Source organism: Anolis carolinensis, chromosome 3 (assembly GCF_035594765.1).
Source record: "Anolis carolinensis isolate JA03-04 chromosome 3, rAnoCar3.1.pri, whole genome shotgun sequence".
Taxonomy (NCBI): Eukaryota; Metazoa; Chordata; class Lepidosauria; order Squamata; family Dactyloidae; genus Anolis; species Anolis carolinensis.
Window position 1 is genome coordinate 81,365,164 of NC_085843.1, and position 122,484 is coordinate 81,487,647.

At 39.8% G+C, this 122,484-nt stretch overlaps 5 protein-coding genes and 1 long non-coding RNA gene across 12 annotated transcripts in view; 1 reads left to right on the forward strand and 5 right to left on the reverse strand.

The window, feature by feature from the left end:
* Positions 1 to 4,830, reverse strand: part of LOC107982585 (trefoil factor 2) — a 5,844-nt gene extending 1,014 nt beyond the window's left edge. The window contains exons 1-2 of the mRNA XM_062976966.1: positions 2,540 to 4,830; positions 408 to 593 (exon numbers count right to left, since the gene is read on the reverse strand). Of these exons, the coding sequence (XP_062833036.1) occupies positions 408 to 593; positions 2,540 to 2,621 (268 nt within the window). The 5' untranslated portion in view covers positions 2,622 to 4,830. The remainder of the gene's footprint in view (positions 1 to 407; positions 594 to 2,539) is intronic.
* A 7,051-nt stretch (positions 4,831 to 11,881) lies between these two features.
* LOC100557157 (putative gastrointestinal growth factor xP4) lies at positions 11,882 to 23,611 on the reverse strand. 2 transcript variants are annotated; one of them, XM_062975138.1, is made up of 6 exons: positions 23,464 to 23,611; positions 19,328 to 19,454; positions 17,384 to 17,536; positions 16,050 to 16,196; positions 15,279 to 15,425; positions 11,882 to 14,227 (listed from the first exon to the last, which is right to left on the reverse strand). In XM_062975138.1, exons 2-6 carry the CDS (start codon positions 19,407 to 19,409, stop codon positions 14,034 to 14,036), a joined length of 723 nt encoding a protein of 240 aa, XP_062831208.1. In that variant the 5' UTR covers positions 19,410 to 19,454; positions 23,464 to 23,611; the 3' UTR covers positions 11,882 to 14,033. The 2 variants fall into 2 exon arrangements, with proteins under 2 accessions (XP_062831208.1, XP_062831207.1); XM_062975137.1 differs by lacking the exon at positions 23,464 to 23,611 and adding an exon at positions 20,812 to 20,919.
* A 13,835-nt stretch (positions 23,612 to 37,446) lies between these two features.
* Positions 37,447 to 63,593, reverse strand: tmprss3 (transmembrane serine protease 3). 2 transcript variants are annotated; one of them, XM_062975139.1, is made up of 13 exons: positions 61,523 to 63,593; positions 57,541 to 57,697; positions 57,305 to 57,409; positions 54,986 to 55,102; positions 53,037 to 53,160; positions 51,732 to 51,857; positions 48,625 to 48,668; positions 47,474 to 47,639; positions 45,937 to 46,106; positions 44,432 to 44,527; positions 42,078 to 42,220; positions 40,653 to 40,805; positions 37,447 to 38,219 (listed from the first exon to the last, which is right to left on the reverse strand). In XM_062975139.1, exons 1-13 carry the CDS (start codon positions 61,538 to 61,540, stop codon positions 38,193 to 38,195), a joined length of 1,446 nt encoding a protein of 481 aa, XP_062831209.1. In that variant the 5' UTR covers positions 61,541 to 63,593; the 3' UTR covers positions 37,447 to 38,192. The 2 variants fall into 2 exon arrangements, with proteins under 2 accessions (XP_062831209.1, XP_016847940.1); XM_016992451.2 differs by having other exon boundaries at positions 37,447 to 40,805.
* A 260-nt stretch (positions 63,594 to 63,853) lies between these two features.
* ubash3a (ubiquitin associated and SH3 domain containing A) lies at positions 63,854 to 87,557 on the forward strand. Of its 2 annotated transcripts, XM_062975140.1 has the most exons (14): positions 63,922 to 64,701; positions 65,251 to 65,304; positions 66,521 to 66,707; positions 67,881 to 68,079; positions 69,961 to 70,130; positions 71,182 to 71,390; positions 72,603 to 72,720; positions 75,007 to 75,115; positions 75,471 to 75,593; positions 77,297 to 77,389; positions 78,416 to 78,560; positions 84,047 to 84,153; positions 85,266 to 85,372; positions 87,116 to 87,557. In XM_062975140.1, the coding sequence occupies exons 1-14, from the start codon at positions 64,589 to 64,591 to the stop codon at positions 87,251 to 87,253; spliced, it is 1,872 nt and encodes a 623-aa protein (XP_062831210.1). In that variant the 5' UTR covers positions 63,922 to 64,588; the 3' UTR covers positions 87,254 to 87,557. The 2 variants fall into 2 exon arrangements, 1 of the variants encoding a protein (XP_062831210.1); XR_010004229.1 differs by lacking the exon at positions 87,116 to 87,557 and having other exon boundaries at positions 63,854 to 64,701; positions 84,082 to 84,153; positions 85,266 to 85,316.
* On the reverse strand, positions 69,538 to 73,853 carry LOC134297475 (uncharacterized). Its single transcript, XR_010004230.1, has 2 exons — positions 73,385 to 73,853; positions 69,538 to 71,338 (listed from the first exon to the last, which is right to left on the reverse strand). It is a non-coding gene; the product is annotated as an uncharacterized LOC134297475 (long non-coding RNA).
* A 5,479-nt stretch (positions 87,558 to 93,036) lies between the features above and the next one.
* On the reverse strand, positions 93,037 to 115,237 carry rsph1 (radial spoke head component 1). 4 transcript variants are annotated; one of them, XM_003218983.3, is made up of 9 exons: positions 115,103 to 115,237; positions 114,895 to 115,008; positions 114,552 to 114,657; positions 110,102 to 110,192; positions 104,545 to 104,680; positions 102,107 to 102,172; positions 97,091 to 97,274; positions 94,285 to 94,422; positions 93,037 to 93,401 (listed from the first exon to the last, which is right to left on the reverse strand). In XM_003218983.3, exons 1-9 carry the CDS (start codon positions 115,154 to 115,156, stop codon positions 93,352 to 93,354), a joined length of 939 nt encoding a protein of 312 aa, XP_003219031.1. In that variant the 5' UTR covers positions 115,157 to 115,237; the 3' UTR covers positions 93,037 to 93,351. The 4 variants fall into 4 exon arrangements, with proteins under 4 accessions (XP_003219031.1, XP_008105678.1, XP_008105680.1 ...); XM_008107471.3 differs by having other exon boundaries at positions 94,266 to 94,422; XM_008107473.3 differs by having other exon boundaries at positions 94,285 to 94,425.
* Between the last annotated feature and the right edge of the window lie 7,247 nt (positions 115,238 to 122,484).

A 122,484-nucleotide genomic window follows, 5' to 3' on the forward strand; every position in this document is an offset into this window, starting at 1 on the left:
GTATATCCTTTGCTAGTACATCCAATACAAGGCTATGGTAAGCTCTGGAGCAGCACACCATAGAATCATCTGGAGGACCTTACAAATTCCTAGTGAGACCATTTCCCCCAGAGTATGAGTAAGTGACACCATGGATATGGGTTCTGTAGTTATGGGAGATCTTACTGTATGGTTTTTCTCCTTTTCAAAGGAGTACAACCCTTCTGCTTCTTGACAAATTAGCACTTCCACTATCTAACATGAACAGAGAGACTGAAACTCTCTTGTTCCACCTTTCTTCCTTGAAAAGTGACACTCCACATCCTTTGGACATCTTTTAATTCATTTCTTCCTGGTAACAAAGCATATCCACCCCTCTGGACTGAATACAATATTTAAAATAAAATATCAAAAGATTTATCATGAAAATACATTACATGTTGGTGGGGCTGCAGCATAACACCAGGGCACTCCTGGAACGGATGAATCAAAGCAGCACCCGTTCTCTGTGCATTGCTGGGGGGTGATTCCAGGGGGTCCACAGTTCAATCTTGTTTTTGGATCTACCTTCTTGCATCGGCACTCAGCTGTTGAAAACAAAAATCTTCCCATTTAACTTTTCTTTTGTTAGTATGGTGTCTCTATATTGGCACTTTTCCTCTTTCCAGATTCTTAGTTAAAAATAAATTTATGCTTTTCTAAAACAAATTAAAATATGATTATGGATCTCCCACTTTTTCCAGACCTTCTGAACTCCATGTTTTACCTTCCTCAGACCCACCAGACCTCCATAACATGCCCAACCTTCCAAACATCATTCCTTCACTTTGATTCTGGGGCATTTTCCTTGCAACATTTCCACAAATTCCACCCAGTCCGCAAAGAAATAAAACAAAACCCAGAAGTAACTAGAGGCCTCTACATCCAGTTTAAGAGACAAATTGCTTTCCGTGGAGGCTCCCAATAGATGCAATTCACCTTATTTATTCACAAGCAAAAAGGCAGTCTAATGGAGTCTAAAGTGTGTGTGTGTGTGGGGGGGGGACCTGCAAAATCAGCCTTGAGGAGCTACATCAGTGGTTCTCAATCTTCCTAATGCCCAACCCCTTAATACAGTTCCTGATGTTGTGGTGACACCCAACCATTTTTTTTGTTGCTACTTCTTAACTGTAATTTTGCTACTGTTATGAATTGTAATGTAAATATCTGATATGCAGGATATATTTTCATTCACTGGACCAAATTTGACACAAATACCTGATCAGCCCAAATTTGAATACTGGTGGGGTTGGGGGGCATTGGTTTTGTCATTTGGGAGTTGTAGTTGCTGGGATTTATAGTTAACCTACAATCAAAGAGCATTCTGAACTCCACCAACGATGGAATTGAACAAAAAAATGCCACACATAACTCCCATGACCAACAGAAAATACTGGAAGGGTTTGGTGGACACTAACCTTGAATTTTGGAGTTGTAGTTCAACTACATCTGAAGAGCACTGTGAACTCAAATAATGATGGATATGGACCAAACATGGCACAGATACCAAATGATGGAGTTTGGGGAAAATAAACCTTGACATTTGGGAATTGTAGTTGCTGGGATTTCTCTGCCAAAGGGGTTCCTAAGACCATCAGAAATATGTATTTTCTGATGGTCTTTGGCGACTCCTCTGATGCGCCCCTCACGACTCCCCCAAGGGGTCCCGACCCCCAGGCTGAGAAACGCTGAGCTACATGCATCTATGGGGATATACTTGCCTACCCATTACTAAAGTTTCCCCACCAGATTATGTTTTGGAAAGAACTGAACATATTCTTAACAAGAAAAAAAAATCATTATCATGTATAGCTATTATTACTATATTGCATTAATCCATTCCAGTCTTTGATTTATGAAGGAATAGAATTCTAATTGTTTTAACCTGTACTGATATATATATACACACATAGAGAGAGAAACACGCACCATTATTTGCTTTATATCCCTGTCTTTCTCCCAATATTGGACCCAAATATTGATGTTCAACATGATATAGCTGTATGCGTATAGCTACATCCCGCAAAAAAAGCCCAATCTGTAGGAAACCATGTTGATTTATAACTGTAAACCATTTCTACGTTTCTATAAAATTGCCATGTAAAACTAATTGCCTATTCAAAACCAAAGAACCCCATGACACAGGAATAGTTCATAAGAAGTCAGTGATAGGAGACCTATATTTTCTCCAGCTATTAGGTGGACTGATGCTAAGATCAGAGGGGACAAAAAAGTTTGAAGGTGTTACGACTGTTATCATTGTCCCTGTTAAGAAAAATATCCCTCATTTAGACCCCTGAATAAACATAAAGGAACACCCTAGCACAACTACACCACTTTTCTTAGCACAAAAATGTAGCCTTAAAGCTGAAAAACCGCATGTGAATGTCGAGCCATACAATTTTAAATATAAGTATTGAAGCTTTTAAATATAAGTATTGAGGAAATATTTGTCTGCCTTTCACTAATATAATTTTTCCCGAAAGGACCACATGATCAGATCTTCAGTAATACTACTTACGTGGAGCTTTGGCCCCTTCAATCAGTGTGCTGAGTCCTAAAATTAAAATAAGGGACAGTAACCAGACCCCCTTCTGTTCCATGGTGACTTGCGAGTCTTGGAAAGAAAGGATTTAAATCAAGAAAAGTAACACACAGTCAAAATTGAATTCATTTTATACCATAATTTATGTTTGTGTACTGAGTTCAGATAACAAATTTCTAGATGTACTCCACCTCAAGTATCTCTCAATTTTTTGATTAGGAAATGTTACCAAGTTTTCCCTATGTATACAGTGGCGATATCTGGATGATAAATGCAAAAGGAAGTGCTAAAAATGGCATCGGTCAACCACCTTTAATTACCTCAACTGAGATGTAAGCCAGCATTGCAAACATCTGCACCATATGGAAGACATTTTACAAAGTAAGAAGGACATGCACAAAAATGGAAACGATTTTTGTAGCATTAGCTTCACATCAAAGTAGTTTGTTGAGTGTGCCTTCTTGTAGTTTTTGACGTACTGTGATCCTAGGGCAAATCCATTATAGTTTTTCTTGGGAAGATATAGCAAAAGGGATTTCCTTTGACTGTGGCCAAATAGATCCAATGGAGACCATTTTACTATATGATTGTATATAATGGAACCTGAGCATTGACAGGTTTTGATATCAGAGGGAGATCATGAAATCAAACTACTGCAAGCACCATATCTCATAGAATCATAGAATAATAGAGTTGGAAGAGACCTCATGGGCCATCCAGTCCAACCCCCGCCAAGAAGCAGGAAATCGCATTCAAAGCACCTCCAACAGATGGCCATCCAGCCTCTGCTTAAAAGCCTCCAAAGAAGGAGCCTCCACCACAGTCCGGGGGAGAGAGTTCCACTGCTGAACAGCTCTCACAGTAAGGAAGTTCTTCCTGATGTTCAGGTGGAATCTCCTTTCCTGTAGTTTGAAGCCAATGTTCCGTGTCCTAGTCTCCAGGGCAGCAGAAAACAAGCTTGCTCTCTCCTCCCTATGACTTCCCCTCACATATTTGTACATGGCTATCATGTTTCCTCTTAGCCTTCTCTTCTGCAGGCTAAACATGCCCAGTTCTTTAAGCCGCTCCTCATAGGGCTTGTTCTCCAGACCCTTGATCATTTTAGTCACCCTCCTCTGGACACTTTCCAACTTGTCAACATCTCCCTTCAACTGCGGTGCCCAGAATTGTACACATTATTCCAGGTGTGGTCTGACCAAGGCAGAATAGACAGGTAGCATGACTTCCCTGGATCTAGACGCTATACTCCTATTGATGCAGGCCAAAATCCCATTGGCTTTTTTAGCTGCTGCATCATGTTGTTGGTTAATGTCTAACTTGTTGTCCATAAGGACTCTAAGGTCTTTTTCACACGTACTGCTGTTGAGCCAAGCATCCCCCATTCTGTATCTTTGCATTCAATTTTTTCTGCCGAAGTGAAGTATCTTGCATTTGTCCCTGTTGAACTTCATTTTGTTAGTTTCGGCCCATCCCTCTAGTCCGTTAAGATTGTTTTGAATTCTGCTCCTTTCTTCTGGAGTGTTAGCTATCCCTCTCAGTTCGGTGTCATCTGCCAACTTGATGATCGTGCCGTCTAACCCTTCGTCTAAGTCGTTAATAAAGATGTTGAACAGAACCGGGCCCAGGACGGAACCCTGCTTATGGCATTCCACGCGTCACTTCTTTCCAAGATGAAGACAACGCATTGGTGAGCACCCTTTGGATTCGTTCGCTTAGCCAATTACAGATCCACCTAACTAGTTTTATCTAGCTCACATTTTACTAGTTTGTTTACCAGAAGGTTGTGGGGGACTTTGTCGAAGGCCTTACTGAAGTCCAGGTATGCTACATCCACGGTGTTTGTAACTCTATCAAAAAAAAGAGATCAGATTAGTCTGACATGACTTGTTTTTGGTAAATCCGTGTTGACTATTAGTGATGATCGCATTTGTTTCTAAGTGTTCACAGACCACTTCCTTAATGATCTTTTCCAGAATCTTGCCTGGTATCAACGTGAGGCTGATTGGACAGTAATTGTTTGGGTTGTTCTTTTTTCCCTTCTTGAAGATAGGGACCACATTCGCCCTCCTCCAATCTGCTGGGACTTGTCCCGTTCTCCAAGAGCTAGTTCCTTATACTCACTTTTGAATGTTGGTGATGAGATAGATGAAGGAAAGTGATTTTGCAACATAAAACAGCAACCTATAGAATTCAGAAATCTTTTTTTATAATTAACTATAACTATCTTATTGATCACATTATGTGTCAAATGGAGCTTTCCAAGGTTTGTGGCATCCTCATATCACCATCAAAAATAAAGTAATGGCATATGAACAGTGAAAGCAACATGACAAAAAATACTGGAATACTCAGTTTAAAAAAGAGTATTAAAAGTGAAGATCTTTGCTTCAGTAAAGGGTGGAAATGATTAATGCAGCATTTGCTAGCCTCTTTGCAATATCAGCAAAGCTTTTACTCTAGCCAATGGTTAAATGTTTTATTATCTGTCTAATCTAGGATTTGTTAGGCGTGTACATGTTCCTTACATCATAGTTGTCTCTGTGACTAAAATCAATGACCTTTTAAAATGTATGTGTAAATATAGGTCTGGTATTTCCAACAAACAGTTTAATCTGAAATCAGCTTGCACAGCTTGTGTTAAGCATAACATTGATAACACTATGTAACACCATTTTTGTTCCTGGGTTATAAATGTCATTTCCTAATTGGTTCTGTCATTAAAATATGGGGAAAGTTTATTAAACTCCAAAACATTGTTTTTGCAGAACCTCCTACAGCATGTTTTGATATAGTTTTTCAATGAATATCTCATAGGACCTCTTTACATGGGATTTTTTATGACTCCTTTTCCCTCTTTGGGATGAGGCCTGTGGAGTGCCATCAGATGACGCTGGCTTGGCCCCATCCCCATTTTCCCGAATTGGAGGGAAAGTGTTGCAAGATGCTTCCTTTGCCACAACAGAGAGGAAAGTGTGTTTTGAGTAGCTCCGATGGAGCTACCTGATTTTTTTGTCCTTTCTGCCATATGATAGGGGAAAAGGCAATGTTGCAATGTGTGTTGCCACTCTTTCACCCATATGATGGGAACAGGGCGCCAGCACGCCTTGTCCCGTCCCCACCATGGGGAAGGAGGGAGGGCACACGGGGCACCATGAGTTGCCCTGCATGCCTGCTGGAGATACGGCATGACTTCAGGGACTGTGTGAAGGGGTTCTATAGAGCCTCAACCAATTCTAGCTTTAGTGGATTGCTTTATGTTTATTAGAAATCAGGCAAATGAAATTAGAAATCAGCCCCTAACACTGACCAAAATATGTGGGATACTTACTTACAACTTCTATATATAAAAAGTCTATGTATTTATGTTTGCTTGCTTGTTCGTTTGTACCACAAAAGCTGTTGCTAGGTGAGGTGGCCCTCTGTGATGTCAATGGATTGGCTGTTGCTAGGTAAAGGGTTGGCTGTTGCTAGGTGAAGTGGCCCTCTGTGAGTCACTGTCTTGACTCCTGCTAGGTGAAGTGACCCTCTGTGATGTCATATGTTTTCAACTATAGGGCCTACCACAGAACCACTGAAGTGCACCCCCCAGCCATTCATCCAGGATGAGAGCAGGGAAAATTGTAGAAGCATCTGGTTACATCCCATAGCCTGAGACCTATCTTCTCCAGCCCCTCAGCTCTGCCAGGGCCCTTAAGGTCTCTTTGACTGATATAACTATTTACCATCTGGCCATGGGCATCTAGCCCAATTCTTCTTCAATGCACCACCAGTCTTTTCCAGGCACAAATGGCTCAGAAAGGGTTGTAGAAGGTAGATGTGGACTTTGGTCACTGTAGAGGAGGAAGGAAATATCAACTGGTATTAAGGTTAACTAATGTCTGTGTATACTACTATAGTAAAGTCTCGCTTATCCAACCTTCGCTTAGTCAGCGTTCTGGATTATCCAGTGCAGTCTGCCTCCCGCATGGATCCACAGCTGTTTCTCTAGGCAAGGAAGGAACTTTTTACGGATTTAACTTCTGACATTGTTGTTACTGTAAGTTCATTTTATGCAATTCTATCTTTATTTGTAGTCAATTTTTAGTAGTCAATGTTTTTGTAGTCAAAAGTTTTTCCTTAATCCCTCCTTATTATCCAACATTTTCGCTTATCCAACATTCTGCTGGCCCGTTTATGTTGGATAAGTGAGACTCTACTTTAATATAATGCCTGTCATGGTGTGTTACTTTTTTCTAGTTTCAGGATGTTTGTGTTACCAGCAACAATCTTATGAGTAATAATGTGATTGTCATAATACCTCTTGTATTTCATTTTCCTCTGTCTTCCTGGTTCTCCCCAATCATATGTATTGCACAGCTATACCTGAATTCAAGATAACATTCCATGTGATTGAAGAAGTGGGCTAGAATCCCAAAAGGTTTATGCTATAATAAATTGATTGGTTTCTAAGGAACTGCAGGATTCCTTATGTTTGTCGCGACAGCATAAGCATCATTTATTTACATGACCCCATCACAGTACATGGTGCTTTACAAGTTTTTTTTCCGTGTCAGGAGCAACCAGAATTGCTTTTGTTACAAGTAAAAGTGCAACAAAGTTCCCTGCCTTCAGGCTTAGAATGGAATTAAGACACAAAAGGAAAAGGAATAGCAGTGTGGAAGGGGATTGAGTCCAATAGATACTGCTTTTCCCCCTCCAAAGTCAGGGCAATGGCATTTGGGATGGAGGGGTCACCTGCCTCTGGGTCTTGGCATGATGGAGCTGTGCCTGCTTCTTCCCTCTCAAGCTAGGATAGTGGCAGTTGGAACAAAGGCCAGGGGCTTAACGCAACACAACTAACCACTTTGGAAATTGTTACAGAGTTTCTTTGAGCACAGGTGAAGAAGAACTGCCAACCGCATGTGTAATCACTTCTGCTTTTTGCTTATGCCACTTGTCAACTGTTGAAGAGAACTTGCATAGCAAACGTTGAGCAAACTTTAGATGCATTTTCTCAGCCTGCACCTTTCCCCTTGATTCCTTCTTATGTTACCAAGACCAACGCAAAATTACTTAAGCATTGAGTTGGAGCATTTCAGTTGACTTCAGAAAAGAAAGAGGCAGTGGAGGAGGAGAGATGGGAGATTTATAAATATCCTGTTAATATAGCAAAAACAATCATAGAGTCTGCCTAAGGCAGGGATTGCTTTCATCAAGGGCCACATCAGCCTTCAAAGAGCCATTGACTCCATGGATGAAGAATTCATGGATACGATATATATATGGATACGATATATAGATAGATAGATAGATAGATAGATAGATAGATAGATAGATAGATAGATAGATAGATAGATAGTGATTGGTGCTCTTTATTATTTAACCAGTGGAGTCCCCAGGTGTTATTGAATGAAAAGTCCAATTCCTTTTGATTATCCACCATGCAGACTTGGCTAATGGGAATTGCAACCCAACTGCAATTGTGGCTCTGAGGTTGGGGAAAGAATAAAGAACACTTTAATATCAGAAATAATATGCACAAGTCTTCCATCTAAATTCAAACCCCACTATCCTGACTTAACAGAACAAACTTTAAATTTGGCCCACTGACCTTGAACTTGACACATGACCCAAAATAATTGCCATCAGCATCAGAGGCTGGAGAAATGACTCTGTGTGTGTGTGTGTGAGTGTGTGATGACACCTTCCTCCCAGGATGGGAACACAAGGTCTGGTGCATGAAGACCTTATTTTACTGAGAAGTGGAAAAGGTGGGACAACAATGAAACCCTACCCTAACACTAATCAAATATATCTAAACCATGTCCTCACGTTGAAAGGAGATTGGCAAAAGGGGCTAAAAACCCCCCTCAGTTACTCCCCGTTGTGACTCTGAGGCAGTTTGCTAGTTTTGTGTTCCAGGGTGAACTTGTTCAATAGTTAATCTAAAATAACCTCTTTTCTTTGAAACAAAAAAGTGATTGCATCAATAGATATTTTCCAATTATAGACACATGTGGACGTTGTTTCTGTGGTTATTTTTTTTAACATTCCTTTGACATAGATGCTATATTTTTTCCTGACCAAATAGAATAATGGAGAAAACAGTAGAACATGGTGAACTATTAGTTCGGAATGTTGTACTATAACCCTGTTGCTATCAGCATGTCTGATAACAATGAATTATATCTGTGACAGATTATGTCACTTGTTCTTTTCTTAATGATAACATCCCACCCTTTATTATACTTACCACACATTCCTTATCTTAGATTTTTTTTTTAAACCCTACAGAAATATGTATGCAGTTATGCATGCCAAAGCTAATTTTAATTATCTTTCTGGAATAGTTGATTTTACTAAAACAAGTGAAATTGTGGGGAAAGGATCAAGGCTATGGCATTTGGTATGTGTCTTTTTCGTGTCGGGAGCTACTTGAAAAACTGCAAGTCTCTTCTGGTGTGAGAGAATTGGCCATCTGCAAGGACGTTACCCAGGGGAAGCCTGGATGTTTTGATGTTTTTATCATCCTTGTGGGAGGCGTTTCTTGTGTCTTCACATAGAGCTGGAGCTGATAGAAGGAGCTCATCCGCGCTCTCCCTAGGTTGGATTTGAACCGGCAACCTTCAGTTCAACAAGCCAACTTTCAAGTCAGCTGTCACAAGGGTTTAACCCACTGCACCACTGGGGGCTCCATTAGATATGTGTGGGAAGGGGCGAAATAACCAGCTCTCTCCAGGTTTGGTTGCTCCCTGTTGCAACCCTGCACAGCATCCTTCAGTATACACAGCCACTCACTATGCTTGTTGTCAGTCAGTCCGGGGTCAAAGCCAAAGTAGACTCAACAACAACCATGCAGAGATAATCCAGAAGGCATAATCAATAGTCCAGTCCAAAAGTTCTCACTTCGCAGTTCATTTTCCCAGATTCGCTGTTTCACGGTTATTCAATATATTCTAAAAGAATATTATAAATCATAAAAAATTACAATTTACAGCCTAAGGAAGGAAGGAAGGAGAGAAGGGAGAAGAAAAGGCGCCCAAGAGGCAACGGGAGGAGAAGGAGGTGATTTATCAACATATGATTGGTTGATAAAGATTTAAAATAGTGTATAACTACTAAAATAATGTATAAATATTAAAATAAATATAGTTTTCACTTATTGCGGGTGGTCCTGGAACCTAACCCCCGCAATTAGCGAGGGAACACTATATACGTAATCCAAAATCTGAAGTGCTTCTAGCTGTAGCAGGCTTCAAACATTGCTCCCAGCAAAGACCAAATCCAAAGTGCCACTCTTCATGCTCCATAGCACAAGTGCTCTCACCTATTGGCCCTTCTCTGTGCCAACCGGGCAGATCTACGCAGCTGAATAGCATGAGTCCTCAGCTGCAGTCTTTCTGAGATACTTAACTCTGCCTCATTGCTCTCCTGATCCTGAGTTAACTCAGGACTCCCACTTGCCTGAGTGTCACACACCAAGGCAGCGGAGCACCAAGAACCAGACACGGAGGCCAATAAAACTATCTAATATCTTTATTAAGGAAATATATAAGAAGGATAAAAGCAAGTAGAGAATATAGTCCAGAAACAGACCTTTCAAATGAGGTCTAAAATAGTCCAGGAATAGTTTGTCCAATAAATGATATTAGGGTTCAAAGATAAAATCCAATACCGAAACACTCACTATTGCCAGGCAATAGTGAGGGGAATTGTCCAAAGTCTTTCAAGGCACAAGGTTAAATCCACAAGGAAGCTGGGAACAAGGCTTGAATCTAGGAAACAAGGTCCGTGGTTCAAAACGAGGCAAGGTAGTCTAAAAACTTGATTCTAAGAACAAAATCTGTGGCTAAGGACAAAGCGAGGCAATTCTTGGAGACTTGAGCAGGCGAGGCAAGGAAACTGGATTGTGGACTTAGCGAAGTCCACACTAGGCTGGAAACATGGAATTCACTCCCGAAGCTGAGCTGTTGTCTCTGCAAAGAATCAACAGAGCTCGATACTTTTATCTGGGTCTCATTTCCTGCCAAACGGGCGTCCAGCGTTCTCTTTTCCTAGAGAACAGGGAACGAAACCCAACTTGCAGGTGTGAGACTCACTGGATTTTCCTAGGGGAAACATGGCTAATCAGTCTCTTGCTTGGCAGCAATTCGGGCACTCCTCCGAATTCTCTCTCTCACTCCCCTATCTGCCGAGAAGGATTGCTTTCTAGCGAAGGGAGGTGAGTGTTGATCAAGGTCAGTTTTAATTGGTTCTTGGACAAGAACCTCAAGCATCTGGAAAAACTCTGGCTCTGGCTGTGAAAACCCCATGTTTTCATCCTCATCTGTCACGGTGACACTAGGCACAGGACTACAAAACCCATGAGGCATCACACTGAGGCACTTGGTGCTGCACTGCAGGGGTAGCTTCCTCAGTGTCAGGCTGCAGCTGTTGTTGTTCCCTGCTTTCCACTGACTCAGATGCTCAGCCTGGCAGCCCTTCACCTTCATCTGTATTGCAGACCCTGACACTCCCTTAAAAAGTGTAAACTCTTAAGGATCATGATAGAAGACACTTATGACCTCATCACATGTATATTTTGAAGCATCCTAGAATGCTGCCAGGACAGATTCTGCCGGAACCCTTCACGCAACATAGGGCAACCTCCAGTGGGGCTCCGTCCTGGAAGCATCTAAAATGGAGCCCAGAGAACTTGGGTGTCTTCCTGTATTCTCATTAGTTAGAATGGGGCCAGTGTGTGGGAAAACCAAGTGGGGGTGCTTTCCACCGTGTGATGGGGAAAGCGATGGTGCAGGGTGTGGGTTGATGGTTTCCCTTGCTGCCCCACTAATTTGCCACGCTGTCCGGAAAATCCCCCTACTATCGCCCGTGTTTGGGATTTCCATGTGATGAGGTCCTTACTGTCATGATACAAAGTAGCATTTCACATAATTGCCCCTTGAGGAGTACGTGGCACAGTAAATCCAGTAAATAACACAGGCATAAGTATGAGTCAGCCCTTGAGCTCTTCTTTGATTTGATGAATGCTCTGGATTTTTCTGAAATTCTGTTGTTATTAATAGACAGAAGTAGGGAGATTACCAGGAAAAGGAAAGGAAAGTTTAATAAAATGTACACAAGGTTTAAAAATTGATTCCCTTGACATGAAGTATAATTTTCACTGGTCAAGTGCGAGCTATAAAAGCCATTTTGGAAAGGTAGTCAGAAGAACAAAAAAAATTGTGAAATAATAGTAGTTAAAAGGTCAGTGACATACAGCTTGTTTTAGGGCAAGATAGATTTTGTATGCACTCCAAGCAAACAGGCATGTGAAAAGAGAGTGTGGGAGATGGAGAGTTCTAAAAGTAAGCTTTTATTCTCAGCAAGGCATTGACAAAGAAAGGTATCTCTTACATGTTAACAGCCCCTTTTGATCATACTTAAACATTACAAAAATTACAAAGCAATCTATTCATATCCTGCCATAGGTTAAAAGAAATATAATTTCCATAAGGTGACTTAACTACTCATAATAATCCCTACCTACTCACAATCGCAACTGTTCCTGTGGATCTGGCTAGTCTTATTTGATTATATATTTTAAATGTGTTTTTAACCTTACGTTTATATTTTAATCTATGTGTTTAAATTGTTATGTGTTTTTATCTATTGTATTTCAATTCCATTGTAATCCACCACAAACCTTGGGAAGAGGCAGGCAAGAAATAAAATGTATTATTATTATTATTATTATTATTATTATTATTATTATTATTAGATAAACAACAAGATTAGTACACAGCAGATAAGATCACTATGCTGGCTTTTGTACTGGATCACACGTCGGACACTTCCCAAGGGCTATGTGATGTTTTGGTAAATAATGCATGCAGATCCGAGTAGGGTGGCCTTTTGCAGCTGACAGATGGTAATTTTGTCAGTCCTGATCGTTTTCAAGTGCAGGACAAGGTCTTTAGGCACTGCATCCAGTGTGCCGATCACCACTGGGACCACCTTGACTGGCTTGCGCCAGAATCTTTGCAGTTTGATCTTTAAATCCTTGTATCATGTCAGCTTTTCCAATTGCTTCTCGTCGATTCTGCTGTTGCCTGGGATTGCAACACTGACGATCCATACTCTGTTTGTTTTTTTCCCCACAATTGTGAGGTCAGGAGTATTGTGCTCCAAAATTCTTGTCAGTTCTTGATATCGGAAGTCCCAGAGTAGTTTGGCGTGTTCATTTTCTGTAACTTTTTCAGGCTTGCAATGATGACGATGATGATGGTGATGATGGTGATGATTATTATTACAAGTGGGCATTCCACATGCTGAGTCTAGAACCAATTCCTTAAGGTGGAACAAAGGACCTGCCAGTGCTTATCTGCCTTTATTCTCCTTTGTTCTTCAATATAATTGGAAGTTTTGCCCCTGGTCATTTTCATTGGTCAATCAATATTTGAGTCTTTTCTGATGCTGACTCTCCCACTAAATGCAACTGTAAACCCAAGACCCCATTAACACTTTGTGCCTAGGGAAGAAGCAATCCCCTCAACTGTATTAGCCAAATAATGGGAAAGTCCATTATTGCAGGGTGTCTCAGCATGCTGTCCAGGATTGACTTATGATCTGAGCAGAGAAGTGCCTCATCCCAAAATGAAAGTATGACTTCTGACTCCTTGCTTGGAAAATGGACTGCCAATTGGTTCTCCATCTGTTGCTCAACTCATATTTCCATAATTTAAAAAGAATCTAGGGGCAGAGATTGTAAGTGACAATTGCATGCCATAGCCCCAACAGATGTGATTGAAGCATAATCATGATCACCTTCTCTTTGACTTGTCTATCAGTGAATGCCATGCATTTGTGTTGCTTGGTTATAACACCAACATAATCCCAGACTTGGTATTACTTGTTGACACAAGGCTTACCTCAGTTACATAAAAGTACATTTCCAGTCTCCTATGGATATATTCTGTGCCCATAATTAGTACTGAGGCTAAGGTTCCTCCTATTGAGGAAGACAGAAGTAGAATCTGACAAACTTAGCAATGCTGAAACAATGCATACTTAAATCAAATTTTAAAAAATCACCCCAAGTATACATTTAGAAAAATGGGAAGGTCAATACAAAAGTAAAAGAAGGTTGCCTTTTCTATGCAGAAAATAATATTTCTGTGCAGAATTGTTTTCTGTTCCAAAATGTTTTTGTACTGTGAAAAAGAACCAAAGGCAAATGTTGTGTAGAATGAGATCTGAATTGTAAATGGTGTTCAATAATGGCCCAATTTTCAAAGATTTCTGAGAAGCAGGAAGAAAATTGCAAGAAAATCACTTGTTGTTCCTTTCAAGAAGAATATTCCTAGAATGCGAACATTAATTCAGTTCAGTGAGACTGATGAGGAATGTACTGAATTTAGATTTGACAGTAGCATCCTAAACTGTGTGAAAAATTGATTGCATAGTGAAATCTTTTGCACCTTCATCCACTAAAGCATCATCATTAGTCAGTCTAGAGGTTTTCCATTTCCATTCTTACTGAAAAATTGCCTTCCTTTTCTGAAGGTTCAAAGCACCATGGGACCTTTGGGGCATACTGGTAATGTTCGTAACAGCAGCCTTTCCCCAGGCATTCATCAGCAGAGATACCAGCATATCCACATTGGACTCTTTTCTTTGGTGCCATTCCGCACATCCTAACATGTCCTTAAAAGAAAAGGAGGGTTAAAAGGGGATTTTATGCAACATTTTTTAAAATGAAAAAAATTCATTAATTAAGGAGTAAAATAAAAAAAAATCTATTGTGTATATAAAATTTGGGGCAAAAGTGTTTGAAAAGAGGTGGTTTATATTTTAACATATTGGTTACACACACGCTCAGAGAGATGTATACTATACTAGAAATAGTCCCATTTCCCTACCAGAGATTTCCCTAGAAAACCAAACTACATCCACACCATGCTGACTAGTCAACCACAGGGCCGGCCGGAGATATTTTTTAATGTGAAGCGGGGGTGCTGAAAAGCGCCCCCGCCACCGGCCCCGCCTCCCGCGCCCTGGCCCCGCCCAGCGTGCCCTGGCCCCGCCTCCCATGCTGCGTGGGAGGCGGGGCCAGGGCGAATAGTGAGGGGGCGGGGCCAGAGTTGGCCCCGCCCCCCGCCCAGCGTGCCCTGGCCCCGCCTCCCACGCAGCGTGGGAGGCGGGGCCAGGGCACGCTGGGCGGGGGGGCGGCGCCAGAGTTGGCCCCGCCTCCCACGCTACTCCCGCTTGCCCGTCTGGCCTTTTCTAGCAGGCCAGACTGCAGCGGAGGTCCCTCCAGGCCGCAATCGCCTCCGCTGCAGTCTGGCCAGCTAGAAAAGGCCAGACGGGCCAGGGCGCACTGGGCGGGAGGCGGGGCACCGTCAGGGCGGTGCCCCGCCTCCCGCCCAGCCTGACGGCGCCCCCCCGGGCCTGCGCCCGAGGCGGCGGCGTCAGGTGCCTCAATAGTGGGGCCGGCCCTGGTCAACCATTCTCACAACCAAGCAGAACTAAACATTCACATTCAAACTGGTTATTGAACCATAGTAAGAAAGTGAGGTGATTAACAGAATGTTCCCAAAAAAATTACATTCCCCACAGCAAAACAACACTGGAAGAGTCTCAATATCATGAAGTAAGGCTGCTGCGAGGCTGATCCTTTGTCATAATGGCATAACAGCATTGTGTGATAGGCGCCACATTATATCTTGCTACTACAAACCAATAAGTGCATTATTACCTTGGTCAGAGAGAGGCCGAAAGCACCATCGAGTGCTAACGACATATGAATTGAAACAACATCCTTTTTCTTGGCACTCCTCAGCAGTGATGCCTGGGTATCCACATTCTTCTCTTGCACTTATATCCATGAGACACTGCTGGGAACCTATTTAGAAGAGTAAACCACATTTCTATTGTTCATCTCCTATTTCCAAAGATTGTTTTCACTTTCTGTCAATTAATCCCTCTCATCAATTTATTCATCTATTTATTTTTGAGCAGCGATAAACAAAGATTGCAGAAATTGTTAAAAAAAATACTGCATACATTTGGAAACTGCCTCTCCAGGTGTTTTGGGCTTTATCTCCAAAAAGTGATCAGAGGAAATAGTCAAATATATCTGGAGTGCCCAATATCCTCTATCCCTTACCTTAGATAGAAATATATAACTGTCAGTCAAGGACTTATATGAATCATTTTTCCTCACCAACTTTTGTTCATATATACCTTCCACCATAATAGTAGATACTTTAATCAAAATCAATTGGAATTTTAAGGAGACAGAAATGGTAGATGACGAGGTGTTTCCTTCCCTGCTCCCCACCTGTTTTCAGAAATCATTGATACTTTTATAAAGATGCTATTGATTGTTTGCTTTGACCACAATGCCTTTTGTGAAAGCAGCCTACTCCTATTAAAAAGTAAGGCAGCAGGTATGAAAACTGACCTATAATGTAAGTTGTCTTGAATTCTTGGGAAAGATTAGATAATGTAAATATAAAATCCTTACCACTAGCTTCTGGTGGGTGGAAACACATAGAAACAGTACGATCAAAACAGCATCCAATTCTTTTGCACCTCTTGTGTGAAATTCCTTCATAACCACACTGCATCCGTGCCTCTTTTTTGATCATTTTATTTGCATAATGAAGGGAAACTATGGAAAAGAACATCCAAGTCATGTTGCAGCTTTGCTTTTCAGGTAGAATCCTCAACTAAGGGCAAAATATATTTGGGTTGGGTTCAGATTTAGACACAGAGTTAACTTATTAACATCAAAGGAAATTGTTTTCAGTGAATCTGCTCCAAGTGCAACTGGGGGCGCATTCTGACAGGGCGCAAAATGAGCACCGTCTCGGATAGTCACGGGGGTGTCCAGATGATGCCTCACGAAATCACAAATGTTTTCGTCACAAAGCAGGAAAACCCTGCTTATTATTATTATTATTATTAACCCTGCTTTGTAGCAAATTAATTTGTTAATGGGTTTGTTCCGCACCTTCTGGGAAGGCACAGGGCAAAATCACTATGGCCGCTGTCTAAACTGGCCAATCAGAAGTCCTGGGACTTCTGAAGGAGCCGTCCACACAGCTGTCTCATGTTTTCTGGGCTGAATCAGACCAGGGAAATGCGAGAGGGCTCTAACCTTCTCCCTAAACCCCCCAAAACTCTTTTAAAAGTAAAAGAACTTACCTGGACTCCATTAGGAATGATGTGCCAGGAGAAAGGGGGGAGGAGTAAAATCGCTCCTGTCCCCTTTCTCCTGGTGCATCATATGTGCCAGGAGAGCTCCGGGACAACGCTAAAGGAGGCAGAGTAAGTTCTTTTATTTTTAAAGGGGTTTTGGGGGGGTGGGGGGTGGAAAAGGGTGGAGCTGTCTCCCTGTTCTCCTGGTAGGTACTGAAAGGACATGTAGACAACACCCATGGAAAGTATGGGCTTTTTTGGCATTTTGCGGACTACAGTCCACCCCGACCTGCGTTTCTAAAAACCATACTGTACTGTACTACAATGCATAAACACATACATGGCTGGTATGGGTAAATTGCAATTAAATCACAGCAATTAAATCTTTTCCCCCTTTTATTCACCAGAAAAACTTTATAATCTGGGGCCCTTTTTACCAAGACTTTTCCCAGTAAAACTATCATGCATAGCTGGGGATTTTTACCTTTCTTTTTCTAAAGTTGAGAACATAATGAGACTGAATATTTTCAAGTGCATTTGGTTCTTCTAAGGAATGCCATAAACAGTCAGTACCTACAAAGCATCTCTCATAACTAACAAACTTGGACCATACAATTAAACAACCAGTAGTGCTACCCACTTTCCACAAAGCATTACCTCTTTCTCCAGAAGGCTTGAAGCACCATGGAACATCAGGCACTGTGGAATCAAAGCAACATCCACTTGCTGTGCATTCCTCTGCTGTGATACCTGCAGAAGTGGAATCACAATTCTTTCGCTCTTTGGGATTCATTAAACACTGGCATGCATCTGTTTTGAAGAAAGAAAATTTGGTTTCAGGCCTTTAGAGAATTAACTTTGAGACCTCCAGAGGAATTAGAGTCCCCTCTTCCCTCAGTATCCATGGATTTTACATCCATGGATTCTACAATCCACATCTTGAAAATACAGATTGAGAATCCCTTCTAAAATTCAAAATACTCCAAAATCCAAAATTGTTCATATGAGTGTCCGATATAGTGATCCCTTTGCTTTCTAATGGTTCAATGTACACCATCTTTGTTTTGTACACAAAATTATTAAAATGGCATGTATAAAATCATCTTCAGGGTGTGCATATGAAACAGCAAAATTTTTGTGTGTACACACATGCACACACACATATCATGTTTTGGAATACTTGTGTTTATATCCTGGTATACCAAAATCTGGAAAAAAAATTCAAAACACTTCTGGTCCTAAGCCTTTTGGGTAAGGAGTATTCATTTGTGTTCCGAAAGAGAAATCCAAAAAGTAAACATTCATGTTGCCATTTGATATAAGGAAGCCCATTCACTCTGCTCTTAAGTATATTGGAACTTTTTATTGTTAACATTAACTACTGTAATAGAGTTGATGTAGCCCATTTTACCATATCACTGCAAAGTAACCCAATGTGTGGTGGGTACTAAAATTAAAACTATGGATTGTGTCGTGATTTGGACATATAACAAAACAAGTCTGGGGAACCTGCAGTCCTCTAGGTGTCATTACACTATAACTCCTATCAGCCCAGATGGTTAACAGTCAGGTGTAATAGGAATAGTAATTCAGCAACATCTGGAGAGTCACAGGTTCATCTGGTAATGGAATCAGGCGATCGTTTAATACTCTAAGTTGTACGTACTTTAAGGTGAGAGTAAGCAAATGCTTACGAAAGAACTTCAAGTGATTCACAGTGGCTTCTAGGTGGAGCATGTTCTAGGCAACTACACTGGTGCCACCGGTGCCCAGACTCTCTGCTATCAAGCCAGGACCAAGAACAGGAGCCAGATCACAGTACCTGGACCCTGCCACTGCCACCTCTTCCACACCTGTGAATGGGTCTCCTCTGTGGCTGCTCTTTACTCTTGCAACCTGTCCTTCACAGCACTGATCCCAGAGGCTCTGAGGTTCTGCTGGGCAGATAGGAGACACCTGGCTGGCTAGCCGGTTGGCTGTTCCTCTTTTACCTGGAAACTCGGGCTCATTTGGACAGCATGTGGAGTTGGTGTATCTGCTCTGCAGTGCCAGGACATGAGCACACCGAGTCACAAGTGACACAAGCGAGGAAGGAGCAGGGAAAGAGGAGGCTTGGAGGCAGCTTCCCTGGTGGTCATGAAGTTTATAGAAGAAGCCTGACACTCAAAGGATGGCAAGTGTTCTATGTGCAGGTTCCCCCCCCCCCCCCCGGTCATGGGCATGTGGCCCAAAGAAGTTTAACCTACTTTAATTTCACACGTACTTACTACAAAGTTGTGCAGGTGTCCTGTATACCAAAAAAACACAGCATGTTTCTAAATAGTATCCATATGACTTATATGTCACACAGGCCAATAGAACCCCTTCCCCTCCACTAACAAAACTATTATTTTGTATGGACCAGCTAAGATTTGTATTCTCAACAGGAATAATGATAAACTGACAGACAGACACATACATGTTTGCATTGTCATAGAGATCAAAAGTGAAATTTCTAGGTAGATGATATTCTATTATCAATTTACATTGGGTTATATTTTATTAATTCTCCAGTTAGTATACTTTATTTTATTTATATATTAATAAATAAAATATACTTACATGGTGGATGGTCTTTACTCTGGCAACAGAGAAATGGTAAACACAAGGCAGCAAAAAGTAACCGGTATGTCTTGAATTCCATTGCTATATCGAGCTTGAAAGTTTAAGTCTCTTAAAGATCATTTATCTAAAATTCAGTGAAATGTATACTATGTTTAATATGCCTATTTGAAAATTCAAATTATTATAAGACAAATATAAAATCAATTCATTTCTTTGTAATCTACCAAAAAAGGGAGGAATATAGTAACTCATGAAAAGTCTGTTTATTCTTTCAGACCTTTGTTAGTACTATTTTCTCTCTCTACAGTTAGGGGTGTAGCTACTATTCAATTGCATAACAACCATCCTGCTGCAACTTTAAAATTGTGGAAATGTCCACGACACATAACAGTTTAAGTCATATTGTTATAAGCACATTTATCACACTGAAAAGGGCCCACAAAGTAGACCCATAGCCAACACTGTACTTAGCCTAAAATCAAATCGGTTTTTTGTTGCCATTGTCATGCCAAACTTGGTGAGAGTCTTCAAACAATGACTACTTTATTCAGTTTTTAATAGCCAGAACACAAACACAATAGAAAGGGAATGTGAAAATCAACTCTAAAGTAAGAGAAAATAAGACAGAAAAAAGGGAGAGAATCCAGAAAATTAGACTAATCTCCCCACTGCTCTGTCCCTTGATGAAAGGGGATGTGGCCAGGACCGTAGCCCGGGGGGGGGGGGCATGTAATGTGTACCCACCAACCTAGCTTCATAAATTGTTGGACTACCAACATAACTACCTCAGAAGATCTCAAATTTTGGCAAGCTCTAATGAGAGGAAGTGATCTTTCAGCTATGCTGGCACCAAGCTGTTGTAGATCAAAACCAGCAGTTTGAATTACAATTGGAAGCCAGTATGGTTCTTGCAAGACTGATGTTATATGGTCTCTGAAATGTGCAACTGACATTAGTCTTGTTGCTGTATTTTGTACTGGCGGCACTTTTCAGGGACATGCTCACATTGAGCACACTACAATAGTTGAATTGAGAGGTAACTGAGAAATGAACCCTTATGACCATATCTGCCTTCCTCAAAGGATGCAACTGATGCACAAGTGTTCTTGACCACCACAGCAACCAGACTTTCCAGGAGCACTGCCAAACTATTAGTTATCTCGAGCCCCATTATCAAGAGTAAAAAGGAACTAACCAAACTACTGAATATTCTTTGCCTTGAAAATGCTATGAAATTCATGGAATCGCCATGTGAAAAGGCAACTTGAAGGCACATACATGTCATGAATACTTTTTGAACCTTAAAAATGTTCTTTAATCTATTTTCAGTGGGACAGAGTACATCAAGCACTTTCAGATAAAGAAGTAGACACACAAACTCCACTACTGGTTTTGTAATAGTTATATTGGTTACACAGACAAAGGGAAAACATTACGTTTACTACAACATTCACTCACATACATTCAACATTCATACTTACTGTCCTGCTCTATTCAGGCCTACTGCTGGAGAAGAGAGGAGAGTGGACAGAACTGTATCCTTGTAAAATTTACACTCATATACTAAGAAAAAGGGTCTCCTTATATAGAGCTTTTTGGTTATCCATTAGTTGGTTGTTTAGATAACCTTTGTCATTCAGCTCAGACCGAGAGCAACGGTTCTCAACCTGTGGGTCCCCAGATGTTTTGGCCTTCAACTCCCAGAAATCCTAAAAGCTGGTAAAATGGTTGGGATTTCTGGGAGTTGTAGGCCAATACATCTGGAGTCCCACAAGTCGAGAACCACTGTGCTAAAGCCTTGTCAATTCCAGAACAGATAGGTTGTTCAACTTCTTTCTTACAGTGTCATTGTCTTTTATTATGGACCTCATCACATGGACTTGGAGAAGTGTTGGAGACCATCTGTCTAGCAAAGGGAATTGTACTGTTAGATCACCAATTATCCCATTTCAAGTTCTGTCTTCTCATCACACATGTTTTCTCTCCATTGTTGCCTGCATTAGTAATCATCACATGGGGAATCCTTTATTCTGCACTCTCCATATTACTTCTTTTAAAATCAAGGAAAACTTCAATACCTGAAAGTCAATATTATTATAGATCTCATCCCATTTTTTTTGAGGGGGGGGGGAGGGAGTGAAGGAATTTTATTTATTTATTTCCAGCATTTATACCCCGCCCTTGTCATCCGGGGGGGACTCAGGGCGTCTTACAACAGTTGGCAACATTTAATGCCAAGAACATAATAATAAAACAAAAACAGTACATTTTTGTTACCCCTTTGCCTTGATAAGTCTTTCCCATGCCTCTCTTCCCTCCATTATACCAGCATAATTTAAACCCCTTTACCACAATCCCCTCTTGCAAAGCATTGATTTCTTTCATTATACCAGTGTGATTTTAAACCCCTTTGCTATGATCCCCTCTTGCAAGGCTTTATTTCCCTTCATTATACCAGTGTAATTATAAACCACTCTGCCATGATTCCTTCCTGCTAGGCTTTCTTTCCCGCCATTAGATCAGTGTTATGTTAAAAAGCAAGCAAGGGCACAATTTTGAGCCTAGATTATTAAGGAGAAAATGCAGTGAAAGCAAAGTGGTGAGGAACACTCATTTCTCCACATGACTAAAACGATTCAACATGGGTGAATCTGTCAGATCCCATTACATGTGTTTGGGCATTAGTGACGGTTCTGGTGTTCGCCAGGGATTCAGAACACAATTTCTTGCCCGTTTTCTCCTTTCAGCAGCTCCATTTCAAGGACAGAAGGGAACGGATGATGGCCAGAAGTAGGCAAACGTCATCTGATGGGCTCCATGCTACTTCATCCTTGAAATAGACTTAAAATGCCCTACAATGGGGAAATTTTTTTAGGATGGTGTCTTCAGTTTCGCCAGACATTTATAGGCCCCAGCTAGACCCCAGACATACAATTCATTCAATCCACTCATCACACACACATTATTTCTTTAGCAGATAGTTGACACTGAGTCAGCCCTGAAAGTGTTGATGAACTGTTTGAATCTGGAGCCCCCAGATGGCGTAGTGGACTAAGTGACTTGAAGGTTGGGTTGCTGACCTGAAAGCTGCCAGGTTCGAATCCTACCCGGGGAGAGTGCGGATGAGCTCCCTCTATCAGCTCCAGCTCCATGCGGGGACATGAGAGAAGCCTCCCACAAGGATGGTAAAAACATCAAAACATCCGGGCGTCCCCTGGGCAACGTCCTTGCAGGCGGCCAATTCTCTCACTCCAGAAGCGACTCAAGTTGCTCCTGACACGAAAAAAAACTGTTTGAATAATGAAATAATACTTCTGCTGAGTATATGCACACAGACTCTTGCGATTAACAGCACTCATACATCTAATTGTGCCAATTAATCTATCACTCACATTTTCGGATGCTTTTAAGAAGTCCCTGTTTTTCTCTCTCTCTTTTATTTTCCTTCTTTATCCTCAGCTTATTTCAGTTGCTGCAAAAGTAGTTTCCAGTAGGCTTAGGTAAAAGCATACTGAGGCAGCATCGCCTAGCTTTTATATTTTTTCTCACTGATAACTTTTACTATCATGATCACACTTAGATGTTTCTTGGTCACATATGTTGTAGGGTGAACACCTATCTCACCGTTGAGTACAAGGTCCAATGTACTGGGATAGTACTGCTATAGACTTTCATCTTGCAAATGGATGTCTATAAAAAGCTTAACATTTGTGTGTATGTGCATACATGTGCTTGTATGTGTGTATGTCTTCAAGTTGCCTGTTGGAAACCTCATCAATTTTGTATGGTTTTCTAAGGCAAGGAATACTCAGAGGTGGTTTTTACAGTTACTTCCTCAGAAATATAGCCTACTTGACCTGCAAATAAACCTCCCTTTCAAACATTTCAAAATTATTTTAAAAAAAGTTTTATGAGAAATACATTTGAACCACCTGTCATTGGCACTTAACATTAAGGAACACATAGAACAGTGGTTCTTAACCTGGGGTCCCCAGATGTTTTTGGCCTACAATTCCCAGAAATCCCAGCCAGTTTACCAGCTGTTAGCATTTCTTGGAGTTGAAGGCCAAAAACATCTGGGGACCCCATATTGAGAACCACTGATATAGAAGAAGTCAAGAAATGTATCTTACGTGAACTGCTGAGATGCTAGACATGTGTTGCTTGATTTCGGTGCCTGCAAACATGGATGCTGGAGTAACACTGGACTTCTTGTTGTCTTCTGTCCCAAGTATTATTTGTTATACAAAGACTCTTAGTTTGCAGATTGGAATCTAACAGTTGTGATGTTACATCATGCCTGATCTGAGCATGCAAACATAATGTTTTAAAGAACAAAGAACAAAGGGCTTGTTTATACATGATAGTTGAGGATTTGGGCAGACAGCCAAATCTTCCAAATTATTTTGTGCTCCTCAGCTATTTCAATGTTCTAGCATCACCTCCTATCAGTGCTTGTAGTAAAATTCCAGTGTTTAAATTCACATGTGACTGATGTCATGACATATCCAGGAAAGGCATAACCCCTGGCATTGGACTGATATAAAGATTCCACCCACAATATGCTTCCTGTATAATGTCCGGAGCAATAAATCAATAAAATAAACAATGTTCATCACTGAACACAGTTTCAAAGTTCAACACAAAGCTGTTGCCGGGCACAAAACTGTGCAGAGAGGGAATTTAGTAGGTTAAAATATTATTGCGGTGGGGAACTACCATAGCAAGACAAACTTGTCCTACTTGTTCTGTGCAGCTTTTATGATACAATAAAGCAGCGAAAGCCACACTATTCTTCCAAGTTTAAGATGTATTTTTCAGCAGAGTGATGATGATGTGAGATACCAGAGCAAACTAGTAGAAAAACAATGTAATATTGCCTTTGGGTTAGAACAGCCTTTATACCAGACTGTGCTATAGATTCTGACCTGCACAAACATCCAACAACTTGAGTAACTAAAATCAGGTAAGCTCAGTAAGCGATTCCATGTGTGCAAGATTCCTTTTGCACAAGCCCACTGCACACCCAGTAATTGAATTCAGTTCTGACGCCAATTTGGCTAGCAGACAGCCTTTTCATAAAAATAGCACAAGCCTGCTATTGAGTTTGTCATTTGCTGTTTAACATGCATTTCTACATATTACAAGGCATCTAAGGAAGGGTATTTAAGGCTACGTCTACACTGAATAATTAATACAGTTTGACCCTACTTTAACTGTAAGAGCTTAATGCTACGGAATCCTTGGATTTGCAGTTTGACGAAGTACCTGCACTCATCGGAGAGAAGCCTAAAACGTTGTGAAACTATAACACCCACAATTTCATAGCATTGAGTCATAGCAATTAAATTGTTATAAAATTGCTTTAATTCTACAGAGTAGATGCATCCAAACATAGTAAAAAGCCTAAATACCAAGTCCTAAGAGAAAAGCTTGTAAAGCTCTTAATATCAATACATAGCCATGTTAGCAGCAGTATTCTGGATTCAGTGTTGAACCTGGAGGCCCAGGTTTCCATGCTGACCAGGAGTACCTTCACACATTTTAACCATGTGCGCTAACTGCATCCACTTTTGTAGCAGCTCCACTGGCTGCCAGATTGTTTCCAAGCACAATTAAAAGTGCTAGTCGTGACCTATAAAGCCCTATACAGCTCAGATCCAGGCTATTTGGCAGATTGTGTCTCCCAGTATGAACTTGCTCAGGCCCTGTGAGGCTCAGGAGAGGCCCTTCTCTCAGTCCCACCACCACCATATGTACAGCTCATGGAGATGCAAGAGAAGGCTTTCTCAGTGGCTGCCCCTTGACTCTGGAACTCCCTGCCCAGGTATGCCAGAAAGGCCCCCTTCCTACTATCCTACTGGCTAAGACATTTTTATTCAGCAAGGTTTTTAAAACTGAAATAGGCCAGAGGGTTCTGAATTATTAAATAAATTGAAAAACTGTTAAAACAATTAACTGTTTTTAATTGAATTGTTTAATAATTGATTTGATTTAATTTAATTCTCTTTTAATTTTTATGTTTTTATTGTATTGCATTTTAGGTTGTTAGCCATTTTTGTCCCAATCAAGAAAAGGAGCAGGGTGCCACTATCTCTCTTTCTCTGTCTATCTATCTATCTATCTATCTATCTATCTATCTATCTATCTATCTATCTATCTATCTATATCTAGGCCAAGCATGATTGTCTTACAAGGGTAGAGTCTTGGTGGTGGGTCCATAAGTGGAGATCTATTCTGGATCCACATCATTTTTCACAATAAGGACATAGAATTCCAGATGTAAAGCTGTCACAAAAAGAGTTTGCTTCACACGCTTAAGCAGAAATTCAGAACATCACAGTTTTTGAATTGCTTTATTGTTCCTGAAAGGTGGCAATATCTAGAGCAGCACATAAGGGGCTGAGAAACAGTGATTTCCTTCCATGATTTAGTCAGATTAATTAGCCAGGGTGTTTTGCAGGATTTCAGCAGTTATGTCATCTGATTGGAAGATGTCTGGGAACAGTTTTGTCACATAGAAAAGTAATTCTTATCTACTATTTTTTGAAGATCTCCTTGGGCTTCATGATGATATTTTAGAGCACACATTCTGGATGGAGAAAGAACAAAACAACAGAAGAACAGAAGAATATTAACAATGCAGCTACCTTTGTCACAATACTTCTGGCCCCAAACATTTGAAAGGTTTAGTTTAAAATGTTCTGTTGTAACTTCTTAACACTTGGAAGCTGAAGGAATTAAATATATGTATGGTCACCAATGCCAAGGAAAACAAGTAATTATCTACAGAAGTAACAGTTGGTGCCTCATCTTCTTCTCCCCATTGTAGCATCAAGTAATACAGTGGAGTGATGTGACATTACTTAAAACATTTTCCATTTATATGGCTACAGTGTTAAAGATCTGTAATGGCAGCTTTTGCAGGAGATGGAGTTGACTTAGGAGTCTTAGCTGGAGGTAAAGGTAAAGGTTTTCCCCTGACATTAAGTCCAGTCATATCCGACTCTGGAGGTTGGTGCTCATCTCCATTTCTAAGCTGAAGAGCTGATGTTGTCCATAGACACCTCCAAGGTCATGTGGCCAGCATGACTGAATGGAGCGCCGTTACTTTCCCACCAGAGCGATATCTATTGATCTACTCACATTTGCATGTTTTAGAACTGCTAGGTTGGCAGAAGCTGGGGCTAACAGCTGGTGCTCACTCCGCTCCCCGGATTCGAACTTGCGACCTTTCAGTCTGCAAGTTCATCAGCTCAGTGCTTTAACACGCTGCATAAATCTTCCATTACTGCTTCCCAGATCCTCAAGTCTTCAAAGCACCTGGAAAGACTTTTAATATATAGAAAGTCCAAATTCTAAAGTTGGACCTTCCGCGTCATCCACTGATTTATCTGATCTGAGCCAAATCCTCACAAAGGTTAAATAAATTCTAGTTATTTTATCTATTTATTCTTTATGTCCAGTTCTTTATATGTCATGTTTTAAGCAGCTTATATCTATGTGCATGTGTGTGTATTTGTGTGTGCACATGCCAAGGGTGGCATTTACAATGCTAGTTCACTTCTAGTGAACATGGCTAATGGTAAAAAATGTTTAGAGTTGCAGTCCAATGGCATCTGGGAAGCTCCATCATTCACACCTCTGCTTGTTTTTTTTGTTTTGTTTTTTGCATACACACAGATACATATCAGTATATTGATACAAGAGCCAATGTGGTCTAGTGGTTTGAGCGTTGGATTACAACTCTGGAGACCAGGTTTCAAACCCCGCTTGACTATGGGAAGCCACCAGGTGACCTTAGATAAGTCACATTCTTTCATTCTCAGAGGAAAGCAAAGGCAAATCTTTGAACAGATCTCCTTGATAGGTTCGCCCTAAGTCAGAAACTACCTGAAGGCACAGAGCACACACACATATTGACACAATCACAGAGATTTCAGAATCTCTGTGAAAGTCTTATAGTGTAACCGCCAACTCTGCTGGTATGGGGTGATGCTGGTAATATTTCTTTATATATCTTTGTACCAGTTGCACTGTTCAGCCTTTCATTTATATGAACACAAACAGACAAATATGATGTTTTGCATTTTAAGATCAAGGTCACAGTAAAGGTAAAGGTTTTCCTCTGACATTAAGTCTAGTTGGTCTGACTCTGGGGGTTGGCTCATTTCTAAGCCAAAGAGCCGGCATTGTCCATAGACACCTCCAAGGTCATGTGGCCAGCATGACTGCACGGAACGCCACTACATTCCCGCTGGAGTGATACCTATTGATCTACTCACATTTGCATGTTTTCAAACTGCTAGGTTGGCAGAAGCTGGGGCTGACAGCGGAAGCTCACCCCACTCCCCACTCCTTTTCAGTCAGCAAGTTCAGCAGCTCAGTGGTTTAACCCACTGTGCCACTGAGGGCTATATCATGATCATTTTAAGGTCATCATAGCTATAATTCCTTTTTAAAACTCAGCATTTATTTAATTTGGGACTGACCCTTACAATGGCCAGTGTCAGATTACTGTTTAATTTCTGTACTCTTTTAATGATTAAAAATTCAAACTCAGGCCACGGTCTCTCTATGCAAGTATCCACATGCAGATGAAATGTATGAAACCATATAACCCAGCAATCCATTAAGGGTGATAATACTAACCCTCTTCTGGAAGAGGAACAGGATTGAAACACCAGGGAGCATCTATTACATTTGAGTCAAAGCAGCATTGCCTTGCGCTGCATTCAATTTCGCCAATGCCTGGGTAGCCACAGTTTTCTCTTGACCTTGCTGGAACGCTGCATTGCCCCGAAGCTATTTGAAACAAAATACAACATCAACAAGCTGATTTCTATGAAAAAGATTACCAGTACTCTCTAAATAACTATCATATACTTTCATACCCTGCCTTATGAATAAAATAAGGATAGCGTGCTAGCTTGCCATCCTCATCCCATTAATTCCTATCCTAGTTGCAATAACATTAAAACAGTTTCAGTTCCTTGCAAAAGCATTTCTGACGTTTTCATTATTTATTAACTTATTTATTAAATAGGGTTACAATTAGCTTGTAATGTCAATATTACTTAATACAACAATCTTCTAAGTCATGGTGAAGAGTGAACAGGTGTGAGGAAGTAAGGAAGTGGTTTTATTTTGTGTGGGTTGGGTTTCGGGTTTGTGTATGGTTTGTAATACATTGTGTTTTTTTCTTTGATTGTTATAGTAAATTCCTATATTAATTTAAAAAAATTATAAATGGTAACAACCTTCTAAGAGATCAGTAAGCCTCTAATGAACATATGCTTATTCCTGGGCTATTATGGATAATAATTTTGTAAGCTGACTGTGGGATTCAGTTTGCATTCTGGAATTTGCAAAAGGATGGATAGCAGTGGACTTGTCCGGAGAAAAATCCCATATTGGAATGTGAACTTAGAAAAACCTGCACATGTGAAATGTGAACAAAACATTTTTTAAAGGGGATGATGCTCTGAATTAATGCACATAACCAATTACATGGGCAAAAAGACACCTTGAACCCATATATCATGAGAAAGGTGGAATAACAATAAAGTAAATAAATAAAAATAAATAAAAGGGCAACACAAGCATATTTTTAAAAAATAATCAGCAAAATCTAGAATGAATTCCATTCCTTTAAAAGAAAAAGGAAATATGAAGACACACGGCAGGACCTAGAAATAAATATGGTGAAAGGAGAAGATCCTCAGATTTAGACTTTATGGATCTGTTCACCTTCAGATGTTTGCAAGGCTCTGTATTCTACCTCATTGTTTCTCAAACTCTGCTCCTCCAGATGTTTTGGACTTCAGCTCCCACAATTTCTAACAGCTGGTTAACTAGCTGGGATTTCTGGGAGCTGAAGTCCAAAACTCCTGGAGGAGCAGAGTTTGAGAAACACTGTTCTATCTGTTCCTGAAGATCCACACAGTCCTAAATATGACGCATGTAACAATCTTTCTTATTGCATTGCAAAGCCCCGAGAGTAAGTATGGATATGCTATTTTAAAAGCCTAATTTAAAAACAAAATAAAATGTATCACTTCATACCCACCAAATAATTGCAATAGCCAAGTTTAGGTTTTCTGATTTTAGAATGTGAGATGTGGAATTTAGGATGCAAAGGTCAAGAATGTATTTGCAGTTTCACCAGGGTACCCAGGCTGGAGATCTGCTGAGCAATGGTTACCCTTTTTCCTTCTCAGTAAATACACCCAGATAATGCCAGACCCAAAGGTATCATTCTTTGTGCTCCCTTCAGCTACAGTGGTGCGTCCCTGCATCTTCCACCTGCTATCACTTAACTGGAGGAAAGGCAGGGGGATTCATCCTTGTGCAACACCCCCAAGCACTTTCTATGGCAGAACCCCCCAGTTATGTCACTATAAACTAACATTATGCCAAGCCTTATCTTCAAACACAGAGGAACTTCACATTCATTGGAAATACACAATAATATATATATTTTCTAAGTATCTCCATCAAAATGTCTAGTTCTATACATATATAGGAAAAATACTCCCTCCTATATTTATTACCTATATATTACCTTGGGTTAAGTCTGACTGAAGTAACTGGGACTTACATCCAAGTAGACTGCCTGATATTCTGCATAATACAGATGACAGAGAAATATGAAAAACGTTCACACTTACGCAGCAAGGCACTGCTCAGCCCTACAATTAGGGAAATGGTGAACACCAAGAGTAGTTTTTTTTCCATGGCAGGTTCTATGTTCAACTTCCACAAAGGAAAGATGGCGATTCTAGGGATGAAAATCAGGCAAGAGAGATTTATGATATATATACAGGTCCTACGTATTCACTTGGTTTCATAGCATATTTACCTAAGGTGTTTTCTCCTTTTTTGACAAACCCATTGTCTTGATCCTTTTTTGATTACAATAGAATCATTAACGAATTAACCAGCTTTGCACTGACTGCTCATTCTTGATATCAGCCTTAAAAATGCCAATGCAGATATTAAACTTTGCTAAAGGCCTGTACAACAAAAAGGGTTTTACATTTTCCGTCTGTTTATCCTAAGGCTGGGCCCACATTTTAGTGTAGCATGGGAGTAAACTTTAAGATCACAGACGCACCCTCTTGGGTGCAGAGTTTTTAGGCTAGATAATACCTTTGAGAAAAGTCATTCTCCTAAGTAAGCAACTGAGGGGTGAATAAAAGTGAAGCAAGGAGACTGAGGAGACAGAATAAGGAAAGGTGTGTGTGGAAAACAGTGTTAAACCTTAAGGAATTACTTACAAATAATTAAATACGTAGTAAAATATTTTGCAATGGACATTGTGCCATGGTCAAATGAAAAACACTTGATATTTATTAGAAATAAAAATATTTGCAGTGAATTCCTGTTTTCCTGTTGTAAAGATTTAACTGCTTTATATTACACTTGCATCTTAAAAGAAGAGGGATATTTTTATTTATTTATTTACAGTATTTATACCCCGCTCTTCTCACCCCGAATGCAGCTTACAGAGCACTCATATGGCAAACGTTCAATGCCAATTATACAATTAACAAGGACAGATGACACAAACAGTAAAGGCAGTTTTTCCCATCTTATTCCTGGCATCTTGGCAACTGTGCTCAACTACGGCCATGGGGGGAGAGGGGTGCTGTCACTCCATCTTCCATGCCGAGGAGTTTTCCTCCGATTGATGTCTGTAATGACCTTTATTGCCTCCCTGCTAAAAACGGTACCATTTGTCGACTCACATTTCTGATTTCGACTTGCTAGGTGCTAAAGGCAGGTGCGTGTGCTCACCCCAACTGGGCTCGATCTACCAACCTTTCGATCAGCAGAGTTTTTTTCTGCAGCACAACAGTTTAGCCTGCTGTGCTAAGGCTTGGCCCTTATGAAGTTTATTTCATTGGTGACACATTTTTAATTGCCTTTTCTAGTTTTCTGATCTTAAACTGGAAAAGGCAATAACAGACTGGAAATGTCTACTAACAGTGGGGGCAGTGAAGTCGATCTACCATTCAGTCAAAATTTTAAAAATTAGATCCAAGGCACAAAACCCTGTCCTAAAAATAGCTTCAGTACTTTGAACAGCTTTTCAATTCAGAGAAATCCCCAAAGCAGATGCACTGCTCAAGTGACACTAGGAGCTGCCAGAGCTACCGCTCTTTTGTTCTTTAATCCATTTCAGTTTCTTGCTTGTTTCCATGCACAACTCAGTATTGTTTGTAAGTGCTGGTAGTAGAATACAAAAATTAAAACACCATGAAAGGATCCAAAGAAGCTGTTTCGTGAAGTGCTCACTTCACTCTATCTAATGGTAGGGTTAACCTTGAGTGCTTATTGCTGTTAAAATCTGGTAGTGTGTGGGTCAAAAGTATTTTGCAGGCCACTTCTTCCTTTGCTTTCTCTTTCTTTTGGAATAATTGCTCTGTTTCAGAGGTGGTGATGATAGTAACATAGGCCAAAGCCTTTTCAGAGGTTGTGGTATGCAGCACTCCTTTATCAGTGGTTTCTATGACTCCTGCATCAGAAGGCAATTTATTTCACTCTTTCATTGAAATTAATAGATATATTTTTATCCAAGTTCTTGGATATATTTGTCAAGGTCAAAGGTTATAGGACTACAGCTCCTATCATTCCTTACCCTTGGCTATATCAGTTAAGACTGATGACACCTAATATATAATAAAAACTAGAAAGTCAAAAGTCGCCCACACCTGCTCTAAGCTGCTAGCTATTTTCCTATTGCTTACATTTCATTTGTAAGTCTTTTTTATTTCATTTGACTGGAATGTAGCTTTTCAAAAACTGGTATAGACAAAGGCTTGCATGAAAATAGAATTAATTTAGGTTAAAACTAAACTTTACAAAGGGCTGTTTCTGAAGATGGTACCCCCTTGACTTGGGTTCCCCCCCCCAAATAAATCACAGTTCTTCAGTATATAATAAAACCAGTGTTAAAACTTAATTCCAGGTGTGCCTTTTCATTCCAGAGTCAAAGTTATGTACTCACAATAGGTCGAGCTTGTAGATACCTGGAACCTTCCCTAAAGTTAAACAAAAGACCTGGTTTTCCACCTGTGAAAGATGGTTATTTAAAAAGATAGATAACTGGTTACTTGCTATCTACTTGCTCTTTGCTCATTATAAAACTAAAATATGCATATTAGATTTGGGAAGTGTGAATCAGTACCAGATGGGGAAACTATAGGGCAACTGTACCACTTTTTTTTTTTTTTTTTTTGCAGTGTAGCACCTTTTGCTTTCTATAACTGCATCACACTGCAACTGTAGGGTACATGGTTTCAGGAGATGAAGCACAAAGTGTAGAAAGAAAGGGTATGGTAAATCTACAAGGTAAGCTTCACTCTTAGCTCCATAAGGTAAGTGTGTGTGTGTATGTGTGCCCAACAGTGGCAGTTTTATATAAAGCCATGTAGAAAAAATAATATGTAATCATTATTATAAAAACAATTAAAATGTCAGATTATAAACTCTTTTGCTAGACAGGGATAGAAATCACACAGCTTTCAAGATGATATTGGACTACAACTTCTATATGTTACGAATGCCTAAGAGACACTGGTTACCCAGTCCCACATCCATAACATATGCCAGTTGCCCCCACAAAGTTGTGACAATTTGGGAATATGAATGGCATAGCACAATATGTATAAGGGAGAAAGAGTGGGATGAAGTTTGGAGCCTGTCCTGTACTTAAATATATTATTGACTACCCAACTAGAGTGAAAACCTCATCTGGGTTATTCTGCCCAGGTGGCCAAACTAACCAGCCAAAATATTCAAACCATGGTTTAAATCCATTGACAGGCACTTCTCACCACACCATGAATACTCAGCATTTCCTGGCCACCGGGGGCTCTGGGAAGGAGATCAGCACCAAGATTGGGCTTCACCAAGCACCCATTCCACCACATAACTGTGGCTACTACGTAGTAAGTTGGGCACCCTATTTAATACATTCTGTGGGCCCTTTTATATCATCTCTTCAAATATCCAGATCCATCAAGTTCTTTTTCCAGAAGGCACCAGTATTTTGAAAAAAGTATTCAAAACAATTCTTGTTATGGAAATTTATTAATAGATTAAAATTCTATACAAAAGCAATAGCTTGTAAAAGGGCTGAACGAGACTCAGCAAATGCCTTGGTGGATAATTCTGTTATCCTTCTCCTTTTTCTTTGTTTGGTCAAGCTCAAAAGCAGAAAATTGTTCAACTTGTATATTTGACTTACCCAGAGTGGCTGAAAAGATTATATCACCCCCACATGTTAGCACCAGTGACTTTACCTTGAAACAAAATTCAATGTTTTGTCTGTTATCTATGGACATAATTAAGACATGAAATGGTTATCAAACCTACATGTTTATGCCACTATGCTTTAAAAATGAACACATATACAAATAAAGTGAGAGGGAGGGCTGTAACTTGTGAAATTTGACTCTGTTTACCTTACAGATAAGAAGCACATCTCCTATTTCACAGTGCTTCCGTTGGCTGTCATGCAATCATGTGGCAATACAGGTGCTTTACACTGTGGAATCAGTTGTCAGCCTTATCTGTCACATAATCAGCATGTTCAATAATGGAACAGAAGAGAACACCAACACCCTCATCCTGAAATTTGTAATGGGTGCCAGGTCTTCAAGGTCTGTAGTACAGCTCCTCTACCCACAAAAGTTCCTCTTTCTGCCTCATTTTAGTGGCGGAAGCTGGCCTGGAACCAACTGCATCACCCATGTGAAAATCAGACCCTCACTTGTATATTTTTCTTCAGTAACATAACAATCCAGAATTTATTACTGACAAAGATAGCTAATGATTTGGAAAGTTATGGTGCATTTGAAGATCAGATTTCTAAGTCAGGATAGGACCTGCCTCTACATTTCTTTGCATAGGCACCACAACATTTGATCAGAAGAGTGGTGTCTCTTTAGCAAGCTCCAGATTTCATATTTATTTATTTATTTATTTATTTACCATTTATACACCACCCTTCTCAACCCCAAAGGGGACTCAAAGTGACTTTACACATAGGCTATTCGATGCCTTAAAACAATGTAGAATTAAAATAGACATTTTAATTCAATTTAAAATACATTAAAACATTGAAAAACATTATATTTACTATTAAAAACATGCTATTCACAATCGTGATCCAGACTATTTCAGTAATCATTGCACAGAATTCCATATCCATCTATTGCACTACAGTTAGTCTCTGAAGGCTTGAACCAAACCTACATTTTCACTCTCTTTCGAAAGTTCAGGAGGGAGGGGGTTGATCTAATGCCATCGGGGGGGGGATTCCACTGCCGAGGGGCCACCACGGAGAAGACCCTGTCTCTCGTCTTCACCAGTCATGCCTGTGAAGGAAGTGGGACCGAGAGCAGGGCTTCCCCAGATGATCTTAAACTCTGAGATGGTTCATAGAGGAAGATACATTTGGACAGGTAAGCTGGGCTGGAACCATTTAGGGCTTTATAGGCTAAAGCCAGCACTTTGAATTGTGCTCGGTAGCAGACTGACAGCCAGTGGGGTTGCATGCTCCCTGTAGCCACTCTGGTGAGCAATCTGGCTGCTGCCCATTGGACCATTTGAAGCTTCCAAACAGTCTTCAAAGGCAACCTATTCAAAATGTAACCAGAGTGTGGACTACTGTGGCCAAGTCTGACTTCCCAAGGTACAGGCACAGCTGGCACACAAGTTTAATTGTGTGAATGCTCCCCTGGCCACCACCAAAACCTGAGGTTCCAGGCTTAGCGATGAGTCCAGGAGAACTCCCAAGCTGTGAACCTATTTCTTCAGGGAGAGTGTATGATCTTGGAAGCTAAGTAGAATCAGCCCTGGTTAGTGCTTGGATGACAGGCTACCAAGGAATAACAGACTATAGGTTATATTTCAGAAGAAAGAACTGGCAAATCCCTTACTAAGTATTTCTTGCCCAAAGAGAATCATGTGAAATTATGGGGTCAACATAGATCAACAGGAGGCTTGAAGGCACACACACACATGGTCATTTTTGGTACCAGGATTTTGTTAAAATCCATTTGTGGTTTTAAAAAATCCATAATGAAAACTTAAAAACCTTTTGTGGGTTTTTTTAATGCTTAGGATAGCATGTAGCCACCCCCCCCCCCCCCCCACTTCTAGGGAAAGTCTGGGTTTGGGTTGGGGGTGGGGGCTAGAACCCATGAGGAAATGGGGTATTTTAACCCATTTCTGCATTGGTTTTAGCTATGTCTGAAAGCACCCTTGGCAAAAGATGACCAGTTACTGCTATCCTGACCTGCATTTACATGGGGGAAGAGACAGGAAGGAACAATGAAAGAGACAGTGCTCTGGGGATACCAGCTTTTCTCCAATATCAAAACTCTTCACTGCAGGGGTCCGGGATTTTAAAAGCTAGTCCACCCCCCCCCCCCCCCCCGGGCCATACTTGTTATTCCTGAACTATTTTGCAGATTTTTGAATTGATGCAATTGCTGAATGAAGAGGTTATAAAGGTGCTCATCCCAGCATGTAAAGCTGGGAGCAGATGGCAGGATTATTATTTTTAAATTTTGTTTCCTTGATGCCTTTCCCCAGTCAATCTGGGCTTGGTATTTTTTTCAGTCTCAGATCACTTTGCAAGGAGCACATGTGTGAAAACATAATCCAGAGCATATCTTTGTAAAAAAAAAAAATGAAACCTGCAGTTTCAGTGTTTGGAGATTACAGTACTTCCCTGTCCTTGTGTGTGTGTGCTAAATATATTTGGTGGGTGGGGGAAGCTTACAACACTGGTGCTTTTTCCACCTTTGCAGAACCCACATGTATGTGGAGAGCACACTGCAGAGTCAAGGAAAGGGACTACTAGTCCAACATCATGTCAATGCAGTAATAATCCACGTCTGAAGTACCTCTGAGAGCTAGCCATCTATCCACTCTTTAAATGTTTCCTGCAAAGGAGAAACACCTATCTCGAACAGTAAATAGTATCTGCATAGCACATGATTTCTGCAGCTATCTTTCATTGAGTATGCTTCCTTTTGTGACTGGTTTTAGAAGATAAATACAGGCTTTATTTGCAAGTCTAATTGTAGAGATATGTATATCTGAAAAAACTGGAATGAAAATGGATTGATAATACATAATGTGAATTTTGATGGATGTCTGTAAATCATTAGCATTTTAAACATGAGAAGGTGAAATGTCTATTTTGACTATGAACCAGAAATACTGTTTATTTGGGAGGGTTTAAAGTAATTTTGGGGATTGTATGCAAGTTCCACCAGCTCAGAAATGTTGCGTGTTCATGGTCATAGCATACTCACTGGAGCTCCTTAAGAAAAGGAGCCAGGACATACAAGATAATAATTCCCTTAATCTGGACCTAGTTTTCCTCATGCTCTTTGTAAAATACAACATTAGAGCAACAGGCCCTCTGCCGGCTAATCTTGGGACGAATGCTCAACCATGCCACCTTCTGGTAATCTTGTGATAAAAAGATGATGGAGTGAAGAGTTGTAAATCAGAAGAAAGATTCTATATATTTTACCATCCAAAATTATGGAATTTATTGCACAATTTATTGCACAAACCAGCAGGACCATCCCCTTTGATTATGGTTCCTGTTACATAATACAGTGCACAGGCCTTTGCAGTCTGGCACCTTTCTGACAAACCCATCTCCTGCTATTGATAAGTAAAACCCCTCATTAGCTTTGCTACTTACTTTGCTCAATGATCCTGACCTGCTTCTGTGCTAGCATGCAGAGAAATGACATGAAGGGACAGCATTTTCCTGTACTCCCCCACTCTCCTCATTGCAATTTTTTAAAATGACCTAAACTTTGTTTGAATTTCAAGGTTGCTTTTACTAAATTGATTTTTAAAAAAACACTCCAAATCAGTGGAACTGTAGGAGAGCAGAGTTATACTGCTTCCCAAAATTACAGACATGGCACTATGGATTGGAGAAGAATTACAGAAATGTAATGTTTGGAGAGGTGAACTAGCAAGGGTCATTATATCATTAGATTCTCACTATCCTTAATTGTGGATATGATGTGGGATGGTGGCTTCACACAAAAAAGTCCATATAACTCAAAACACATTTTTAAAAAATATATATTTATTTAAAACATGCTTTATGTCTACTAAGCACCAAATTTAATTTTGAAATCCCAGGTGGAAAACCAGTGAAAAGGGACACAACTTTATTCACCAGTTTTGCTATGCTGAATTTTGTGATGAAGTCATTTTCAAAACCAATCAAACTGCCTGTTCATTTCCAACCATATTGTCTAAGAAACAACCAGTCTGCTAAAAGACAAAGAGATGAAAATAAGACGTGAAAGGAAAAGAGAAGCACATTTGTGTTATTTGAAGCAGAAAATGTGACAAAAATTAATCAGAGAACATTATCTAACAAAGTGATTTGGGCATATTCTTGCTCTTGTTAGCTAAACTCACAATACCAAACTGAATTTAAGGTTTTGAAGATATTCAGTTGCCTCCATGAAGCCTTAGGGATGTCTGCTTTTTATTTGTATCTGTTTCCCTTTGCCAAGGTATCAAGCCTGGACAGTAAACATGTCTTCTGCCTTGTGTTTATCTTCCCAGACCATATGGGATCCTCATTTCCATCTCAATTCACCAGATGAAGTTAGAGAGGACAATCCTTGGCAAGCAGATGTTTTAGTACCTTGGTGAAATTGTGAAAAAGGGACTTTATTTTCATTATGACACAGGATGCCATTTTTCAGGATGGGAGCTTCTTCCCGGTTAACAAGTCCAGTGACGCCAGGGTAAAAGATGGTTTTTATAAAAACTTTTCCAAACCTTCCAGGTCATGATGCTAACCTTTTCCCTCCCATTGTTCTCTCTGCAAATGAAAAATCAAACACACATTGTTTAAGACTCTGAAGTTTTGCTTCATTGGAAGAAAATTAAATGATGATCTGTGAAAGTAAATGCAAATTCTAGACTTTGGAAGGAGTATTTTATGGTTTGAAAAGAACACAAAATTTAACCAAAATCTGTTCTGGCCTTTGAGTCCCTGTGTTGGGGAAATGGTGGGATTACAAGTAAAGTGATTAGTCAATAGATCAGCCAATTGATTGGTTGTTTCTCTCCACATTGAATTAGGCATCCACTTTGGTTAAGTTAATTTTGTAATATATGAGAAAAACATACAGAAGTCAGGGGTGTAAATATTTGACAATGTTATCCCCTCCCCAGTATTCTCCATGTATACAAACATCTTAAAATGCTGCAGAATAATGACTCTGAACCAAAACACTTTTTATGTGTGTACAAAAACCTGTATTCCCTTGTAACACTTAAGGTATTCAAATTCTGTGGAAAATTGTGCAAAAAGTCTTCCTTTTCTATTATTCTTTCTGGTAAGGTTTCCCACTAATGGTGAAAGGCCTTGTGTTCTGACCTAAGAAGAAATTATACATATTCTTTCTATCCTTAACAGCATCTGCTATGAAAATGTCTCTGGAATACACAATTGTGTCCTCCAAGAAGGTAAAGTCAGGGAACTTATGAAGTGGCCTCAGAAGGCCTGGGTCCTTTAAAGTTATCAACAGGCCTCTAAAATGATCGGGTTTCATATTACTTTGCTTTCACTCTAAATGTGAAATGAAAGCATTGATGTAGGTCTGCATGATAGATACTTGTTGCTACTGTCTTTGAAAGGCATGCTCCTCTTACTTCAGAAATCATTGCCCTGATAAAGTGTGCAAAACCAAGCAGGAAATGTCTCAACACAGCCCAGCCAATGTTATTCAATTTTCTACTATCTTATCTATTAGCAAATACAAATTTGGGTGGAGGTGGAGCTGCCCTTTTCAGATTTAAATTCAATTCAGTGTTAGTACTCAATATCCCTGAACAAATCTTGATATACTGTATTGCCGATTGCTAAACCTCCCCTCCTTTATGTACAGGAAAGAAATGTTCAGGTTTTGTTTTCTTTTATCAACACTAGATTCCAGAAATTGCTGCTGAGTTGTGCAAGACACAAATGAAACAAGAATGTTTCCCTGCACTTCATTCAAAAGCACACCGCACAGGTCAAAGGTGAGGGTTGCTTTGCACTAGCATCCACTTTCCTTTTTTTGAGATTTAAAATATCTCCTCCTTGAAATGTTTTCAACATCAGGTTTATTTATTTTATTTATTTATTTACAGTATTTATATTCCGCCCTTCTCACCCCGAAGGGGACTCAGGGCGGATCACATTATAACACACATAGGGCAAACATTCAATGCCCATAAACACATCAAACAGAGACTGAGAGACACACGCAGAGGCAAGTTAACCTTCTTCTGAGGGGATGTTCGATTCTGGCCACAGGGGGGAGCAGCTGCTTCATCATCCACACTGACGGCACTTCCTCATTCCAGGTCGTAAATTAGTTAATCTTGCCTCCCCACTTTATAAGTGGTACCTTATCTCCTACTTGATAGATGCAACTATCTTTCGGGTTGCTAGGTCAGCAACGAGCAGGGGCTATTTTTTATTTTTAATTGACGGGTGCTCACCCTGCCACGGGCTGGCCTCGAACTCATGACCTCATGGTCAGAGTGATTTAAGGCAGCTGCTCAACAGCTGCGCCACAGCAAGGTTCCCTTCCAAGTATGGGGACACTTGGAAATTTTCAAATAGATCAGAACCAAAGTGAAGTGAAGTGTTTACCAATCTACTCTGAGCAAATTCAACAGTTATTCCTAGGATGGAAATGACTATGGGCCCTTTTATATATGACTAAATTCTGGAACAGGGATATTTAATCCCAGTTTATCCCGGGATTCAGTCCCCACACCCACCCCAAACCCCAGGCTTTCCGGGGGGTGGGGGGTGGCTACATGCCCTCCCAAGTCAACCAGCCAGCTCCAGCCACCACCACCCCCATTTAGCCCTTAAACTTACCTGTAGGGCCTGTCTGCATCTCAGGCTCCTCCATCCAGGGCTCCTGGCGCATCAAAATCATGCGTCAGGAGGTTGGGAGGGGGGGGAGGGATTGGGCCTGTCTGCATGGACCCTATGTTGTAACTGGCTTGCATGTAGTTGCTGATGGCTCTTTTCTCCCTTTTTTACCTTTTACAGATTGTTTCTAGACTGAATATAAAAAATATTGCAAATTTTCATAACTTCTAATTTAAAAATGAAGCAATTGTTTTTACTCATCCTAAGTTGTACAATAGAATAGAGGGAAACATTGAGGAGGGAAATGAGAAGAGAACCCAGTACTATATTGTATACATCAAGATTAGGCACATAAGAAGAAACTATCAAAAAGTAAACCTCCATCTGTTCATGTATCCAGTCAAGAAAGGATGTAATGCGGCTGTAAACCCCTGGTTTATTTTCTTCTGCACAGCCCACTCCAAAACTGGTTGTTCCCACCAGTTTCCAGATATTCCGATCTTCACATACCAATGGTCCCCCACTATCTCCCTGAAAGAAAAAAGAAGAGCAAAACTTTGACTTGGAAATAACGAATATAATGATTTATATATATTTTAGCTAACATGAGTTATCCCCCTATCATTTGCCTTACATGCTCCAAGTCATGGGTCTCTTTTGGTACACACATATTCTATATACGATACTTTCCCTGCATTCCTGCTTGGTCTGTTTCTTTCCAAATAGTTTTAAATTCTTAATTACTGTATTCCAGCCTTATTCCATCAGGTATCAGTAATGCCTATTGTTTCATATTTACCTTCCTTTATTAAAAGTCCACGCTCATTTGGTTTATTTCTCATTCTCGGTTCATTGGTCATTGGTTATTCCCCCCAGATATTTCCTTACAGCTTTTCCTGTCAACTGATGGATTCACATATCTGCTACATTATTGATACTATTGTTACTGGGGTTTTTTGTTTTTTTTTGGGGGGGGGGGGGGTTTGAGGGGGGTTGGCCTACAGTATCTCTTAGCAGCAATGGCCAGTAACAATGCTGCTGAAAAAGGGTGGGAGAAATGAACATTGCAAACCAAAATCCAGTGTAACCATTTATTAAAGCTACATGCATTTTATTTAAATTGCATAGGAAACACAAATGAGCAATGATGTTACTATTTCAGATAAGTCAGCAATGGGTTGCCAATGTTAGGGCAGAACTATGAAGGAAATATCAAGTTAAATTCTGCTTAAATTAGAATAGAGTCTTTGAATCGGTTTTATTTATCTTCTTATTGGTTCAACAACTGAATCAATGGTTCTGCTCTCTTTCTGACTAATTGACAGGATTCCAACCATTTCATAATGATTCAAACCATTCTGCTCAGTATTATCTATTCTGATTACCAGGGACTCCCCTATTCCAGAATCTCATATAGATGTCTATATCCCTATATATATATATATATGTTTTGTATCACAGGATGATGTTACTAGATAAAAGTCAATGTTCAGTGCCTTTTACCCTCTACTAGATGCTACATGGAGATGGTAATAAGATTGTGTCATCAGTCAAAATGTAACTGGTATTTATATTTATATTTGGAAGTATACCTTTCCCAATATAATGCTGTATATGTGGGTCTTAACTTTTCCTTAATTGATTACACATTTTAGACAATTATTATTATTATTATTATTATTATTATTTCATTTTTATCCTGCATTTCTCCCATAGGTGTGATTCAAAGCGGCATACAGTGGTTTAAAAAAATTGCATAAAATACACATTCAATTAGACATCACCACAATTAAATGTACCTACCTGACAGGAGTCTATGCCACCCTTTAAATAACCTGCACAGAGCATTGATGAAGCTACAATTCCTCCATAAACCTCTCTGTGGTTGCAAACTTTGTTTGAAATCAAAGGGACCCCAGCATAATTCATAATCTCTGAAGTATCTCCTGGTTTCAGAAAAGAAGAACACAATTTCTGCTTCACTGGAAACAAATGAATGTTGTTGCTGCATACCTTCAAGTCATTTCTGACTTGGGGTGCTTCCAGACTTCACTTAAATGTACTCCAAAGAAGCTTTAAGAAACTCACTTAGGCACGTGTTTAAGTCCCCACACTTCACCCCAAAACCTGGATTTTCCTGGGGGAGGGCATCTAGATGCCTTCTGGGGGTGCACCCAAACACCCAGAAGCCCTCCAAAATAAGTCCTTAAAAATTAAAACAACTTATCTGGTCATCATTAAAGTACTGCTGGAGTCTTCCTCATGTGTACAAATGTTGCGCCAGGAGATGGGGGGTGAGGAGGAAAATTGCTCCTCGCCTCCTCTCCTGGCATGTCATTTCTACGCCCTAGGAGGACTCTAGAAGTACTTTGATGTAGGCCGGGTAAGTTGTTTTAATTTTAAGACATTATTTTTGGGGTTTTGGGAAGGGGTAAGTGCCCTCTTGGTTGTCTGGGCTCATGGAGCCCAAAAAAAACAATCTACACTGGGCCCTGTAAAGATGTCATGATCATTGTGTTTTATTCATGATTGCTATGTTTAGGTTGACTGTTTAAGGTTATATATTTCAGCTATTCTTATACAGAAGCTGGGAGCCTCTAAGGCATGGCCAGGAAAAGGGGCGTGGCTTCACCTTGCTGGTGGAAGCCTTAGAATTCAAAATTTAGCAGTTGGAATTGGGCAGTTGGAGTTTGTCGGTTGAGCAGAACAGTTGGTTCTATTCAGTGAGAAAGGAGTGTGATCGAAATAAAGAGATTGTGGGAGGAAGTTGAGCAGCTAGAGAGTTTTAGCGGAGAAGGGCTAAAATTAAAGTTGCTGAGCCTTTAGTAGGAATAACTAAAGAGTTGAGGTTACATCCTTAAGTCAAGGAGGACTAGGGTTAACCAGTTAAACTCCCCAGTCTAAGTTTGATCGGGTACAGATCAATTAAGTTCAAGAAGGACAGTATTCCTAACTGAAAGAAACAAGTAATATAAAGCTGATACCATACTAAGCTCAGTGAAACTATTGAGAAGTCTTGCAACACTTACTGTACAGAAGTAACATCGTTCACCTCAAGTTATAACATTCTTGCAACCATCAAGCTTTGTGCTATAAATAAACAAGTTACTGTTTCTTCAAATGTTGCTTATTATTTGAGCAAAGCATCTTTCAAAGGTGGTGGCAGCGACAACATAGAAAAGTGAAATACATAGAGGTAGAAGGTGAATCCTTCGCATTTTGGTGGCAGTGGTGGGATCCAAAAAGATTCCATCCCTGTCATCACATCAAGTCTTCACATTATTGGTGGCAGCGGTGTTACTTCTGTACAGGCCCACACCTGGAAAGAACCAGATCTTATCAAAGATTCTTGTATTACCAGGTATCAAATTAATTTGAGATGAAACTTTGTCTTGAATTAATTTGATTTTACTGGAGACGTCATTTGGATGCCTACAGTAAAAGCGCAAGAGCACATGCATTTTGAGCCCTGTCTGGATGAACTCTTACAGCCCAGCTTCTTAATCAATTTTAGTCATGGCAAAAACTGCAATTTAAGGAAGTTTTCTATTCATAACACTTATAAAAATATACTAAGTTTCAGAAACTTTCTTAAGATATATTTGGATGATTGGACCACTTGTTCCATTCTATGTTTTTATTCTTCAAAAATATTTTAATATTTAAATGCATAAATATGTTCATTGGGCATGTTGTTGTTGTTGCATCATGCCTTCAAGTAACTTACAACTTAAGGCAGTCCTATTGCAGGGGTTTCGGAGCTGAGAACGTGTGGCTTGCCCTGAATCACCCAGTGGGTTACCATGGCCAAGCCAGGATTCAAACCCTAGTCTTCAGAGTTATAATAAATCCACTTTATCAATTCCACCACACTGACTCTCATTGAAATCAATGACATCTTAAGTCTTATTGAAATCAATGGGACCATGTTTATGTATGTTCTTGTTTCCAAATATTGAGGTAGGACTCCCCAGCACTACATTCAAATTGGTGGGTGTACTCTACAAATAAGGATATGGCATCTAACTGCAATTGAACTTCTGTGTTCTGATCAATGTGGAAATTTTCTGTAAAGGAACTTTTGGAAACATACATACAGCAAATGTACAGTTGTGGTGACAAAGAGACAATATTATTTATACAGCTAAAATACTCACCTCCTTCTTCTTCAGTTCCCCATCCTGATATCCAACACATTTTGCCTTCCGGAAAATGTTCTCCAAAATTAGGAAGACAAATTGGCTCTATAACACCTGAATTTTAAAAACCTGCTGTTTTATCATTCATAATCACATGAAATAATTTTTGGGTATTTTTATTTTTTATTATTATTATTATTATTATTATTATTATTATTATTATTATTATTATTATTATGATGCATGGATAGCCCTTCAAATAATTCCCACCCAGCAACATAAATGTGGTACACAAGTTTCTTCCTCATAGTGAACCTCACTTGACTTCAGTAATACAACTGTAGCCTTCACTCACATCATTTACATTTCAATTTAATTTGTGGCAGTGAGATTTCTGGCACTAATTGCCAGAGTAGATGTGTTGTCTCAAAAAATTCAGTTTCACAAAAGTTTACATTTTAGCTTCTTTGCGGGAAGGAATAGACATCAATATGATTTGGGTTAGAATTTCATACAAGGGCAAGTTGAGGACTAAAAAAGTTTCTGAAACTACAAAGAAAAGAGATTAAAAGAAAAAGCAAGGTGAGTGACTTGAGCACATTGAGATGAGGACTATTTTTAAGGACAAAGACACACAGAATTGAGAGCAAAAGGTTACTTTCAGAAGGGTCTTAAAAAAAACATAAAATCAAAATGGGCTTTGTTTTTATAAATGAAGACAGATTGCTCTTATTGGACATGAGAGACTAGTCAAGTAATACGCTGGCCAAAAATGCGAACTCAATAGCAGTGATATAAAAAGGAAACTATGAATTATGGAGAGCCAAAGAAAAATAAAAACATAAGCAATTAGCATCAAAGAAGCAAGAATATAACTGTGGTCTCATTTCCTTTCCTTACTAGGAAATTTTTAAGTAAAATTTGAGTCATCTCCATGAGACACGAAAAAATTACTTTGAAAAGTAGATGCAGTTCATCAGCCTTCCACTAGCCATCTTTCATTTAGAAAATAAGTCCTCACTGCCTACATACAGAATCTGTGGCCCATAATTGACCCAATTCTATTCATATAATATAGATGGCAGGTTTAGTGCAGGATCAGCAGAGTCTCTACAGTCTTTAAGACTCCGATTGCAAGGCAGGTATGCACATTATAGACTGCTAACATTACAAACTAAGAGAAAGGGAGTTGCTGTATGGCCTTCTTCATATTGATGGTTCATGAGCTTTTCTGTTCAGTACAACCCCTGTATTGGGGAATACATTCCCAGATTTTGCATGGATATACAAAATTGATAATAATGAATCCTATTGAAATAAAGCAGTTCTGGCCCAAGAATACCATATAGTTGTGCTGGAGGATCTAGAAAATGTATAGAGAAGATATATTTTGTCAGATATGGACAATGAAACCATAAGTATCAGTCCCATTGATATATGAGCAATACTTACAGCAATATCTATCCCAAATAGTGCACGCAACAAAATAAATAAGTAAGAAATGGCAGGAGATTCAAAATTACCATTTAGTGTAAGTGGGTTGGCCAGCTTAATCAGTGCTACATCATTCTTCATTGTTTTAGGCCTATAATTCTTATGATATATTATTTTATCCACTAGGTATGAATTGATGGAGTTTTCTTCCAGTATTACAAAACCCACATGTACGCTCCAAGCTCTAGGCAAGTACAAACTGAAACAAAGATATTATAAAGAAAGATTAGTAGTTTTTCAACATTTACAATTATCTGGAAAACCTTTTGGGGGGTTGTAATACTAAATATATTGTGCGAGAAGATAGTATCGCTAAGAATATATACCAACAGAGACTATGGGTAAATCTACACGGACCAATTAATGCAGAAGGGCCATGGATCTCAACTGTCACTGGCCTCAAAGGAAGAGAAAAAGAGATAAACCTGGTTCCATCATGCTCAGCTTCAGAAGCAAATGAAAAGCCCTCCTTCCTGTCTAGCTACAGGAAGTCGTAACCACGGAATCTAGCCGAGAGGCAACAACAGCAGGGAATAACATCAGGAAATCTGATAGTCCATTTTAAGATCCAACACAATCTAGAGTCAAGCGTTAATCCAAAAATCAGAATGCCAGAGCCCAAAGAGATAGTCCACAGTTCAGAAATCACCAACAGCCAAAGTCACAGCTCCAAACGTTGAAGTTGCTACCAGCAAAAGTATGCTAGATTCTCAGGCATTGCCTATGGCGAGGACCTGCGAAGTTGAGCCTTCTCCCTTCGCAAGTCCAAAAAAGCTGGAACACGTAACTCTTTCTCTGCCTGCTCAGATGAACTAGCTGGGACTTGCTCTGAGGGCTGAGAAGTGGTAGTTTCCTCCATAGGCTCTTCTTCCAAACTTAGCTGAGCAATCTGCTGGGCACTGCTGGGCTCCAGCTCAAACGCTGGCCCTTCAAACAGCACCTCCTCACCCTCACTATCAGAGCTATCCACAACACAGAGGGAGAAAATAAACTGCATTTGGAAGACATAGGATGATATCACATCAGAGTTCTAAAGTGCATGTCTGCTTTTCTTTATTGCCTGGTTTGTTCCTACAGAATTCTGGGAAATGTAGTTTAGGGAAGCCAAGGACCTCTCTGACTGAGAATTCCAAAGCTTCTGGTCTAAACTACATTTTTCAGAATTCTGCAGGAGCAAACTAGAAGAAAGGGAAATGCAGGTCTGTGCTTTAGAACTGTAATGTGATATCATTCACAATCCACGCCCACACAGCCATAACATTTTTTTTTGTGCCATTTCTTAATTAGATCATAACTCAGAGGGCAGAGAATTGTTTTGTTGTTTTTATACTTGTAAAGTGCCATGCACAGTAATGACAATAAATAAAAAATACTTAAAAATTGTGCTAGAACTCCGTTACTTTTTTGCCACTATTATATGAGTTATTGTGGACTTGACCTAGAGTCTATTACAGCAACACAATCCCAAAGGAACTGTGACAAGATTTTGAGTACACCCTGTCAAAGCCGCTAAAAACTGATATAGCCAGACTTGCAAAAGCATTGGAAACAAGATGGGACACTTACTCATAGACACAGTGAGCTGCTGTGAGGATCCACCAGGAAGTGATGACAGATCCCCCACACAAATGATATCCTTGAAACTGAAGGCTGGCTTGCCATGGCCACTGCTGGGGCAATGAAGCATTTCCACCAACTATTCGTGGTGAATAGCCAGATCTAGTACCGCATACTGTTGGAAAAAGGAAGTGGAATAACTGAGGCAGTGCTGTCTTAACAAATAAAATCATATTAATGAGAAATATATATGTTTTTTAAAATAATACCTAAGTCAAAATGCTACAAGAATGTCAATGGCTTGACTAAACTCAGAACATCTCCGATCTTCGAGTTCTGTTGTGCTTCTCTGTTTTCACCTACCTGCCAGTTCCATTCTTCTCATTCCTAACTTTTCACAGAATGTTTTTGTGAGAATAGGAATTAGTAATGAACACATTGCTTGGTTTTTCTTTCTACCATATTCAGATTTTTTTTCCTACTCTCAAGATCCTTTGATTGACTAGATGGCCCATGTGGTCTCTTCCAGCTCTATTATTCTATGATAAATATGAAGATTTTTTTTTAATTTCCCAAAATTCTTTTCAAAATAAACTAAAATGAAATTTTCAATGTGCCGTTGAAGGCCAGAATCACAGGGTTGTTGTGTGTTTTCCAGGCTGTATGGTCATGGGACAGCATGGAAATAGGAACAGCATGGAAAGGATGATGATGGACTTATATGCCAGATAGCTATTAAACACAAGGAGCATATAAGGAAAAAATATAACAACCCTGATTCCACACTAACACAGTTAATACACAATAATTCAAACCCAAGTAATAACTCAAAGCTCCTGGGCCTGGGTGGATAAATTTGTCATTCTACGGTTTTTCAATGTTGACACATTTTTCTTAAATTCTTTTCTCACATATATGAAAAAATTTCTGCTGATTAGAAGCAAATTGGAAAAAAAAACCCTCTCATTCCTTTGACTGCAAATGTATTCAACATGCTCATGCTGGGGGCACAACTTGCATGGGATAGATGAAAATGTCCATTTCCCACTCCTTTTCACAAAGCCTCAACAACACCAAAAAAATTGCATCCTTAGGCGCTTTTTCACATTTCTTGTGGTGAAACTAGAAATAGATTCTGATTTATTTCCTAAGACACTTACCCAAACATTTTATGACAACCACATTGCCTGAAGCACACTCTTCTCTGAAATGGAAAAAAATAACATACTTTAAAACATGTTTCCTCCTCCTCACCCACCAGGTACTTGGAAATCAAACTGGTTTTAAACTGTATGTTTGAGCAAGATATTATTACTCCAGCCTTTAAAGTCTTGCTGATGTAATTTTCATCTGTATCAACGGAGAGTTTAATTTTGAGCAAGTATGTTTGTTTATTTGTTTGTTTAATACCCCCCCCCCTTTTGAGAATGGAGCCTCAAAGCAGCTTTCAATGCTAAAATAACTAGAGATTTAAGAAAAAGATGTGAGTAGAAAAATACAACAATTATTGTTAAGATACAATTAATGCTGGAAGTGCTCAGCACTGAAAGGTCAAGAATGCCTCAGAACTGGGACTTTTCATCTACGTATCCTGACCCTTTTGTGGTATAAACCGATAGTCTTAGTCCCCTTCCGCACAAATGAATAAAATCTCAGATTTTCTGCTTTGAACTGGACTATATAGTAGTGTGGATTCAGATAACCCAGTTCAAAACAGGAATGGTGGGATTTTCTGCCTTGATATTCTGGGTTATATGGCTGTGTGGAAGGGCCCTTAGGGATGTTTTCTTCCTGCCTGTTCTCTCCCTGCTTTTCCGTAGGATGAAGTTAAAAGGCTAGATTAGATTAGATTAGCACCTTGAGTAATTTTTCTATCTTGGCCAAAATTAAGTAAACTCACTAATTAGCCGCTGTGAGGCAACAGCACAACACATGGCTAGATTTGCCGCAGAAAAGGTGCATCCAGCTGTTAATGCAGGTCAAGAGGACATGGGATATACTTTGGAGTGATCCCAGAGTTTGGGAAGTGAGGAAAACTGGATCAGGCTGGAATCACCCAATCCACTATCCACATCTTCAATAGATTCGCAGCTATGTTGCTGCCAATGCGTAGCACCCTGCCAGGGGCTTTCTGGTGACAATGGTTGCTTTTTGTAGTGATGCAGTAATGGCCCCAATGCATCCTTGGCTCAGTCAGCTATGTGGATGGCCAAAGGGCTCCAGGGACACTCCCAGGATGCACTGAGGCAGCCTTAGAGTGTATTAACCTAAATTACTCCGCTAAGTATAGATATGCTCTTAGAATGGAGTTCCTATAATAAAACTTTTAGTTTGCTTCTCCAAACCATTGGTGGCTTCCTTGATTGAGCATATCCATCTGGAATTGAGTTTTCCTACTCACTTCCACCTCACCAAGCACTATTGACTTTTCTAGTGATCCATGTCTTCTCATGATATAGCCAAAGTATGACAATCTCAGTTTAGTCATTTTGGCTTCTAGGAAGAGTTCAGACTTGATTTGCTCTAGACCTATTTATTTGTCTTTTCGGCAGTCCATAGTATTTGTAGAACTCTTCTCCATTACTACATTTCAAACAGGTTGATTTTCTTTTCATCAGCATTCTTCACTGCCCAGTTTTCACAATGATACATAGGAATTGGAAATTCGATGGCATTAACAGTCCTGATTTTATTATTCAGTTATATATCTTGATACTAAATGCTCTTACTAGTTCCTTCATAGCTGCCCTTCCAAGTCCTATCTGTCTTCTGATTTCTTGATTTCGGTCTCCCTTTTGATCAATGGCTAAACCAAGTAATGGAAAATATTTAACTCTTTCAATGCCTTGTCTTCTTTAAAGTAGGGCTTTACTTACCTATAGGACCCTATGTGGAAGGGCCCTTAGTAGTAAAGAGAATGAAAGAAGGGATGAGTGATGCTTCATTATAACGTGATGTCTTATTCAGATTGTGATGGGGAGACTTTGGAACTCAGTGCTTATTTTTGAATTATCTTGAATTATTTCTCTAATGTACATTATTGTCAGAGCTCAGGTCCTGAATGAGGATAAGCAGGAAGAGCGCTTCCTCCCAGCAGATGAACTCAGGACTATGGATGATCAGTTATCTGAGCAGTCTAAGGATGTGGACCCTAGTACTGCTCATCAGGAGTTGAGCCCTTCTGATATAGAAGTGCCTGAACCAGAACAGAATCGGACTGATGAGCAGGAATTAACTCACCCTGCCCGGCTTCAGCTGAAACTAGATTCCATACAGGTGCAAAGGTCAAGTATTTGGACAGAAGAGGGCTACACAGCTGTAAAGGTTTGCCGCTGACAGCATAAATAACAGGGCCGGGCTGTGGCGCAGCTGGTTAGTAACCAGCTGCTATAAATCACTACTGACCGAGAGGTCATGAGTTTGAAGCCCGGGTCGGGTTAAGCCTCCGACCATTAATAGCCCCGGCTTGCTGTTGACCTATGCAGCCCCGAAAAACAGTTGCACCTGTCAATTAGGGAAATTTAGGGACGCTTTATGCGGGAGGCTAATTTACAACACCATAAAACTGCCAGCAAAACACGAGGAAAGGAATGAGGAAGTACAGCCACTTCTGGATGGTGAAGCAACAGCTCCCCCGTGGCCGGAATCGTGAAGGTGGAAAAATGTTTAAAAAATGCCTCTGAGTCTGTCTAATGTATGTTGTTTGTCTGTTGGCATTGAATGTTTGCCATATATGTGTTCATTGTAATCCGCCCTGAGTCCCCTTCGGGGTGAGAAGGGCGGAATATAAATACTGTAAATAAATAAATAATAAATGCTGGCAGTAGCCTGAAGCTAGCAGCACTCGTTGTTGTATGGAGAGCTTCAGCCGGAAATCTTGTAAACCTTGTACCTTGGACTTCGTGTGTTGGACCTCTGGTGGGCTTCGTGCTAATGGCTTTTGGAATTGAACATTGCGACTATCCTTTTGCCTTGCCCTCTATATGGACTAAATACTGTTATGACTTGGACTGCCTCTAACTATGGTTGCTGAGAGAACAACTGTGACCTCCTGACAATTATTGCTTTTGGCATTACAGAAATGGAAAGAAATTGTCTCAGGGATTCAGACTGTACTATGGCTGTGTGGAAGGGCCCTTAGTTATTGCAATTCCTTGGTAATATTTCACAAGGCAGTGCCCCCCCCCCCCCAAATTAATTGACCTATTTAGGTTTTCTGATGGTATGTTTGTGTATTTTCCTTTAGTGAAAAATCTGAAACACATACCGCAAGCTGGTAGCATTCTGTGGCGAGGTCAACTGCTCAGCTGATAACCAATGACTTGCTGTAACAAAATACTTCTGAAACTCATCTTCAACAGCAGCCACTGGGAAGTCAGCCCAATTCACAAAACTGGAAATGATAAGAATTACCAAGCAGATTCTAGTGCATTCTCAACATTTTTTTTCTGTCACATTAATACCTTATGTGGTAGGCTAGATGGAATGCTGTAAAATACTCAAATATATTACAGAGTTAAGGAGAGCCAGTGCTAACACATTAAAAAGTGAAACATAATCTAAAAGACCTCAGTACAACTATATCAATAGTGTTGATGGCTTTGGTCAGCCAATTCCTTTGTTAGGCTGGTATGCTGCTACTTTAGGGATATTTACTTAATATTCCCACAGGAGGAAGCAAATTGTTAGGAGACGCTAGGAATCCATTTCAGTTTCTGGATGTGTCTGATATACACATCAGAGCTTCTCATCCCATCTGCCCCCCCATCAAATACACATGTAGTATGGGAACGTTGTGTCTTTTGGGGTGAACCCATGGGAACTTTTGTCCATTCACACCATTATACATTGCATTTTGTTAGAAATTGAGAAACCTACTTCCTGAGGTGTCTAGGAGACACAAATCTTCATTTAATCATTACTGTACTTTGTTCCTTCACCACTATACACATAAATGCCTCCAGAAGATTTCAGACATTTTTAAGTTACTAGACTCCAACCTCTACTTTGAGGAAAGACTTAGATATAATACAGGAGTTTGAGATCCAAGGAATGGGTTAAGTATAACTCACAAGTTTTCCATGGCTGTCTACCCCTGAGCTAATGTGTTGGGCTAAGATTCAAGGTTATAAGGCCCAAAGAGTCAAGAAACTCACTCAGTGATCTTGGAGCAGTCTCGTTCTCATAGCCTTATCTATCTCAAAGGATTGTTCTAATGATAAAAGTGAGAAAGAAGAGAAGAATTCCTTGAGCTCATTATATAAATATTAAAAATAAATATGGAAATAAAGCAAACACAGCAGCAAAACCGCATCCACTTGTTGACATAGTTATAGTAATGAAATTTAATATCTCCAGGGACTTTACTGACTGTCAAGTCATTTTGTCATTTTTTAAAGAACCAGCATTTCAAGCAATAAGAAAAAACTCAGTTGCTCCTGTATTTCAGGAAATCAAATGCAATGAGAGGGACTTTCACTAAAAGCAATGTTTTCTACATGCAAACCTTTTTTTTGAGTATCAGAGGATGTTAGATTTCCATCATTTTTTTCATGGTATTTCTAAGTAGTACCTTGAGAAACCTAAGTATTTACATGTAACTCTCCCATAGTTGTCCTTCCAGTCATCTGAACACATAGTCCTCCAGCTTCCAAAACTGAACACCTGCAGCACACCCTTCTTGCCACTCAACCTGACTATAAAACACAAAGAAAAAGAGGAAAGGGGAATAAGAGAGACAGAGATAGTGTGCATGTCAGCAAATAAATAGTAACACCTATTCAGCACATACTGCCATCACTAAGATTTTGTCAGTCAGGTAGGGGGAAAGCAGTGGAAAGTGAAGGGAACTACCTTGCCCCATTCCCTATGGTCTTTCGCCATCTTTTACTCGCTTTCCCCCGTAACACCCAACTCCTGAAAACAGACTTCTGGCTCCTTTTCAATGCACTGTGGAAACGGAGCCCCATGGAGTTCCACCAGAAGTGCCGTTACTTCATGTGATGACCTATGTGGGGCTCCCGTGGGGATCTGTTTCTGAAGCGCATGGAAATAGAGCCAGAAGTCCATCTGATAAAGTCCTTAGAAGCATGCTAACCTTCTGAAATGGGGGACACCATACAAAAACTGGGAATACCAGGCAATGGTGTCATGTGAAATGAGTTGTGGCCATCCGGAAAACCCCAGAAAACCAGATTTTTGTGCCAAGGCCTGAGAGTCCCTATCCCTGACTACTGTGACAGAACCACATTGTTTCAACTACTATATGCACTTTGATTTGTTCTCTTTGGACGTTTTTGCCTTTTATTTGTTCCCTTTTCACACAACTGAATTATATTTATATCTATGCCTGTAACTACATGGGACCTGCAATCTATTCAGTCAAAGTAGTTTTGGAATTTAGATTGGCCCAGAAAATGGCTCTTGGCAACTTCCTTTACAGATTATTTTACTGATTTTTCAGCATGTTTACTTGGAATAAGTTTGGCTAAATTTGATTAATATTACTTCTAACTGGATAGGCACACCAAATCGAAAAAAAATATTTTACATCTGTCATGCACAAAACCCAGAAGACAGTGTGAAGCACATTAGCTTTCTTTTTAAATTAAAAAACACCACATTTTTGCAAGAAATTATCACAAAGTATAACTAAAGAGTTTTCTAGTATTTTGTGTTTAAGAATGCCTGAGCAGACAATGTTTTTCACAAACTTGCTTCATTCAGTGCAACCTATTTGATGGGCATTTAACACCTCACTTCTCAAACAGAACAAGCAACTGAATGGCAATTCACCCATTTTGAAACATATTTTTCTGTATATATTTAACTGCTGTTAAGGCCGGTCCTACTATTGTGTATAATTGGCAAGTGTTGTTAGTGATGAGACAGGAGGCAGTGCTATCAGTATTATGTGATCTGCTGCCCTCAAGTGTGACACGGATTTTTGTCTAGCTGCCAGCTCTGCTGTAGGAGTCAACTGCCAGTCTGTCTGGCTTTTTAGACTAGGAATGGAAGGTGGTGGCTCCATCTTATATTTTATCACGATGAGCAAAATGTCTTGTAGGAGCTGTCCACTAAAATGGTAGCTTCTATGATTTCAGACATTGATAGAAATATTTTTCCATCCGTACTCATGCTTATTTCTAGACCTGGAACATGCTCTTTATATCCCATTGTATTTAAAAAGTAGTTCTATTAACTAAATATATGCAAATATAATGTAGTGGGCAATCGTGAGGTCCTTCTCCACTACCCTATGTTGAATAGACTATTCAAACCAAAAGTTTTGGCTTTTTAAATTAAAGGGGCAACACTCCTGCATTCTAAGACTCAGCACGGCATAGTGATTTGAGTGCTAGATTAGAATGCCAGAGCAACAAGATTCAAATCCTTGCTCAGCTATGGAAATCTTCTGATAAACCTTGTCCAAGAAACCTTAGGATACAGTTGCAAAGCCAGAGTTAACTAGAAGGCACATAATAATAAAGCATATACTGTCCAGAATGAAGCCAACGTTACCACATCTGTATTCATCCTCTCCATCTTTGCAGTTGAAGACACCATCACACCTTGCTGTCTGAGCAATACATTTAAAGGCTGACCTGCACCGAAATCCCCTGCTGCAGTTGAAGTAAACTGGCAGAATGGAAGAAACCAAACCATGTTAAGATAGCAGATGAAGCAAGGCACAGCCTGATGGGCCCTAAGTAGTCTAACTCCTTTTTAGCTCTGACTCACAGGCATGCAATATAATATATGCTTCCAATGTCCATTTCCATGGAGATGAATTAATAATTTTCCAAAAGAATATGGATTATCTTTGAAACAATTCTGTGAAAGCCAGGTTTACAATTCTGTGAAAATGGTTGAACCCTGTGAGCACTGCTCTTTGGGCTCTGTGGAGGGCTATGGTATGCGGAGACACTCTACAAACTTCTTGCATCATAGAGCAATTACAATTACTACTGAAATCCAGTACCAACACTGCAAAGTATGGTTCAATGTGACTCAAAGACTTATCTCCATACACTGCTGGATTTTTGATTAAGGAAAATCAACAAAGCACCACAAAGTACATTGTTGGCCTTTAGTCAGCCAGCCACTCAAATTCATCTAAATGACATGTCTAAAATATGGCGACACAGGAATTGCACGTGTTCCTCCCTATTAATTGTGGCCATTTAAAATCCAAACTTGAACAAGTGCACAGAACTTTACAATGAATGCCTTCAAGATACTGATACACTGGTGGAAGAATTTGACCTGTGGTGTAGAAAATGGAAAAATATTGCACCTGCAGAAAAACCATTAAAAACCATCAAATTACCAGCATATCTTGTCTGTGATAGACAGTTTTTTCTGTATGTGAAGAAACTTCCTCAGATTTCTGCAACATTGCCAGTGTCAACAGCTACAAATAAAAGTTTGTTTTTAACTCTTAAATGTCTGAAAACGTACATAAGAAGCACAACAAGGCAAGAAAGACTGACTGGATTTGCACTCTTGAGTGTCCACCAAAGTTTATTGATGGAGCCTGATTTTTGTTAAAGTGTATTGACACAGGGTGAAACGTCAGGAAAGAATGCTTCTGGAATATGGTCATACAGCCTGGAAGACTCACAGCAACCCAGTGATTCCGGTCATGAAAGCCTTTGACAACACATTGTATTGACACAGTTTTCAAGTGTTTCCAACAGGCATTGTGGTATTCATTTGTAACCATAAATTTCCAATTAAGATTTGTTTCCAGTTTTTTTAAGACTTGAAACTTTGCAGATAAAATAGAAATTTGATTTTATTAAATCTATATAAAATATAGAATTAATCATATAAATCATAACACAAAACAATTTAAACTGTTTTGTGTTATGGACCTACTCTTCATGATTCTCTAAAAAAATATTCTGGTTACGGGCTTGCATGGTGGCAAGGAAACTTCTTTCAATGCTTTCTTGCCGCTTCACTCACTAATAGGGCAAGACCTCAGCTTGCGTCATCTGATGAGATGCTTCTAGATCTGTTGCCAAAAAGGAGCCCCAGCATGGTATGGAGCAAAAAAATACCCCCCGTGTGATGAGGTGGCAATAAGTTACATGTTCTTCCTAATGGTATGATGAACGTATGGATAAATCACACATACTTTGTGTACATCAAGAGTTTTTTGTGCCCTACTGGATTACAGCAGGAAACAAAAATGGGTGGAGATTTCAATGCATTTTAAAATATTTTCTCCATTATTAATAAACTTTATCATATTTGGGATTGAAAAGATGTTAATTAAAAAAATTGAGATAGAAAAAAACAGGGTTTTTAGCTCTTAATTCTTAAAAATCTGTTGGAATCCCAGTGCTCTCAATCCCAGTACCAAATTGGAATTGATACCTATTGCAGGCAGGGACAACATGCCTTTTCCTGGAAATTGCTATACCTGTTAAAAGAGACCAGTACAAATGGAGTGGCATTCATTCCAAAGTTTTGAAATGGCATGTTCAGGAACATTTGGGAGTCTGAAAAACCTAAATATGGGAAATAGTGAAATTGACAAATTTTACAAGAAGTCTATGTAACTATACCCAAAATAATCATGAGATCTAATCCAAACTGAAGTGCTTCACTTATGTTGTTTCAGCAGATTACAATAAATTACAATTGTAAAACAGCACTGGTATTACTATATATACCAGTTTGCTTTTACATAGCTCAGGGTGAGGGTTTTTTAAAAAATCAATATGAAACCTTTGGTAGCAAGTTAATCCTATTCTCAGCAGGAACCTCATGAAAAATGCAAACTCTTGAAAGGTTAATTGAAAGCCTAATGAATAAGTTATTTGCACTCACCACCCAGGCCAATGGCAACTGCGATGATTACAGTAAGCAATAAAGCAAGGAGGGGAAGCAGCCTTAGAGCTATTAAAACATGGCACTGAGGTGTTCCGATGTCTTCTGGAAATCAAACAGAAAAGTGAGAAATAACAGCCTCCGCTGTACATACAACATGAGACTTTGTGCTACAAACAAGGAAGCTAGGAGAGCAGAGCCCATATTTCACACCCAAAGGTTGTGTATTGTCTTACCATTTTCATTTTCGTTTTCGTTTTCATTGGGATCTACTTTTGCTTGCTGTAGGCAAAAAAACCTTTTGTACAAAAAACAGCACTTAGAACCTGGCAGTACATCTTCTGTGACAGGGACAATTTCAGCGGCTCCAGGACTGGAATTGGATTCTTGGACCTGAACCAACAGAGTAGACACATGCACAAGTGTAAGGCATTGCAAGATCATCCTAAATGAATAATTTCTACCCTCCAAAAAGGCTTTTCCTAAATACTTCTCCCAGGGAATATGAGAACATGCTCAAACCAATGTTTGACCAGCTCTCAGACATCAGGAAAATCTGGTGAGGTTCATCTTCTAGGAAACAGAGTAGCTGTTTTGCCTTTGTTAAAGCACATACAGATTTGGATACGGTTCCTCTCCAGCACATGCTCATCCTTGGAACTCACAGATGAAACATTTCACATATAGCTATATCTATTTTTGTACTGGCAATTCCAAAATTTATTGATTCTAGGAGTCCAGTTTAAGGGAGAGGAAGGGCTCATTGTTTTTACAAATTCTTTGTCCACAGGGAGTCTGAACAGCTTGCTGATGTACTAAAAATCACTGAGAAAATTACTCAGAGGCATGGGTAGGCTGGCCCATGGAGGGTGAGACATCGGGACCTTTCCTGCTTTTTGTCTCTGTGTCACTGGTTCCTGAGCTTCTCCAATAGATCTACAGTGTTCCCTCACTTATCGCGGGGGTTACGTTCGAGGACCACCCACAATAAGTGAAAATCCGCAAAGTAGGGACGCTATATTAATTTTAATATTTATACATTATTTTAGTAGTTATAAACTATTTTAAGTCTTTATCAACCAATCATGTGTTGATAAATCGCCTCCTTCTCCTCCCATTGCCGCTTGGGCTCCTTTTCTCTCCCTTTGGCTTCTCCTTCTTCCCTTACTGAGGTTGTAAACTGTAATTTTTTAATGATTTATAATATTCTTTTAGAGTTAATTGAAAAACCGCAAAGCAACGAATCTTGAAAAGCAAACCGCGAAGTAGTGAAGGAACACTGTATCGCCAATCTGCCATCTGTTTTTTCTAGCTACTTGGAGACAGAATTATGAACCATGGCTACCTCTTTTCTATGCCATGAACTCAGTCCTATAGCTTTAGGTGAAGGTAAAGGTTTTTCTGTTACATTAAGTCTCTGGGGGTTGGTGCTCATCTCCATTTCTAAGCCGAAGAGCCGGCATTGTCCGTAGACACCTCCAAAGTCATGTGGCCGGCATGATTGCATGGAGCACTGCTACCTTCCCGCCAGAGCAGTACCTGTTGATCTCACATTTGTGTGTTTTCAAACTGCTAGTTTGGCAGAAGCTGGGGCTAACAGTGGGAGCTCATTCTGCTCCCCGGATTCGAACTGCCGACCTTTCAGTCAGCAAGTTCAGTAGCTCAGTGGTTTAACCTGCTGTACCACCGGGGACTCCCATGGTAGCCTTAGGCAAACTATTTCTCACCAGCAACCTTTTCAACTGCAGTATAGCACTATTGACAGGGACGCTGTAAAATTGCTCCAAGCTAATGGATGTAAAATGGTTTAGATACTTCAACCCACTCAACAGGTGTCAAATATTATTAAACTAGACTTTGCCATACATGAAGCATGAAGAGATGAAAGAGCTTTTACTGAATGGATTCAGAATGGCCTTCCTAAGTAGAAAGAATTCCATTCATTCAGAATTAAAGGAAAGACTTTTATATTAGATGCTGCTGTGTCTAGAGAGATTTCGGCACTTTCATCTCTCTTTCAGAGCTAGAAAAAGATAGAAGCCAGCTAGTCAGTCATATACATTTTAAAAGTGATACTGGTTCTTCCCAAATGTGTAAGTCAGTAGAGGGCTGATACAAGCTGCCACAAACCATAAATCAGGAACACAAGGACTATAATCGAACCTTTGGTCCTCCAGTTATTTTAGCCTATAACTCTCATCAGTTCTACCTAGTATGAACATCTGTGGATGAGAACCATAAATTAAAATATGAGCCAAAGTCTTCCGCTGTGTAGGTTCTGAAATAGTGCTAACTACCCTGTTTCCCTGAAAATAGGACACCCATAAAATAAGCCATAGCAGGATTTTTAAGCATTTGCGAATATAAATCATATCCCGAAAATAAGACATACTGGTAGGTGTGGCTATGCTGCGTACCAGGAGGAGTGGAAAAGAAGACGGGCAGCCTTTCTCATCTGCTCCATCATGACAGCTACTATCTCGGAGGTGACCAGAGAGGTGTGAGCAGCTCCTCCAACTAAGGATAAAATCACGGACAGTGTTGTTGCCAATGCACTTCGAGCAGGTTACCTGGATAAAAGCTGTTCATTTAATGAGAGCTCTATTGCTCGACATGAAAGATTGGAGCCAATGGTTCAAAAGGAAATGGCGTCGCAAGAAATTCAGGATTAAATGTGGGGTTTGGAGAGTTATGACAATATTCCAGAAGAAGACAATTTAACTATATTTGAATAAATGTAGATTGTTGTATCATGCTTAATAAAAATAAGACATCCCCTGAATATGTGCCATTGTGTCTCTTTAGGGAAAATAAATATAAGGCAGTGTCTTATTTTCAGGGAAAACACAGTAGAAACAGTTTCTACATTGTCATGGAGGAATCCAAAAAGACATTGTCTGGAGCCAAAGAAGAAAGAGAAATATCAGTGGATGACATATGAAAGTATTCAAGCAGTTAAGGAATGTCTGTTAAAATTCTCCAACAGAGATGCTCTTGAATAATTTTAGTTTTTGGACATAATGATCTTACAGGGTCTCCCTCTTTATATGTTAATGGGTATTACATTACCTGCTTCAAACAGTGATAGTTCCACGCTACAAAGGTTTTAGGTGCTCTTACTCATTCTGCTGAGTAGGAACCAAGATGTCAGTCCCAGAGTCCTTTTCTAGGAGCAACACAGTTGTAGAGAACTCTATTGTTTTAGTAACATCTCAAAGCCAAAATATTTACATATGAAGTAATTTGAGGAATGTTCCCAACAGGTATAAAATACCAGGAACAAACCACTAGGAATCGCTTATCTCAGTTTGATGCAATTTTCACATAGATACTCCAAAACTAGAAATGATGAGGTTCAAAGGATATTCCATTTCAGAGCTTGGCCTTCTAGTCACACCAAATTATTACGCAAGATAAAGGGAAAACGAAGCGATCCAGAAAATACTTCAAATGAAGATCCAAAGAGAACCAGAATATTTTTTACTAAGGATGTTAGACATAGAAAATATAAAAATAAAAATATTTTATTTAACTTTCTGGTTACTGCAGCCAGAATAGTTTACGCCAGAAACTGGAGACAAACAAATGTACCAAAAAAAGTAGATTGGTTATATAAAATGTTAGAGATTATGAACATGGACAGACTCACATACTGGTTGACGCCCAACCATGGATTACCTAAGAAAGAAAGAAACTGAGACCTTGTATAAGACTACTTGAAACAAATGAAGATAGACCTCATTTGCTGAAAGTATACAATCTTAAGGATAAGAAGAAGACGGAGGGGAAGTATAATTAAAACAAGAAAGTATGGACTGGAAATGGACTATAGGACTATCAAAATAAGAAGGAAGTCAAAAAAACTCCCATTTTTTTCTTTTTCCCTAGATATATATATATGTATATGTGTGTGGATGAATGTGTGTGTGTATTCTTTTTTCTCTTTTTTTGCCTTTCTCTCCCACTCTTTTTTTCTTTTTTCTTCACTTTCCTAATTTCTATTAAAACAAAATCTTCTCACTCTTTCAGTGTTAATTCATCCTATTTTACAAGATTAAAAGCTCAATAAAAAGATTTTTTTAAAAAAGATGAAGGGAAAACTTCCCTGTGGCAACTGCCTGTGTTGCTTTAAGTATGCCTCGTCCTTTGAAAATCAGCTCGAAAAGAAGCAGTTTTGCAAAGAAGAACATTATGATCATATTCAAAATTTTTACTCACCTCTTCCAATGAAGCCATTATCACATGCCAAAATACATTTTCTTTGCATTATAATAGTTGGCCAGCTAGAAATCCCGCAGTCTGCTCTGCAGATATTTTCATTGAGGCACCTCGTATTGCTAGTTGAATCATTGTAGAGGATGGCATTATGACTGGCGTCAGTGTAATTCAACCCATCTGGAGAGATCAGGTAGCTTCAAATGGCATTGCTCCAGTGACCAGGAAGGTAAAAAGGCAGCAAGCCTTTTAATTAACCATGAACAGGAAGAGGAATGTTGTAGTATTTGCAAATATATCCAAAGAATCTCTGGAAATTACACCAAATGTAAGTGTGTGTTATTTGTCCATATAAAAGAAAGGAGAAATGTAATTTGGTTGTACAGTTTTTCCTCATTAAAGGTATGTGACAAAGAGCATTAAAAAATAATTCCTGTTTGAAATGACATCTCAGTAACAGAGAAGGGGTGTGCTTCCAGAAATACTGAAGAGATAACAGTGGAAGGTATTTCCTCTGTCATACACTCCAGGGGCTCTTCCACACAGCCATATAACCCAGAATGTCAAGGCAGAAAATCCCACAATATCTGCTTTGAACTGAGTCATCTGAGTCCACACTGCCATATATTCCAGTTCAAAGCAGATAATGTGGGATTTTATTCAGCTGTGTGGAAGGGGCCACAAGTATAGAGAGCTAGATCTCCAACTGAGAAGGTTACACTTGGGGACACGATGAACACATTATTATTTTCTGTACATTACACATGTTTCACTCAAATTATCAAGATTTTTACTGATTAGATCACTCTCCAGTTTGTTGTCCTTGGACCATAATTCCCATTTTCCACAGGAATCATGACTGGAGATATAGATATAGATAGATAGATAGATAGATAGATAGATAGATAGATAGATAGATAGATAGATAGATAGATAGATAGATAGATAGATAGATAGATAGATGGATAGATCCTCCATAGATAGATAGATAGATCCTCCATTGCAATTTTATGGTATACTTCCAGATCAGGTATAGTCAAAATATAGAGTTCACTATTATCTGTGGTTTCAGGTATCAACAATGGGACCTGGAACATAATGTACCGATCATATCTTCAGCACTGGAGGGGGTATTTGCTGAGTGTGGAAAATGTACTTTCTTGAAACAATTCACAGAATCAACCACTTTGTACTCCAAAAAGTAATTTCTCCAGGTATTAGCATTTGTTATGTGGCAGTCAGCTGTGCATGGATACATTTGAAACTTTCACTTTTTTCAAAATTCCATGTGAGTCAGGTAAAGATTGATGGTTATCTCGATTATCGATATGTAAGTAAAAAGGAGTCTGAAGCAATAGGAAGCATTGGGAAATCCCTTTAGCTTCTGCCAGCCCTGTGCTAAGCAACTGCTTCATTCTGCTGTGTTGTGAAATGGGAGCAAATAATGTATAAAATGACCCTCAGTGAAAAGTATCTCCTCTCAAGTGCCAGACTGATTGGGCCATCATTGGGCACTATGGACCTTGACTACTTAGGCGGGAAACTTTTAAGGCTGTATCTCGGCCAGCAACCTGCCAATCTTAGTACTGCCTGCACAGCATCGCCGTGACAAAATTGTAAGAAGAGACATGATTTTCCACTTCCTTTTCCACAGCTAATGTTACAGCAATTGTTTTTCTGCTCTGCAAGAGGTATATTAGCCTATAATAGTAATGGGGAAACTCCAGCCTACAGACCAGTTACAGTCTACAACCTTCAGCTTCTTCCCAGCTTCTTCTCCTGGCAGAAATACACATTTAATTGGAGATAAGATTTCCCTCCTGAACACTGGAAAAGTATCCTATTTTCAGTGAAAATGTTTTATATCTGATCTGATGCTGTTCAGAGATATGGGTGTTATCCTAGGGTGAAAGGAAACCTGATTTGTTTCTAGTTTACCCTTCTGGGTATTAAGGTACCATCTCCTTCTATCATTTTGGATAAAAGGGAGACTTTGGGGGTCTATAAATTTGACCCTAACACCACATGGTTAGAGGATGATGATAATAATAATCATAATAATCATAAAATAAATGGTTCTCTACCTATCCTCATGGCTCAATTGACATTATTATGTGTTGTCGAAGGCTTTCATGGCTGGGATCACAGGGCTGTTGTATGTCTTTCAGGCTGTGTGGCCATGTTCCAGAAGTATTCTCTCCTGACGTTTCGCCCACATCTATGGCAGGCATCCTCAGAGGCTGTGCTTTGTGTGATTTTTGTCTTGCATTTTATGTTAAATGTGCTTTGATTTCTATTTTATTATATTAATACACTGTGTATTGGCAATATGGCACTGAAGTGGCCAGCAGAAAGCTGCTCTCAATGCCCTTCAGGGTGAGAATTTTAGGTTAGAAATATAGTAAATAAATAAAATAAATAAAATGTGGGTTACAACAGAGTTAAAACACATCACCATAAAATACATATATAAAACACATAAAATATGTAGTACAAAGGTTGAAATACAATACAAATAGAATGTAAATGTGTTGTCAAAGGCTTTCATCACTGGAATCTCCGGTATGTTGTCAGTTTTTCAGGTTGTATGGCCATGTTCCAGAGGCTTTCTCTCCTGACGTTTCACCCACATCTATGGCAGGCATCTACAGAGGTTTATAGTTTGACTGGGTAGGCCTGCCAAAAGAGATAGGTCTTCAATTGTGTCTTGAATTCTGACAGCTCACTAACATTTCATACATACTGATTTGGATCCACTTTGAGGAAATCAGTTTACATCAGAGAAGGCACCAGTCTAATCTTCTCACTGAAATGTATAGCACTGAGGTAGGGTGGGCCAGTAACCTGAAATTCACTCTCTGTCTAAGGTTTTCATCTTTCCCTCATTTTGAGGCTGTTTACAGTAATAATTTTAAGAGCCACAGCATGTTGTAAAAACAGGATGTCAACTTGTGTCAAGAAAGATCGAAGGAGGTTTTGAGGTTTTGATTTTTATCACAGGAGACTCTGCCTACGCATTCTTTCTCTGCACCTTTGTCTACATTGCATTCACAGAAGAGAAAGAGAGAAATGGCAGCAACGGAGACACCACTATATTCAAAAGTCTCAAACAAGCACAGAAATAGAAATAGCCAGTCTTTACTGGAGCCACTCTTGATGAATGGATTCTCTCTACATATAGCGTAAGTATCTCTTCGGCATACAGTTCCTCTCCTGTTTACTGGTATATAACTAACCAAACTAAACTGGCTTACAGTTTAAAATCATGGCTTCTACTTTAAATTTTGTGATAAGAATGGGAGAGTGTATGAGGAAGGAAGAAAAAAAATTAACTTTTTCAGTTACCATTCCTTTTATATATTGGATAAATGGGTTAGGGCAGCCCTGCTTGCTTTAAAAGTAAACTAGCATTCAGAAAGGAAGCAGAAAAAAAGATGTTTTGCTTTGTTTAGGCCTAGAACATTGTGTCCAGTTCTGGGAAACATAATTCAAGAAGGCTATTGACAAGCTGGAATGTGCCCAGAGAAGAGCAACCAATGATCAAGGTCTGGAAGCTAAGTCCTATGAGGAGCAGCTTAGGAAACTGGGCACGTTTTCAGGATCAGGGTGTAATTTTAGTAAGGCATCGTGTTCAGAAAGCATCTTTTCAAACTGATATCAAAAATAAAATTATATTGATTAAATGTGATTATGGTTTTCTTTCCTAATGGAGTTTATTGTGCTCTCCTCAGGCTAAAAGCTTTGGCAGCTACTGGGCAAACGTCAGTAGAAGATGCAACTAAATGGTGAGTGGGAGCAAATAATATTTTCACACAATGTGCCCATGGAAACAATTGCTCTAGTTAGTGTGTTTCCTGCCACTGAACTTGACATCACAAGTTCAGTGGCAATCACAGCAAACCTGGCTGAGTATATCTTCAAGACATGAAGTTCATATCATATGACTGAATGGTTTCATAAGGCAGTTAATGCTATCTGTGTGAAATATGGCTCATTAACTTTTCTATGACTGGTCATTGAGGAGCATCTTTGGTTTTTTAAGAGGAAAAAATTGATGTAAACATATGGAGACACAATGATAAACATGAGCCAAGGAGAGGTTGTTGGTCATTAAATTTTAATTAATGCATTCATTGATTGATCACAAACCATGTGCAAGTGGTGTAGTGCTTTGAGCATTGGACTAGTCTTTGGAATTTGAATCCCTGTTCAAGAATGGAAACCCACTCAGTGACCTTGGGCATGTCATATCCTGTCATCCTGAGAGGAAGACAATAGCAAACTTCCTGTTAACAAATCATGTCAAGAAAACATTATGTTTACTGTAAGTCAGAGCTAAATTGAAGACATAAAACAGCAACCAATGTTCACTTGAAATAGGTCACAGATCTCTGCAGAGAAATACTGAAGGATGATCTCTAGCCACCTCTCCAATGTGTTTTGTGGTTTGTGTAGCCAAAACATTTTTTTCAGAATTTATTTTGAGCTATAAATGATTACTCTATTTTTAAAGTGTTCTAATTGCTGAGGCTATGCTATTTCTGATGGTTGCAAAGTACCACCTTTGTTATTTTATATATATATGGAAGGTAAATGGGAAAGTTTCCACCACTTCCAAAGCCCTACCAGTCTGATGGCAGGTTTGTGGATATATCAAATGAATTAACTATGGCAGCAACAGGCTGTTAGTTTAGAGGTCTGATCCAAACCCATCCACCCCCATCTTTTAGATTAAGCAGATACAAAACCAGTTTGATCCCACTTTCTTTCCGTTCCAACCATCTTGTAACTCTATTTTATTTTATTGAAACATTTGTATCCTGCTCTTTATTGCAAGACCCTATATTACCAAATAAAATTGGTATTGACTGTACTTCATTTATACCCATGGAGCTTTGTGTTAGCATAAATGAGTTTGCTGGCATAGATACCTATTGTCCTTTTGTGGACAGAAGAATGCTTGCACCATTTGTATCTTAATACAGCTTCTGTTAATTGTAGGTTGCATTCTCACTGCAATGATCCCTCTTTAGAAGATCCTATCCCACAAGAATACGCCCTTTATTTGTGCCCAACAGGATCACTGAATGACATACTAGTAGAGTTTTGGAGAGAAAGCAAACAGCAGTGTGGAAAAAACAGAGCCCATGAGATTTTCCCACATATCACCCTTTGTGAATTCTTTACGGTGAGTCAAACATTTACTGTGCAATGATGGTGGTTGAAGTGATGCAATGGAGAAATGTGCATCATGTTCTTTCTCTCTGTCTTGCTCTCTTGTAATTGGCTCATCTTGATGTATTACAGTGTTCAGTTTGGAGCTATTGAATTTTCAATTCAAAAGTTGTTTTTAGTGTTTTCCATTTTTAATTGCTCCAGGATATTTATGCTATTTTCTGTTTGAAGGACTTTATTACATGAGGCTGATAAAACTCAGTTATGTCAGGATAAAAGCATCTTTGGTTAGGGCTTATCACAGCCATGTCTGTCTCATAGTTACATTTCACTTGAATCATTATTGGATCGTCTCTGAATCCAATATTGCCATTGCTCCAACACTATTTCTTGTGAAATAGTTTCTTTTCTCTGCATCCTGATATTGCAAAGTGGAGATCTCACAATAATGCTGAAACTGCATGACTGTGCAATTACAGCTATATAGGAGGAGGGGAGCAGTGCATATATGCTGGATAGGGCAAACATGGGTAGGAAGGAAGCAAAGCTGTGCAGAAGACAGATCATGGGAATTCGCATCAACAAAGTATTGCAAAACTGCAAAGAGGTGAAAAAGTGCTAGTTCCAATAGCAATATGTTACCATTTGCTTAAACAATGTGATTGCCACAAGACTACAGGTTGGTGTGATAGAATCCTAAGACTGAAAAGTAAATAAATTTAGAGATTGGAAAGGTTACTGGGTTGTGTGTGTGTCAGGAGCAAATTAAGAAACTGCAAGTCGCTTCTGGTATGAGAGAATTGACTGTCTGCAAGAATGTTGCCCAGGGGACACCCAGATGTATTGATGTTTTACCATGCTTGTGGGAGGCTTCTCTCATGTCCCTGCATGGGGAGCTGGAGCTGACAAAGAGAGCTCACCCTGCTCTCCCCAGATTTGAACCGCTGACTTGTCGGCCAGCAGTCCTGTCAACACAAGGGTTTTGCACCACCGGGGGCTCCTAAAGGTTACTGTTGAGCTTACCTAACCCAAAATCACCTAACCACTAGGACATTTGGGGAATTATAGGCAATAAAGTTGTTGTTTTTTCAAGTTCTGTGTAAACAGTAAACAATGCAGTTTATGAAACAGCCTAGAACAACAGATTTCTTCAAAAATCTGGAACCTGTTTTTTTTTTTCTTTCAGTGCGAAGATCAAAAGGTTGAAAGCTTATATGAAGCCTTAAAGAGAGCAGGCGACCGTTTTTGCAGCTGCTTCCCCACCATCATCTCCCTCTCACTTCATTCCTCCAGCTCCTACATTGGCTTTTTCCTTAGTGATGGTCCTGCAAATATCCTCAAATCATTTGCTGCAGCTTTTGCCACAGAGGCTATGGCTTTCGCAGGTAACAACACTGAAAATCAGGAGCCAGTATCATTCTGAGATTTTCCCCGGGGTGAAAGTTTTAGCTGAAAACTGTAACTTTTCCAAGTTCTAAAAGTATGAAAGTGGTGAAGCTCCCATCTCAGTGAATACATCCTCCAAGTCACTGACACTGTTCATTTGCAGAACATAACTGTAGGTAAGCAAGGACAGGTGCCATGGTCCAGAAGTCTAAGGCTCTTTTAATTTCTCAGAAGGCCACACAGTTTTCCTGGGTTTCAATATGGATCAAGAAGGCCAGTTGATTAGGGTCACTACGTTTGACTGTCAGGAGTGATTGAAGGGAAAGAGCAAGTGAAAGCTGTCACTTAGATACACTCCGAGTGTCCACCCCTCAGATCCACTAGAGGTGACCACTCCTCAGCCAACAGTCAGTTAGCTGTGATTGGCATCTCTACCCTTTCTCTCCCTCTCCTCTTTTACAAATTTTGTAAGATGATTTTTTACTAGTATTGCATTGTTAGTATTGTCACAACTTTGGCCATTTTTGGCATGGTAGGGTCCGTTCTGGAGCCCCTGATGGCACAGCAGATTAAACCACTGAGCTGCTTAACTTGCTGACCAAAAGGTTGACAGTTGGAATTCAGGGAGCAGGGTGAGCTCCCGCAGTCAGCCCCAACTTCTGCCAACCTAGCAGTTTGAAAACATGCAAATGTGAGTAGATCAATAGGTACCACTCCGGCAGGAAGGTAATGGCGCTCCATGAAGTCATGCCGGCCACATGACCTTGGAGGCATCTATGGGCAATGCCGGCTCTTCAGCTTAGAAATGGAGGTGAGCACCAACCCCCAGAGTTGGGCATGACTAGACTTAATGCCAGGGGAAAACCTTTACCTTTACCTAGGGTCTGTTCCAATTTGAGAGGAAATGAATCCATGCACCTTCAAACTTGGGATTTCTTAGGGGACCTTGGATGTGTAGGCAAATAGGTAATACATCAAACAGGTCATACCCAGCTCATGGATAGAAGACTTTGCTTCACTCCCAGGTAGCAAGAGAATTACCCAGTCGGATGGATTTTTGTATTTGATACTTCAATGCTACCAAGTATGCAGGTTTGGTTAGGAAGTTGCCACAGGTTTTCAGGTCATTCAGCCTATGGCCTAACGCTGTAGCCTATGACGATTAGGCTGAAACCAATGAAGTTGTGGCTTTTTCCATTCCAACAAAATGTAGTTTGTACTCATTCTGGTTAAAGATGAACCCACACATTTGCTGCAGTGTTTATAGTTGATATACTAATTAAATGCATAATGTGCATCTCAACGTTATTTTCCTTTTTTTTCATCGAGGAAGTTCATCAGGGTTTTTATTTAGATTGTAAACTTTTCCCCCAATCATTTTAAAACACAAATTGACCCTTCCCACACATGTGTGCAATGCACGCTTTTATGTTTTTAACTGCAATATGAATCAGTAGGATTTTGAATTTTTTTAATAAAAAACAGTCAGTGAGGAAATTTAAATATCCTCTCCCAAAGTGCAGTGAACATAATCTGCATTGGTTCCCTATGATTTCTACCGAGTAAAAAAGAAAATACATTCAGCCCTATATCAATTTCCTCATTGCTCAAGGATCCCCTCCTGTGATATCACACTGAGCCAGGCATCTTTGTATAGTGTGCAGTTTTGGAAGCACATCAATTTCTATGTATGTATGCTGGAACCATTAAGGCTGAAAATTGACAGCTTATACTTGGCAGGATGTCCCACTGAGTTTGATGAGACCTAATTTGGACAATGTTGTGATTGTCGTGTAACTCAAAACAATACAGAATAAAATTCTGATAAATAATCTTATGATAATCTCATCTAACAATAATACTTATTATTTTATCTGTAGACTGTTCTGTTAAACCTTCCACTAAGCAGCTACATCTAACATTGGCCAACAAATTTTGTCCTCACCATCAAAAGACTTTGGAACAACTGGCTAAATCTATCAATCCAAAGCAAAGCTGCCATTGGGTAGCAGCTTTGTATTCAAGAGACATGCGGTTCGTCCATTACCAGGTATGTGCATATTTATATCATCCTGCTTCTTTAAAATTAGTCAGTAAATCAGAGCAGTGCAATAAAAGACTATAAATAACATAATGACATAATGACAACTCGGATCAGCCATGAAATATGACCTCGATTGTGTGATTTTAATTGATGATTTAATGTTTATGTTTTAATTGGTTTGAATTTTAATGCTCCTAAGTTAGTGCTGAAGACACAGACTTCAAGATTTAAGATTTCTCTGATGTTACCAACAATGTTCAAGGCCTAGTTGCATTTTTTGTATATCACTTTTTTCCAAAGTAAAACAAATTGTATTTTTGTGGATACATGAATAGACTGAATTTAACAAATTTAAAGCAAATTTGCTGGAGCACATGCTCCCCCACCATGGTCCAGAAGAAGTGCATACATAGAACAATGGGGTGCTGAAGCATCATACTTATCTGGTGCTTTAGTGTGTGATAGGGATGGTCACTGTGCCAGTACTACAGCATCCCTAACTACAGTATCATGCAGTAAAGTCCTAATTTTCTACTCTTGTTGCAAAAAGGATAAAACGCTGATGATGTCAGAAGTGTGTACATGCTTGTTCAGATGGGAGCGTGCATATTGTGTAAACTGAACACTGGAAGGCAGGAAGCAGCCACATATTATCAACTCATATTAGAGTAATATGCATCAGATTCACACTGTCAGTTTGTCATGTGGAGTTAACTAGCACAAGAACAAAGCAGTCTTGGAAAAATTATTTCAGTTCTGCCCTAAGGTATCCCCTGTTTCAAGTACAGTCTGATTGCTGGCATATTTAAACTGCGACATCTCTTATTAAGTGTCTTCTGTTGAAAACATTAGGATTTAGTTCCATATTGTGATATGGCGACACAATTAATGATATAATGATGTAGGACTGCTCTCTTATACATCTAATTGATCTGCAAGGTGCCAAAAAGTATAAGCAGATGCCAGTGTTTCCACTTATCTGACAAAATATTAATGATTGTAGCATATTCTCCCTATTTCTCTTTTCCCACTCTGTCTTTTATTTGGATTCTTCTAGGTTTTGAGAGCTTTGTTCCAGTATAAACCTCAAAACATTGATGAGCTGATGCTAGGTGCTGGAGATCTTATATATGTTGACCAAGTACAATCAGCAGATCCTTGCAATGGCTGGGTGATAGGTATCTCCCACCGAACTGGATGCCGGGGATTTCTTCCTGAGAATTACACAGAGAAAGCCAATGAGTCAGATACCTGGGTAAAACACAGGTTAGATTTGCTTGGTTTCAGATTTCTTCTTGATAGTTATGCATAATTTGCTCCAAATATTTTCCCCTAGTGACGAATTTCAAGGTACTCAAGGTAAAATTTCAGTAAGATTAGAGGACAACTACTGTCCTTTTAGTTTTTGTAATGAAAGCAAAGCTGGATAGAAACTTTCTGGTGACTGCATAAAGGACAACAATGTTTGTATCTGTGTGAGTACAGAAAAATCCTACAGTTATTACTTTTTAAGAAGGAAAAGATTTCTAGCTCTAATACCAATGTAGAGTATGCCTGCATTATAAAATAGTTACCCATGATTGCATGAAGTAGGCAATGCTAGAGTTTCAGTGCTCTGCGTGGCAATTTGGTCCACACCCTGAGCAGCAAGTTTCTCTGTCAGAAGTGGGCAACATGTGGACCAAGATTATATGTGCCACCTGATACATTTTTATGTCCCCACCCCACCTCACCACTACAGCGGTAATTCCACTTTGAATCTTCATTTTAGCCATTCCTTTACCCCTTGTAGTGCCTTGTTGTGGCAAATCACCTTCCTACATTCCTCCCAAGCTACATGTATAATTTTAAATGATGTTTTATAGTAGATGTTCTAATAATCTGCTTTAATTGTAATTTGTTTCTATAACTGCTGTTTTGGCATCTAATGATTGCCGCTTGTGAAACCACCCTGAATTGTGCCCCCCTCCGGGGGGGGGGGGGGGGGGGGTTGAGAAGGAAGGGATACAAATGTATGAAATAAATAAATAAATTTATCCCTTGTTGTATATCCTAGAATTGGAAAGGGAAGCCATACAAAAAACCCCTATCATGGAACCAAGATAAATTAAGGGGGTATATCCATGGTGACCATGTGTTGGCTGTTTCAGATATCTTTCACATGCCTTAGGAGCTGACCAGTACCTTACCAGCATTCACTAATACTATAATCTGACATGTTGTTGTTCAGGACAGGATTTTTTGAAAAGGCTCTCAGGGCAGTTTACCAATAACATATCAGAATGGGTAATAAGTTTTTAGAAGATCTTATTAAGCTCACCCTTCTTTGCTAGAGTTGCATGTATGGGCCACCATGAGAATCACCTTTCTGTTGCATAGTGTGACCCATGTGTTTAGCTTCAAGGAGAAATATGGACTTATATTTTCTCACTCCCTGAACTCCCCCCCCCCTCATTAAAATCCAATGTTTTCTTGCAGAGAATATGTTTTTACTCTAGCTCATGGACAATCTCTCAAGAATCAAACTGGACCATGCATTAAACAGAAGAACCCAAGTCCAATGCCAAGGAATGTAGCCAAAATGTGTACTCCTCAGGTACCTGGATTTTAAATATTTTACACTATTATAAGCCACTATACAAAAGTTATATATAAAAATATATATTTGTATAGCCTGAGCCTTCATCTCACAACTTGTAGGCTCAATGCCAACAATTGCCAAAGGACTATTTAAGTACATGGAACCCTGTTTTCGGAATCAATGTTCAAACATTTAAGGTTGCTTTATATAATATATTGAGATTGTTACTATTTGAGTTGTTGTTCTAATCTGTTTAAGAAAACTAGCTGATAACATAACTATATTTTAATAAATTATTATTAATTATGTAGTGATGAATGTTAATATTGGCAACACTGTTCTTGGTTAGTATCATAATCATTAAAACAACCAACCAAAAGTCCAGAATTTGTACCAGCTAATGTGATAATGTTTAGATGGCGTAGAACTTCATTTGCCAAATGCTGAAACCAAACTAGAACACGAGGACCTTCCAGATGCTGTTAGACTGCAACTACTATCAGTCCTACGCAACATTAGTCAGTAGTGAGAGGTGATTTTTTAAATTGTGTCAGAAGTGACTTCAGAACATACTGCAAGCAGAGCCGTCCCAAAGTAATTTTCGGGAGTAGGCAACCGGAATTTTGGCACCCCTCCCGAATTTTGCTGCCCCCCCCCCAAAAAAATTGTTGATAATTACCAGCGCCGGCGGCGGAAGGTCCAGCCAACCATCTGCGCAGCTGCCCTCCTGCTCTCCCTCGCTGTCGCCCACCGCCCGTCCGTCGACCTGGGAGTTGTAGTTCTCCCTTCCCCAGAGAGCCCTGCGCCCAGCCAAGGACAGGCCTGGCCCCCACCTCCCAACACAGGGCGCGCCTCCTCCTCATGACCCCACGCGAGAAGGCAGAGAGACCCACAAACAAGGAAGGCATGTCCCCAATTTCCCTCCCTCCCTCCCCCCTCTCTCCCTCCCTCAGAGCTTCTCCTTCTTCTCTCTGAGGCCTCCATCTTTCCCTCCCTCTCTGGCCACACAAGCCCCTCCTTGCCACCTGTCAATCAAGGCCAATAGGGGGCCTCCGGTGGGCAGGGTGTCACGGGCTCAGCCAATGGGAGGGGGCGGGGCAGCCTCTGGGGAAGGAGGCTGAGGACGATGGTCGATGGTCCTGTGCATGTGCGCAGGCCTTCCAATCAACCCCGCAGTCGATTGAAAGGCCTGCACACACGGACAGGCCCATCGATGGGTGGATGTATTACCATCCTGCTGGGAGGCTTCTCTCATGACCCTGCAAGCTAGAGCTGACAGATGAGAGCTCACCCCATCTCATGGATTTGAACCGGCAACCTTCATGTCAGCAACCCAACCTTTAGGTCAGCAGTCCTGCCAGAACAAGGATTTAACCCATTGCGCCAATGCAGCTCCATGTGAGAGATAATGAGAACTACAGATCAACAATATCGGGAGAGATTCACTTTCACAATATTCATCTTGTTGAGAAGTTCTGAATATGTAACCATGGTCCCTTCCAGACAGACCCTATAACCCAGGGTCTGATCCCAGGTTTTTTGTTTATCCCAGATTATCTGGCAGTGGGGACTCATATAATCCAGTTTAAACTAGAAAACCTGGGGCCTGTCTGTAAGGGCCCCTAGACTTATATATTCCTCGCTGCTCAGTTCAATATTCACATTTATAATCAGGACACTGTGATGATGATTGCCATCCCCACCACCGCCACCTCAATCCTATTTGAACAGTCAGCAGCTTTATAAAGCAATAGAGGTCTGTTCTGCTGGTGATTGGGATGCAATAGGAGGATGCTTCCAGCTCTCCTATCAATTTCAGATTTTGAAGAATCTCAGAGTTCTCAATCAGAGATACTCAACCTGTAACACAAAACTAATAGCAATCTGTTCATATCATGCTGGAATGGCAAATGCATAAATACCACATATGCTCATTTAAACTTTCAATGACCAAAATGCTTCTGTTATGAGATATGTGTGAAATGTGATAATTAGTTAGGTATAGGTAACAAAGACCATTTGCAATAAAAAGAGCTGGGATATTATTTTAGGAACTCTGTGTACAGATAGAATGATAAATTGAGGGATGCGCTAGCTAACTATAGGAAATGAAATCTTCCCTGGGAGGGTTATTCAATACAAGGAAAAGATGGAACAAACCAGAGTGAAAAAAAAACCCACCTAATTGTCTCTAACTATCTGTGTCTAACAGGCAATAGCCCTCAATGCAAACATTGTTATTCCTTCTTCCACTCCCAACAGCATTAATTTTAATAAAAATTGTAATACAATTTCTTCCAGAGTTCTGGGAAAAGCCCATCCCAAAGAGGCCTTTTAGTGATCCGCCATGGAGAAAGGGTAGACGAGGTGTTTGGGAAGTCTTGGCTACAGCAGTGTTTTGCTTCAGATAGTAAGTACAAACTGCTGTTTGACTTAAAGCCATGTATCATGGTAACAGTAATGAATGAAATGATTGGCCTGCCTTGTCCCTATAAAAACCACTGAAAAAGACCCTCCCCTATAAGCTCCCAATAGTTGTAAAGAATTTGCTATGATGTCAGTGTGAATTAATACAACAGCACATTTGTGTTTGTTTTACATAATATCACTTAAGCTAACATTTGGGGGAACTTCTATGCTGAAAAGAACTAACATTGTAGAAGTAACAGCAACAACAGCAGTAGCAGACTGCAAATATATACAGCATAAATGGCTTAGATTGATTGTGACAACTTTGGCATGTATATGATTCTGTTTTGTTTCAGGAAAATACTGTCGAGCAGACCTAAATTTCCCATCCAGTCTACCCAACCGAAAAGATAGTATCATAGCCTTTGAACATGACCCTCCTTTATCATCCTGTGGTATATTCCAGTCTAAACTAATAGGTAAGCGAGCTACTACACTGATGGGAAGTTGAATAAGCAGAATTCATGGTTTCAAACTCCGTTATGGTCTATATCATAATGCACATGCAATTTGGGGCTGACACAAGGACAAAATGGTGCCCTTGTAGAGAACCCAACCAGACAGTAGGTTTAATCATGCTTTGATAGTAAAGGGGGTGCTTGCTCTTTCACTGCAATGGAGCAGTTTAGGGGCTGCAAATGAGGCTATGTGCTAAACACAGTTCTGTTCTCCCATCCCCTTATGCCTACCACTCAGCATCTGCTTCTGGAAGCAGCGGTTTCCCTCTATCTAATTCTGGTTGTGATCCGTATGTCTTCCCACATTGTGGCATTTTACAGTTGAGCAGTAGTTCTCAACCTGTGGTTCCCCAGGTATTTTGGCCTACAACTCCCAGAAATCCCAGCCAGTTTACCAGCTGTTAGGATTTCTGGGAGTTAAAGGCCAAAAACATCTGGTACCCCAGGTTGAGAACCTCTGCAGTGGAGGATATGCTCAGTCAATATGGTGGTGTCTCATTTGGAGTGTAATGGGGTCAGGCAAGTATGGAAGTACCATGATCATAGAAGTGGCACTGATGGATATAATGTAACACAAGTCCTTATGTGGAGAATTTAATTTCATGTACAGTAGAGTCTCACTTATCCAACACTCGCTTATCCAATGTTCTGGATTATCCAACAAATTTTTGTAGTCAATGTTTTCAATATATCGTGATATTTTGGTGCTAAATTTGTGAATACAGTAATTACAACATAACATTACTGCGTATTGAACTTCTTTTTCTGTCAAATTTGTTGTATAACATGATGTTTTGGTGCTTAATTTGTAAAATCGTAACCTATTTTGATGTTTAATAGGCTTTTTCTTAATCTCTCCTTATTATCCAACATATTCACTTATCCAACGTTCTGCCGGCCCATTTATCTTGGATAAGTGAGACTCTACTGTGATTCCATTTCCAGGCAAAAGGAAAGAGTAATGTCTCAGCTGCCTGTAAGTGCTCTAAAGAGAAAATAACCCAGATATAAAAGCAAACAATTTCACATAAATCAAAATGTCTGCAGTGTTTTCTTAGATCATGAGATGTTCATCCAGGTATTACAGTTTCTTAATGAAATTTGCCTGGTATGAAAATTACTACAGTAGAGTCTCACTTATCCAACACTCGCTTATCCAACGTTCTGGATTATCCAACGCATTTTTGTAGTCAATGTTTTCAATATATCGTGATATTTTGGTGCTAAATTCATAAATACAGTAATTACTACATAGCATTACTGCGTATTGAACTACTTTTTCTGCCAAATTTGTTGTCTAACATGATGTTTTGGTGCTTCATTTGTAAAATCATAACCTAATTTGATATTTAATAGGTTTTTCCTTAATGCCTCCTTATTATCCAACATATTCGCTTATCCAACATTCTGCCGGCCCGTTTATGTTGGATAAGTGAGACTCTACTGTATGTAGCAACAGCTCCTTGCAGGTTATTTCAATCTGAAAACATTTCTTTTCAGCCCATCTATTGAGCTTTTGTATTTAAAAAAAATAAAGCAATTCAATCAGAAAGAAACATGTTCCATAAACCAATACAGAGAGGAAAATAAAATGAAATACATTTTCATTATCTTATACATTTTTGAGGGATTACTGGTATTTATGGATTTTTTTTCATTACCAGGTGAAGCTCTGCTAGAGAAGGAAGTGATGGTTTGCTGTGTATATTCTTCTCCAGCACTACGTTGCATCCAGACAGCCCAGCATGTATTGGAAGGTACGTACAATATTGACACTGCTCAGTTTATCACAGCATAAGTTGTCTGTGTTTTATTCAAGTCAAAATAGTTTATTGTACGGGCCCAAGGCCATGACAAAAAGCAACGCATGCACACAATAGTACCCTCGGAGCAATAGACTCAAATGATACTGAGCAGAAGCCATAATCGTGCTCCCGCAAGGAGTTAAAACAATGCCAGTTAACAGTAATTTAAAATAATATTGCGAAAGAGTTCACATATAGATGCATATTGTGAGTCCAATATGGTTTTTGCAGATTTTTTTTAGAAATCTAGCAGAGGAGGTGGAGGGCAAAAATGGAGAAATTCTAATTGAGGTCCTCTTGTTGATTCTGTTCTGCTCCTTATTCCCCATCTCCACTGATGTTTTATTTACAATCAGTCACCATTCTGTGCTCAGGGAGTATGCCTGGCAAACATACTTTTTATACTCCATCTTCTGAAAAGTTTTAGCCGACAAGGATTCTGCTGTCTGAGGAAGAGGGATTTACTTTTGTAATGCTTTCCTGCTAAAATACTTAGTCCCTTGCTTTACTTTAGATTCCTTTAGAAAACCAACAAAACTCAAACTAATATCTCCAACACAGCTCACTTTAGTCCTAAAGCCACATGTTTTCTGAAAGAGTTGCATATCTCAAGATAGATATTTTTTAATTAATTGGGTTTTTTTGTGTGCGTGTCAGGAGCAACTTGAGAAACTGCAAGTCGCTTCTGGTGTGAGAGAATTGGCTGTCTGCAAGGACATTGCCCAGGGGATGCTTGAATGTTTGATGTTTTACCATCCTTGCGGGAGGCTTCTCTCATGTCCTCGCATGGGGAACTGGAGCTAACATAGGGAGCTTACCTGCTCTCCCCAGATTCAAACTGCTGACCTATTCATCAGCAGTCCTGCCGACAGAGGGCTTTAACCCATTGCGCCACCGGGGGCTCAATTAATGGTACTGAATCCAATAAACAGATGAAAATGATGAATTCTATTAAAATATCTGCTTTGGTTGCTGTAGGGCTTCAGTTGGAGAAAAAAATTAAGATTTGTATTGAACCTGGACTTTTTGAATGGACTAAGTGGGAGGCAAACACAACAGTTCCCTCTTTTATGACAGAAAGAGAACTGACAGAGATCAATTATAGTATAGATACTACATACAGGTAAGTGCTGCATTTACAGTGCATTTCTCAAATTGTGTTTAAATGTTTTGAGCTATGATTGCCAGAAAGAAGCTACCCAGCCAGACATTCAGCTGCAAAAGAACTCAATGAGATGAAACACTATCTAATGGGTGTTTTATTATCCATTCAAGTAGCTGAATATTACACAGATGCAAACTTTGTCTGGTGTTAGCACTATTACCACTAATAGTAACTATTTACCTGAATCAGGAATTAAATGGATGTACTAGAAGCCACAGTGGCCCCGTGAGTTAAGCCACTAAGCTACAGAACTTGCTGACCAGAAGGCTGATGGTTCGATTTTGTGGGACAGGATGAGCTCCTATTGCCCCAGCGTCTGCCAACTTAGTAGTTCAAAATGCAAATGTGAGTAGATCAATAGCTAGCACTGTGGCAGGAAAGTAACAGCACTCCATGCGGTCATGTTGGCCACATGACCTTGGAAGTGTCGATAGACAATGCTTGCTCTTTGGCTTAGAAATGGAGATGAGCACCACCCCCCAGAGTCAGACTCAACTAGACTTAATGTCAAGAGGAAATCTTTAACTTTACTTACTAGAAGCCAACATCTGAGATATAGTGGCCAAACTGTATATCTGGTTCTATAGGTGCTGGGTTTCAATAGCTACTACAGATTCCTGTGAGAAGTAGCCCTGCTAGAACTGGATATTTGTATTTTACTTGCCTCTGTAGCAAATCTTGATTTGAGATATAATATATATTCAGAGGCGGTTCAACCATCAGGCCAACTAGGCATTTGCCTGTGGCGCCATCTTGTAAGGGGCGCCGTTGAGGTGCTCCCGGGTGCGCACGCATGCATGTGCACATGCATGTTGAGGCACACGTGGGAGCATCTCAACTGCTCCCCCTACAAGATGGTGCCACCTTCTGGCCAGCCTGTGCCTTCCGGGTGATGTGCGAACTCTCAACCTGCTTCAACCGGCAGAAGGAAGCTTCCTCCCGCCGGTTGCAGTGGTTGGAGAGTGCGCTCACTGCCTGTAAGGCGGGCCCACGCTGGCGTGAGCCTGGCCGGCGTGCACCCAGCCTGTGTGCCAGCATGTGCGCTCTACAGCCTCGCCCGCCGGCGCCTCCTTCTCCTCCGCCACCTCAGAGGTGAAATATTGCAGCGATTGGTTTTGGGGGGGGGGGGCGCAAAAATTCTCTTCGCCTACTCTTGAAAATTGCTTAGGGACGGCTCTGTGTGTGTGTGTGTGTGTGTGTGTGTGTGTGTGTGTATATATCCACTCTATCTATCTATCTATCTATCTATCTATCTATCTATCTATCTATCTATATCCTATATATATATATATATATATATATATATATATATATATATATCCACTAGAGATATATATATATATATATCCACTAGAGATATATATATATATATCCACTAGAGATATATATATATCCACTAGATTCCACTAGAAGACTCAGGCACACCCTATATTGCTAACATTAGGATGGGGTGTAGTGAGAGAAGCTGATAATAATCTTCTTATGTTTAGAAAATTAAAATTCATTCAAATATACATTAACATTGAATGTATTATACTTTTATAAAGTGTTGTATGGTTGCATAGAAGTTATAATTATTGCATTCAGGCAAACGTGTTTAATTTTTTTGTAAATGGTTCCCTTGCCTTTTTTGGCAATGTCATTCTGTGGTTCGGTGCAGTTTCTGAATATGTAAAAACCACAAGCAGAGCAGGAAACAGCTATAGGAGTTTTCCTCTTATCAAGAAACAATGTTACAACAATGTAAGATTTTTTCTTCAGATTGAAAAACCATTTTATTTAACAATTTATATTTTCAACACATTTAAAATAGTGTACTCTATTTAATTATGACTGACAACACTATGCAAATATTTCTTAAATATATTTAAGAAAGTGTTTTGGCCTTCAATCTGAACAATAAATACAGGCACTTCCACATATGTAATGACAGTCACTGGTTTGATGTAACACAAATGAAGATATGGCAGGTAGGAATTAACAGTATTATTCTCTGTCATTTTAGGCTTCACTTTAGAAGTATAGAGTTGAATAATCACATTTTCATTAGGCTGCAATCTTAGCCTCTAGAACAGGCCAAAATGATTTCTGAAAGAAGTAGCAATTCTTCTGAAGTCGAGCTAGAATTTGGAGGGTCTCGCCCAATGGGAGAGAGCCCGTGGACCTATCAAAAGTGAAAAGGGTCTGATAACCTGGTGAGAAAAAGAGAGCCTTTATGATCAGAGTTTCCCCTCGAAATAAATCTCACCAGAGCAGAAGAAAATGCCACCAAGTCGTTTATTGCGATCCAGCTGGAAAGGATGTCAAACCGCGATAATTCATCAAGCAGACATACCATGCAATACTTTGCAATACATTAGCCAATAAACAGGATGGTCAGCTTTGAATTTCCCGCTCCTGCCCCCCTCGGCCGGCTCCATGCTGATTGGCCATTGTCCTCATCTGGAAAGGAGGTGTGGATGCCTTGGCCAATCAAGAAGCCATCGCCGCTTCGGCCTCTCAGCCAATCAGGAGAGAGGAGGTGGATCGATCAGGAGGCAAAGGACTGGGGGACATAGTACATATGATATTTAATACACCATTTTTATGTAATGTGTAGTTTTTTATTTAAAAAAGGCAAAGAATATATGCTAATGGACTAGATGGAATAATAATTGCACATGTGTATTAAAGGGAGTTAAGTTTATCGCTACTACAACTCTAAGAAAAATTCAGAAGCTTGTATTTGCACTAGGAAATAGGTATTTGCACATTTTTGCCAAAACAAATATAAAACTTGGAAGAATAATTTTTCAGGATTGCTGGGTGAAGAGAAATAATTTTGTCCCCATCCCCAACCATTGTAGATATGGTAGTGTTCCTAGTAGATGGTATATGGTATGTTTTTAGTTTTTTTTAAACCTCTGCATGAAATGCAAAGTTCATATTTAATGCTGTATCTAGTTAGTCTGCCAGAGCTATTTAGGATATTGGCAAAGGCATTCACTGTAGCTAATGTCTGATCAAAGGTTTTAAAATCTGTCTAATCCATTTCAAATCTCAGTTTGTTGGTCATCGCCGTGTCTTATGGCAATTGAATCTACCAATGGCTTTGTAAGGTGCAAAAAGAGTAGGCAATTTACTCTAATTGGGAAACTCAGCAACTCTTCTCCCTGGAAGTACTGTACCGTTACTATTACTTTCTAAGACATAAAAGCATTTTACAGGCTTTGCTCAATGATTCTTTCAATTTCATGGTATGGTGCAATTTTTTTTTTTTCGTGTCAGGAGCAACCGGAGTTGCTTCTGGAGTGAGAGAATTGGCCGTCTGCAAGGACGTTGCCCAGGGGACGCCCGGATGTTTTTTGATGTTTTTACTATCCTTGTGGGAGGCTTCTCTCATGTCCCCACATGGAGCTGGAGCTGATAGAGGGAGCTCATCCACACTCTCCCCAGGTGGGATTCGAACCTGGCAGCTTTCAGGTCAGCAACCCAACCTTCAAGTCACTTAGTCCATCTACGCCAGGGGTCCCCAAACTAAGGCCTGGGGGCCGGATGCGGCCCTCCAAGGTCATTTACCTGGCCCCCGCCCTCATTTCTAATATAAGATTTTTATATCAGTTTTAATAATATAATATATTATATATACATATGATATTGATAATAATATTATCATTTTATACAATACTAGCTGTGCCCAGCCACGCGTTGCTGTGGCAAAGTGGTGGTGGTATTGGTTAAAAATTGTTGTGTAATTTTTATTTGATGTTATTTGTATTTTTTATTAATTTTATTGTAAGTTATCTTTTTATTTATTATATTTTATTATTTTTTGTATTATTTTTAGTTATTTTCTGTTATTATAGTATTTTATTGTATTAATTTTTTAGTGTTTTTAATTATTTTTTTTAGTGTTTTTTATTATTTTTATTGGGTTGCTAGGAGACCAAGTTGGAGGAGCTTAGCCTTCTAACTGGCAGCAATTGGATAAAAGCAATTATTCCTTTCTCTAAAATTAGGACTTTATTTTTCTTTTCTTTCTGTTATATCAACCTAGAGCCGTGGATGATGGGTTGTGTCGTCAAATTTCGAGGTTGGGGGGCCTGTAGTTTTGTTGTTTTGTGGGTCGCCATGATGCCATCACTCTTTTATATATATAGATAATATTAATAATAATACCATATAATAATATTAATTATTATATTAATAATAATAAAGCACTGAGCTGGAGACTGAAAGGTCCCAGGTTCAAACCCCGGGAGCAGCGGGAACGGCCGCTATTAGCTCCAGCTCCTGCCAACCTAGCAGTTCGAAAACATGCCAATGTGAGTAGATCAATAGGTAGATCCAGCGGGAAGGTAACGGCGCTCCATGCAGTCATGCCAGTGGCCACATGACCTTGGAGGTGTCTACGGACAACGCCGGCTCTTCAGCTTAGAAATGGAGATGAGCACCAACCCCCAGAGTCAGACATGACTGGACTTAACGTCAGGGGAAACCTTTACGTTTTTAATATTAATTGTATGTTATATATTACATATAGTATATATGGTATAGTATAGTGGTATAGTTCAATATAGTAATATATAATGCTAATATTGTGCTTTGCTAATAATATAATATATTGTATGTACATACAGCTGCTCTGAGTTCCCTTGAGGGTGAGAAGGGTGAGATATAAATGTAGTAAATAAATGTAGTAAATGAATAAATAAATAATTTTGGACTTAGGCTCGCCCAAAGTCTGAAATGACTTGAAGGCACACAACAACAACAACAATCCTAATTAACCTGACTATCTCATTAGCCAGAAGCAGGCCCACACTTCCTATTGAAATCCTGATAGGTTTATGTTGGTTAAAATTGTTTTCATTTTTAAATATTGTATTGGTCTTCCATTGTTATTGTTGTTGTTTTGCACTACAAATAAGATATGTGCAGTGTGCATAGGAATTTTTTTTTCAAATGATAATTTGGCCCCTCAGCAGTCTGAAGGATGGTGGACCGGCCCTCTGCTTTAAAAGTTTGAGGACCCCTGATCTACGCCATCTGGGGGCTCCAGATGCAATGTCCGTATGGTGCAATGTCAGGGGTTAAGTCACTACATTGTCCTCCTCTGGACATATGGAGAGTCACACAACCTCACCACACTGTCACCTCAATCTCTTAAAAGGTGCAGCTTTAGAGCCACAGCCAGCAAAGTAACCAGGCATTCCTTGCTCTTTATTTTGAAAAACTAAAATTTGATAGAAAAATATAGCCTTGGGGGTTCCAAAAATGGCCCCTGGAGACCTACAGGCAGCTGACAGAGCAGACCACACTTTGCTCAACTCTAATATACTGAGCTTTAAACACCAGGACCATTTATCTGCCCTTAGTAACTACTATGAAATGCAATAGAACAAAGACACTTAATGTCTTATGTCAGCCAAGCAGTGTTAATCAAGTGGTGGTTTCGTTAACAGATGTAATTTTCCTCTTTCTTCTCTGATGCCATCAGAAGGATATGATGACTTCATTAACAGATGCTCTGCAAGTATAAAGCAGATCATTGGCTCCTGTACAACTGAAGGTAATTCCAGGGTAACCTTTGATTTCATTAATTTGTCTCTTAAGTCATAGAATCATAAAACAACTATTTCCCACATGAGGTTCTCCTAAATCAATCTAGAATACACATAGGTATGAAAGTTCCCACTACGACCCACCTCGAAGCTTAAGATCATCAGTTGAGGTCCTGCTCACGGTCCCATCAGCCTCACAGGTGCAACTGGCGGGGATGAGAGACAGGGCATTTTCAGTAGTGGCTCCCCGCCTATGGAACGCCCTCCCCATTGAAGTCAGGCAGGCTCCCTCCCTCCTATCCTTCCGTAGGAAGGTTAAAACTTGGTTATGGGGCCAGGCTTTTGAATAATAATTGGCAGCATTAATTATTATCATGTACGCTGGAACTCAATTGACAGACCCAGTTTTTTGAACTGAACATGCCTACCTGTATTTTATAATGTGTTTTATGAATACTGATGTAAGTTAATAATAATTTTAACTGATTTATATTGCACTGCATAATTTTTATATATGCATTTTATTGTAAGTCGCCCTGAGTCTCCTGTTGGGTGAGAAGGGCAAGATATAAATATTGTAATAAATAAATAAATAAATTGCTCAAATGTTGAGCATATTTATTTATTTATTTGCAGCATTTATATTCCACCCTTCTCACCTGAAGGGGACTCGGGGGGATCACAGAACACATATATGGCAAATATTCAAAGCCGTTATATAGACAGGACAGACAATGGGTAGAGGTATATGTAGGCATTTTCCCATGTTCGGCATCCTGGAGGTTGTGCTCGATTCTGGCCACAGGGGGTGCTGTCACCCCATCCTCCATGTCGAATTGCTCAGATCGCAGACTTCCTCTTTTCTTTTGACTACTACCGGCATTTTCTGGCATTTCCTTTTTATGGTGCCATAAAATAGCCCCCTACTTAAGCGGTACCTAATTTATCTACTAGCAACTGTTTTCAAACTGCTTAGGTGGGCAATGTGCTGGGCTGAAGGTTGAGTGCTCACCCCGACACAGGCTTCAAACTGCCAACTTTTTGATTGGTAAGATCAATTGCAACTGGTGCTAAAGAACTTTTTATGTGCTGTTCTAAGATACTATGTCTCTGACAATAGGCATCATCCTACTTGTTGGTCATGGCTCATCTCTGGATACCTTCACTCGGCCATTATTGGGTCTTCCTGCCAGGAACAGCAGCAATTTTCCACAGTTTGTCCGAAAGGTAAGACATTATATAATATCAGAAAGAAATATAGTTTCATCCTATTTAATGTGCTATCTTCAGACATTAAGATGTGGTTGTCACCACTCTCCATTCATAAAATCCAAATATGCATGAGTACATGCATGAATATGCATGAAATGAGCCAGGATTTCAAGGAGAGATCATTCCCATCATCTCTTATCTAACAAGCTTCATATGAAGATGTCAGGAGCTGAAACCCAATATCTATTTTTCCAAAACATGTAATCTATTACTAACTTGTGACCTTTCATTTACTGTTCTAAAATGACTAGAACAGACAGGCATGTAGCCCCTCAAGCCCCCCCCCCCCCCCCGAAATTCTCAGAGTGGTCCGCAAGAAGGCCTTACATTTATTATTTAAACTGTTATGTTTATTCATATCATGATCCGATCACCACCCTCAATATATCCCATATGCATGGGGATATTTTTTAAAATCATTTTTATTGAAAAAATTTTAATACATAAATAATAAAAAAAGAAAAAAGGAGAAAAAGGGGAGGAAAGAAACAAAGACAGAAACAAAAACCAAAAAAACCAAAAAACAAAACAAACAAAAAAAAGTGCAGGGGGGGACAGAGGTATGAGGATGGGCATGGGGATATTGGGATAACGATACAAAAGGTTTGCTAGGGTAGATCCTCTACCACCCAGACACAGCCCCCCCCCCCCCCGCCACCGAAGCAAAATTCCAGCACCCCCAAATCAAAATCCTGCCTACAGGCCTGAGAACAGAGATGGAAAAAGTATGGCCTCCCACATTCAAAGCAGGTGAATTCAACTAGCAATAGCTCTAGCATAACTGATAACACTTCTGAACCTGCTGCATAATTATGAGATTCCGTGATCTTCTTTGTACTGCTAGTATGGGCCATTTTGCGGCCAAGACATTCTAGGGAATGAGGACAAAGCAGTGGGCTGGTACAAAGTACCTGCTGTAGCTTCCAATTGATCCCCCTAAAAGTAGGAGTGGCTAAACAAAACGTAAGGTTTCTCCATTTGTGGTTGATTTATTGTGATGTTTGAAATGGAATTCATGATCATCTCATTATGATGTGCAAACAAGGAATTGTAGCTTGAGTTCCCAGTATGACTATCAGAAAAAGCAAATCATTAACTGGAGATTTTGTGACTTGTTTGGATACTCCTGCCTGCAGGAGACAAGCACTAACATAAAGAATAATTCATTGCATTGGAAATGTATTCATAGCTTTGTTTCATGAGCTCATTCTTTAATCACTAGTAACCTAGGCCCCTTCCACACAGCTGAATAAAATCCCACATTTTCTGTTTTGAACTGAAGTATATGTCTGTGCGGACTCAGATAACCCATTTCAAAGCAGATATTGTAGTATTTTCTGGGTTGTATGGCTGTGTGGAAGGGCCTTTGTTTCTTTAAAAGATCTCAGTTGTCTTATCCCTTATATCAGGGGCCACTTCACATTGCATCATAATTCTTCTTCAGTTGCCATGATTCTTCCGATGGGGATCCTGGGTTTTCCTGTTTAGGAAGGAGTGCTTAGAATTTTCAGCCAAAGAGCTCAAGTGTTTGTCAAAACTACAAATCCCATTATTCCACAGGATGCAGGCATTGCAGTTCAAGAGGAATCATAGTCCTGTGTGTGAAAGGGCTTCTTGTGATGAATCCCTTTCTTTCTCATTTCTAACATCTTAAGCAAAGTTAATCAAATACTTCTGAAATCTTATCTCCTTTACCAGATACCATCACTGGGAATGTGTTTCTGTGAAGAGCTTACACAGGAAGGAAAATGGCAGATGGCTAATCCACCGGTCAAGATGCTAACCCATGGAGCCAATGTTACATTTAATTGGAAACACGTCTTTCTGGACCATTAAGCAATGTGTCAAGTGTTTAGAAGAGCAGGTTTACCATACAGCTCAGGCATATTTCATTTTGAAATTAAATGTATGATTTTCCTACCTCCACCACACACCAGCAAACTATGTTTTATTCAGAGTTGTTCCCACCCGCTGTCCTCTCCTGCTTTCTTTGTGAAAAGAAACACCTCCGCTCCTGGACTACGATTTTTGTTCCTGGGTTATAAAAGTCATTTCCTAATTGTTCTATCATAAACACATGGGAAATATTTATTAAACTGCAAAAACTTTGTCTTTGCAGGAGGGACATCCTGCTATATCACATTTTGTTCTAGTTTCTCAATGATTGAATATCTTGTAACATAGTTTGTGGGCACAAAAACAAAGTTTCTGGAGCACGACTACTTTCAAAGTAAAGACTATACAATTAATCAGGAAAAAACTGTTGGCTCACTACAGCCGCTCCTGCTTGCTTTCACACTCCCTTTCGATTCTGCTCTTCTCCCGGCTGGAGTCGATTCTCCCTTCCGACTTCCTTCCTTCATCTGCGGCTGTTGTTGCTGCCCTCCTCTGTGCCTCCTCGCTTGGGCCAGCGATGTCTCGACGCGCCCCGCTAGCTGGATCCACCCCTGTAATGTGTCAGGCTCATCACAGTGTACTGCCCAGGAGAGAATCTCCCATTTGAGCCCTTCTTTAAAGAGTTCCACCTTGGTTACTGCACTTTTTCAGCAAGGCATTGGAATTCCTCTGCATATTGAGACACCGATCTCTGTCCCTGGGAGATGGTCTTCAGCTTCTCCCTCGCCCGGATCTGCTCCAATGGGTCTCAGAAGCAGCCCTCCAGAGCTTCCATGAAACGTCTCACCGACCTCAAACATGGGTCGTGCCTAGCATGCAGCTGGATGTACCAGCTAGCTGCTCCCCCCTTCAGGACTGCACCGATGGCTTGGACCCGGCTAGACTCCGTTCTGAAGGTATGGGCATTGTCCTCCATATAGCCTCTCACCGTTGTCACCATTGCTCTCATTCTTCCCTCCAACACGGCCATCTTCAGAGGGGATGGGAGATCTGACTCGTTCTCCTCCTCTGAGCTGCCCCCTTGCATCCTTCCATGTCTCTGGGTTACCCCATTCGGCTGGGCATATGCCGTGGACAATGCTAAGGCTGCCAGCTGCTCAAACTCTGCTTGGGTTTCATTGGAAGGGGATCTTGCTGGACCCCCTCCTGCTCCAAGCAGATCCTCCTCCTCCTCCTTCTGCTGCATATTGCACCTCACCGCAGCCACGGGACAATGCCTGGAATTCTTGGCTTTGCTGTCGGCTCACTACAGCCGCTCCTAAATGACGACACGGGACTCGCTGTGTTATCACAAGAAACCTTACTGTAGGACACGTCGATATAAAAAGGCAAGAATGGGAGGCATCGATCAACACTCCTTTATATACCCTTCCCCCTCATTCAAAGATATATTTCCCGCCCAACAAAACCCCCTGAAGGTTCCCCGCCAAATCCAGCAGCCGTTTCTTCCCAGGATCCCAGGATGCAGGTGTCTTATCAGTTCATAATGTCAGGGACCCTGAAACTCAGCGCCATATTCAGGCTCTGGGAGCAGGGTTCTGACATAACACTTGCAAACTAGGAACTTATTATGATGATGATTCAGAGGCAGAATAGCCATCTGTTTGGGATGCTTTGATTGTGCTTTTGCTACATGGCACAAAGAAGGGTGTTAGACTACATGGCCCTTGGGGTCAACTGGAAGAGGAGGAGGAGGAGGAGGGAAGGAGGAGGAGGGAAGGAGGCATCTAGGGGAGGTAACACATGGCACACACAACACAAGGAAGGAAGGAAGTCCCCCAGAAAGTGCATGAGACAGATAGGAACACAACATACTGTCTATCTCCCCCCCCCCCCCCCCCCCGTGAGCATAAGGTAATGGTTGAACTTTTTCTCAGAGGCATTTTGGCTTCTCCTACAAATTGCGTAATCCTATCATTTTAAAGCTGAGAACAACAAATATCATCACATGACAGAATTGGCCATTTCTATTCAGATAATTTGCAAATAAAATTCACTTCCTAACCAGCTTGGAAAGCATCTGAAAAGATAACCCCTTGCAACTCTTTTTAAAGCTCAAGATATCTCTACCCTACCCTTGAAGCCTATGTCATGATGAACATAGGAGGTTGCCGTTTTTTAAGTGAGTGGCTCAGTAGTCTTTAACATAGGACCTCATCCCATGAGCAGGGAGAAACCAGGGAAAAGCTGATGGAACCATCTTCGTTCCCTACTATCGAGATCCATTTTCTGGAATGGCCAGTCATCCCACATCCTTTCCCCATCTTTCCCTGTGTTTCACCATTTGGAGTCGGGTGCTGAAAATGCATTCTGGAAACCCAGTCCCTTGGAGTCGCACCAGAAGTGCCCTTACATCATGTCATGGCTTCCGTGGGGCTCTAAGAGTCACAATATAGGCTACATTCATATTATGGACAGCAACAAAAAAAAAGGAAGGCGAAAATTAAGTCTGGAATCAGTCAAGTCCATAGTTCTGAACTATAATGAAAGCTTGCAAATAGCTCAGTTGACTTAAGAATGATTGAGTCTGGTAACAAAACTGGTTTGGTAGCTACATCTTTAAGGTTCAGATTTTTTGAAATGCCAGCTTCATTTTTTTCCAGAATATAATCATACTCCCCTGCTTTCAAAGTGCAAAACTTGGTGTTGATTATGATTAATACACTGATACGAGAATCTCTAGTTCTTACTGACCAGGTAAGCTGAAGGGACCAAGAGCCATGTCTTTTCCCCGGTTTTGAAACAGAGATGCTGTCCTTTTGGACACTAAAAGATACTTAAGAAAAAAAAATAGGGGAAATGAATCAACAAACCTTGTAAGAGTATCAGTTTTAGTCAAAAGGAAGGCCAGTATTGGATTATCTGACAAAAAAAAATCTAGGAACCTGGAAGGTCTATTTTTTTCCATTTTACCCAGGTAAACACATGGATCTTAAATATGATGTAAGTTTCATCCGTTTCTCCCAACAAAGGCAAAGGTGCTTCAGGATGGATAGGTCCTGGGAGTACTAATCAATGGTAATTTTTTCTTATAGCGATTACTTAATTCCCTCCTCAACCAAGTAAAAATGAAGGAACTGTGGTGAAATACAGAAGAGTTATAAAAGGAAAAGGACATTGGCTGGAGCCATCAAAATCAACTCTGCCCAAAATTCCATGCTTCAAACTGGGTATTTCGTTTGCAAGGTCCCCAATGGACTTCAAAATGTTTTCATATTTATATGTGAGGATGCTTGTAGAGCAACATTAGACTGACCTCTAGTGATGCAATCTAAAAATGACACTCCACCAAGCCTGTTTTGAATGCCTAATTTGGAATAAACCAACAAGGGTTACAACTCAGGACTGCTTCAGGGCGCTTCCAGGCTTCACTTAAATGTGCGCCAAAGTGGGTTTAAGAAACCTGCTTCGGTGCAAGTTTAAGAAACTTGCTTAAGTGCCTACACTTCTCTATAAAATCAATGCTTTTGTGTCTAGATGCTTTCCCAGTAAAGTCAGGGGAGGGGAGCCCAGACATCCAGAAGCCCCCCAAAATAATCCCTTAAAAATTAAAACAACTTACCCGGTAAGTTAAGGTACTGAGGGAGTCCTCCTGGCACATAGAAATGATATGCTGGGAGATGGAGGGGGGAGTGAGAAAGAAAGTAGCTCCTTGCCCCCTCCCCCTGGCTACATGCCAGCAGGACTCCAGCAGTATATTAGACAAGTAAGTTGTTTTAAATTTTAAGGGTTTATTTTGGGGTTTTAGGGAGGGGTGGATGTCCTCTTGGTGTTCCAGGAACCCAAAAAACTCGAGACGGCTGTGTGGATTGGGCCCAGGGATCACATGACACTGTCCCCGGGCCCAATCCACACTGGGCCCACAACTGTAAAAACCCAGATCTTATAAAAGATCTGGGTCTTACTAGGTATCTAATTAATTCAAAACAAAGCTATGTCCTGAATTAATTCGGGTTTACCGGAGGCGTCATTTGGATATCTCCAGTAAAACCGAGACAAGTTTCAGGTTAAAGACCTATCTGGAAGGGCCCCTCACATAAAACAGTCCTAAAATTATAAGTCCTGTCAAATTGCTGCTGGCTTGTAGTCAATTGTTAAGTCTGCTACTTCATATATTATAGCCAACATGTTTCCAAAATGTTTACATTTTCTTTTTAAAAAAGAGTTTAATTCAGCCCCAATAATACTAGTAATACTTAGAGTAGGTCCACTGAAATCAAGATATAACATAGGGTTTAAGTCGCATTGATGTTTGTGTTTCAGCATTTCTCATGTCTCAAGTGGGCTGGTGAATCTGCTCCAGGTTTAATGTGAACCTGAAAGAAGCTAAGGTGTAAAATACCACTCCCATAATAGGTTCAGCCCCTTGGATGGCTCTTTTAAAATCTGGACTAAAATATTAAAAAATTATATACCTCCCAATCTCTGAGGATGGCTGCCATAGATGTGGGCGAAACGTCAGGAGAGAATACTTCTGGAACATGGCCATAAAGTCCGGAAAACACACAACAACCCCATGATTCCCACCATGAAAGCCTTTAACAACACATAAAAAATTACCTTCACCTCTCAGCTATCAGTGTTTCTGCACTCTCCAACAGAACATTTTACATAATTCACCAGTTTTCTCTATTTCTGAAGACTTGGGGAACACAGATAAGTGTCAGACTGTATTTACGTATGTGTGTTGTGAGCAACTTTCCACATCAAGTGTGCATATGTGGATACTGTTTTAACAAGGATCTTGAAATGCAGGGAAAGCCTTGTAACCTCATCTATGTTATCATTTGGCTACATCAATCACAGGCATGTGGCTTGGCAAGTTATTACTTAGGTTATGTGACTCCTAGGCCAGAAAAGATTCCCACTATGTTCCAGATCTTTATAAGTAGGTGAAGTGTTCATAGTGCAACAGTAGCCAGGACATTTTCAAGTCTTCTGTCTTCCATGCATTTCTGGAAATATTACAATTCAGATAACAAATTAAATAACAATTCCAGTGGTCACACATTATTCTCCTTCAGGTGGCAGCTATGTCATATTATTATCACATTCAGAAGCTTTATTCTGTAGATGATCACAGCTTTCTGTGTTAGTATGTAAAGGTCTGTTGTAGCAAATTTACAATGCTTAGAATTTTTTTTTAAAAAGAAATATTGTTACTTGTCCTTCAGATATATGTGAGCTAGGATGATAGTATTTCCTTCCATTGCAGGTCTCCTGCTAATTCTATTTCTCCATGCATTTTGGCTGAGAGGAAATGGATGCTATTCCTTTCAAATCATTCATATTTGCCAAACTTTTTAAAGACTTAAAGACATGACCTGCTAAATGAGCGATCGGAATTTAAACCACAACTAAAACCTTTTTCTTCCAGCACGCCTACCCAATCAGTTTTACCTATGACTTTTAAATCACATTTTTGTTTATTGTGTTTTAACTTTTTTTCTCAGGCATTTTAATATATGTTTGAATATATGATTTTACAGTTGCATGTTACCTATGTTTAAATACGTAAGTTTATAGATGTATCTGGCTATGTTGAGTGCCAAGAAGTGGGTAAAATTATCATCATCATCATCATCATCATCATCATCATCATCATCTAAATATGAAATTCATTTTTATGGATTCTCTGAAGGCAAGTACTCATACTCTCCAAAACAAATGGAAATGTAGTGAGAACTTGATGATCACTAATACATATACATTTAGACTTGGAGTTATATATAAAAAAGCCTTTATTGAAAATAACTTGACAGACATTTCAGTTTTAAAAGAAGACCAACATAGAGGGAGAAGGGATAAGATGGGGAATGAGTGAATGATGATGGGGCAGGGCCAAGTTTCAATACTTGCCTCTAATAATGAGACTAAGGCTGTCTCTTGTAATATTTAAAAAAAACTGGAGCCAGTAATATGAAGGAAAGAGGGGGAAAGTATGGGGATGACTCCATGAAAACAAAGCACTTTTACATCCCTTGGGTTATAGGATTGTGTCTTGTGACTTCATGAGTATTCGTTGACTTTTCTTTCCTTTACTCTCGAGGTTCAGCTTCCTTGGTTTCTTCTTCCTTTTCTTCCATAGCTGTTAATTAAAATCAAATAAAAGTATTTACTTTGATTTGTTTTTTAAAAAATATTTTGGTTTCCAGTCTCAGAAAGCAAATAATAAGCAAGCTCTGCAGAAAGAATGACAACATTTCAATTGCCTTATGATTCCAGTCAATTTTAAATTGTGAATTTTAACCTGTATTTTATCAGTAATTTTAAGCTGTATTTTACTTGTGTGTATTCATTATATGTATTTTAATAGTGCTTTGTTTTACTTTTCTGGTGTAATTATGTTGTACCCTGCTTTGAGCCGCAAGGCAAGGCAGGTATTAAATAAATTGTATTATTATTATTATCCAGGCAAGTAAAAATAAGACGTGTAACTTTCCCACTGCTCTGGCCCCACACTTTACAGCAATCATGAAATATATGGGGGAAGCCAACAATGGCAAGGTCCCAAACCACAGCCTCCATGGTGAATAAAGAAACAGTCTGTCATTATTTCCCACAAGTTAACATGCTACAGGACAATGCAATCCAAAGTGTGAGGATTTGAAGAAAAACAATCCTACCTATTAGTGGAAAGTTAGATGGCATGCCATTTTGTGTTTTTATTTTTATTTTATTTTTTTGGTTCTGGCAAAAAACAACAACACTTAGTTCCAATTCTCAGTTGCACTGGGACTACAGCACTGGAGAGAAACATACTCACTCCATCTGTTAGCTGCAAGTAAGAGCTTCTGGGTTGCGTAGGTTTGGGTTTTATATCTCAGTGTACAAACAATTATAGGTTACGTGAGAATCAATTACTCAAAAATCAGGATAAGCAATCTTTTACAAAATAAATAAATAATATCCCCCTCCCCTCGAGACTAGCTCAATCATTCATTTTGCATGCCTTCTCTTCCTCGAGTCACCTGAATCCTTTTGCTCTTCTTTAGCTGACTCCTCCTCCTCTTCAACATCTTTAGGTGAAATTGTCGTTTCAGTGGGCTCTGCTGTCTCTGCAGTTGCTTCAGTACTTTCTGCAGAAGCTTCCAAAAGACTTTCACCTTCTGCTGAAAGTGAGGGAAATATGAAAAGAAAAAACGTTACCATCTTGTTGACATTCATAAGGTCTCTTTCAGGTAACAATTTACCAAAATAAAATTCTGTCCCCAAAATGGACACTATCAGTCTCCTTTCTTATTCATTCATTTATACATACAAAAATAGATATTCATACACACATATCTATATATCTATATTTTAGCAAGATTGATTGATTACTAATAGGTACTGTACACAGTGCAAGGCTAGACATGTTTACCCAGGTGGACATCTCAATGTAGTTGAAGCCACTCACTCACAAATACCCTGTTTCCCTGAAAATAAGACAGTGTCTTATATTAATTTTTGCTCCCAAAGATGTGCTAGGTCTTATTTTCAGGGGATGTCTTATTTTTCCATGAAGAATTCATATTTATTGTTGAACAAAAAAATGAACATTTATTATATACTGTACGGTAATTGTCATCACAAACCAGCATAACCAGCCAAACTGTGAATTCCTATCAAGAATTTCTTGTTATTACCATTATTTCCATGTACATCAATCTATGGTGCGTACATTTACCGATCCTGCCTGCTCTGGTGTTCTGTTCGGCGGGCATGCTTCCAAACAAAAACTTTGTTAGGTCTTATTTTCAGGGTAGGTCTTATATTTAGCAATTCAGCAAAAACTCTACTAGGTCTTATTTTCCAGGGATGTCTTATTTTCAGGGAAACAGGGTATGTGGTGTGCCCATAAGTGAGGCCACTCACCTCCTTTTAGTCCTAAAATTATTTAAATCAAATCAGAGCAACATCTTCAGTGAGCAGGAAGCATATAAATTATTGTCAATCACTTCTTACAAGCTTCCTTACAAGGTGGAGGGGCATAACAAGAGTCAAACTGGGTCAGATCAAAGACCTATCTAGTCCAACAAAATGTGTTTATACAGTGTCCCACAGTGGTCTTTGAGAATCCACCAATCATTTAAACAACTTGAAAAGATAAATGAAACAGGATGGACCTTCAGTGAATCCATGTTGATTCATTTTCACCCTTCTGTATGTTACACAAATTAATTTTTAATGTTTTCTAACAAGACTTGTCAAGACTACTGGCCATCCTGGATCCCCTTTTAAAATGCAAGTTTGCATTTACCACTCTTCAGACTTCTGATATGGAGGCTCATTTGTTGGGCATAACATGATTTAGTTACCCTATATAATTTCACTCTTGGGTTCTCTGCAAACTCTTGGGTAGATGCCATTTGGTTCTCCCTATATGTTTGCAACTCACAATAAAGCCTACAACTTCCTCTTTTGTTAACACCTCACCTTTCTTCTTGGAAATATCAGTCAGGTGAGAGTATTTGATTTATGTCTTCAGCAATGAAGAAAGATGAAAATTATTCATGAAGCTCCTTGGGCAGTTCTACAGGGAACCTAAAAGCAAGCTCAAACCGATATCCTAGATACCAGTTCAGGACTGCTTGGTGGCCCAAAAGGGATTCTCTGAGCCATCTCAGCAGCGGCAAGGAGTTCCTACTGATCAGACTTGCCAAACATGGTTCTGTACTGTTGGCAAGGACCCTAACTACCATCTTCAACCCCCTCCCCAATGTCACTTCTGGTTACAGCAACAATATGGACACCTACCATACTCTCAGAGGTCCATCAGACTTCTGACAGGTCCTGTGTCTCGCAAAGGAGGCTGGTAGTGGGGAAAGCCCCCCTCTCCCTCTTCCCAGATTCCATTGCAAGTCACAGGTAAAAGGCTGGAGAACACACTCCCAAGAGTACAGGTGTCTGTGTTGCTGCTGTAATCAGCAGTGACACACAAAGAGGGGACAGGCAGCATGGGATGGCTGTCGAAAGATAAACTCTCTGCGGTGAATGGCCACCATGTGACTGATTGAATCACAAACCAACCAAGGTGGTCAGTGTAGATGGGACCTTTTTCTTCCTTCAGCACTCCAGCTCATTTTGCTGTCATCCAACAGTATAACTACCTCCCTGGTTGACTAGTCTTGATGTATGAAAAAAAAATCTTTATTTTTAGCCTGATATTAACATATTCTTCAAAATTTAAGCAGATGCTGGATGGCCATCTATCGGGGGTGCTTTCGATGCTGTTTTCCTGCTTCTAGGCAGGGGGTTGGACTGGATGGCCCACAAGATCTCTTCCAACTCTATGATTCTATTATTCCTTTTTGCATCCTAAGTTTTCTTCTTGCCATTTCCTTTCAGCAAGTTTGTGTTGAGGTTTGCCAACTTCGATGAGACTTCCCTTTTCCAAAAGCCTTTTTTCTTCTTCTAACGCTTCTCATTATTCCTGTTGATGACCTCTTGGTCTTTGTAATTGGTTTTAAGTATCCCCAGCCACTACAGTTCTTTCAACATTTTATTTCAATTTCCTTTCTACTAGTGTCTTCATTTTACAGAAATTTATTTTTAGTCAAATAAAAGTGCTGGAATTCCCTGGCACTTTCCCATACAGACATTAGAATGCTTTAAATATGTGCATTACATCTTCTGCACATTGTATCTAGCATAATAATTTTAAAAAGTGTTTAATTACTATGGTAACACCTTGTAAAACTTTGGTCTACTAAATGTATGAAACCTATTGAAAGGAATATAGATAGTATCATATCTGTACTTGATAATTTGCTCCCACAATGAAAAACATCAAACCTGCTCCTGATAAGTCCTCAGTTAATGGTTCCATCACGGATGGTATCTTGTCAGCTGCTGTTACTTCTACAAGAGGAGGAGGTTCTTCAGGTGCCCAGAGTGTAAGGCCAGTAATCTTGGATGCTTTCCACTTAGGGATGGCTGGTAGTAAAGTTTCCTCTTCCTCCTCCTCTTCTACTTTTTCCTAGTGGTGAAATAAATATCCAAAATAACAGGGAGTGAAAAAGTAAACACACAAGCCTATCTGTGATAAGTGCTTTCTGTTTCACTGAAGTTTACATGCATAAACACACACCATAGTTCAGGTCCTCTCTTAATCCTTAAAAAAATCTAGACCTAGGCTGGATCTACACTACCATATAATGCAGTTCCATGATGCAGATTAACTGCAGTGAACTGGATTATATGAGTTTACGTTACCATGAAATCCAGCTCAATGTGGTTAATCTGCATTCTGAAACTGTATTATATGGCAGTGTAAATGGGTCCTAGCTATGCCATGTTTGAAATATGTACAATATGGGGCTGTTTTATTGGTTCAGAATGCTTCACCCAGGATGTAGACTGGCATTAGTTATAGCAAACATGTATTACTAAGTTAAAATAGCTACATGGACTACTGACTATGACTCGTACGGGTTTTGACTGGTAAAGTTCAACACAGCTTGGAGCCTGGCTTTTTGAAGGACTATTTTCTCATAAATGAGCCTCCAAGGGAACTGAAATCCTCCACAGACCATTTTCCCTGCCCCCGCATCTGGTGAATTTCCATCGTCTTGAGAGATGGGACTTTTAAATTATTGCTCTCAGACTCTGAAAGTGTGTTTCAGATTCTTCAGCCAAAGGGAAACCCTCTTGTAAAGGAGGGTTATATAATATTAAGTTATGCTCCCAAGTAACTTTTTCCCCATATTCATTTCCAGCATATTTCACATGCAAGCAAACCATGCAAAAACACTCCACTGCAAAGCCACAGAGCACCTCTGTTGTACTTGGTTCAGTGAAGATAAAGGCTTCAATGACAGGCTGCTTATCATAGTTCTGAACAGAAGGCAGTTCTTTGCTGCCACTTCTCTTGCTTTTGGTTTGTGTGAGCTAAGTGTATGAGGAAAAGGAATCAAAGTGATTTTTAAAAAGAACACTAAAATATGAAATATGGACACTGTCATCCATGGAAGCTATGGAATCTTATGACACAAAAGCTCCTAGTAAGTACAACCAGTTCAGAAAATAATCTCAGTTTTTCTGAAAACATTTCTATAGTTCTGGTCAATGGATGATTATTGCTCATTGTGCAAAAATGAGCCCTTTGCTACTTCAGCTGCAGGACAAAAAAGGCAGGGGCAAATCATGAATTCAACAACCTCTGCACACTTGTATAATAAGAATTCAATTTACTGACTTTAAAAAAGATACTAGAAATTGAAAAGTAAGAACACACAAACATCAAAAAACAGCTTCCTGTCTTGGAGGATGCATCTTTACAATGCTCAATAAATGCAGGGCTAGTCTGTATATTCATTTGGTGTGGGACAGTCCTGTACTACTACTAACGTGGGACAAATCACTGGAAACATCTGCTGTACTTTTCTATTGAAATAAATGGGAACAGCCGAAGTACACTATTCACATTATATATATTTCTATTACTTTGAATATCAATGGATATAACTATATGCTAAAGCCATCAGAAATTATCCCAGAGCATTCTCCTACTATGATAATCTGTGGATGACTTCACCACATTATTGTATTCATTCTCCTTCAAAGCAAATCTCCAAATTCTGACAATATTATGAATTGTGCATACAAACAGCACTTGATTTGAAACAAAACTGTGTAAAAGATGTCAAAGAGATGGTCTGGAAAGGTTTGTTGTTAAATAATATGGCTCTGGTTTTATTTTAATATGTTTCATTTAGACCTTGCCTTTGGATGATGTGTCTCATATTAGAATGTATTTTAATTATGTTTTATGTCTGTTTTAATTTTTATAATTCTATTTCATATCTGTGTTTAATGCCTAAGGCACTGTATAACTGCCGTTTGTAAGCCACCTTGAGTCCCCCTCGGGTTAGAAAAAGGCGGGATATAAATATGGTAAATAAATAAATTTCATTCAGAAATTCATTTCAAAAGTGACCCCATCATAAATAATGAAATATTGACAAGAATTGGGCCCACAAACAGCTGTCCATTTCTAAACACAGATTATGCTTTGAAAAGATTAATATGAATAATTTGTTCTCAAGTATGAATCATTTTCCAGACTATATGAAACACAAAATTCAATTATATCCTATGGCATCATCAAGTTCTTCACTTGGGTTGGGTCATTCTTTTATTATAGACATATCATGACATTGCTGCATACAGTGTGTGTCCCCCTTGATGGATTGTCACCTTGCCGTGGTGAGGGGGCTTGCGTGTTCCAATGAACCTGCGGGCACAACCACTGGAGTCATGCGCTCCCAGAAGGGGCCACAGGGGAGGATCCAGACCAACCACAATCCGAAGACCCTAAGACCTCAACGGCGGAGCAGGCGGAGGATAACATGGTACATGTCACAACGGCTGTGAAGGCAGAAGAAGGCTGCAACAGACTGAGAAGCCACTCTCGTTGTGTTAATCACACCACTGCCGGGACCTCACTCTGTAAAAACTGTGTGTTGACCAGCCGTGCACCAACTTCCACACATTTAAAATATCACACACAGGCATCTTCCAAGAAAAATAAAAACAAACCAACAAAAGTCCCATGTCAATCAGCGAGTGGTGACAGGGGCAGGACTGTGAAATCTGGAAGCCCCTAGTCACAGACTGGCACATGGACGGTGGATATGGACTCAGTCGTTCTACCTCAAGGTCTGAGGCAGTTGAGCAGTCCGGCAGCTGTATCCATGACTGAGCAGCCCTTTTTAGGATCCACTCTGCTCACCCCACATGGGGAAGGTGCTAGAAAAGGTGCCCTAAACATAGTCTGCCTCTCTTATCCCTGACTGGACTGCCACGTCCAGAGGGGTCACCACTCTGCGGCCAAAAAAGAGAAATGAACTTTGGAATATTGAACGTACAGACACTGTTGGATAATACTGACAGTGAACGCCCCGAATGCAGGACTGCTATCATTGCAAGGGAGCTGGGACGCTTTAAGATCGACATAGCAGTCCTTCAGGAGATCCGGAGAGCAGGAGCAGGACAGCTGAAGGAAGAAAAGGGAGGCTACACCTTCTGGAAGGGACTGCCTGAAGAAGAGCGAAGAATACACGGAGTTGGCTTTGCTATTAGAAATGACCTGGTGAAGCACCTGACTGAAGCACCCATTGGCATCAACGAACGACTCTCAACCCTCCGAATTAACCTTGCCAAAAACCAACAGGCAACCATCATATGTGCCTATGCACCAACTCTAGATGCTGACGAAGACATCAAGGAAAATTTTTATTGTCAGTTGGACACCATCCTATCAGAGATACCTAAGAAGGACAAAATCATCCTCCTGGGGGACCTTAATGCCAGAGTCGGACGGGACTCTGACCTGTGGCCAGGGATCACAGGAAAAGACGGGGTCGGAAACAGCAACGCGAATGGAATTTTGTTTCTCACCAAATGCAGAGAACATAACCTTGTCATCACCAACACGCTCTTCCGCCAGAAAAACAAGCTCAAGACATCATGGGAGCACCCCCGGTCAAAGCACTGGCACCTCTTGGACTACTAATTACACGTGCCAGAGACCTCTGTGATGTGCTTCTCACAAGAGCCATGACAGGTGCCGATGACTGCTGGACAGACCACAGGTTAATCTGATCCACGATGGTTATCAAGATCGCCCCTAAACACAGACTCCGAGGAAGAAAAATAAGGCGCAAAATGAACACCCAAGCCCTTCAGGAGCCCTCCAACTCAAGAATGGGAAACGTAATGTTGGTGGGCAGGAAAAGAGATTTAAATATGGGCTTAAAGCCAACCTTAAAAACTGTGGCATAGACACTGAGAACTGGGAAGTCCTGACCCGTGAGCACTCTAATTGGAGGTCAGCTGTGTCCAGCAGTGCTGCGGAGTTCGAAGAGGCATGAATGGAGGGCTTAAGGGAGAAACGTGCTAAGAGGAAGGCCCGTCAAGCCAACCCTGAACGGGACCGCGTTCCACCTGGAAACCGATGCCCTCACTGCGGGAGAACATGCAGATCAAGAATAGGTCTCTTCAGCCATCTACGGATCCGTCCCCAAGACAACAGAAACGGAGGACCATCATCCTCGAACTACGAGGGATCGCCTAACTACAGTGTGTGTATGCATACAGAACTTTACAGGAAATAAAATTCAGAAAATTGGGGGGGGGGGGGGTTAGCATGCAAAGCATTATCCTGCTTGTTAAGACAATTCTGTGTCTTTCTGCACAAAGAGAATAAGGTTGCTACACTGCCCTACATCTCAGGATCTGATCTCAGATTATCTGCTTATCCCAGATTATCTGACAGTGTAGACTCATATAATCCAGTTCAAAATAGATAATTTGAGATTGGATCCTGGGATATAAGGCAGTACAGATAGCACTCAATTAAATGCACAGGACTGAAATACATTGCGATGTTCAATGGCCACTTCTGTCATCTTATTACCAGAGGAGCTTATCACCTGTATCTTTGTATAAATTTAATGTAACCACTAGGGGGTTATGTGGATATTGAAAAAAAAATGGGGAAAAGACAACTGGGTACAACTCCCTCTTTATGTAGGAATTCAAGGCCAGGTTTTGGATAATCATATATCTCTTCTTATCTGAGGAACATCGACCAGATGAATCAACTAAAATTAGTGCTCCTAACAAGTAGCATTATCAACATTGTTCTTCAGTGTAAAGTACACTTCTTGACAGATAGACATCTTTTTAAAAGATTTACTGGTTTAATCCCACTTTAGCTGCAGGATATGAAACCATCCAGTTTAGTTAAAATAATAGGTAAAATACTGGACTTTCAAGCTATTATATGGTTTAAGTTACAACGTTTACCTCATGAATGTATTCACCATGTTGTTCACATCCAATATCAAATATATACTTCCCAGGACCCATTGGCTATTTGAAAAAAATGAACAAATATTAGTAATATTATGATGGTATCATATCCTAAAACAATGTACTCTCAAATCATTGTACATTTTGGAATTTTCTCACCATAACCTCCTGCATTTGACACAAGTAAACCAGGTCAGCCTTTATGCCAAAGAGTAAAAAACTGAATGTATGGGATGTGGCACAGCTGGTTAAGGAGCCAGATGCAATAAATCACTCTGACCAAGAGGTTGTGAGTTCGAGGCCAGCCCATGTCGGAGTGAGCACCCGACAATTAAAATAAAAAATAGCCCCTGCTCGTTGTTGACCTAAGCAACCGAAAGATAGCTGCATCTATCAAGTAGGAATTTAGGTACTGCTCTGCAGGGAGGCAAATTTAACTAATTTATGACACCATAAAACTCGTCCAGCTCCAGTTTGGAATGAGGAAATATCCATCAAGATGTCACAATGGATGATGAAGCAGCTGCTCCCCCTGTGGCCGGAATCGAGCATGCCCTCAGGAAGCTGGAATCTGGAGAATGTTAAATCGCCTCTGCGTCTCTGTCTCTATGTTTATATGGCATTGAATGTTTGCCATTATATGTGCACATTGTGATCCGCCTTGAGTCCCCTTCGCGGTGAGAAGGGAGAAATATAAATACTGTAAATAAATAAATAAATAAATCTGCTATGTATTATGTAACTGTGTAAGGATAAATCAGCTCTAGAAGGAATTCACTTGCTGACCTGCCAGTGGCCATTCTTATTTCAGCTTTACTCTGATTGTTACAAGCTTTATTTTTTGGAATTTCAATCCTCTATCCCATCATTCAGTTTTCATTTATTTTCCATACTAAATAAAAACAACACTTCGTCAGATGAAGCGGATTCCAGTCTCAAAAGTTTAAGACACAATACATATGCTTGTCTTTAAACCAATAATGGGAAACATATGATTCAGATAGACCCCATTTGTAGTGCATGGATTCCGTGGATACACATCCTCACATTGCAATCAGTGGGGAAAACATTTAGATGGAGTAAGAAGCAATAGGAAAATAATGCTCTTGCAACTGTCCAGGAAGCAATTCTTCCCTAATGCAATGGAAATTGCCTGGCTTTGCCAAAAATATGTACAGTAGAGTCTCACTTATCCAACACTCGCTTATCCAACGTTCTGGATTATCCAACACATTTTTGTAGTCAATGTTTTCAATACATCGTGATATTTTGCTGCTAAATTCGTAAATACAGTAATTACAAAATAACATTACTGCATATTGAACTACTTTTTCTGTCAAATTTGTTGTATAACATGATGTTTTGGTGCTTAATTTGTAAAATCATAACCTGATTTGATGTTTAATAGGCTTTTCCTTATTGCCTCCTTATTATCCAACATATTTGCTTATCCAACAATCTGCCGGCCTGTTTATGTTGGATAAGTGAGACTCTACTGTAGTTGGGGTAATTTGTTTTGAAAAAACCTGGCAATTCAATTCACACAGATTTCAAAGCTTTTCTTTTTCCATTAACTTTCTCTCTCTACTGGCATAGCAAATGAAGACAGTGCTTCTGTTACCTCAAAAAGTAGAAATTTTGTCTGGTTCAGGGACCAATTTTCAGCTCTTAGAAGTCACTGCAAAAGACTGCCAAAAATCCATAACCACCACCACAACCATGCTATTGCTGTTTCTTCCATATTATTTGGTCTGACACACCCTGCAGTGGGCCCTTGAGCAAAAAAAACAGGTACATCTGCATTGACCATTTAATGCAGTTTAAAGCTGGCTTCAAACTGTGGTGGCCAGAAAACAAACTCCCACAATAGAGGACAAAAGAAAGCCTTTAATGTGCATCAGTGCTCTGTGTAATCATCATCTGGGCATCAAAATGGTTCTAGGATTTTATGTGCTGTTCAGACATTCACTTGAACAGCACAGGGTGAAAACTAGAGATGGGAAGCATGGGTGCCAAGTAAGTTTCTCCTACCCAAAGTTCCCAACCACCTGAATATTAATTTTGATCCCATGAAAAAAAATCCAAATATGCTGACTTACCATTCATGGTAGCATTGTAACAGTGTTTACCTGGATGGAGGCATAGAGGCCCTTGATATCTTCATGCTCAGTGCACTAAAGTGTGAATTCCTTTTGGGTAAGTATTGGTGCTTGAGGAAGCTGAACAAAAGGCTTATACACATCCTCACATTCTCATTCCCAATTTAACCCTTATAGTGTTTTGACAAACAAGACTATAATTTAAGGGAAGGGTGGGGAGTATGGCTATCAACTAAACTGAAGTGATTATTCCATATGCTCAGTGAAGAAAATACAGAATGAAAGGTACCTTCCAAGATGTTCTCAGTTGACTGCTGTTTCTAACATACGTACATTTTTATTCACAAACTTCCCCTGGAATCTATGGTTAAGGTGAATAAGTTCAGCAGCTCCTTCCTGCTGTCCATTTGCCCAAGTGCCAACATATTTACTTCCAGTTAGTGCATAAAAATATGTTCCTTGTCCATGCCTAAGAGACAAAGAATACTTTAATGTGAAACAGGTGGAAACATCTAAGAACCAAAATACCGTATATACTCGAAGATAAGCCGAGTTTTTCAGCCCTTATTTATGAGCTGAAAAAGCCTCCCCCGGCTTATATTCGGGTCAAGGTCAAGCCAGCAGCCGGAGCCTGGAGGCCACAGTATGTTTTCTTTTCCCAAACCTCCTTCCTCTGCTTCTCCTCCCAGGCTGGTTATCTTATTTTTTTTTGAGAGAGAGAGAGACAGAAACAAGAAGCAAATGTTTTCAAAAGCGAAAGGAGAATGTGAGAGAAACAATTGCAAGCCAGACTGCATGGGTAGAAGGGGAAGGAAAAAATATATTCTTGCAAATTTGCACGATTCATTACTATTATTATTATTATTATTATTATTACTACTACTACTACTACTACTGCTATTATTGCAAGAACATTTGAGTCCAAAGGGAGGGAAGGAGGGAAAAGAGAGCAACAGAAGGTGTGTATTTCTTTTTATTCCTAAGGAAACAAAAATGAGGTGGGTTTTTTGGGGGAGGGGAGAGAAGTTTTAAAAAGCCTTTTCTGACTGCTTTTAGAGTTTGAAAAAGGGAGAAAGAAAAGAGGTGGAAAAGGGCAGGAGAAAAGAGGACAAAATTGTTTTTAGGGGGGCTTTGCTTGCATTTCTTTCTTGGGTAAATGCATGCCCCAAAGCTTCTAAATATTTATATAGATGTTCCCCCTATAAATACATTAATATATGAATTTTCCCCTCATATGTTTACAGGTCTTTGCAAATCCTATGTAAATATAGATAGAGATTTCCATGTACCTGTATATCAGTTCCTATATGTATACATTAATTTTATATATGAATTTTATATTAATTTTACCCTCACATGTTTGCAAGTGCAGAGGGAAAATGCGCGCGTGCGCACACACACACGCACAGATGTCTACATAGATATAAACATTGATAAATAGGGCTTACAAATACTGCAGGAGGAATATACACATAGAGAGAGGATTTGCAAAGGTTTCAGGGGGAAATACACATGTGAAATTAGTATATATAATGATAGATCTATATCTAGCTCTGCATTATTTATGTAGGCATTATATATTTGCCCGTTACTATGTTGGAAGCTGGCCTGAGTCCCCAGTGGGAGATAGATAGGGCAGGGTACAAATGAAGCTGTTGATGATGATGATGATGATGATTATGAAGTTATTGTTGCTTTTCCACTTATAGTTTTTCTTTGAAATACAGTAAATATTCAAAACATTTAACCCACTGATGCCTCAATTAATGTAATTTTATTGGTATCTAATTTTATTTTTGAAATTTACCAGTAGCTGCTGCATTTCCCACCCTCGGCTTATACTCGAGTCAATAAGTTTTCCCAGTTTTTTTGTGGTAAAATTAGGTGCCTCAGCTTATATTTGGGTTGGCTTATACTCGATTATATACAGTAATCTTTATGGCATTTTGAAAGGATAGAGCTATTGAAATCAAGAAAATTTAAACAACCAACTTCATAATTAAAATATATCACATGGGTTTATATATATCACATGGGATATATTTACCATACTGACTTCCTTCCAAGTATGCCTTTAAGATTGTACTGCTAGCTTCACAGATCAAATTTGTGTGTTCAAGTTAAGCTGCACTTGCTATGAGTTTTATTACTTGTATTTCTGTTATCTAACCAAATACTTCATTTTTTTTTCTGCTCAGGTGTGAACCAATATGCCAGGATTTACTCAGTGAAAGAAAGTTCTTGGTTACAATTGTCATCTGCCCAAGTCGCTGTTCCATTCTACAGGACAGGGCTTCTTAAACTGTGGGCCCTGACTCCAAATGGAGTCCCCTTAACTCAGTGGTTCTCAACCTGTGGGGCCCCCTGATGTTTTTGCCTTCGCTCTCAGAAATCCTAACAGCTGGTAAACTGGCTGGGATTTCTGGGAGTTGTAGGCCAAAACACCTGGGGACCCACAAGTTGAGAACCACTGCCTTAACTCAATGCTGGGGTCCCAAAAAGTTATCTGAACATCACCTAGTGGCTGTTTTAGACATTTACATGCATCTGTTGTGCAGTGTTTGCAGTGGGCTCTGCAGAAGATGCTTCAGCTGTATTTCATAAAAAGAAAAATCAATCTGTTCAGCAAACCTTGCAAATGCAGATCTGTTATCAGTAACCTTATGATTTTTATACCAGTGTTAAAGGTAAAGGTAAAGGTTTTCCCTGACATTAAGTCCAGTTGTGACTGACTCTGGGGGTTGGTGCTCATTTCCATTTCTAAGCTGAAGAGCCAGCGTTGTCCGTAGACACCTCCAAGGTCATGTGGCCAGCATGACTGAATGGAGCGCCGTTACCTTCCCGCCGGAGCGGTACCTATTTGCATGTTTTCGAACTGCTAGGTTGGCAAGAGCTGGGGCTAATAGCGGGCGCTCACTCTGCTCCCGGGATTTGAACCTGGGACCTTTTGGTCCACCAGTTCAGCAGCTCAGCGCTTTAACATACTGTGCCACCAGGGGTTATGTTAAAATTTATCTGGCCAAAAGACGGCCTGCTACAGGGCAATGTCAGAACTATTAGCGATTTCAGCAGAATAATCTCCAAAGCCTTCAAGATCCATTAAAATCCATTAGCATTTCAGACAATATATATATAATGTTCTGACTGTTTTTCCCTTAACTTAAACAACAAAACTACTGGAGAAAATAACACCAAATTTGACAACAAAAGACATAGTCATCGGGTCTGTGTTTTTACATCCAAAAAACCTAGGAAAATAGTCCACAAATTACAGAGAATGAGAAAGAGCCTTTCTCCCCTTAACTGCCAGTTAGAAAGGTAGGCTCTGCTGCCTTTAGCCCCCCCTCCCCCCCCCGGTGCCTTTAGGCTCCGCCCCCTTCGTATCCTAGCAACTCCCTCAACCAAGATGGCGCCCAGGGGACGGGCACTTAGGCCTAATCCACACTGCCTATAAAATACAATCCACAGGATCTGCTTAGAACTGGATTATCTTGAGTCCACACTGCCATATAATCCAGTTCAGTGTGGATTTTAAACAGCTGTGTAGAAGGGGGCTCATATAATCCAGTTTTAAGCAAATAATATAAGATTATAAATATAATGTGTAATAATTACTGTGATATAATAATACAGAACAATATAATCTCTAAAACCAGGACAGTAAATAAAGACCAACACTCTGAAAGCAGGGAAATTGGGAATCCCAGAAAGTAAACAATCAGGGCCAGCTAACACCTCCCAAGAAAGGATTCTTCCAGAAAGGAAGATGATAAGGAAGAGAAGCAGTGTGTATTACCAAAGTCATTATTATTACTATAATTATTAATATTATTATTATTGTGTTGCTGTGAACCATGAAAATGAACACAATCTGCCTCCAAGTATTCAAAAACACTAAAATCAGAATATACAAAAATTACTGTGGTATAATAAAACAGAATAATACAATCTCTAAAATCAGAACAGTAAATAAAGAACAACACTCTGAAAATGGGAATTCCACACAGGAAATAATCAGGGCCAGCTAACACGTCCCAACAAAGTCTTCCCATCACCAAAGTCTGGCAAATCCTCTGTTTTCTGAGGGCCACAGACAGTAGAAGCAAATAAAATATCGCAAACAACACCACTCTGAAAACAAGGGAATTCCAGATAGGAAACAATCAGGGCCAGCTAACACCTCCCAACAATAAATTCCCCCAGGGAGGAAGCAGCCAGGCTTTAAACCTGAAAGGCCATTACATGCTAATCATTTTGGCTAATTGCAGCATTCATACTTGCCTCCAACAGACAAAAAAAAGGAACAATCAAAAATATTGTATATTAACAAGCTTTAGGAAATAATATCCCCTGGTGGCACAGCGTATTAAAGCACTGAGCTGCTGAACTTGTGGACTGAAAGGTCGCAGGTTCGAATTGGGGGAGCGGAGTGAGCCCCCACTGTTAGCCCGAGCTTCTGCCAACCCAGAAGTTCGAAAACATGCAAATGTGAGTAGATCAATAGGTACTGCTCTGGCGGGAAGGTAACGGCGCTCCATGCAGTCATGCCAGCGGCCACATGACCTTGGAGGTGTCTGCGGACAACGCTGGCTCTTCGGCTTAGAAATGGAGATAACCACCAACTCCTAGAGTCAGACACGACTGGACTTAATGTCAGGGGAAAACCTTTACCTTTTACCTTAACTACCACCAATTCCTCAATACTTTATTTCCCATACCACCATACTTCGCCACAGCAACACGTGGCCAGGCACAGCTAGTACATTAATAAATATACAAACAATAAAAAGCAAAAATCAGAAATAAGCCCCCTAGGTGTGCTTAGAAGAGCTAAGAGGGAGCCATGAAGAGAGTTCCATCGTCTCTTTGCATCAGCTGGAGGCCCCTCCCTGCAATAACATGCTATGCTAGTTTTATATATATGCATAAATATGTACATATATATATATACAGACACATATGTGTGTTTAATACACAATATAATTTATAATAATTATAACATATAATTATAACATTGTATATACATATAATATTCATAATATTGTAATATGATATAATACTAATAATACAATATAATAATATTAATTATATATTATATTTTACATGTAATATTACTAATAATATTACAATATATTGATGCACTATAATATAGTAATGTATTACCAGTATTGTACTACGCTAATACAATATTGTATGTAAATTTAATTTGTAAGCCGCTCTGAGTCCCCTTCGGGGTGAGAAGGGCGGCATATAAATGTAGCAAATAAATAAATAGAATTGGTGATATAATGATGGTCGTATATTATAGCAAAATAATATATGGAATCAACATTTATCTGGAGTCTTGAAGCAGTTTTAATGCAACATTATCATTTGATTTTTCTCTCTCTCCTTTTCACTCTTCAGAGCCATTATTCTTGCTATATACTAGTAACACTCAGGTTTTATTAACTATACTGTGCACCTACATGGTTTAATTAATGTAGCTTGACACCACTTTAACTGTCATGGTTCAATATTATGAAATCATGGGAGTTGTAGTTGTAGAAGATTTTTAGTCTTCTCTGCCAAAGAATGCTGGTGCCTCTCTGGGCTGCAATTCCCATAATTCCAAAGTACTGAGCCACAGCAGTTAAAATGGTGTCAAACTGTATTAATTCTACAGTGCAGATGCAGCCTGTATTGACCTCCAGACCTAGAGATAATCTCAGGATGGTGAGAAAAAATGTCATTTTATTCAGTCCAAATGAGTGATCCGAACAGCATTAAAACCTTTCTCCAAGACTGACTGAAACCTGGAATGGAGATAGATTAAATTTTATATTTAAAATTGATTTTAAAAGTCTTCAGTGAATAAAAAACGGAAACATAAATTTTCAACAAATCAAACCTATTATGATTGAACCATTCTCCAGTGTATGTGTCTCCATTTATGTAATAGTAAACTCCACTGCCGTGTCGTTGGTCCTCTACCCAATCTCCTACAACAAACATAATCCAAATTTTACTGCTCATCATAGAAAAATTAAGAGCAAACTGAACCATGAGTAAGAATGAGCACAAGTAAATAAAAACGGAGTACATGATCATGTAAAGACATATTTCCTGGAATAAAAAGGTGGCCAAAGGGCATCACAAAATAAATATTATATTAACACACATCTCTCGCTGAGGCATTTTATTCTTCTTGCACCACTGCTGACAGTGGTGTGCTGCATATTTGGAAATACATCAGAATATCTGTAAATACTTTCATCACTGAAAGTAATCTTCCATTGCAGATCTGTGAATTGTGATCTTCCAAGTCAAATAAAGTTCTCAAGTTATGTAAGAGATACAGCAAGAAGTTAAAAACAAGTTCATTTCAATCTGCCCATGTTTATAAAATGTCACCAGAAAATTGTCCTGTATGTATGTATGTATGTATGTGTATGTATGTATGTGTGTATATATATATATATAATGCATCCACATGAATTTGGATCTAGATTCCATTTTTATCATATATATATATATATATATATATATATATATATATATATATATATGATAAAAATGGAATCTAGATCCAAATTCATGTGGATGCATTATCTTGGACTGAATAAGTATTGCCCAATTAGAAGTGCTAACAATGACCTGAGGTTATACAACAACAACCCTGAAGGTAAATTTCTTTTCCTTCCTCGTTCTACTTCTCTAATACACCAGAGAATTTTTAGCAGCTTCCTTGAGAAAAAAAAAAATTGTTCCACATTCAACTAGAACAGTAGTTCCAAAACTTGAGTACTGTACCCTGGTGTTATGGGACCTCAGTTTCCAAAAAGAAACCTCAATCATTGTGAATTTTGGGAGCTTTATCATAGAATCATAGAATAGTAGAGTTGGAAGAGACCTCATGGGCCATCCAGTCCAACCCCCTGCTAAGAAGCAGGAAATCGCATTCAAAGCACCCCCGACAGATGGCCATCCAGCCTCTGCTTAAAAGCATCCAAAGAAGGAGCCTCCACCACGGCCCAGGGGAGAAAGTTCCACTGTCGAACAGCTCTCACAGTGAGGAAGTTCTTCCTGATGTTCAGGTGGAATCTCCTTTCCTGTAGTTTGAAGCCATTGTTCCATGTCCTAGTCTGCAGGGCAGCAGAAAACAAGCTTGCTCCCTCCTCCCTATGACTTCCCTTCACGTATTTGTACATGGCTATCATGTCTCCTCTCAGCCTTCTCTTCTGCAGGCTAAACATGCCCAGCTCTTTAAGCCGCTCCTCATAGGGCTTGTTCTCCAGACCCTTAATCATTTTAGTCGCCCTCCTCTGGACGCTTTCCAGCTTGTCAATATCTCCCTTCAACTGCGGTGCCCAAAATTGGACACAGTATTCCAGGTGTGGTCTGACCAAGGCAGAATAGAGGGGGAGCATGACTTCCCTGGATCTAGACGCTATTCCCCTATTGATGCAAGCCAGAATCCCGTTGGCTTTTTTAGCTGCCGCATCACATTGTTGGCTCATGTTTAACTTGTTGTCCACGACGACTCCAATAGGGGTTCGGGACCCAAATATGGAAAGTACTTAATTAGACATGGATACATAAACCTGCTTTCATATGCATTTAAAGTATATAGTGCTGACTCCAACTGATTTTTTAATGCCATAATTGTAATAAAATATTTAGCCATTTATTTTTTTAAATGTATTAAGAGACCAATCAGAAGAAAAGCAAAGATATTTAGTGGACGTCGACTCATAAAACACACTGAATATTGGAAATAGCAACCTTCTTCAAGCCTCCTATGCTAGTTGTTTGATGTGTATATAATTGAGATTGCTTACTATATTGTATGTATGTATTGGTGTGCATTTTCCCTTAACTCTATGTTGTTAGGGACTACAGCAAGGAAGGACTACAGACCATGTGACTCTGATCTTAGAATGTTCAGAGTGAGACTCCTTTTTATAATCTGTTTGATTCTCTCATGTCCCTGCATGGAGCTGGAGCTGATAGAGGGAGCTCATCCACGCTCTCCCCGGGTGGGATTCGAACCTGGCAGCTTTCAGATCAGCAACCCAACCTTCAAGTCACAAAGCTTTAATCCACTACGCCACCAGGGGCTCCATATTTTGGGCAACTGGAATAACACTTCTAAAGATCTGCTATATATTTTGTGCATTGGCATATCTTTGTTCCTGACAGTTCAGAGAGATAACTAGGGATTTCAGTCTAACAGCTGAGAAACCTAAATGTCCTTGCATGAATACTAGGGGATATTTACCACTAAGGAGAAGGTTGACTTTACAAAAGGGTTACGATCTCTAACAAGATCATGCCTTTCCAAAAGGTTATAATTATTCCAAAGAGTGTGAATGCCAGTTAATTTTCAAAAGGGTCATGGTTCCAAAAGCCTGTGGAGATTTCTGGTTTTTCCCAATACTGAATTCAATATAGTTTTTGAGTGCACCATACTGTAGAATTAATGCACTCTGACACTAATTTAACTGCCATTTTCCAATGCCGTGGGCTGCTCATGGGAGTTGTAGTAGCACCAGCACCCTTTGGCGAGATGGCAGAAGACCTTGTGAAACCACATCTCCCGTTATTCCATAGCCCTGATTACTATTCACATCCTAGAGCAGGCATGGGCAAACTTGGGCCCTCATAGAATCATAGAATAGTAGAGTTAGAAGAGACCTCATGGGCCATCCAGTCCAACCCCCTGCTAAGAAGCAGGAAATCGCATTCAAAGCACCCCCGACAGATGGCCATCCAGCCTCTGCTTAAAAGCCTCCAAAGAAGGAGCCTCTACCACGGCCCGGGGGAGAGAGTTCCACTGTCGAACAGCTCTCACAGTGAGGAAGTTCTTCCTGATGTTCAGGTGGAATCTCCTTTCCTGTAGTTTGAAGCCATTGTTCCGTGTCCTAGTCTGCAGGGCCGCAGAAAACAAGCTTGCTCCCTCCTCCCTATGACTTCCCCTCACATATTTGTACATGGCTATCATGTCTCCTCTCAGCCTTCTCTTCTGCAGGCTAAACATGCCCAGCTCTTTCAGCCGCTCCTCATAGGGCTTGTTCTCCAGACCCTTAATCATTTTAGTCGCCCTCCTCTGGACGCTTTCCAGCTTGTCAACATCTCCCTTCAACTGCGGTGCCCAAAATTGGACACAGTATTCCAGGTGAGGTCTGACCAAGGCAGAATAGAGGGGGAGCAGGACTTCCCTGGATCTAGACGCTATTCCCCTATTGATGCAGGCCAAAATCCCATTGGCTTTCTTAGCTGCCGCATCACATTGTTGGCTCATGTTTAACTTGTTGTCCACGACAACTCCAAGGTCTTTTTCTCACACACTGCTGTCAAGCCAGGCGTCCCCCATTCTGTATCTTTGCATTCCATTTTTTCTGCCGAAGTGAAGTATCTTGCATTTGTCCCTGTTGAACTTCATTTTGTTAGTTTCGGCCCATCTCTCTAGTCTGTCAAGATCGTTTTGAATTCTGCTCCTGTCTTCTGGAGTGTTAGCTATCCCTCCCAGTTTTGTGTCATCTACAAACGTGATGATCGTGCCTTCTAACCCTTCGTCTAAGTCGTTAATAAAGATGTTGAACAGAACCGGGCCCAGGACGGAGCCCTGCGGCACTCCACTCCGGGTGTTTTGGGCTTCAACTCCCACAATTCCTAACAGCTTCAAGTCCTTTCCTTATGTTTACATCTTGATAAAATATTTATTTTCTGTATATGTAACTTTCAAATGCTTAAAGCTACATTTTGTTCCTTGGATTTATATTCCACTATGTATAAAAACCTGTATCTCTAAGGAGAACAAGTGTCAAGTGTATAACTATTGTAAGTACCTTAAAATGTGTTTTAGTATATGAAGTTCAATGGATATATCTGTAGCAAATGTTGATGTATATAACAATTTCAGACCACCCGAAGAAGGCCTGGAGTAAGGCCAGAACCAGTCGTGGTCAGCTGATTCATGTTCAGCTCAACATAAGAACACACAGCGTTGATATTATTTTAGTGATTGTACAAAACCCATACAATATTGTTTGTGATTACTGTGAATTTTAACAGTATAATAAGTTCAACAGTCAAATTATTTGATGAACTTATTTATTTTCTATTTTGTATATAAGTGGGCTATTTGTGTTGACCTTTCCTTTCCCCCCTCAGCTGCTTAAGCCAAGGAAAGTGCCTGTGGCTTTAGGGGCTGTGGGAGTTGAAGTCCAAAACACCTGGAGGTCCTAAGTTTGCCCATACCTATGCTAGACATTAACATGTTTACGATTAAATGTAGTATATTTTTCTTGACATAAAAGCCCCAGCAATTAAATCTGAACAAAGAAAATGCAATTTACCTTCATATTTTGATCCATCTGGATAAATAAAAGTGCCTTGGCCATGTTTTTTGTTATCAATGTATTCTCCTATGTAGCGGGCACCATTTTTAAATCTGTAAAATCCCTGGAAGAAATGGGTTGCCAAAAGGTGAGTTTATTCTGTCTTTCCAAGGTGTGTGCTCCCATATTCAACCCATTAATCATATTCAGGACTATTTCTCTTCACCACACATTTCCTCTGACAGTTTGTCCTACCTGTTTTTTAAAACTTCAGCAAACCGTGACGCTCCAAAAGGCCTATCGAGATCTCCGTGCACAAAGCGGTCCTACTTTAGCTGGAACATGAACGGGTCAATCTCACCTTTCCATTTCGTTTGCCATTGGCATAATGTCCCTCGTAAGTATCTCCGTTGGGCAGTCGGGCCTTGCCCTGTCCGTGCCTTTCACCAGCTTCATTGCGTTCACCTTCATATTCCTACTTAAATTGGATTGTAAAGTTAGTTACCTTTCATTTGAGACAAAAGGGATAGAATTCCAGTTCGCAAATGCACATGGAAAGGTTCACTGACCCCCAAATCATTCTCGGCCTCCTCTTCGATCTCTTCCGAGCCTAGATCCGACATGGTTCAGGCAGGCCCCGTCACCATGGAAACGGCGTCTTCCTCGTGGCGATCAAGGGGGGGCGCCGTCACTAGGCAACCTTGTTCCCAACATTCGCTCCTGATTGGTCAAGATTGGCAACGCCGGCCCCGTCCAGTCCCCGCCCCTCTTTGACGGGAGAGACGGAAAGACAACTTACTCTGTGAGTTTTCCGGGCTGTATGGCCATGTTCGAGAAGCATTCTCTCCTGATGTTTCACCCACATCTATGGCAAGCATCCTCAGAGATTGTGAGGTTTGTTGGAAATTGGGCAAGTGGGGTTTCTATATCTGTGGAAGCTCCAGGGTGGGGAAAATAGCTCTTGTCTGTTTGAGTCAAGTGTGAATGTTGCAATTGATCACCTTGATATGCATTAATAGCCTTGCAGCTCCAAAGCTTGGCTGCTTCAAAGTAATTGGCCATCTTGATTAGCATTGAATTCCAGACATGAAACAATCAGGGACAGCTTTTTTTCCGTGCCAGGAGGGACTTGAGAAACTGCAAGTCGCATCTGGTGTGAGAGAATTGGCCCTCTGCAAGAACGTTGCCTAGGGGGCGCCCGGATGTTTTGATGCTTTTACCATCCTTGTGGGAGGCTTCTCTCATGTCCCCGCATGGAGCTGGAGCTGATAGCGGGAGCTCATCTGCACTCTTCCCGGATTGGAGTCAAACCAGCAACCTTTAGGTAGGCAACCCAAACTTCAAGACATATGCCTATGTATTTATATTGGAATAACTTTCGGCCTGTTTCCAATCTTCCCTTTCTGGGCAAAGTCGTGGAATGTGTGGTTGCCTCACAACTCCAGGGACTCTTGGAGGAAATTGATTATCTAGACCTGGCACAATCTGGCTTCAGTCCGGGGCCACGGTGGGCCATACTCTTGTTACATCTCGTTTGGACTATTGCAATGCACTCTATGTGGGGTTGCCTTTGAAGACTGTTGGAAGCTGGAACTAGTCCAATGTTCTGCAGCCAGGTTACTAACCGGAGCACCATTCAGGGAGCATACAACTCCTCTGCTGAAGCAGCTCCACTGGCTGCCTATTAGTTTCCAGGCACAATTCAAAGTTCAAAACCTTAAACGGCTCTGGTCCAACTTACTTCTCAGAACGTATCTCACCCTATGAGCCGTCCCGCAGATTAAGATCTTCGAGCGAGGCCCTGCTCTCGGTCCCACTGCCGTCACAGGTGCGGGTGGCGGGGACGAGAGTCAGGGCTTTTCCAGTGTTGGCTTCACGGCTGTGGAACTCCTTGCCAAGGGAGATTAAGGAAGCCCCATCACTCATGTCTTTCAGGAAGCAGTTGAAGACCTGGCTGTGGGATCAAGCATTTGGCCCATCCTAAGATATGAACTGATAAGACCTGATGGATTCTATGAATTAATATTGATTCGAACGCGAACTGGCTCTGATTTTGGCTCAAAACTTCTCCTTTTGTAATGGTCACATGGTTTTTATTGTTTTAATTTGATTTGGATTTTGTTCATTTTTTATGTTTGGTTTTTACTGCTTGTTGTATTGTATGTGGAATTTGATTCTGCCATTGTGTAAAACCGCTCTGGGTCCCCCTGGAGAGAAGAGCGGTATATAAATAAAATAAATATATTTACATGGTATTATGTTTTAATTGCGGTATGGTTAACTTGTTATATGTTGTACTGGAAACTGCTCTGAGTCCCTCAAGGAGATAGGGCGGTATATAAATAAAATTTCATTATTATTATTATTATCTGTCCTGCTGACACAAAGGTTTAACTCACTGCGGCACCGGGCTGTTAGGGCCAGCTAACACCTCCCAACAAAAGATTTCCCCAGCAAGAAGAAACCAGACTTTGAAGCTGCAAAGCCAGTCAATGCTAATCAAGGTGGCCAACTGCACTATTCACATTTGCCTCAAACAGACGAGAGTTCTTTCTCCCACCCAGGACCTTCCACAGATATATATAAACCCCACTTGACTAGTTTCCAACAAACCTCACAGCCTCTGAGGATTCTTGCCATAGATGTGGGTGAAACGTCAGGAGAGAATGCTTCTGGAACATGGCCAATACAGTCCAGAAAATTCATATCAACCTGGTGATTCCGGCCATGAAAGCCTTCGACAGCACACTCTTTTATGGCTATAAAAGAAACCAAGGAAATCCTTGATCGCCTGGAAGACTAAGAATTCTGTTATTACTTTAGAAATAAACACTTTTCTCAAGATGAAATTATATCGAAAACTGCCATTGTCATTTTCACTAACTATTTTCAGGAACCTGACAGAAATGAAAAAGTCACATTTTAACTATTTTAAGATCTATTATTCAGGAGGAAGCCATAGGTGGAAGTGATAGGACGGCATGAAAACCGTCTTATTTTGATACCGCTGCATGTCAGATTGCATGTATCAGGCTGCTGTCTTCGGATGAAATTCACTGCCTTGAGCAGTGAAATGCCTTGCAACTATATTCAAAGATATTCCCAACTGAGGAATCACGGTTGCACGTTTATACCAGTACCAGATGAACCTCCTGCCTCACTGGCTGCTGTAATAATAATAAAAAATTCTTCTGCTTTTCCTTTTCAGGGTGAAGAGACCCAGCTAGAAACAGAAGTTTTATATGAGTTTTCAAGGGTTCACCCAGAATTTATTGGTTTGTGAGTTTACATTGTAAATAACCATATTGTAGAGAACTGGGGGAAAGGTCTGGACCCTTTGAATCATACCTGTAGTGATTCAGTTGTAGCTTTTCTCATTGGCGTTCTTGCATCATGGAAAAGACCGTATGTGTTGAATTTCTGTCTATCAAACATCTGAACATGTACAGAAGTTCTTAAATACTCCTAAAGCGTTCTTTAAACAAACACCTTATCCACTTTGATTTTTTTACATCAACTCCTATGTGTTTCACGCTCTCTTTCCCTGTACATACAACATTCTACCATTTGAATTATGAGGTTCATATTAAAAGGTAAAGGTTTTCCCCTGACATTAAGCCTAGTTGTGTCCAACTCTGGGGATTGGTGCTCATCACCATTTCTAAGTCAAAGAGCCAGCGTTATCCGCATATGCCTCCCAAGGTCATGTGGCCGGCATGGAGCACCATTACCTTCCCACCAGAGTGGTACCTATTGATCTACTCACATTTACATGTTTTCGAATGGCTAGGTTGGTAGAAGCTGGGGCTAAAAGTGGGAGCTCACCCCGCTCCCCGGATTCAAATCACCGACCTTTTGATCAGCAAGTTCAGCAGCTCAGTGGTTTAACCCGCTGCGCCACTGGGGTTCCCAAAGTTCATATTAGATTCCTATATTTAGAGTGTGAAAGCCCCATGCCTTTCCTAGAGAGAAAGCAGACAGAGAAGAAATCTTACATTGTTTGAGAAAGGAATTGGGGGGTTGAACTATTGCTGTGCTTTAATATCTCAGAAGTATTCCGATTAATCAAAATCATTCTCCGTCCTCACATTACGCTTTGTAATATGTGAATTAATTCAGGGAAAATAATGCTCAGTCGCCAGGAAAACAATGTCTTCATACAATATTTCAGTAAAAAAATAAACTCAAATATTTAACAAATGGCAATTTTATATCCAAATACACTATGTACTAATACATCAGGACCTTAGAAATCTGGATTATTAATAAATCTAAAGTTATTTCTACTTGACATTTGTTAGTATTTAGGAATTTGCAATCTGCAAAAATAAATTTTCAGATTGTCTTTAGTCTACAAATAAATCTTGTTCTCTGGATAACAAAGAACCCTCTCTAGTACATATTTAGAACATGCATCTGTCTGTTGGACAGCACTTGCTATCATTTATATAGTAACTCCACAGGTTTTTTAAAATAGCGCAGCATGGCAACATGATTTCCAGTGAAACAATATATGATTTACTCTAAAACCTAATGGAGAACTCATTTCTGAATAAGCATACAAGGACTGCTCTCTTCGATGCAATTTTATGTCCGTTGTCATCTGGGGATAAGTTCTATTTACCATAGTGGAGGTTAGTTCTAAATCAACACGACAGAATGAATTTCAAGACTTTAACATTTGAATGGAAGAATGAGACATCTTTTCCAAGATTGAGGCAATGGTGTACATTATTTTTCAGATATACAGGTATTCCTGACAAAACAAATGTGTTTGGAAGATACAGTATTTGCTGTTACATTCCCTCCTTTTCTAATGATCCAAACAATGTTTTGCAATTGTGTGATCTTTCAAGCTCTTTCCCAAAGTTTTCTGAAGCACTGTAACTACTTGAGAGGTGAGGGGTTAAAAAAATAAAAATAAAAAATACATATGTTTGCATTCAAAGTGAGTTCTGACAATGAATATAGCTGTCTATAACCACACACCACTTCCTTACTTTCAGGATGTTTCTGTTCTGTTCTTCATTTCCCCTTTCTCCCCCACCACGCTCTCCTTTTATTTATTTAGTTTAAATCTCTTTGTAAAGCACAAGCACTAGAGTGATAGGCTCCAGTACTACTGCTGTGCTGAAAAAACTATCCACCGCAGAGTACAAGAGCCAGAAAGAGAAGAAGAGAGAGAGACATTGATGCAAGCTTTTTAAAAATTTCTTCTTCAGAAGAAATAAAGTCTGAAAAAATAGTTTTTGATCTCACACAATAGTTGCTGATTTTGTATAATGCTGGGGGGAAGGAAGGACCCCAGTTAAAAATGGGCAGTGTGTGTCATCTTTCTGAGTACAGCAATAAAACCTACCACTTCCACACTAAGGTTTAGAGAATCGAAATCAAAAGGCAATAGAATTACTAGAATTTTCTGCTTTAGTAATAAGATAGATATATTTAAAGGTTTGAATTTTCTGAGGTTAAATGTTGAAACTGAGCAGTAGCCAAAGGAATCCCTTTCTGCCAATAAAGGTTTATTTTACTTCCATCTAACCCAATCCCCACTAACTCCAATTCTCTAATTCTCCTTAAAAAATTAAATAATTGGACATGGGTGCAACAAGAACAACAAAAAGGTGCGGGATAAATTGGCACACATCATCTGTCTGGAAAAGCTTTTAGTTGCATTTCAAAACATTGCCAGACCAATGCCATATGTAGAAAATCATTCTATTTCTCACAAAGGAAAACAAGATACTTCTAGAAAATCCACAATACAACATGTGAGCCATAACCCTTTCCCCTGCTATTCCTCTGTAGTTTGTATTTCTAAACCATCTAGGTCAGACTCGGGTCACCAGCATGGTGGTGCTGAACAAAGATTCCATCTCAATTAATTAGACAAAATGGGTTCAGATGACATACTAAATTGGGCCGGAGAACACTGGAATTGGCTTATCAGTTATAAGCAGCATGTTCCCTTACCACTCCTTTTTTGCTGCAGCTGTAGCTAAACCATCTCTTGTGAAAAGCATTGTGTATATGACATTTGTCTGATGCAAATACCTTGTCTGCTCTAGTTTGTTTATTTCCAAACAATCCAGAAAAACAAACCTAAAACAAGCCTGTAGATCCCTTTTTGTTGTCAGAGGAACAAAAAAAGAATTCAAAGCACTTGTGTTGGATGGCAAAATAAACCACATAATAAAGCTTCATTTATGTTCTTTCTGCAAGCAAGGAAGGATCAGCCAACATGTACAAGAGTACTACATAACCAGTAGCCAGGCTTCCCATAGTCTCCTGGCTTATTCTGTTGCATGATCCCAGCCACTAACTTGGCACAATCTTTAATCAGGCTGATTAAAAGTTAATGTCTGACTCATATCTAAATAGAATGAAATAATTAGTCTGGTGTAGAAGCAGATAGAACCATTTTGTTACGACGAGATTTCTGCTGTAGCCACAATGATGGTTGATTGTTGATGCTATATGCCACATGCTTGCCATACTGGTGCTAGAATAGTGTGATCTGCACAGCTTTTTTCATTTGTGGTGGCAACACTGGTACATGACACCACAGAAAAGCAGTGGAAAAATATTTGGGAAGTACAACATTCAAAAAAGGCATCTGGATAATGACTTTAAATTTTAACAGGTAATTGCAATATTATTGCACTGTAACAGCAAACCATTTATACTTTTTTAAAAATAGAAAAAAGCTGGAAAGGGTTTCAAGACAAAACATAGCTATTCCTTACTGATGTTTTGGACTCCCTACCCAAGCATTAGAAATATTCTGAGGTTTGCATGCTGAAGATTTCTTTTGACATCTCTATAAAAAGACAACTAGACTCAACCCACACCGCACCCACTAATTAATTGTTCTTGCAATGAAATGGAATGAGACATCCCCGCTCAAACTGTCTGAGTCATAGCAGAAAGGGGAGCGATATCAGATTATTTTCAGCATGAAAAAAATCATGTTCCCAATGACTGTACAGAACAACAGCATCCGAAGAACCACAACATTGTGCTTTAAGGCAGAGACCAAAGGTGAACTAAACCATTGGATGGTAAAATAGTGTAATGTGGTTTGTTAAAGATCAGAAATTTGCTAGAAGCAACAAGTAACATTGTTTGTTTGGAAGACAATTTCCAATTGAATAAAAATCTTTCAAGTTTATTGCTGAAGTTGAACTGTGGTTGTTAATGAATAAAGGCATTTACAGCTTTTCTGCATACCTAACATGCTATGTTCAAGCATCACAGTGAAACATGCAAACTAAAAAATAGACAATGATTGTCTGTAGTAGGTACTTAGATTAACATCAGAATACATCCTAGCAAAATGGCTAAAATATAACAGGCAGGGCTGTGGTGCAGGCTGGTTAGCAGCCATCTGCAACAAATCACTCTGACCAAGAGGTCATGAGTTCAAGGCCAGCCCGTGCCTGCGTCTGTCTCTGTTCTATGTTATGGCATTGAATGTTTGCCTTATATGTGTGCAATGTGATCCGCCCTGAGTCCCCTTCGGGGTGAGAAGGGCGGAATATAAATACTGTAAATAAATAAATAAATAACATGTGAATTTTATGCAGGCATTTGTTGAACAACTATCTGCTGGCTGACTGAAATACAGAGGAACATTGACTGTTGTATTACAATTTATAATGCATACTCAATATTAATATTCATTATATTAGTCAAAGACCTTATTATTCAGACAAGCCTTGGTAACTGACCTTCATAGTGGCAGAATAAATTGTTTACTGGACAGGATTATGTAATATATGTTTAATTGTTGTGTTTTGTTACATAATTCATAAAAAATTGTGTGTGTCTTTAAATTGTAATAATGACTGTTAAGTATAATACTATGTAACACGATTTTTGTTCCTGGGTTATAAATGTCATTTCCTAATTTCTTCTATCATGAAACTGCAAAAACTTTATTTTTGCAGTA

Excerpts from the sequence above, each read along its gene's own strand:
- tmprss3 (XM_016992451.2), bottom strand. Across the intron at positions 57,410-57,540 it reads CGAAAACGAAAATGAAAATG|AAGACATCGGAACACCTCAG; the intron begins GTAAGACAATAC and ends TTTGATTTCCAG. Across the intron at positions 47,640-48,624 it reads GGTTGTCATAAAATGTTTGG|TATGCGGTACTAGATCTGGC; the intron begins GTAAGTGTCTTA and ends TTTTTCCAACAG.
- LOC100557157 (XM_062975138.1), bottom strand. The coding sequence starts at position 19,409 with ATGGAATTCAAGACATACCGGTTACTTTTTGCTGCCTTGTGTTTACCA. Across the intron at positions 17,537-19,327 it reads GAGTAAAGACCATCCACCAT|ATGCATGCCAGTGTTTAATG; the intron begins GTAAGTATATTT and ends TCTTCAAAACAG. Across the intron at positions 16,197-17,383 it reads CAAGCCTTCTGGAGAAAGAG|TTTCCCTTCATTATGCAAAT; the intron begins GTAATGCTTTGT and ends TCTTTTCCATAG.
- rsph1 (XM_008107470.3), bottom strand. The coding sequence starts at position 115,156 with ATGTCGGATCTAGGCTCGGAAGAGATCGAAGAGGAGGCCGAGAATGAT. Across the intron at positions 94,426-97,090 it reads TGAGGACTTATCAGGAGCAG|CAGAAGGTGAAAGTCTTTTG; the intron begins GTTTGATGTTTT and ends CCTCACTTTCAG. Across the intron at positions 93,402-94,265 it reads GGTGACTCGAGGAAGAGAAG|CTATGGAAGAAAAGGAAGAA; the intron begins GCATGCAAAATG and ends TTTAATTAACAG.
- ubash3a (XM_062975140.1), top strand. The coding sequence starts at position 64,589 with ATGGCAGCAACGGAGACACCACTATATTCAAAAGTCTCAAACAAGCAC. Across the intron at positions 64,702-65,250 it reads GGATTCTCTCTACATATAGC|GCTAAAAGCTTTGGCAGCTA; the intron begins GTAAGTATCTCT and ends TGCTCTCCTCAG. Across the intron at positions 71,391-72,602 it reads GATACCTGGGTAAAACACAG|AGAATATGTTTTTACTCTAG; the intron begins GTTAGATTTGCT and ends GTTTTCTTGCAG.